The sequence below is a fragment of the Callospermophilus lateralis genome, unplaced genomic scaffold, assembly GCF_048772815.1.
Source record: "Callospermophilus lateralis isolate mCalLat2 unplaced genomic scaffold, mCalLat2.hap1 Scaffold_83, whole genome shotgun sequence".
Taxonomy (NCBI): domain Eukaryota; kingdom Metazoa; phylum Chordata; class Mammalia; order Rodentia; family Sciuridae; genus Callospermophilus; species Callospermophilus lateralis.
In genome coordinates, this window is record NW_027516368.1 from 5,047,450 (window position 1) to 5,191,628 (window position 144,179).

Here is a 144,179-nt window from a genome sequence, read left to right on the forward strand (position 1 = left end):
ATTACACATACAGAGCACATTTTTTCATATCTCTGGTTGTATACAAAGTATATTCACATGAATTAATGTCTTCATACATGTACTTTGGATAATGATGTTCATCACATTCCACCATCATTTCTAACACTGTCTCCTCCCTCCACCCGACCCCTGTGCCTATCTAGAGTTCGTCTGTTCCTCCCATGTGCCCCCTCCATACTCCAATATGAATCAGATTCCGTATATCAGAGAAAACATTTGGCTTTTATTTGAGGGGGGGATTGGTAACTTCACTTAGAATTATCTTCTCCAATGCCATCCATTTACCTGCAAATGTCAAGATTTTATTCTCTTTTATTGCTGAGTAAAAGTTCATTGTGTATATATGCCACATTTTTTTTATCCATTCATCTACTGAAGGGCATATAGTTTGGTTCCACAGTTTAGCTATTGTGAATTGTGGTGCTATAAACATTGATGTGGCTGGGTCGCTCTAGTATGCTATTTTTAGTCCTTTGGGTATAGTCCGAGGAGAAGGATAGCTGGTTCAAATGGTGGTTGCATTCCCAGTTTTCCAAGAATTCTCCATACTGCTTTCCATATTGCCTGTACCAATTTCCAGTCCCACCAGCAATGTATGAGTATGCCTTTCCCCCCACATCCTCACCAACACTTATTGTTGTTTGTCTTCATAAAAACTGCCAATCTGACTGGAGTGAAATTATAGCTTAGAGTAGTTTTGATTTGCATTTCTCTAATTGCTCGATATGATGAACATTTTCTCATATATTTGTTGATTAGTTTTCTGTTTGTGTTCTTGACAGGTGACAACTTCATGACCTGGGTTGTACTCTCAGTATTTGTTCATTTACAGATAAGAGAAAGCTGAAGCCTTGCCTGCTGGGATCCTACATAGTGTTTGGGAGTTGAATGTTGGAGGTGAGATTCCACTCACACCCCCAATGTCCTCCAACTACCTTCCCTTTATTCCTTAAACTCCTCAGGAAAAAGCCCTGGTACTGACTTCCCTCTATACTTCCTGGAAGGACCAACAACACTCAGAAAAACTGCATAAACACTTTTTTTTTGCTATTTATTTATTTTGTGGTGCTAGGTATCTAACCCAGGACCTTTGGTGTGTCAGACAAGTGCTCTACCAATAAGCCTCATCCAGTTCTTGATAATTATTTTTAATAGAGATTATTTATTAGAATATTTATTTATTTTTTGGTTCATAACATATTACAATTAATTTATTTTAAAATTAATTTCCTATTTTTTGTGGTTGTTTCTTCTGTTAAGAGAAATTTCATAACTAGTGAAATATTTTTAACATTTTTGGCTCAGCTGGGGATGAGCCTAGGGCCTCACTCATACCACTTCACCTCTGGCTCATTAATAAATCCCATTAGGTCCTGAGTTTTCAATCCTGTATAGGACATAATGAGTTAACATGCATATTCCTAAAGAGTAAATCCAAGGAGGCTGCTCTGGAGGAGTGTTTGGTGCACGCCTTCCCACCCCTGCTCCGGATCTGTGGGGATTACTAAGGCAAAGGGAGCAGCTGAGGAGAAGAAGGCAGTTATTGGGGGCTGTCTGGGTTGGCCTCATTCTGTGTGCTCCTCTTCCCTGCTAAACATGCAGGACGTGGAAATTTCTGCTTCAGAAACTAGCTTGCATTCCTGACTTTGCTCTTTTTAACCAAGTCCCTGGAGGTGAGTCCACGCTGGACTTTGTGGCTTGCTCTCCCTCCTGTTCGGTGCCTTGATCCTTTGGCATTTTGCACCATGCCTCCTTGCCAGGGCGTGGAGGCGATACCCTGCAAGCTCACTAGAACCCAGCTCAGAAGCGCTAGTTGCCTGACTACTACAGGTCAACTGCAGGCTGGACCTGGGAAAGGATCCATAGTCGCCGCCCCGCTCAAGGCAGGACGTGCATACGGGGTCTGCGACGGGTGGCTGGGGTCACAATGACACAAGGCCGATCCAGGTGGCTCCTCCTCATCGTGAACCCACAGCAAACTTGGCCAAGCTGCTTGCACCCTGGAACCTCGGCCACAGCCTTCCACAGGGATCACAAGCCTTGCCTCCAGGAGGGACCCTCTCCAGGTTTGGCGGCGGGAACCCCAAGGGTGCCTGAGTTGGGGACGGTTTGCTGGGGGCTCCACTCGGCCTGGAGAAAGGGCTCCCTGGCAACGCTTGGTCCACACTGCCTCAGGGGAGCATGCCTTGTTGTCTTTCCAAGACTTCAGAGTATCCCGCAGTCACTGCAAAACGGTCAGGAGGAGGAGAGGCAACCCAAGCTGTGGTTAACTTCCTGGTGGTGGCCCACATGGTGCGGCTTGCTATAGGGGTGCCTGTGTTTGCTTTACAGAATGGAAACATGAGACCATTGACTTCTGTGGAACTCATGTTTGTGATACCTGTTGATGGCCAGATTCCTTCCTGCCCACGTAGAAAGTGTGGTGCTAGCCCAGTAAGTTCACTGCCAGCCCAGGGCAAGTCTTCGTGAACCATGGAGGCAGTCAGTGCTCCAGTTTTCTGTAGAGATGGAGTATGGAGGATGTCCTGGAACCATCACTCTTTTTCTGGTGGTTCTGGGATGTCAGGAGCCCTCCCTGCATGGGCAAAGATGTTCTGTAGAATATGTGGGCAGTAGGATCTGTAGCAGGTCATGTTGACTCCCATTAAATAATCTATGTTTGGAGAAATTTAGAATATTCCAATTCACTTAAATGGACACTTTTTGCTGCAGGTGACTGGGATGCAGATATCCATGCCTTGAGTTGCTGCTGCTTTACTGAGAGGACCCACAGGGGTGGGCAGAGGAACTTATAGAATTCAGCTTGTCCCATGGGCACCTCACTATTCTTCCAGCTTTCAGTGCATGAAAGAGATTGGGACCCAGTTTTTCTGGACCACAGCTATGCCAAGTCATGGAATGCCAAACCAGATGCCAGTAGTGCCCACCCCACCTGCATGATCTTTGTTACTCCCCTGAAGCAGCACCAGGATACCATGTGAGTTTGGGTTTCTTTCCTAAAGGCTACTACTGCTAGAACTGGGAAGTAAGTACTTTCATGGGGATGACTGGGAGGGTGCTGTGTGGGAAGGTTGGATGTTAATTTGGGCATCAAATATCAGGCCTAAATGTGGACATTTGCATTGAAGACTTCTCCTAAGAAAAGTTAGAAAAGCAAGACATGTAAAGTAAAATAGACAAGGGTGCCCACTTAGATAAGTCTTATATATGGAAAAAGAAATTGAAAAGGATTAAATTGATGAAAATAAATGCTGAGATGTTGATTTTAAAAGATTGCCACATACAGCAGAACACGTTGAAATGTGCCTGTAATCCCAGTGGCTCTTGATGCTGAGGAAGGAGGATTGTGAGTCTAAAGCCAGCCTCAGCAACATAGCAAGACCCTAAAGAAAGAATAAAAAATGGACTGGAGATATTGATGAGTGAGTAAGTACCTATTGGGTTCAATGCCTGGTAACAGAAAAAAAAGATTGCCACACAGGCCATGTATGATTTCACATGCCTGTAATCCCAGCAATTTGGGAGGTAGCAATTTCAAGGCCAACCTCCACAATTTAGAGAGAACCTGTCTCAACATAAAAAGGGCTGGATTGTAGCTCAATGGTAAGGGTCCCTGGGTTGAATCCCCAGTACTATATATAAATAAATTAATTAATTAATAAATAATTGTCATACAGGGTTAGACCTGTGTCACTTTGGTGTAGTGCTGTGGTTTGCTTGACAGTGACAACAACAGTCATTTTGCATTTGCTGACCTCACACATAAATGTTAGGAGCAAATTCCCAAGACATTGCTTTCTCAATGTGACAGAACTTCCACCCATAGGTTAATCTAAAACCTTCTTAGTCTAATATTTTCAGCCAATCTGTATTATAGGGCAAGCAGCTTTCATGATATTATTATTTGATAGGAGATACAATTATATTGGCTTAAATAAACCTGTTGGCAATTGTTTTGAACTTTAAGGCAGTCTTATTTCTTACATTTTGAGACTTGTTGATATGTACTACTCTGATGATCAAATGATGCCCTTAACTACAGTATTTTGGAGACTGTTTTTTTTTAATTTTATCTACTTTTAATCTTTCCTTAAGCACAGGCTTTAGTTTTTTTGGGAGCTAGAGATCTTGTGTTTTTCCTCTTTTGATTCCACTTCACACCCACAATTGAGTCTTTTTGGGTTTTTTTTGGTAACCAGGGATTGAATTCAGGAGCATGCAATTTCTGAGCCACATCCCTAGCTTCATTTTGTATTTTATTTAGAGACATGGTCTCACTGAGTTGCTTAGTTTCTCAATTTTGTTGAGGTTGGCTATGAAATTGTGATTATCCTGCCTTAGCCTCCCGAGCCACTGGGATTACAGGAATGGGCCACTGCAACCAGTATTATTTGTCTTTCTTAACAAAGATGTTGGTCACCACAGAAAGGGCAGAAATCTAGAGAGAAAGATGAGAAAGATGAATTAGGATAATTGTTATGTGGTGATAAGGTATTTATTCAATATAAAAGACATTTTTGGGTAACTAGGTGATTATTAACTGTGGTGTTGTATTCAGTATGTGTGGGGCTTGTCCCATTGCCTCACCTGTTTACAGTGAATGAGATGTCCCAATAGATGTGGAGATGGTCACGATGACTCCCATGCCACTGTATGACAACAAGGTGTACAGTGTTATGAATGAGTACAACTGGCATGTCATCTTTGCCAGGCTTCAGGCAGATGCCCTTCCTCCTCCAGAGGACCTGTTTTTTTCTGGACCATAGCTATGCAAAGCCATGTAGTGCTCACCCAGATGCCAGTCGTGTCCACCCCACCTGCGTGCTCTTTGTCACTCCCCTGAGGCATCACCAGAATACCATGTGAGTTTGGAATTCTTTCCTAAAGGCTACTATTGCCGGAACTGAGCAGGTGGGGATTAGAGTGGATTTTTGGAGGAATGATTGGTGGGTACTTATATGGGAAGGTTGGATGATTAATTTGTGCATTTCTGTTAAGCATATACAAATATCAGACCTCAGTGTCCACATTTGCACTGAATAATTTTCCTGAGAAAAGTTAGAAAAGCAGACATCCTAATCTCTTGGACACTGGTTATAATTTTACCTAATTTCAATCTTTCCTTAAGCAGAGGCTTTAGTTTGTTTGGAGATAGAAATCTTTTATTTTGCCTTCTATTTTGCCCTATGGATTCTACTTCACCCCACCTTTGATTCTTAATGAATTAGAGAGACCATGATGTGTTTTTTAATTTTTTTCCTTTTATTTTGCAGTGTTGGGGATTGAACTCAGGCTCCAAACATAGCAATCCATGATGTGTTTTAAATACACATAGAATTGTGATTTGTGATTCATTTCCCAATGATTTTAGAAATTTTTGTTGTATAAGACATAGGACCTGTGACTTCAGGGAATATCTAGCATAATCTTTGCTGTTGTTGTTGTTGTTGTTGTTGTTGTTGTTGTTGTTTTTGGTACTGGGTATTGAACCAGGGGCACTCCACCACTGAACCACATCCCCAGCCCATTTTTTAAAAAAAATTATTTAGAGACAGGTCTTTCTAAGTTGTGAAGGGCCTTGGTAATTTGCTGAGGCTGGATTTGAGGTTGTTATCCTTCTGCAGCAACCTCAGGAGCTCCAAGGATTATATGCATGCACCGTGGTTCCTGGCATCCTTAACATTTGATTCAGGTTGTCTTTTGTTATTTTTGGTTTGTTTTTGTTTTTGTTTCAATGAAAGGGGAGTACTCAATTCTATGTTGCCCAGGTTACTCTCCAAGTCTTGCACCCCAGTGACCCTTCTGGGGCTGTCTATAGACATGGACCACTGTGCTAAAAGTGTAAGCTTGATGCCTCTCTCCTAAGGCATAACTGAAAAGCTCCTATAAAAAGCATTTGAAATCTTTTCCTTTTTGTTATGTAAAGCTTCTTGCTGACATTGAAACTCCTGGATTCATACCCCATTATATTATTTTTTAATCCTTTTTTTTTCTTTTTTTAGTAGTTGATAGACCTTTATTTTATTTATTTATATACAGTGCTGAGAACTGAACCCAGGGCCTCACATATGCCAGGCAAGGTTGCTACTGCTGAGCTTCAGCCCCAGCCTCGTTATATTACTTTATTTTTGAGGTTCTGAGGATTGAACCCAGAGCCTTGTGCATGTTAGTCAAGCACTGAGGTACATCTCCCACACTTTTTGAAAAATTTGTAACAGGGTCTTCCTGAGTTGCTATGGTTTGGCTTGAAATTTTAATCCTCCTGCCTCAGCTACACTAGCAGTTGGAATTACAGGTGTGTGCCACCACACCTGACTTTGTGACAGTGAGGTCCTGTAGAGTTCATTTTGTTGGTAGTTAGAAAATTATTTCCTCATATAAACCCTGTTGCCATACATAGACCCTGAAAATTGGAATTTGGCATATTGCAGGAAATAATTTTGGGCCATTGTGACTGGAATATGGTGGCAGGTGGGCTGTAAGTAGGAGGTAGACAGAGGTTGGCAGAAGAAATCTCAGTTGATTATGAGAGGTATGAAGTCATTGGAGAATTTTAAGCTAGGGATCCAATTTGTATTTTTAGAGGATCACTTTGGATTTTTAAAAAGTAGATTATAGTATAAGAGTGGGGTTAAGAATACCAGCAGTGAGGCCTCTGCAGTAGCTTGAGATGAGCTAGACATCATGATAGTCTGGAAAGGGATGGGAACAGTATAAAGGAAAAGGTTCAAATAGGATCCCTCTTAGATCTTTGGCTTGAGTAGCTGGATGGTACCATGAATTGGGGACACCTAGGGAAATTAGGTTTGAGATGCCAAAATCAAGAGTATTCTTGTAGGCACCAATGTCCACAAGTTTTCACTCAGTTTCTGATCTGATAATCAATCAGCTCTTATTCCCACTACCAAATATACTGCACAGTTATTCACTTCATTTAATAATGATGTGATTATTCCAGTCATTGGAAATGGGTGCAGTGAGATCATCGAGGTCAAAAATTTAATATGGTGTTGAGGAGATAGCTAGTAGACCCAATTGATTTGCATGGTATTTTAGGCAACAAAGATTGTACAGTGTACCTAAGGTGTTGGGGAAGGATCGCCATGGTACTAAAATTCTATTAGCATAATTTTAAAATGTGAAAGATCCTTCAATGATCCATTTATATTCATTTTAGTGGTAGGCACTGCACAAAATGAGTTAGATAGAAGCTTTCTGCATAACAGGTGATTCTAGATAATCACAGACTTTTACAATCATATAGTTAAGTACAAGTTGATTTATTAGTGAATCATTTAAAACTCTAGACCAGTGCTATTCAACAGAACTCTGCAGTTATAGAAATGCTGTAATCTTGTGTGGTCTGATCTGGTGGCCAGTCTGCTGAGCATTAGAAATGTGTCTTGTGTGATTAGGAACTGGATTTTAAATTTATTGACACTATTTAATTTCAATTTATTTATGTAGTCGCCTGTGACTTATAGCTTCTGTATTTGTAATAATAATTACCTTTATGTAATTAATTATTTGCTTACGGAATATATCTTTCTTTATAAAAGCTACTGGTCACTTTTTAAACTTTTAGCTGGTTTTATATTCCTTCAGCACATACCACAGAGAGGGAAGAGATCTAGAAAAATGTGAGAAAGATGACTTAGGATCAAAAATTTTTGTGGCTATAATGTGCTTATGCAATGTAAATTAGACTATGTTGAAGAGACATTTTTTGGTAACCAGGTGATTGTTAACCATGGTGTTGTTTGCAGTATTTGTAGACTTGTATCATTTCCTCACCTGTGTACATAGAATCAGATGTCCCAATAGATGTGAAAATGGTCACATCATCTCCCATGCAACTCTATGACAACCAGAAAGTGTGCTGCATGATGAATGAGTGTGAAGGACACATCATCTTTGACAGGCCTGATGCAGATGCCCCTCCTCCACCAGAGCACTGGGAGGAGCATGTCAATAGTAGGCCACTTCTCAGAGGAATGGGTTAATGTCACTATCCTATAATAATTTTTTTCATCCTCTTTAATGAGACATTTATTGTAGCTACATAAATGGGAATTTTCTCCTAACTCTGTCTCATTACTGCCAGCTTGCTGTGCTCTGAGCTCATTGAGAGTAGGGCCTGCTTCTCTGCCATCTCAGCCTCCCTATGGCATTGCCTGGCATACAGTAGGCATATAGGCAGAGTGTTTTTTCAGGGCTCAACATAATCCATGGAGGATTGCTTGAGCCCAGGAGTTTGACTCTAACCTGGGCAAAATGGTTCATATTGCTGAGACTTGCCTCTAATTTGTGATTCTCCTGAATTGCTGAGATTACAGGTGTGCACTACTGTGCCTAGCTAAGAATCCTCTCTTTAAAAAAGTTAGCGGAATAAAAAAAATTAATTTAATTTGATGGGTGTGGCTAGTTCTGTAGCTTTCATTACAATATAGGGCTCACCCAGACTACCGAAAATTAAATGTACATTTGTATGATTTTACATTTTTGTGGTCTATAGCTAGTAGAGTGCAAATGTTTTAGAATCACATGAAAATCCAAGAGATATTTTTAGAGGCTTTAAAAATAGATTTAAAACTGGGTGTGGTGGCATGTCTGTAATATGAGCTACTAGGGAGGCTGAGACAGGAGGTCTACATGTTTGAGATCAGCATTGTGCTAATTAGACTCTGTCCTAAAATTTAAAAAGAAAGTGTTGAGAGTACAAGTCAGTACTAGAATATGTCCCAGCAGGCATGAGCTCTCAGGTATAATCCCCACTATTCTCGAACAAACAAATATACAAACAAAGATTTGCAATCTCTGGTTTTGAGAGATACTTACATTCATTTTCCTGGATTTGCTGGCTAGTTTTGTTTCCCTGCCCTGCCTCCAACAGAATCAGCATTCCTCCATTTTTCTGTTTGTTTAGCAAACATTTCCCTTTTATATAACAACTTTATTGAGGTTTATTTACACACCCTGTAATTTACCAGTTTATGTGTACTGCCAGTGCTTTTTAGTGTAAATTCAGAGTTATTCCCCCAACACCCTAGTGTATTTGATGAAATATTTCATCACCTCAATAAGAAACTCTATTCCTATTATCAGTCAATCACCATTTCTCCTGACTTCACTCATCCCCGGAAGCCACCAGTGCACTATTTGACATAGATTTGCCTCTTTCGGACTTGAGTGTATGGGATTGTGAGTTGCATGTTCTCCATGGTGGGTGGTTTGGCTTGTGCTTGGTGGAATGTTTCCAAGGGTCATGCTTATTAGGCCGTGTTACATCACTCCTTTCTTTTGATTGACATTCCATTGATTAGATAATCCATATTTTATTTGTCCACTGATCACTGATGGACATTTAGGTTGTTTCTGCTTTGGCTGTTATGAAAATGATGCTGTGAACATTTGTGTACAATTGTGTGTATGTGTGTGTGTATGTGTGTGTTTTGCTGGGGATTGAAACCAGGCCTTGGGCATGCTAGCCAAGGGATCTACTGAGCTACCTCAGCAGGCCCTGTGTACAAGTTTTTGTGTGAATGTATGTGTAAAGTACCTAGGAATGGAATTGCTGGATCATATGTATATGAACTCTGCACTTAACTTCTGAGAAATTGCCAGACTGTTTGACAAAGTGGCTGCTTAGCACTTCACTTTTGATGAAGCTGGCTTTGAACTCATGATCCTCCTGCCTCAGCCTCCCAAGCTACTGGGATTACAGGCATGAACCACCACACCCAGATTAATACTTTACTCTATTTAAAAGAATTTTTGTAATTGTAGATGGACAGCATGGCTTTATTTTTATTATTATTTTTTTTTGTTATGTTGTGCTAAGGAAAAACCTGGTGCCTCACACATGCTAGGCAAGTGCTCTGTCACTGAGCTATGGCCCCAGCCTGAATGCTTTTACTTCTTATTGTATTAATTTTCTGGAGCCTTTTTTGTTCTGGAGTTTTAACCCCCCTAAGCAGGGCCATTGTTTTTTATTTGTGACAGGTCTTCCTATGTTGCTAAGGCTGACTTTGATCTTTAGATCCTCCTGACTCACTCAGCCTCCCTAATGCTGGGAGTACAGGTGTCACCACATTGGCCTCTGTGTATCTTTGTTTCTTACTTTTTTGGTACTAGGGATTGAACTCAGGGGCAATAAAGCACTGAGTCATATCCCCAGCTCTATTTTGTATTTTATTTAGGGAGATGCTCGTCACATCACCATTGCTGTGGCTAGCTTTGAACTCATGATCCTCCTGCCTCAGCCTCTCGAGCTGCTGGGATTACAGGTGTGTTGCCACGACACCCAGCTCTGGAGTATCTATCTTATTTCAATGCAGTTGCATTTTCCCACTATGTTTTAACTTTATAATTCATGTTCCCTTTTACAGAGGTTTGAAATTTTCATATAGCTACATTTATCTTCCTTTTTTGTCTTCTAGGTTTTTTAGATGTTTTCTTATTTCATTCTTAGAAAGACCTGAATCTGAAATAGGCATATGGCTAGGTAGATTGATTACTATTTTCTACCTTGCTAGTGGTTATCTCAGCCCTATTTTTTTACTTTATTTTTTACTGATAAGAAACACTACCTTGATATAAATCTTGTTTGGGTCTAACAATCACTTATATTTAAAAAAATATTGAGTAGTTTTTTCCTAATGACAGGGAGAGTCAGTAAACAAATATTACTGAGTTGGTATTTTTGTGGGTTCTTTTTGTTTTGTTTTGGTCCTGGGAATTGAATTTGACCACTAAGCCACATCTCCAGACCTATTATTATTTTTTTATTTAGAAATATGGTGTCAAAAGTTGTTTAGTGCCTCACTGTTGCTGAGGCTGACTTTGAACTCACAATCCTCCTATCTCAGCTTCCCAAGCTGCTGGGATTACAGGTGTGCACCACTGTACCTGGCTCTGATTGGTTTTCTTCTATTGCCTTTGTTTTCATATCTTTAGGAGGCTTCCTAGTCTGAATTAGAGTACCTAATTCAGGTTGCCAGGAGTGGGTTGATGGGCAGGTTAACAGGATCCACAATTCTGTCTGGGTGCATTGATGTGGGGTTAAGAACTGTAGGGTAGATTCCTGATTGCAGTTTGCTGCTGATTTGGAGGACAGAAAAAGTTGTCAGTAAGCAGCTGGTCATGTGTATGGTGGTGTCATATACTGGGATAAGTTAACTTATATAAGATATAAGTTTACTAATTTTGTGGCATATTGGAAAAATTAAGAAGCATGAAAAAGGGAGAGAAATTACTGTAGGGTAGAATTGAGACCAGGAGAATAGTCACATATCTGTCATATTTTTGTTTTTAAAGCTAGTTTAAGTAGAATTCTTACCATAGTCTAAGGTTTTGGTATACTGAAACGCTTTGCTGTTGCAGGTTTTGTGAAATGTACAACCTATGCAATTCAAATTTCTCTATATGCTGGTACCCTATCTTCATTTGCTAGTGTATTTTAGCTATTAGATAAATAATTATCTTTGGTAGCACTAAAAGACTTCATCTTTGACTGGTGTTGACTTGTACGTGAGAATATACAAATGTTTGCTGAGATGATTCATTGCCAGGATTGGGAACAGAATCTTGTGTCAAGTTATACTCTTTCAGAAGGGGATCAAAAAAGATTACAGAATTTTCCTTAAATGTTGTGCATACATGAGGAATATCCCTAGGGTACGTCCTTAATTTCTCAGATATTCCCTTTAGGACTGACTGGACAGTGGCCAAGAACACACTATTCAACAAGATCCTCAAAGCCCTGCAGTCTGACCAACTTGACCGCTTGGCCAACAAAGGGGTAAGAAATCAAAAATCTGCCAATGTGGGCTCTTCCTAGTTCAGGCCTCTATGACTGACTGATTTCTACCTACCTCCTATCTGGTAACTATGTGGAACTCTTGTTCCTTCTTCTTGTATTTTTCAGGCTTGTAATGAGCCATTGCTGCATCATGTAGCTGTGGACAAGTGTGCAAGGCGGGTGCGGCAGGCCCTGACCAGTGAGAGTTGGCACACCAAGATGATCCAGTGGCTGCACACGACCCTGATGGAGACCTTGAGTCTGCCCATGCTGGCTGCCTACATGGATGCTTTGCAGACACTGAAAGGGAAGGTAAGGCTATGGTTGGTGTCTGCCCTGTGCTGGGGGCCACCAGTCTCTGAGATGCATTCAGACATGGGGTTGGGTAAAGTCTTTACGTGGTCAGTTTGGAGGGCATGGCTAGTAGGTATGCTAATAAAAATAGGAGACAATGTCTTGTTTTTACATTTGATCTGCTGTAATGTCTTTATGCCATCTCCATAATGAGGTACAGGGCCTAAAATCCAGAGGACTCATGGCCTGACAGCCCCTGGCTTATGTCATTACTGGATTTTATCTTCCTGCTCCCTCTGAAGTCTAACAACCTCCATCAGACCTTGATACTTTTCATTCTCCAATCTTTAAAATCCTTTTTTTCTTTCTCTCTGAAAAGGATCTCTAACATGTAAATACCTTTTCCTTTCCCTGAGATCACTTTGACCTCTGTGGGCAGTGTGGAATTCACACAGATACTCCTTTGGAGTGTAAGCATCAGGGTATTTGAAACTCATATTTATACATCTGCAAGGTCACATCTTGTTGGACAGTAAAAGAACAGGATATGGTATAATTAATGATATATACACTATTGTTGGATATGTTTTTAGAACATAATAGTAGGCTTCATTAACAAGCCACACTCACTTGAAGGCTGTACTTTAGAAGAAAATGCAGGGTTTATTTAAATTTTCTTATTTATATAAGGATACAATTTCTTTATTTTGTTTATTTGTTTTTATGGAGTCCTAAGGATTGAACCCAGGGCCTCATATGTGCAAGGCAAGTGCTATGCCACTGAGCCAAAATACCAGCCCAGAAAATATATATATATATACATTTTGTTTTCTGGGCTGGTATATATTTTTTTTCAGCAAATAGTCACTACAAATTTTAGAAAATGCAGAAATACATAAGGAAAAGGTCATGCATAGTTCCACAGGAATTCTATGAACATTTGGCATGTTCATATCATCATACAGCCTTTTATATATAGTGCTGTATATATTTTGTTTTATATGTAGAATTTTAGCAAAATTCTTTTGTTCCTTTCTTTCTCTGTCTCTTTCTGTCTCTCTCTGTCTCTCAGTACTAGGGATTGAACCAAACTATGCTGTATAACTGACCTGCATTTTATTTATTTATATTTTGAGACAGAGTCTCACAGCTCAGGCTGGCCTCAAGCTTATCATCCTTCACATCACTGTGATTACAGCATGGCCACCATGCCTGGTACTAATTATTTCTGGGGGTTGTATATTGTCTAGTATGTATTTGAAATTAACCCATGCTGGGCATGGTGGTACATACATGTAATCCCAGCAGCTTGGGAGGTTGAAACAGGAGGATTGTGAGTTCAAAGCCAGCCTCAAGCAGCTATTGAGGCTTCAAGCCACTTCAGTAAGACCATATAAAAATAAAAAATAAAAATTGGTGATGTGTCTCTGTCTTTATGCATCCCTGAGTTCAATAAATGGTACCAAAAAAAGAAAATAATCCTAGATATTCAGTCAGGTGGATAAATTATTTAACTGCTCCCTAACATATACATTTAGATTGTTTATGTATTTTGATTGCTATTAACAGATAACATGTCACTGGGTATATATTATTTTTGATATAATTTCTTGTTTTGGAACCAGGAATTGAACCAAGGGACACTTAACCACTGAGCCACATCAGGCTTTTTTAAATTTTTGAGACAGGTTCTCCTCGCTCAGTTGCTTAGGGCCTCACTCATTTGCTGAGGCTGGTTTGAACTTGCAATCCTCCTGCCTCTACCTCTCAAGGTGCTGGGAATACAGGTGTGTTCCACCACACCTGGATTGATAATAATAATAATTTCTTTTAGAAGGTTCTCTAGTGAAATTGTTTAGTACAGGGATGGGGATAAACTTAGGATCCAGATGCATTTTACCAGATTGATTTCAAAAGGAGCATACACACTGTCCTTGCATGCTGGGAGCTTATTTTTCACACAGCCACTTATTTGTACCTTTGCTACACACAGAATCATCTCAAACTTTGTCTTTCTAGATCCCAACCTTGATTGACCGCATGCTTGTGTCACTCAACACAAAGACTGGGGCCAAAGGAACTCAGGCCTTGTCACTGCTGCTGAAAAGGCCCTGGGACCCTATTGCAGGGTGCTTCCTCATGACAAGCCAGTGAGTTGAGGGGCTCAGGTTTAAGTGTGGCAAGTGAGATGTTCTGACTCGTAGCCTGTAGCCCTGGCCGGAGGAAGGTGTAACCTTTTCCCTTAACCACTTGTTTATTAGTGCCTAACATCATTCTGTAAGCAATGGGTCATGGGTTGGGTGAGCAGCCAAAAAAGCCACTCCTGATCATTGCGGGTAAACCTCTCACTCACCAGGTGGGATTTTCTCTTTGCAGATGAAACTACCTGGCTCTCCTCTGATTCTTATCACCTCCTCAGGCCCCTCTAACTCTGCATCTCCCACCTCATGCCGCCACCGCTTCTGGAAATCTCAGCTGTGCTGCTTAGGCAAGGTTTGTTGGGGGCAAGAGGATGTCTCCACGTGGGAATAAGATCTAGGAGGATGGAAGAGAAGAAACACAGGAAGGTGTAATAATGGATGAACTTGAAATGTAGAGCATCCCGTGACTCTTAATTGGTGTTCAGATACCACTTGCTGCAAGGTTGAGGGATTCAGAGTAGGTTAAGTTGAATGGAGAGATTTGAACCTAGCACTTTGGCATGGCACCCTTCCTTCCTTTAGGTCATCCCTGTTGCCACCTATCTGCCAAAAAATGGCAGTGGAGTGGGCCTTCTGCAGTGCCTTGAGCATATGATTGGGGCAGTTAGAAGCAAAGTTTTGGAGGTGAGAATGACCCTGTCTCGGGCGACCCTGGCACACCCCAGGTGACCCTGGTACACCCAGTGTGATGGGGTGTTTATACCTGTCTGAAGCCTCCTTCTGAGTGTCTTCTTTCCCTTCCTATGAAGATTCACCACCATTTCCCACACAAACCCATCATTTTGATTGGCTGGAACATGGGAGCTTTGGTGGCCTGTCAGGTAAGTGGTTTCTGTCTTATTAGGAGGTGTCTTGGGGGCAGTACTGGTTGCTAATAATGGCCATCAAGGCCTTGACTTATGTTTCAAGCCCAGTGCTAGATGCTTACCTAATGATTGCATTTTAAACTGTAGAAAACAAACTTTAGTGGTTTTTTTTTTTTTTTTACTTTATTTTGGAAATTTTTCAGCAGGACCCAAAGTAGAGAGAAGCTAGTAAGTACAACACAGGGTCCCTTTCCAAACTTTACCTGTAACCAACTCATGGTAGGCTTGCTTCATCTTTCCCCTTCCTGCTTCCTTTCTCACTCAGGTTAATTTGAAGGAAATCCCAATATTTTATCTTTTATTTATGTACATCAATAAACATTTCAAAAAACAACAATAAAAAAAACAACTCCTGAATTACATTTTCCCACATGTAAGTACCATTTAATTTGCCCAACTGAAAAAATAAATCTCATAGGCACAAATCAATACTCTGGAATTTCATGTCGTGTTCATATTCTGTCCCTTTATAAGATATTGAGGAGTTTTTCCTTTGTCTTACATTGTATATCCACTAGTTTGTTTAAGTGCCCCTGACATGTCCAGAGCCCCAGTGCTGTCCAATCTTGTGGAGTAGATACCTAGAGCCCAGAGAGGAACACCACATCCACCTGACTCCTGCTCCCAGGGAAGTGAAATCAGCAGCTGTTCCACAAAATCTGGGATGTTTGGAGCAGAGAGATCCTATTCTACTTAGGGGAGAAAGGCAATGCATTTACCATTTTATGAACTCTTGGTGGAGATAAGTGATGATGTCTCGGCCTAGCAGGTGGACAAGTAAGAAACCTCCCATCCTGTGCCATCTGAGGACCTGACTTCCCTTCATGGTAGCTTGCATGGGAGAGCACACCTTGTGTTAGGAAAGAAGAAGGGGAGGAGGGAATGGCTGGTGAGTCTGCCAATCCCCTGGACACTGGGTAGGCTGAGGCATACTGAAGTCACCTTCCTGCAGACAGACTGTGCCATTGTCCAAAGCTGTCAATCATGGAATATCACTGCTGTTGTCTGCCTTGGGTTTCCTCTGTTCACTGTGTATGACCCCCAAGGGGTAAGAGTAAGGTGAAACTGGTGGCAGAGGTCATTGAGAGTGGGAGCAGGGGCATCAGGAACACATCCTCATACATGCTGGGTCAGTTATGCATGATTGTGAACTGGCCAGATCTAACCCTATACCCCTTATAATATGTGGATGATCCCCTTTTGGATATGAAGACTCCAGTCCTCATTGTTCTTGGTCAGAATTCCCTGAAGTGTCACCCTGAGGCCATGGAGGACTTCTGGGAGAAGATCTGTGCAGAAAAGAGCTTGGTGATTATTGGGGGAGCTGATGATGATCTCATATGGTTAAGGTCCCCTTGGGGTTGTCAGAGTGTTGGAGGAATGCTGTATGGTGCTGCTGTAACTGTAGGCTAATCTGATTAATCAGCTAACAGTAAGCAGTTATTTTTTAGTTAATTTTATACCTATAAAAAATGTCGCAAAATTGGGTACAAGAAAAATCCATATACCTCTAACCTGGATTTTTCAAATATTGGCATATTGTATAAATGAAGGATAATTCTCAAAGTCAGGAAATGAACATCACTATGGTGGCATTAGATTCAGATTTCATCAGTTGTCTCCCAAATGTCCATTTCTGGCCCTGGAATCAATCCAGGATTCCATGTGGCTATGGTTGCCATGTTTCCTCAGTCTCCCCATCCCTACCCCATGAGCCAAGAGGTAATCTACCACTGAGCTATACCTTTGCCCTTTTTGGTCTTTATTTAGTTTATTTGATTTTTGGTAGTGGGTATTTAACCCAGGCACACATTATCACTGAGCCACATCTCCAGACCCCACCCCTTTTAAAAGTTTTTTTGACATGGTCTCACTGAATTGCTTAGTGCTTTGCTAAGTTGTTGAGGCTCACATTTAACTTTACATCCCCCTGCCTCAGCCTCCCAAGCTAATGGAATTAAAGGTGGGTGCCATCACACCTGATTGTTTTTTATTTTGAGACAAGGACTCTCTAAGTTACCTAGACTGGACTCAAACTTGTTGCCTCAGCCTCCTGAATTGCTGGGATTACCAGTGTACACCACCATACTATGATGTTGACACTTTCAAAAATGACTGGCCATTTATTTTGTAGACTGCCCCCAGATTAGTTTTTTTTTTTTTTGACATTTTCTTCATGGTTATATTGAAGACATGTGTTTTTGGCAGAAATGCTTCTTGACTTTTCTCATTGATTCCCATAACAGAATTCCTGTTGGTTTGTTTTATCACCCCTGATAATCCCTTGCTCATGTGGTTAAGGTGTCTTCTTCAGTGTTCTCCACAATGAAATCACTGATTTCCCCTTTGTAATAGGGAGAAGGATCCTTGAGACCCTGTAAAAATTATGCTTTTGACAATGTACTTTCACTGGAGTTTGCATTTTTAAATGCCCTGTTGAGGATGAATGAATGTAGATATTATTTGTATGAAAACTTTTTTAATGTATTTTGGAGTACAAACACAGCTAAAATTTGGAATGAGATGGCTGTTCTTTTCTTATGATACTGGAGTATAGACAGCTTTAGTTATGGTGTCATGGAATATATTGAAAATGAGGGTGTGGCTTTTATTGACATTGTTTTTCTTAGTAATTCAGATATTCTCATCTACATGAGAAAGACATGATTTGCTGTAGGGAGTAGAGGGAGTTAGGCCTAGTGTTCCTCAGTGTTACCTTTTGGAATTCTTAAACATTTGCCTCATTTTTTTTCTATTTTTTTTTATATTGCAGTACTGGATTGATCCCAGGGATGCTCCACAACTTAGCTTTATCTTCAGCACTTTTAATTTTTGATCTTGATGCAGGGTATCACTATTTGCTGAGCTAGATCTTAGACTTTCAATCTTAAGGCTCTGTCTCCTCAGTAGTTGGGATTACAGGAGTTGCTGCATACCTGGCTGCATGGTGCTGAGAGTGTTGGACAGATAACACTAATAATGTCTTCTTTGCTTAGAAATTTGGGCACTCACTGTCTTCATCTGAATGTGGGGACCTGGTTTTCTCTTTATCAGGATTCCCAATCAGAAGCCGGGGGTTTTAAGGCTAGCTTTCAAGTGGGGAATCCAGTCAACAATGGTCATTTTCTCTTTTCCCGTAGAACTAGCCTAGGACCCCCTTTCATCTGCTAAACTATCAACCTCAGAATTGGATGCTGGGCCAAGTGACGTCTCAGTGAGTCCTAGCAGTACAGATGAACTTCACCTGTTCTGACTGAGGTGTGGTATTTGTGGAGGGGATGAAGCAGGCACCATGCTTAGTTTTCCACATGGATTGTTTTGTTCAATCCCATGACTACCTGAATGAGGTATTATGATTCTCCCTTTTTGCAATGTGAAAACAGGCTCAAGAAAGGTTGCATCACTTGCCCAAGGGCTAATAAATGCTGTTTTATTGGTGCAGAGAATGACAGATGAAAAATCCATTCTTATTTTTATAGGATGCTATGGAATATTTTATAAACATTTTCTTCATTCTGTCTCTTAGAATAAGCAAGGCAAAGAAGAAATCAGAAGGGTTTTCTCAAAGGATGTTGGACAGATGTATTCAGGTGAACACTTGTCTCATATTTCTCTCAGCAAGGCCCTCTTCTATTGTCATTGAGGTTCAGTCTTGTTGGAAGCAGCTTGATGAATGGTGTGGGAGTATCCAAGGGGGCTTCTGATAGGCCTAAATCATAAGCAAAGGAGAGTGGCGACCTGAAAGGAGGGTGAACCAGTAAGAGAGAGGGTCTGTGGGAGAAGGGTGGAGGGTCTGTACAGAGGCACCTGCTGCAGGTCTTCTCTGTTGTGGCTGTTTGGAAGGCTGGGTTTTGTTGCAGGCACTGTGAGATGGGGAGCAGCATGAGCACACCTGAAACAGAAGCAATGCAGGAGTCACATTAGCTTCACACTGTCTGGTGGTTCCTGTTGTCAGGTGGAGGACCCATCTGCCTGGCTTCTTTTTGTACTAGAATGAGATTGTGGACTTCCTGATGGGAGTGCTTACTTACTGTAAGGGTCTCATGGGCTGTGAGCCTTGGCATCAGGATGCTGAGAAGAAGAAGCCTCATGATGTGGCCTGCAGAGACTTGGCATTTGAAGTCCTTGAGTGGGACAGTCAATCTGCTTCCTCAGCTGCCATGCTGCCCTCCTCACTTTTGCGCTCAGAGGTAGAGTGGGTGGGGAGGGAGCACTCTTGCTGGTTGTGAGGGCCTCACAGTGTGCTCTCCAACCTTCTGGAAATGCCTGTGAGTTCCTCTGAGGAGGCTCTAGGGGATCCTGCTGACTCTTGACTCTTGACTTGACTCTTCTCTTGGCCTTCTCACTCCTGAGGATCTTTCCAGAGTGTCCAGTAGCCATACCTCCCATTCCATGACCGTCATGGCCACAATGACCTCTGCTCAGAAGTCAAGCGCAGGTGCTCCCAGATGCCCAAAAAAGATGTGCAGTGGAAAGAATCTATGCTGATCCACAAACCAGCCCAGGGTATAGGCTCAGGGACCAGTGGCCTCTCTCGGGTTCTTTCTACTGCAGGTGGTTTCGCATGGCAGTTAGAAAGCACTGGGTTTGCAGCTTTGTCCAGGAGGATATGAGAGGCTCCTTTCCCATATTCCTGTCCAGGCATAATTAGGTTGCAATGAGTGGCTGTTGTGCCTGCAGCTTCCAGGAAGCAAATGGGGAGGCAGAGGTGGGGAGGACACAAGCAAGGAATCAACCAAAGGCAGTGGGCACAGCACACAAAGGAGCAGCAGAGCAAGAGCCACAATGAAAGATCCAATAGGAGAGAAGGAGTAAAACATCAGGTGAAACAACCACAAAAGTGCCCTTGAGTTAAATCCCCAGCACTCCACCAAAAAAGAATTTGTAGTCTTTTCCTTTAATACTTGCAGTGTATAATCTGAAAAGTCAGCTGGTTTTGAGGTTCCGTAATATGTGGTAAATTCTTGTTTCTGTCTTTCAGATAATCTTGGTTTTTAATTTCTGACTATAGTGTGTCTCAGTATGGAGCCCATCTATCCTAATTAAGGAGGAGGCAGAGTGGGGTATTAGAAATAGGATTAACTTTCAAGTTTTTCCTACTTAATATTTTGTTGAGTTTCTTGCATGTGTAGGTTAATCTCTTTCATTAAAATAAGAAACTTTGAACTTTTACAATTTTAAAAATATTTCCTTTGTCATGATTTGGGTCTTAGATGCCCACCAATAATTCGTTGAAGGCTTCATCTCCAAGCAGCAATGTTCAGAGGGGAGAAATATTGGGTGGGGGGGATTGAATCATGAGAGCATTTACCTCATGAATAGATTAATTTATGGATGGATTCAAAACTTAATGGGCTATCCAGAGGCCATGGAGACTTTGGAGGTGGAAACTTATTGGAGAATGGTTCCTGTGGGTGTGTTCACAAAGAGGATATTTTGTCCTTGATTCCATCCTCTTTCTGCTACCTGGCCCCACGACATGAGCATTCTCCTCTGACATATGCTCCTGCACTTTGATGTTCTGCCTCATGACAGATCCCAAAAGGGTGAAATCAAGTGACTATGGACTGGAACCTTTGAAATTTGTGGTCCAAAATAAACCTTTCCTCCTTTAAAATTGTTTATCTCAGATATTTTACAGCAGCAGAAAGATGACTAATACACCTTTTGTCTATCTCTACTCCTGGCATTTCCACTACATGTATACTGGTGGACTCAGTGATAACTCATAAGTCTCTGAGGCTTTGTTCCTTTTTTCTTTCTATTCGTTAGACTACATAATTTCTATTCTAATATCTTCCAGTACATTAACCCTTTCTTCTGCCAGATCAAATGAATTGTTGAGTCTTTCAGTGGATTTTTTATTTCATGTATTTTAGTTTTCAACTCTAGAATTTCTATTGTTTTAATATTTTCTGTCTTTCTCTACTTGGTGAGATATCACTAACATACTTTTAAAAATTCTTTCCACAGGATTTCCTTTTTCTTTTTGCCTTGAGAATTGAACCAAGGAACTTCTATGCTAAGCACAAGCTCTACTTCTGAGCTATGCTCCCAGCCTCTTGTATTCTTTGAACATATTTATAGTAGCTAACTTAAAGTCATTGTCTAAGAAATCCCATCATCTGAGTTCCCTCAGAGACAGTTTCTGGTGGCTAATTATTTGTGCAACTTTTCTCTTTCTTTATATGTTTTATGCTTTAAAAATTTACTTTTTAGTAACATTATTTGACAATTCTGAAAAGTAAAAATTCTGTCCTCCATGGTTTGTTGTTGTTTTGCTGTTTGTTTCAGTGACATTCCTGGGATGATTCTGTAGTCTATATTTCCTGTAACATGCAGCCAAATGAAATCTTTCTTCAGTTAGTGATTCATAATGCTTGGACAAAGATTTCCTAAGCCCCTTTACCTAGCAAACTTTCACCCATTGTCAAGGAGTTTACCTTCAGTCCTCTGGCAGTTTACAGCTCTTTCTTGGTCCTTACTTCCTGCCTATACATGGCCTCGAGGTCAGCAAGATATTGGGAACCTTCCTTGGTCTTTCTTGAGCATATCATAGATTTTTGAATCCCTAGAAATATATTAGAATTTTCAAAGTATTCTTTGAATATCTTACTGCCGCAGTCTGGCTGGGCACAAATCACGAGCCACTCAAGCAGGAACAAACTTTATTTCTGAACTCCCATGTATGCCACCCACGTGGCTTTCTTCCAGGTCACACCACACCAACCGGAACTCCCTCCCCCGGGCTGCGCCACTCTTGGAACCGAGAACTCAACAGGAGCTCCAAAGTAGCCATTGCTGGATGCAGCAAGAGCCATACTATTACTGGACAGTAAAGGTCTAATATACAATTGAATCAATCCAGCATCATCTTAATGGCTCGCCTCTCAACCATTACTTCTGGCAAAATGCCAGGGGCCATTCTGACTCCACTGTGGCTCTCAACATCGTACCTCCTTAATCATCTGTTTAAATTCATGGCCAGCACTTTGTTTGCTCCAGCTGGTATCAGTGTATTTAGACAGCTGTGATGTTAAGCATTTGAAGCTTATTGAGACTGACAAACATCCTGGCGATAGGAATTTTCCATGCAGAGAGCCCCAAATAGGATTAATAATGTCCTAGGTGTGGGGACTTTTCCATGGAGAGAGCTCCATGATGGGATAAATAACAACATACTGTTTATGATGTTTTATCAGGCAACTGTACCAATCTCCTTGGTACTGGCAATTGAACCCAGGGGAATTACCACTGAACAACATCCCCGGTCATAATTGAAATTGAGACTGAATCTTACTAAGTTGCTTAAGGCCTTGCTAAATTTCTGAGGCTCATCTTGAACTTGTGATCCTCCTCCTTCAGCCTCCCAAGTTGTGATTACAGGTGTGTGTCATAGAGCCCAGTTACAGACAATATTTTGGGGGATGGAGCTTTCTAAGAAGTTTATACCTCAATCTTTTCTTTCTACCCCTGGAGGTTTTTTTTTTTCTTTCCTTTCCTTTTCTTTACTTTCTTTTTTTTGGATAATGGGGATTGAATCCAGGACACTACTGTAGATCTTGATACCCAGCATAAACTCTCTCTCTCTCTCTCTCTCTCTCTCTCTCTCTCTGTGTGTGTGTGTGTGTGTCTCTCTCTCTCTCTCTCTCTCTCTCTCTCTCTCTCCCCCCCCACACACACACACACACATACACACACACACAAATACACACATACACACAACTTTAAGAATCACTCCAAATTGGGGTGGGATGGGTACCTTTGGAAAAAGCCAGTGGGAAGACTGGACTCACCTTAAACCCTGGTGCCTGGCTTGTTCTCTAGGCCCCTTCCCTTGGGAGATGCCATATTTTGAGCACCTTGAAGATCGAAGTTGCATAGTTCCTTGAAACTTAACAGCAAGAATATTATCCTATTTCCACCTTACAGATAAATTGAAGCTCATAAAGGTCAAGTCATGTCCTTAAGGTTAGAACACCATGGGTGGCAGAGAGAAATCCTACTTCAGAGTGCAGGATACTCTGATGTTACCCACCTCAACATCCTGACTCTCCAGCTAGTGATGGTGGTGTCCATCATTATAATTTTTGAGCACAATAAGTTTGATCCTCCTATTTTATAGCCCCCTTACCTAGGAATTGACCCTTTAGAGGCAGTCACAGAGAAAAGAACAAGAGTAAAGTCATAGATATGGTTTCCCCTGATACTCACCTACTGAAGTGGCTCACAGGTTACTCCTGCCCTGCTAGGGCCAGAGCTTCGAGGCAGTGCACCAAAACTCATAATTGCTAGATTACGTCTGGCTGAGACTTGTGGGCTGGTGCTATTTGACCATCCACTGTACATGCTCAGCTCAGTAGAGCCAACACATGGGCCTAGGTGCCTTGAGCCCATGCAGTCCACTACAAGTCAAGGGTGGTCCAGGGAGGTCAGGTTGGCCGGTAACCAAATGCCCTGGCATCCTGACAGGTCTAGAACTTGAACTCTTCCCACTGAGCAAAAAAAGAACATAGTCATTATCAAAAAAGTCATAGAAGACATGCTTTATTGTGGTATTTCAGAATTGTTAAGCAAATCATAACTACAGCACATTTTCAAATGAGGAATTCTCTATGCCATATAATCTCATCACAACCTCACAAGCACCCTGAGAGATAACCACAGATCACTTTGGGGGGAGTTGAGGGAGATGACCCAGTAAGTTCCACTGACATGGCTCTCTGCTCCATGTCTTCAACACCCTAGGTCTGCTGGACAGATTTAACAACCGTGGCTGTAAAATGAGAAATCAGGCTACCCGCTCTGTACACACCAAAGCAAGAGGGGTCTATCCTGGTATGGGCAGAAAGGTTTCTCATTGCTACAATGGCCCCAGTTCAAACTTCCACTGGAGAAAGAGTAGTACAATGACCACCAGCTCCTTCTTCCCTCTGTCCTACTTGCTGCTGGCCAGGCTCCATGACCTTTGGCCATGATGAAGGCATGGCTGCATCTGCTCCCTCTGCAGAAATAGATCCAATCTGCTAACCTGGGAGCCTCTCTTATGAGCTATCCCCAGATCTCGGTGATCACAGTGTGGCTGTTGCCTTCATCTGAGTGACACACAGGACACATAGCAGTGTCCCTGAAGATCCACAGGGTGCAAGAGCTGCAGAAGTGTGAGTGGCCACAGGAGTCAAGACAGGTGCTGGCAACATGGTGGAAGCAGATGATGCACTTGTCCCCAGTGTGATTTGGAAAGAAGAGAACATATAGAGGGGGTCATGGGAGGCAAGGGGGTGGCCACTACTCATGATCTGACCACAGGGCTGAGAAGTGTGCTGTCTTCTGAGTATGACCTCATGTGAAAATTCCAGGAAGGAAACTGTAATACATATAGTTATCCTTCCATAGCCTAACTTTTGCATCCCATGGTTACCTGTGGCCTGAAAATATTAAATGGAAACTTCCAGGGGAAAAAAGACAGTTTTAAATGATTGGTGCTATGCTATGCCATCTACTTGTCCTATTTTATTGTTTGTAAACGTTAATCTCTAAGTTCATAAATTCAACTTCTTCATAGGCATGTGTAGGAAAAAAGCAAGTATATAGGGCTACCCATTGTTTCAGGATTCAGAGGGACACATGAAACATGCCCCTAGGAGTAAAAAGGGGATGTAGATCATAAAATTCCAATTTTCATAAAAAGAAAACAAAGTCCAGCACTTCTTCATCTGCACATGTATGCACACCTATGATAAAAATAGTGGAAGGAATCCACCAAGAGTTGATGGTTGAAAAGAATTTTTTTCTTAGCTAGACAGTGATCCATACCTGTAATCCCAGTGGCTCAGGAGGCTGAGGCAGTAGGATTCAAATGCAACATCAGTCTAAGCAATTTAGTGAGGCATTAAGCAGCTTAGTAAGACCCTGTCTCAAAATAAAAAATGGCTGAGGATATGGCTCAGTGGTTAAGTGCCCCTAGGGTCAATCCCTGGTAACATTAGAAAAACATCTTTATCCCTTAATCTTATTTCTATTTGGAAAAGCCTTACAATGAATGTGGACTTGTGTTCTACATCAAAAGCATAGCTCATGATGATGCTCTAACAAGAGCACTGTCACTCATAAAGCATGTCATTGCTCTAGAAGGCACAACTTCTAGGTCTCTAGCAGGCAGAATTGTGTTTTTTTGGGCCAAATTCTGTGGAAGACCCGGCCCAGGAGACAGAACGACTTGATGTCTGAGCAATCAGGGCTTGGGCTTCCTCACACCTCACTCCATGGATGGGTGCTGGGGTTTGGGTAGTCCACTAACCCTCAGGCTCAGGCACAGACTCCTCATTAAGGACCGCTAGTATGGCTGTGGGACACAGGCTGGCTGTGGGCTCTGAGAAAGAGAGGGAGTGTCAGGACTTGGTGTGTAGCCCTAGGCGCTCCATTCCACCTGTTCCTGCGAAAAAGCATGCATTTCCCTCTCCCCAGCCCTGTCCTGCCACAGCCTGTGCTGTGACTCAGTATATGCATGGCCACCACCACCCAGAAGCAGACAACATTCCCAGGGAGCCCAACACTTCAGGCAACACCGTTGCCCACGTTGCTCTCTGCTACTCCAGGTCCTGGCACAGAAAGGGCAGCATGCTGCAGACTGACTTGCCACATGAGGCGCACACAAAGGTCACCACACCAGGTGCCTTTTGTGGCACTTGCTGATAAATGGATGGAAATGGAAAACAACCAGATTCATAAGGTGAAAGGTTAAATGCTTCTCTCATATGGGGAAGCTAGAGTGAAATAGCTGATCAAAGCAGAGGAAAACCTGTGATAGTGGATGGGCCATCAGTGGAGTGGAAAAAGATCGTCAGAGGAAGGAAGAGGGATAGAGAAAGGGAGGCATCATGGAATGAAATGGACTGAATTATATTTATATATGAATATACAACAGTGAATTTCAACTTTATGTACATCTTTAAAACACGAGTTTGAAAACTAATAAATTAATAAACAGAAGACCAGTAGAGGAAGGAGAGAGGAAGGGAATACTATGTCGTTTCACCATACAGTAGCATTTGGATTTCTCCCTTCTGTTTTAACATTTGGTATTTCATAGCTCTATATAGAGCTCAAATTCAAGAAATATTCACCATGTCCTAGCCACAGTGATACAGTCTTCATTAGATACCTCTATGACCTTATTAGGCAAGACTTTTTTTCTCATATGCATTTTACAGATAAAGAAACAGAAGATGAACCATGTAAACTAGAAGGGACAGTTGTGGATTTTGTAGAATTCATCTACCTTTGATCTTTTCAATATTCCCTTTGCTATACAATCTATATAATCAAATATATGTCCACCAGTTTATCCAGTCTCATACAGTTGGATACTTGGGTTGCCCCTAATATCCCTGATTGTGAATAATATTGATAAAGTTAGGACTATTACTGTTTTCCCAAAGTTTTTCTTATAAATGGAATTTCTAGTCAAAAAACAAACACTTAATATGATTTAGCATGTCCTATGTATGCATGAATTAGCAATAACCATACCTATTTTAGTTACTGTTCTAATTTCCCATTCCTGCAAAGCATTGTTTTCTTCCAAGAGAATATCATATCCATTTATGCTACCAGCTGAGATTCAGAATGCTCATCCCCCAGTGCTTTCCCCAACCCCATCAAAGTTCAGGTTCATATTTTCTTACTTTTTCTCCTCTGTGAAAACTATTAATTATTTATTCTAAAGAATATTCTGACACATTTTGAAGACCCAAGTGGCAGCACTTGACTTTTCTTCCCACATACACTTTTATTTTGTGTACTTAGGTATTTAGTTTCTACTTTTCTCAACATTGTGGGCAAAATTTGTTAAGTAGTTTTTCATCTGCCAGGTTCTATGTTTGATGCATTTGAGGCAATCAGATGTACAGTGAAACCTACTGTATGTATGTGTTTCCTGCTTTATTGACACAAAGGAAGAAAACTAATATTACACAGTGAACTACCAATGTTTGGGGAGGGGGAGATGAACAGTCACCCATCTCCTGTCTATTCTCCTCTTGCACTATGACAAGGAAGATTTTTCTTGCTTCCTACCCTCCTTCCAAAACAGCCATGTTTCTGAATAATTATGAGCAGGTGCCAAATCGTAGTACATACACACCCATTTCTTTTGATTAGGAGAGAGGTGAGTGTGAGAGAGAAGGTGGGGAGGGTTGGATCCTGGAAAACTCGTCAGTCTAATAGCTACTTTTCACCACAAGGGTGGTTTGTAGTGCTTAAGAAATGCAGATTATGCCAAATACAATTGCATATAGGAAAGTGTCTATTAGACTATAGTAGAGAAAGGTTTCCTGATGGAGTGATGATAATTTTCCTGGAACAGTGATGATGATTTTCCATCTTTGGGCAGCTGCAGGAAGATCAGAACCCTGTGCTTTCACAAGGGCATTATTTCTCCACAGAAAGTGACAGCCAAAAACAATTACTTAAATGCATATTGATGTCAGTTTTATGCCATGATTTGAATGGTAATACGATGGTAGAGGATTGGTGAATCACAAAGAGTAGAAAAGTGAAAACCAAGAAGAGAGTCCAGGATCAGTTTCTGTATTGTGGGGGCAGTGAGCGAGAATCTGTGGAGCAGTTTTAGGAGTCAAGGATGATTGTCAGAAGAAAAGGGAAAAACATATATTACTTTTTAATGCCACAAATTGTTTGTCTCTTAACCTAGAGATAAAAATTTAATTCCTCTCTGATAATACTAATCCAACACTGAATTTTTTCTTGTCATTCCCCTTTATAACTTAAGCTTGTCACAATTCAGTTCAGCTCAGCTTGTCACACCTGTCCAGAGTGACTCATGCCATCAATAATAGAGCTCCTTTAGAAGGAATCATTCCAAATCCCCCAAACCCTTTTCTTTATTGTGATAACTTGTGCTGGGCCCATTTTCAGGAACTCTCTTGATATGTTCAATGGACCTAATGGCTATGTTCCTGGTCCCAGAGCTGGTTATCTCCAAAACTTCCACTCTCCACATTCTAATTCATTCAGCAGTAAGCTTTGATGTGCATATGGTCTCATGTTTGAGAGGTTGTTTTTCAAGGTAATTTATTGTGCACCCATATGCAATCACTTACTGTACACCAGGCACCATACTAGCCTACTTAGTGGATAACAAAGCCATAAGGGTCCCTGGCTTTTCCCCCCACAGTATTTCTATAATTACTACACAAATATAAGTAAAAACTTCTGTCAGTAGAAAATTTGTTAGAGGAAAGTCCTTCTTGAATTAGATTCTAAAAAAAAGACACAGATCAGTATTGTAGGTCTGGAAGTATGCTCCATTCATGTTAATTAATTATGATTAGTACATCCATCATGGATATGTTGAAACTGGGAAACCTTACTACATATCTGCCTAGATACAGCCCTCCACATTATCACACATGGAGACTCTTGCCCTCATCTCCTTTCCCCTGATATTCCTACTGCTGAATATCTACAGAAAGTCTCTTGCTAGAACCACATTTATTCTCCCCTTAAGTAACTATAACACTAAGTGGCCTCCATACTTCCAATTTCTCAACTTTCCAATTAATACCCTTGACACAGTGCATTTCAATTTTACACAGGAGCTTCAGGCAAGATTGTGCAGTACTCAGAAACTCACTGGTTACCTGTCACCTACAAATTAAAGACAAACATTGACACAATTATGTTTAAGATCCTAGGTTTTTCCTATGTCTTTACCAAGCAGCTTGTTTTCTCTAGTCCAATAATCTGTAACTGTTCAACCGGCCCTAACTTTTGCTCACACTGTTACAGCTATTGGAATATAATTCTCACTTCTTATTATCCTAAGTCCTAACCCTTATTCCAAAATAGTTTCTGCATTACTTCCATCTTTCTTTAATTATGTCTTCTATTTTATATTCCATTTAAACTATGCATAACAATTAAATGAGATTCCCATTTTATTTATATATAGCCATTTTTCCTCTCCCTGAAGAATGGGGATGCAGAGCAAAGGCCAGGGTTATTTACCAGACAGGATATGATCCTGCCTATGAAATTTGATTCATATCATTTGTTACTGTACATAGAACTCTAGGTATCTAATGAGTGTATATCTGGTTTGCTTAAGATAGTCTTATTTTATACCTGTTGTTCTATATAATTGTTATTATCACCCACTTTTATTCTTAGAAGTGTCCTGTTTAGGGTAATAAATTAATTATATAACTACTATGTAAAGTAACAATGTCAAAGCAAGAGTTAAAAGCAAAAAAGAAAAAAGTTGGGTGTGGGGTACAGTATTCCTGTAATCCAGCATCTGGGGAGGTTGAGACAGGAACTTCATGAGTTCAAAGCCAGCATCAGACATAATGAGGCAATAAGCAACTCAGTGAGACCCTGTCTCTAAATAAAATACAAAATAGGGCTGGGAATATGGCTCAGTGGTTGAGTGCCTCTGAGTTCTATCCCTGGGACACTACCCTCTGCAAAAAAACTACTAATGTTTAACAAGAAAATAATGGGCATGAATTTCTGATCTGAAGATAGGAAAGCATTCCTTAAAAAGTATAAATATTCTTTAAAAGAAGGGGGAGACATTGTAAACCTTTCTAAATTAAAAGACAATGAAAATCAAGTAAGGCAAAAGGTGAGAATATTCTGGATGCCAGGGTGCATGCCTTTAACCACAGTGGCTCAGGATATATCTCCAGTCTGAAAACTTGCATGTGTCTAACAGAAGAAACACTCAACAGATGTTCATGGCAATGCTGCTGTCAATTCCACAATCCATTTGTCACAAAACAGTGGGTAGGTGAAAGTGAGCCAAAGAAAATACCCAGAGATAGCATACAAGGCATAAGATTCATTGGAAAATGGTTGCAAGACATCAGTAACTGCTCCAAGAAGAGCTCAATTGTGACAGAATGAAGAATATCACCTCTGTCCCTCACTGCTTCACTGAGCCGTGCCTCCTTTCCTTCATGGTGGCATCTTGTGCAGCAGATGAGTTATACCTACCCTTTGCACAGTACCTTTGATTCCATCTCTTTCTACCAAGAGGATATGATAGGCTTCAGAATAGGTGACATCTTCAGCCTTTGATTGCTTAGGTATCCTGTAAAACATCTTGAGGAAATTTTAGTATATTATATGAGATAGAATTGTAATTTTTTTCTTATTTTGGAAATGTTCCTCTGTTTTACCAAGTATATTTATTAAAGTCTATTCCATCTCCATTGATTGATAATTCTTTTTTGACAACCTGAGTGGTGCACAAAGATTCTATGTATGCAAGGGTCTGTTTGGGGGGGCCTCTATTTGTTCCTTTGGCTACTTAGGAATCCTGCACTAATAATACATCATATCCATTACAAAATCTCTATAATAAATCTCAATATCTAGCATAAGGAGGCTGCCTTTTCATTTTCTTTAAAAATGTCTTGAATATTGTGACATTTTGTTCTTCCATTTTACTTTTAGTGAAAACTCTTCAAATTCTAGAAGTGGTAGTACATACCTGTAATTCTCTGGATTCAATACCCAGGACGTGGAAAAAAATCAGTCAATTCTGCAAAAGACACCACTGAGTTTTTATTGGAGTAGAGTTTAATCACATATATAAATATAAAAATGAGTATAATAAAGGTTCAAGAAAACATATGAGAATATGTCCATACCTTGAGGTAGACAAAGCTATTACATAGGCCTTATAAAGCATGAAGCAAAAAAATGATACATTATATTTATATGAAATTTCAAACTGTTGATCAAAAGATGCCATGTAAAAGGCAAAGAGAAACAGGTGCAGTGGTACATGCCTTTAACCACAGAAACTCATGTGTCTGAGGCAGGAAGATCACAAGTTGGAGGCCAACCCCAGCAACTTATCAAGTACCTGAGCAACTCAGTGAAACCCTGAATCAAAATAAAGAATAAAAAAGGGCTGGGGATGTGGCTCAGTGGTTTATCAGCCCTGGGTTCAATTTGGTACAAACAAAATATTAAAAATTTGAGGTCAAACACAAAAATCAAAGCAGAGCCCACCTCATTGTACTCCACAGGACAAAAGGGTGGTGGTTGGTTCTGGGGCACTGATTAGCGCTCAAAGATGCAGCGGTGGGCCATACAAGGTGGCCTGCAGGGAAATTGGGGGTAGTGGGGACTGAACTGAGTGTCTTCAACAGGGGAAGGGGCAGAGGGCAGAGTTCATGCCTGGATGTTGGGCAGTGCTGAAATGCTGAAGTGGGGGGGCCCTTTCTCACAGAGGGACTCTGCACCTCTATGGTAGCCAGCCCCTCTGGAGAGGCCTCTTCTAGCTCCCTAGGGCATGGGGTGGCTCCGGTCTGGTATCTTACTGGGGGACAGTGAGAGGAAAAACCTCTGGCAAGAGTGGGAGGGGCAACATAGTAGGTGGGCGACGCATAAGGACATATGGTGGAGAGGAAGCTAGATGGTTGCTGGCTTGCCATCCAAGGATTATAGCTGGAGGCACCACTAGAACAAACTGAAAGCCCTTGATATGGACACCCGGTCCAGAGATATCCACTGAAGGGCAACTATATGTAAATGCAAGGGGCTGCATAGTCTTGTAGGTGGAAAGCCATACAGGAGTGCACAATGCAGAAATATCCCATGACAGTCCAGAGGCCTGGACTGGTGATAAGACTACAAGCACAGCAGCCATAGGCAGAGCCCCTGGTTATCCAGGGATTTGGACACCTATATCACATGGGCTTGCATGATCAGCCTTGCAGAGTTCAAGTTTTCCTTCACTGCCTTCTCTTAAAATGAATTAGAGCTCCTGTCCATGGATACTTGTTCTTTGCTCTTAAAATACTGGAGAATTCTGCAAGTGGGATGAGGAGACAGAGTTAGTGACTCTGGCAGTGGAAAGTGAATGGCACACCCAGGAAGGTTTTTCTCTTGAGACATCAAAAAAAAAAAAAAAAAAAAAACCCTGCAAATTGGGGTCTTCACGGCTTCCCTCTATGTAGGACAGAGTATAAAGATGGGATAAATCAAACTGGGCACAGTGGCATCCCTGTTATCCTAGCAGCTGGGGAGGCTGAAGCAAGAGAATCACAAGTTCAAAGCTAAAATCAACAACTTAGCGAGGCCCTGTTCCTAAATAAAATATAAAAAAGGGCTGGGGTGTGGCTCAGTGATTAAGTGACCCTGGGTTCAATTCCTAGTACCAAATTTACAAATCGGGGGAGGGAATACAAATGACCAGCTAACTGGAGATCAGTTGGGAAGTGAGAATTAAAAAGTAGACAAGAACCCTAAATTAGGATGAGGATGTTGCTCAGTGATAGAACATTTTCATAGCATAGATGAGGCCTTTGTTGAATCCCCAGCCACCCAACACACACACTAAAAGAAACTATTACATCAACCAATAAAGGATTGGCAAAGCCAGTTGTGGTTGTGCACACCTGTAATCCAAGGGGCTTGGGAGGCTGAGGAAGGAAGATCTCTATTTCAAAACATCCTCAGCAAAATCTAGGCACTAAGCAACTTATCTCTAAATAAAACACAAAATAGGGCTGGGGGTGTCTCAGTGATCAAGTGCCCTGGAGTTCAATGCCTTGATGCCACCCTCAAAAAAAAAAAGGATTGACAAAGTTCAAAATACAGTGATATCAATACTCTTTGCAAGTGTAGAACATCCTCCATAAAACAAATGTACAAAAATTACTAGGCAGTTTCTCCAAAATTCAATGGGATGGAGAAGGACAGGATATCAAGACCAGAAAATCTAGACAGATAAAATTGGCCACTTGAAAATTAAATGTCTGTTAGAAGGGGAAAAAATTCAAATGGATCATGTTTGTAATCAAAAGACAAACCACCAAATATGTCCAATATATATTAGGAAGTTATGTAGAAAGTGCCTGCTAGTCAGTAGTAAGTAAATAATTCAACCACAAAACAGGAAAACAGCAACGACAAGCAGTCACAGAATATGCCCTATAAATATATGTGTACAAAGAAAATTGCTTGTATAGTCTTTAACCTGATGATGAAGCATATATAAATAAAAATTGATGGCCTAATTCTTTAGTCCTGCTTCTCCATCAGAGAACAGCACTCCACCTGACAACAGCTTTATCTTCAAAAACATTTGTCTGTGTGTGAGTTTTTAATTTTTCTTATTCCCCTTTGCCCCTTGCTGAAACCTGCTAGTTTGGACACGCTGGTCATAGCATTTTGCCACCTTCCTATTACTTGACACAGTATTAACTGAACCGTTTATTATGTAAAATCCATTAAAATTAATAAAGCAGCCCTTCCCTTCAAGAAATCTGCAATCTAATAGAGATAAATGATTACAAACATCTAACTTGCAAAACATTATGAAAGTTAAATTGAGTGATACAAAGACTAAAGAATTTGTAAAATAATACGTTAATTTTATATGGAGATATATATATCTCCATATTAAATATATACTCTCTCTATATCTATATATCTATCTATATCTATCTATATCTATATATATATATATATATATATATATATATATATTACAATACTATGAGATAATCTGTTATCCATATTTTATACAAATGGAAACTGAAGCACAGAAGTATTTGAGAACTAGCTTTTTTTATCTTGGAAAAGAAAAAAAAAACAGCTAAAATTTAAAATGAGGTAGCATATATCCATAGCCTATATTTCTAACCAGTATTCTAAAACTACTCTAATTATAGCTTTAGAAAATAGGAAGAATTTCAAAGTTGATAAAAGAATTTGGACCAGCAGTGTGGCCAAAAGAACAAAAGAAACAAAATGATATAAATGGAAAAAGGTAAATAGTTCAGGTAAAAGATTATTAAAGTATGCACTTTAATAAGCACTTAGTTGATTCTCATACAGGTAAATCAGAGGTCACACTCTTCAGGAACCATGACAGAACAATATCCAACAATGTCTATATTCTAAGAAACAGCAGAAAGATCAATAACAGGAAAATTACAAAAAGTTCACTTGCTAAGAATGGGTAAGTAAAACCTTTGTGAAAGACATCAGTCCTCCCCACATATCTTTTTAAATTTAAAATAAGTTATTCTTATTTTTAACTCTTGTTAACTTTTAACTGATGAAACAAATTGCTTGGCTTCAATCAAGACTCTGGGTTTGATCCCAGGAACAGGAATAATTGTAGGCAATGGCCCCTCACCCACACAAGACTACAGGTTAGACTGTCAGAACACTCATAACAACTATGTAACTAGGTAGCATAGTATATTAATTCCTCATATGAGTGACACAAGCTATACAACTTTTGGGACAATCATTATCAGTGAAAACATCTGAGAGGAACTTAAGCTAACTGGCCCTTGATTTATGGGGTAGTTCAAACTAGGAGAGGTGCGTGGTACATCAGGAAAGGGAACATTTTGCCTAAAATAAGAATGAATGGGCTTGGTTGCATACGACAGTGAAAAGGTAGGACTTTTATCAAATTGGAGACCTGCAATGATAACAGAAGCTGGTTAGGGAATAAATGATCTTCTAAAATTTGAAACTACAAAGTATGAACTTTCACTGGTAAATATAATTAAATAAACATGCTGTTATTTGCTAGAATACCAGAAAATCTCTGTCTCATGCCATTCACCACTATGACCCCTTCAAACCACTGAAGTGCTTTTAGTAAAATCATGTAACAATGAATAATGGAAAATATGCGTCATTTAAAGGATACAGCATTGCTTACCTGTACTAAAAATGTCATCATGAGCCAGGCATGGAGGCACATGCTTGTAAATACCAGTAGTTCTCTAGAGGCTGAGGTAGGAGGATCACAAGTTAAAAGTCAGCCTCATCAATTTAGTGAGCCCTTAAGCAACTTGGCAAGATCCTGTCTCAGAAAAAAGAAAAAAAGAAAAAGTGCTAGGGATGTGGTTCATTGGTTAATCACCCCTGGGTTCAATCCGTGGTACTAAAAACAAGCAACAAAAGAAGGTCATCATACCAAGTTTCTGAAAATTCAGTTTTTACTTAGACACACACACACACACACACACACACACACACACACACCAACCACAGAATTTAGGACACTCCTATGTTCCTGTGTGAAAGTCAATAAGATTGAAAAATAAAAATGCCAAGGCTCTATCTCAAACTATTCAATCAAAATCTTTAGGGAACAGTCAAGGAAATTAAAAAAAATGAACAAAAGTTTTTCAATAAAAGTTTATCAAGTTTGGGTAACATTTGATGTGATCAAATGTGGAATCTGAACCCCAGTCAGTACATTTCTCAAGTATAATGCTAAAACAATGAAGGTTGAAGGTCAAGACAGTTCATGACATAAGTATGTCAATAGGACAAAAAGACTAAAGGTAGTCCTCATAGGTTATTAATATCATCTACTCTACTTGAACTTCAGATTGCCAATATTGAGCTATTTCAATGATTTTAGCATATCAGTGATGGGTTTGAGCTGAGTTACATACCCATTCTGCAGCTCCTGTACCTAATGAGATCTGCTACTACTAAAAAGTTCACTCACAGTTCACCATGCTTTTTTCTTTAATTAACCAACCAGATTCTGGATTTATATCTGAATCAATTGACACTGCCAACTCTTTAAAAGAGAAAATGTATTCAGAGTAATATTTGATGTCGATTGGAAATAAGTTATTCAAGAGCTTGGGCTTTATTTAATCACTTTATTTATATAATGTTTTTGGGGAACAGGTATATTTATATAAATTTGGAATACTTTACCCATTGATGCAATAGTATATACAGGACTCAGTCTCAAAATGCTTGTAATCCAGTGGTGGGAAAAGCATAAAACAGTATAAATGATTAATGTAAAGCCAGCAATGTACTTTTATACTGAGATCTTTACAACCCTAGGTTTCTCTTACTTTCAATCATCTAATAACTACTGTAGTATATAATCCACTTAAAATGGGCTTTTTACTTATCTTGTTTAATAGTCTCACAACCAAATGCCAAGGAAGATATTAAGCAAATTGCCTACTTATAACCAAGTTAACTCTCTTAAATCTATTTTACTGTTAATCCAAAATGGCATCAAACCAGAAAATGGCACTGAATTCCCCCTTGTAGAGATCTAGTTGAGGTAAATTTCACTAGTACTTAAATAAACCTCTAGTACTTAAATAAATTAGTACTTAAATAAACCACTAGTACTTAAACAAACCACTCCCCCTGGAAAAGTGCAAGGCGCAATCCTGACTTGTTTACAGACTCTAACAGCTTGGCATCTTGCTTTTTCTGAAGCTGACTTGAACTCGTGATCTTCCTGCCACAGGTTTCTGAGCCACTGGAATTACAGTCATGAGTCACTGTTCCCCACTCTTAACTCTGTTTTTTCTATTAAGAGTTCACTTTACTTTCCAAAGTAACAAGCATAACTTAACATTTGGTTTCAATTTTCCTGACAAGTTAAACTAAAGAAAATACCACCAGATTGCAGTACATGCCAATGCACCCTTTAAACTTGGAATTAAAATATATATCTTCCCTATGTATATATTAAAAGATATATTTTCTGTATGTATATATTTAAAGTTAAATACATACACACATCCCAATTTTTTTAAGAATACCAAGCCCCATGTTGCTCTGGGTTTGATCATCAGCATCATATCAAAATAAATAAAATAAAGGTATTGTGTTCAACTCCAACAAAAAAAAATATACATTAAAAAAAGTATACCAAGCCCCCAAATCTGATATATAGACACACACATATACACATGCTCTACCAATTACAAGAACTACTCTGTATTTGAAAGAAGGACTGTAAAAATTGGTTTCTTTGAAACATTTTAAAATATATTACCAGACGTCATAACTGAATTAAGATTTTGGAATCTCTGGAAATATTTTTTAAAAATCTGTTTTTAAGTCATAGATGCTGCATATAAGTTCCTCCAGTGATTTACATTAATTTCAATAGCACTGTGCTAAACTTTTGATATAAAATGCAAAAAGTAATGAAAAACTAATAATAGAATTTCTTTTTCATATAACGTAACTTGCTGTTAGATGTCATTTCAAGATAAAATAACATATGATGCCTTCAGGGAATTGAAGATGAATTTGAGTTTCCCCAGCCAAGGAGCCAGGGCCCTGAGGTCCCCAGCCCCATGATTCCCGGAAAGATCCAGGACCCTGAGGCCTCCAGCTTTGCGGCCCCAGGGAGAAGCCAGGACGGTAAGGTCCCCAGCCCCACGGCCCCCAGGAGGCATTAGGGCTCCTCTGGGGGAAGTAGGAAGGAAGGAATGGTGCAGACAATCCTTCCATATTTTGGTCTTGCGGAAACACACTTCAATCCTTCTTCAAAATTAAAACTCTGCTGGAGGCTCCCCATGAAGTACTCCTGCCCAAGAGCATGCGGTTGGTGGGAAGGGGTCTGGGGGAAGGAGTCCCGGATAGGCCCTGCAGTCCTGGGGAAAGCATGGCCCACGGCAGGTTTGGATCAGATGGCGCAACCCCCCTCCCCCCCTGCCAGGACTCAGCCACGTCCTCCACGCCCCTTCCCCTCCCCATGAATGGTGGCCTCCGAGGAGAGGCTGGGAACAGGGGCAGTGGGCCTGGTCTTCCAGAGCCTGCAAGACATACCTACCATTACTTACCTCTCTACCCTGCCGCCACTCACCCAGGTACCTGGTCCGCCAGCCTCGACCCTGTTCTTCAGCCTCAGCTGTCCCTGGGGCCACCCGGGCCCCTCTCATCATTTTGTTTTCTTCTACCCAGTAAAATCCTTGCACAGAGTGGTGTGGTGTTTATTGGCCAAGATGTAAGGGTCCGCTGGCCAATCGTAGCCATGGATCTAGAGTCTCATGGGAATTTGGGGAGGAGCACAGGGGTGCACCTTCACGATTGACTCCTGGCAGTGGAGCCTGGCCAGCCTGGAGCTGTTGGGAGACTTCCCTGGATGAAAGCTGGGCAAAAGGGCAGAGCCTAGGATGGGAGATAGGACAAGGCCACCTTGACCCACCTCACCCATTCTCTCCAGATGGTATTTGCTAGACTCGGCTGAAGCCAGGGCTTTGGTCTTCCTGAGGGTCCCTGACTCCATTTCTAGACCGCCTCGGGGCATAATCTCAACTTTCCAGTTCCTTCTCTCAGTGGTTCATGCTCACTCCTGGCTCCCAATATGTGCAGCCCCTGTGCTATAAAAGTTTCTCCTTGGGAACGCCCACAACCCTTTGAGATAGAAACAGTTCCCATATGACAGATAAAGAGACTCAAAAACCCTTTGAAGTCCCTTTGCAATCTAGCCGGGTTGCTGGAGTCAAATGAACACATTCAGAATTTCAAGGCTATGGTTCTCAACCATGCAGGAGGTTTCCTCTATTGAAATAGTCTCCTGTGGCTGGTCTCCGTTACTTTTCCTCACGAACTGGACTTTCCCATTGTCTGATGGGCAATATTTTGAATGGTGTGTTGGTCTCTCCAGAACCTGTCTCCTCCCCTACCAGCTGACTCCTTCTCCTGACTTAACCTTTTTCTGTGAGCCTCACCCTGCCTACTTATCACCCCAAGTTCTGTTATTTCTCTGCACAAAATAAAACACCCTCCACTAGTTTCTCATCACCTTCTGGAGTGTCAGAACCTTAAGCAAATATTCAAGGACCACAGTGTGATTGAAGGCTTTTTGGCCATGTCTCTCTATGATATTTTCAGTACACACCCACTCTTACTCCAACCCACTTGCATCAAACACAGCTCCATGAGGTTCCCCATCTTCTTCAACATATCACCTTGAAATGCGCCTATCCTACTCCATCTCTACCTAGTGCAATCCTATCCATGTCTCATGTCCCATCTTAGTCTTCATTTTGCCTAATAATATACATGATCTTTTTTCATGGTCCCTGATTTTTCCCAGTTTGAGTGTACCTGATGACATTTTACCTGGCATAATTTTACCAGTCCCTGTCTGAACTCTTCTCCCTAACAAGAATTTAATCCTAACAATTTCTCTGTTCCAATAAATTACCCCAAATCAAGTCATAAGGGAATAAGAGGCACACAAATTTTGTAGCACTTAATAGATAGCATGCAAAATGTTTGAGGGATTCTACCATGGACAAAATCTTGGAAAACACCTCTCTCAACAAAGTTAAAACTTTCTTTTCCCAACTCTTCACAGTATCTTTAATAAACTATGCACCTTTAGACTGTTGGGGGATGAGGTAGGAAGCTTAATAATGTTGCTCAGTTACTTGAACACAGAATCTTTTTCCCCTCTTATAACCCAGAATTAATGTTTCTTAAAAACCAGCTTGGGAAACATAGGTGACAGCAACTGACACCAACATTTCTTACAGCTGTATTGAACCCTAGTTAGCTATGCTTTTATAACTAAACTTTAAAAAGTATAAAAAAATTAAAGCAGAAAATGGAAAAATGTCCAACTGCCAAGAATTTTGGCCCACCAAGTCAATCCACAAATGTTTATTTTTATTCTGTGAATTATTTATATTCTGTAAAAAGCTCAGAGTTGATCTAGGAGTGTTCTTAGAAAAAAGGTATTAATCTGTCTTGGAAGATATTATGCATGAAGCCCAAGGCTGCCCAGCTTCTGGTCCTCAATATACATTGTTTTTCATTTCAAATTATAATAACTCAGGAACAGGTTTTCTATTACACAGTTATTTCTATTATCACAGTTCTGTGCCTGTGGGCTTAGTGTTAATTTATCTGTTGGATAAGAGAATTTTCCTCCTTACTGCATTCTGTTCAGAATAGTGGAATTGAAAATTCATGTGCCCCTAACTAATTGTATTGCTTGGGGCATTTTACATATCTTCCCTGGATCAGTTGAATAAGTTGATGTTCTAAATAATATAAGACAGGATTACCCACTGCAGGGGAGATATGCATAGCCATTCCAGTTGTGATGTTCTGAGATGCTGGACAGTGCACTGAGGTGGCATCACAGGAGTACTCTGAACAGGAGTCAAGAAATGAGTTTACCACTAGTGACTGGAAAGGGTTCTGTGAGCTGTGGACAGAAAAGTATTGTCACTCTCAAGAAGGAGCTTTATCTGGATGCACAGCTTAGATGATATCACCACCTTCATCCCAAAGCTCAGAATGATGGATGGCTATTGTAAGGTTTGGAGTGTTAATGAGTTAATGTGGGTAAAGTATGTGGAAATGCACAGACGAAAAGGAAAAGATAAGCACCTAGAATTACTAGTATTGCCCTTGGATCTCTGTCCAGTCTTCTTGCTTTGGGCAAAACTCCATTTTGAGAATTCTGCTTCTTCATAAACACTGTTCATGTGCTCACATGAGACTGAGAAGAGGATATCTTTCAGAGGACTGAGGGAAGGTTTAGCCTACCTCATTCCAAAGAACTTGGAGATGCTGGTTCCATTTACAATGACTTTATCTCCTGGAACTGACATCCTGCTTCCCTTTGTCAAGCCAAGACCTGGATTTTGTGAATTCCTATAAAGTTATACAATTACAAAGTATAAAGATTAGTGGAGTCTCCAGTAGCTGAACACGCCACCCTGTGCAGGGCTTCAAATGGCGCTGCTCTTCTGGCTTCAAATTTCATCTTGTCACCCTATTGACACTCTATCTACACTGAGATGTTCATGGCCTCAGGAAGCTTCTCCTACCCATTTCTCCAGCCTAGGTCTGCTGTTGGGCCATCTGGTTGGTTACAGAGTGAGTCTTATGAGTGCCACTGTCACCCCCAAGAGTCTACAAGGTAAACTTTCTTGTGTATCTCTCTCAGAGCTCCTGAAGTCATATGGATAGGACTTTGCTCACTGTAGTCCAGGCTTAGTTCAGAAGGCATTCAGCAAGTATGTGATGTGACAGCTCTATCTCCTCCAGCCATCAAGAATCAGAGTTGAATGGATCCGACATTATTTTCCTGTGTACATATATGAATACATTGCAGTGAATCCCACCATTGTGTATAGCCAAAAGAATAGGGTCATAGTTAGAACAAGATATATTCCATGCTTTTATGATTATATCAAAATGGATCTTGCTCTCATATGTAAACAAAAAGAAACAATAAAATAGTAATCATAGAAAGAGCATGGGATAACAGTTAATAATAGCCATGAATAAAAACAAAAAGGAAAAAATGCTGGAAAATTTTACTTTAGTTGAGACTTCTGGGTAAAAGAGACCAGTGGGTATGAATTTAGTCTAAACTATGAACAAATAAGAAGGAAGGTATTTCTTTAGAACTAAATTAATTTAGGAATAAATCAATTTGGTATGAAAGAAGATTAAATGGAAATTAAAATAAATGACATTAAAAACTCTTTGATGATCAAAGAGATTAATATATATGCCATATTTAAAGGAGCAATCTGTGGCTCTCTTACCTTTGTCTGTAAATCTACATTATTCTTCCTTCTTTGCAGGCAGGTTTCTTCTAATCTACAATCCACATAGCATAAAGTGACCATAGCTCAAGTCCTGAAATTTGACATCTCCTGTACCCAAGAACTAAGCACACTTTGGTCATTTTCTGTCTCACCCAGATTCTCCTCAGGAAAAAAAAAACAGACATTGACAGAAGAAAATAGGAGATTATAGAAACTGTTTTCTCTTGGAAGTTTCTATTTTAAGCAGAAGTGAAGTATCCACATGCTAGAAATAGCTACTGTCAAGGTAGAAAGGAATGCTTCAACTTATATGCAAAAGTATGTGTTGGGGACTGTGGTTGTGGCTCAGTAGTAGAGTACTTGCCTAGCATGTGTAAGGCACTGAGTTCGATTCTCAGCAAAGCATATACATAAATTAATAAAATAAAGGTACACCAATATCTAAATAAATATTTAAATAAACTTATGTGATAGCATTTTGGATTCCAGAGAACACAATGATGCCTGTCAGTTGTGGTTCTGAGTGAATAAATGCTCTGACATCAGCACCACTTCTGTCAACACAGGCACTGGCAAAATATTGGCAAAGTGTAGCAAGGATCAAAACAAGAAATAAAAGGTGGATTTCATCTACCTAGGAAATGGGCATTGGGCCTCATGTGAGAACTTTCTGGGGACACTAAATAGAAATTATGAAAGTGTTAAAAGCAAAGATTGGTTCTGTGTCAATGTGACATACAGCAATTAAAATCATGAGAAGAAACATTATAGAAAGACTGTTAATAATTTAATTGTTTCTTGGGGGCAGGGGCTGTGGCTCAGCAGCATCACACTTGCCTGGCATGTGTGAGGCAATGGGTTCTATTCTCAAGATCACATATAAGTAAATTAAATAAAGGTCTGTCAACAATTAGAAAAAAATTTAAATAATTTAATTATTTCCTGCTTTCTGAAAAGATCATAGCTTGCCATCCCCTACACCTATGGCCTCTGTATACCAGAGGAACTTCTGACCCCTAGGGTCTCCACAGTTTTTAAGAAAACATCTATTCAACTAACATTGTTGAATATCTACTATGTAGTAGAAGCTGTGGCAAATGATGTGATACAACCCTAACCTGTGTTTCCTGAAACAATATCAGAATGTATACCTGATTTAAGAGTGACCATGAACAGGAGGCTGTTATTTTATCTAGTATTGTATGTCTGCAGCTTAAGAAAGCTGCTTTAATTATTTTGTGGAATTCCCCTCAAAAGAATCTCACATGAGCTCTGGGTTCTCTGGAGTCCAAAGTACCAACACCTTTCTCAATTTTACATATATGTGTAGAATATCACTCTCTATAACTCACATTCAGAGTATTATTTAATGAAAAAGTTGTCCAACAGAGTTCCCCCATTATCCTCTGCCATTTCTTGTAGTTTTTACCATTAGACTATTCTGCATCCCAATATTTTAGACACAAATCAATGGGGTCTGGGGTAGAATTACATATGGTTTTGTCTTGCACTTTCTAGCATGCAGCTTATTTTACCCGAAAATATTATTCTCACTTCAAAGTCAAATATTAATAATTGTTTATTAAACAAAGTTTCCTTACTTGAGGACAAATAAGATTCAGTTCATGTGCTTTCCAAGATCTTACAAGCAAAAAAGAGTCACGAAAACAATATAACAACTATATAATATATGGCCTAGTGTAAAAGTCATTATGAAACAATGTACATTGGGGAGGTATATTTCCATCTAGCAATATTAGAAAAGCTTCCTGAGTTGTTGATAAATGTATTCATTCATTCCATTATTCAACAAATACATATTGATTACATGTGGAATGCTAGACATCATTCTACACATGGAGTAGTTTAAAAAAAAGACAAACTTTCTACCCTTATATTCTGTACATTTTAATGATAAAACTTAGAAATTAGTAAGAAGGGGATAAGGATAATAATGGGTGAGTTATAAAAACTAAAACAGTACAATGTTTTAAAGAAGATATCAAGGCAAGCATTATATAGGATGGTCAGAGAATTCCAAAATGAGAAAAGCAAGATAACACACACACACACACACACACACACACACACACACACACACAAACACACACACAAACACACACACACACAAACACACACTTCATTTTGAGTCAGAATACTCTGAAGGTAAATAAATGATCATAGCAAGACATAAAGCTATAAATACAAGAAAAGGATTAAAAAGAACCTTGTAGGCCTCAGCAAGTTGGAATTTGGGTTGTAGGCAATTGATATACATTGCTTTAAGAAGGAGAGAGAGGAAACATATTTGAAGGACAATTCTTTTTTAAAATATTTTTTAGTTGTAGGTGAACACAATACCTTTATTTTTATTTATTCATATGTGGTGTTGAAGATCAAACCCAGCACCTCGAACACACTAGGCAGTACTGCTGAGCCACAACCTCAGCCCCTGAATGATAATTCTTTAGAAGGCTTAAAAGAAGGGTTAAATTGCAAAGATTATTAGAAGAAAGACTGATTAGAAATTTATTGCAATTTTCCAGATAAGAGATGGATAGGGTATGACTGGATCACCCAACTCACAAGTGATAGGGTCTGATTTTAATGTAGAATAACTCTAGCGTCCATGCTCTCCAGCACCTATCAACTCTCTTAGAAGTGAGTCCTCTACTATTCAGAAACTATATCATTTGCATATGTAAATATTTTCTTAGTTTCCATGAGAATATTTCCCCCACAATCTAATTCCAAGTTGCTTAGATCAAGAACTCTCTTCTATAACTTTGTGCTTTCTACAACTCCAAGAAATATAGTAACCAACATAATAATGATGTTATACAAACATGAATCCCTTCTTTGTAGTTGTAGTTAAAATATTACAAAAAATATTAAAAGAAAATCTCTTAAATCTGCCCCTCTGTATTGATACAGTTTCCTCTTTGTTCTCCTTTAATATTGTCTATATTTATTTTACATCTACATTTGTTATATATAATTTTAATTTATATGTAAATATCTTTGATGTTCATAGTTTATGTAACTATTTTTGGATGCTTAACTTTTTGCAATCTTCAAGAAAATTAATATATTTTTTGTGACACTTACTCAGATAATTTATTCTTATCTTATGGAACATAAATGGTAGGTATATGACTTATTTCCAAACTGAATAGTTCATATGATATTGGACAAATGTCTGGAAAAAAATCCTCTTTAAATCTTAATGTATGCCATGAAGCCATTTTTTATACCAGGGTCATGGATGTGTTCCAGCACACAGCATACAGTCTGGTGGTCACAGCCATACAGAATATGCAAGTGTTGGTGTCCAACATCAAAGAGTAGGAAAAGATCATCTGCTGACTGAGGAAAGATGGAAATCATGGTTAGGGTGTGGTTCCAGTGAAGGCAAGATAGATGTAAAGACAAAGAAAACTGACGAGGTGGAGAGATATACCCCTGGCTCAATGAAGCATGAAAGAGAGCATTACAGAAAGCATGTGATAAGTGGAACTAAAACCAGAGGAATGCAGAAAAAAACATCAAGGGAAAAATTTTTAACCAAGGGGAATTTTATTTCATTCGATGGGTCTTTGAACCGATATAGTCAAGCAATAAAAAAGGAAAACCAAACCAGTGTCTTGAATTTCTCCTCCTAGGCTTCATGAGTTCTCCAGAGAAGCATGCACTCCTCTTTGCTCTTTTTCCTGTGTCTCTATTTAACAGGGCTGTTTGGAAATATATTCATCCTACTGGTCATTGCCTCAAACTGTCACCTCCATACACCCATGTATTTCTTCCTTGTCAAATTGTTCTTGGTAGACCTTTGCCTTCCTTAAACTACACATCCCAAGATACTATTAAACACCCAAACTCAATATGTCTCCTATCCTGGATGCCTAGCTCAGATGTATTTCTATATGATGTTTTCCAACATGAATAGTTTTGTTCTCACAGTGATGGCATATGACCATTATATGGCCATCTGTCATCCTTTGTGTTATAAGCATTATGACTTGGTTCTTCTGTGCCTCTTTGTTGGCTGTACATTGGGTCATTGCCACTTTGAACCCTCTCTTACATACTCTTTTTATAGCACCCCTGCACTTTGGTGCTGACAATATCAAAAGTCGTTTCATCTGTGATATCAACTCTCTCTTTCCTCTGTCTTGTTATGACACCACTCTTAATCAGTTGGCGGTTCTGGCTGTGGTGGGGCTGCTCTTTGTGGTACCTTCGGTGTATCTGCCATCCTACAGCTGTATTACCTCCACTGTGATGAACATTACTTCACTCTCAGAAGAAAAGGTTTTCTCCACCTGTGGATCTCACCTTGTCTTGGTTATGATTTTCTATGGATCAATCACCGAGATATATATGAGTCGTTCATCCAACCATTCAACTGATAAAGACTCAGCAGCATCAGTAATTCTCATGGTTGTAGCCTTGTAATGAATCCCTTCAATAACATGAAGGGAATTTTGAAAAAGACCCTAGAGCACAGAATAACATATAGTTTCTATAATCCTATAATTTATATTCTACTCTTAATTTTGTGAAGACTTCTACATGGGAAAGTTTGGAAAGTTTTTTTGTATGTAAAAACATCTCATTATCAATTTTTCTTTCCTTTCTTTTTCCCTACTTCCTTCCTTCTATGGGAAAGTCTGCAAAAACCTCTCATTCAATCTTTTTCTTTTCTTTTTCTTTTCTTCCTCCCTCTCTTTCTTCCCCACTTACTTCCTTCATTTCTTTGGTACAAGGGATTTAACCAATACTAGGAAAGTGCCCAACTACTGAACTACACCCTCAACACATTTTATTTTGTCTGGTACAGGGTATCACTTAATTTTCCAGACTTGCTTCAAACTTGCAATCCTCCTGTTGAGAGTCACTCAGTCTCCAAAGACTAACTTCCCCATCCCCCAAGAAGAGCCGTCCAATGGTGAGCCCTGCTGGATCACATGATCCTTATCCAGTAATCAGACTAGCCCTGCTGGGCTCACCTGATGCTTACCCACCAATCAAAAAGCACCCCATACCAACTGTCAAACCACCCCTGGCTCTATAAATATGCAGAGCTGTTTCTCAATAAATGGGCATTTTTCTCCAATGGCAAGCCTTGATCATTCTTTCATTGGTGCTGAAACCCGGGATGGGGAATGCCTCACTGCTTGAGGGCCCCCTCTCTCAAGGGTTGCCATCCGCATCCACTCTTTTGAGCACTGCTGCTACTCACACAACACTGGCTCTTCAGTAGGTGAGTTCCCCTGACGGGTATCCAACTTCAAATGGGCTATGCAGGCGCTTTGACTGTGATTGTCTGGCAAACCTCTGATGCCCAATGTGGAGGAGAGAAAACACACCACCACAACCTTCACGGTCACGGTGGACTCTCTGTAACCCGGTTCATGAGCAGGAGGTACTGAGGGGTGGAAGAACAGGCTCTCTCTCTCTCTCTCTCTCTCTCTCTCTCTCTCTCTCTCTCTCCCACTCTTGGCTCTCTCCTGACTTATGGGGGCCTCTTCTTACCTCCCTGCAGACTCCCCTTTATTAAATGTTGCACACAAGATTGGCCTTACTATTAATTAGATAATCAAAGTCAATGGCCCCCAGGAGAAGCCCTAGATCCCGCAATTCTCAGATATCTATTTAACTTCTGCAAGTGCTCGAAAAAGTGGAAGGAGTTCCCCTATGTTGAGGCTTTTTCTCTTCTTTGTTCTCACCCCGACCTATCCGGGAGATAATCCCCCTCCCTACTGACCTCCCCTGTCGGCTCCATCCCGCCCCTCAGGTGCTCCCCCAACTCAGCCAACACCTTTAGTTCCCCCCAAACTAGGTCCTGGCCCTAGTTCCACAAACCATGGCCCCTTTAAGAGAGGTTGCTGGACCTGAGGGCATTATCCGGGTACATGTCCCATTCTCTATGAATGACCTTACACAACTCAAGTTAAGGTTGGGCTCATTCACCACAGAAGAGTGCTTCAATGGGTCCTCCAGGCTTATAGCCTCACTTATATGTTATTTGCTAATACTCTTCTTCTTGAGGAACCTACCAGAGTCTGGGAACTTGCCAGAACCCATGTGGATGAAACTTATGGAGTTAATTCCAATCACCCCCTGGGGCCACTTGCTGCCCCAGATCAAACTCCTGACTGGGATTATACACAAGCTAGCATGCAGAATAGGGACCAATTCTCCACATGTATAATTGCTGGGCTCAAAAAAGTGGCATGTAAGGCCGTCAATTTCCAAAAATTACAAGAGACCCCATCAGAATTTCTGGATCGGCTTACGAAAGCCCTTCAGCAGTGTCCTAGATCCCGAAACCCCAGATGGCCATGATGTCCTTATGACATATTACTTCTCACAGAGCTACCCTGACTATCTGGTCCAAACTAGAAAAGCTCGAAAAAGGCCCTGCCACCCCCAAGACTGAGCTCTTGGAGGTAGCTTTTAAGGTTTTTATGCTCACCCAGGCCCTGCAGGGTGCTTCCTTGGGTCGCCGTCCATTACTGAAACGCCCCCTGGGTAACCTGCTTCAAGTGTGGCAAGGAGGGACATTGGGCCAGGACAAACCTCGGACCATGCACTCCGTGTACCCCATGCCCTAAATGACAACGACAAGGTCATTGGGGCTCTGACTGTCCAAGATCCCGTAGGAGACCTATTGCCAGGGAACCCTCTGATCTTCTGGGCATTTCAAATGAAGATTGATGGTGCCTTGGGTCCTTGTCCTCAGCTGTAATGATCAATAGACAGGAACCCAGGGTGCAGATTCAGGTGGATAGGTGTAAGGTTGACTTTCTCCTTGACACCGGGGCTACCTTCTCAGTCCTGACAGAATTCTGGGGGCAAACAGTGCCGTCCACCTCTCGTATAAAACCCCAGTATCAGATAGATGACTTGTAAAAAGTTGTTCTCATTTTGTTAATTGGCTTCTTGTATTCCTAATGGTGTCCTTTGAAAAGTACAAATGTTTTAAATTTAGATGTCTGTCATTTTTTTTCTTTTGTTGTTTGTTTTTGATGTCATTTAAGAAAACATTGCCTTACCTGAAATCATGGGCTTTACTCCTGTATATTTTTCCTAAGAGCTTTATAGTTGTAGCTCTTGCACTTAGATCTTTGATCATTGTACATTAAATCTTACATATGGTAGGCAGTAGGGATACAACTTAATACTTTTGCCTAATGATAACCAGTTATCTCAGCCCATTTCCCAGTTAAAGTTCTTGGTGCCCTTGTAAAAGAATCACAATCAATTTCTGGACTCTCAATTCTGTTCTTTTGATATGTATAGTTATCTTTATGCTCATTCTACATTGTCTTTTTTGTTGGCTGTCCTCCCATTCTCTCTCTCTCTCTCTCTCTCTCTCTCTCTCTCTCTTTTTCTCTCTCTCTAACACACACACACACACACACACACACACACACACACACACATACTTTTTCAAAAATAGAATCACAGTCTTAATCTATTGCCCAGGCTGTCCTCATACTTGTGATCCTCATGTCTCAGACTCCTTTGTAACTTGAAATGTAGGCATACATCACATCACTGTGCTTGGCCTTCATCCTTTACGCATCTCCTGTCTCTGGACTCCAGACCTGCTTACTTGATAACCCTACTTAGATGCCCAATAGACAACTCACATTTATCATGTCCAAAACTTCTACTTTTAAAGAAAATACCTTGTGGGAATAAGGAAGAAAAAGAATAAACTAATATTTGCCAAGTATTTACTATTAGCTCTGTTCATTATCTCTTTTATGATATATCTCAATTCTGTGATACTCTGGAGATAGTGTAACTCTCTTATGCTAGAGAGCAGTGAGACAGAGGCTTGAATTTCAGTTAGTCGATTCTAATACCCAAGCACCTTCCTAACAGCTACACTATACTTTCCTACAAGTGGTAAAGCACATAGTCCACTTTTCTCTCCTTAAGATTATTCTTTGGAGTAGTATCAGAAAAAAACGAAAGGAATCCATAGGATTTTTTGTAAGTGAAACAGAAGTGCTCATGAGCTTTGTAGTGCTTTGGTACTGCCTTTTCCCTACCTTCAGGGAAAGCTTACGTTGACTTTTTGGCAAATTTCTCTTGACCATTTACCCAGGTAGATTTATTTGGCCTTGAGTTTTGTTTTCCACCTGTTGGATCTGCTCTCTTTCATTTATTTAAGGATCATCTCTATTCCCCATCCTTCTTATCTCTTTCTCATTTGTTTACAAATTATCAGCCTTTTTGGATATATACAATGACTTTCACTCTGACATTTGCTTGTTTGCTCCTAGCACTGAACATTTGACTCTTTTTTGTCAGCAATTTTCTCTTTAAAATATTAGTATCTAAAAAATACATTATTCATAAATAGCAGTAACTATAGCAACTATAAATAGCAGTAACTAAAGTCTCCTAAAATCCTTAATAGAACTGAAAGTATCCAAGGTTTGTCTATTCATGTTGGGAATATAGTTTTTACAATAGTTTTGACCAGACTTAAAAAAACAGCCTGTTCTTAGGTGACTTTCTGCCACTCCAATTTAATTCTGTGTTATGTGTCCTAAGGGCTACTAAGACAGGTGCATATGCTGTGGCAAGCTTATTTGTTCATGTTCTCATAGGGGCAGCATCAGTTGTGCTCCTGTTTGTGCTGGTGTATTCTGATAAGGTTGGTGTGTGAAGTCTGCTGCCCACTGTGGGGTGAGGTCCCAACTCCTAGGTTTTACCTTTTGGTTCCTGCAGGTATTACCTTCTCAGAAGCCCACCACTGGTACTTTACGCCATGTGGTGGACATTTCCTGATCACCTGTTGTGTTGAAAGCCCATTGTCTTCTGTCTTTTCCCATTTTGAGTGTCAGCCACTTGTGAGGCATCATGGTGGAGTAGGAAAAGCACTGTTTCTGGAGTGGATAATCGGCCTTATCAGGTATCTCTTCACTTCTCTGGGCTTCATAGACCACACGACCCTCTCAGAGCATTGCAGCTCTAGCTGTCTCAGGCTTTATGATCACATTTCTCTAAGTGAACCTGAACTAATGTCTTAATAGTTGACAGTGGCTTAATGTACTAGACCTGAGATGGCAAATATGTAGTTTCTCTTCCATTTGCCAAGCATGGCAGACTCATTAACTGGTTTCAACATCCTCACATAAAACCCAGACATGACTTCAGATTTTTTGTACCAGTATATGTGTGCTAAACAACCACAACCAGTGAATCATGGTTGAGATGTGTTTGTTATCCTGGTCTTCTCTCCTATCTGTAGTGCTTTCATCTAAAGGAGGCACTAGTTGGATTAGGTACCATAGAATGAGTTCTAGGGCCAAGATATGTGCATGAAAATGCTGTCTCCACTTTCTATACTCCCTTTCTGTGGGAACTTGGGAAAGTTACTTAACTTCTCTGGGCCTCAGTGTCCTCATTTTTTATGTGGAAAATAATAATTAGCCCCATGTTATCATGTTGTTGAGAGGAATAAATGAACTAATATGTGTTAAAAATGCTTAGAAGAGTTCCTGTCACATACAACTCAATAAATGTTATCCATTATATTAATGATAGACATGATAACAACTTTGAAGGCTAATAAAAGAAAAATTCTTGGTTTGACAGGGTCTTATGGCTCCCTGTCAATCTTTAAATATTCATCTGTCTATGAATGTGAGTTGATTCCTATTTATTCATTCATTTATCCAGAAAAATGCAGGGTAAAGCGGTCTTAACAGTTGTAGTGACTGGAGCTTGGAAAGGGTCTTCAGTTATGTGTGTGCAGGTAGAGGGCTCTTTGTCATAGTGTTAAATCTGGATGTGAAGAGACATGCTAGAATCTGGCTTGCCTCTTACAGTTTTGCATGTGGGTGAACCCTCAGAGAGTTGTTAGCACTCAGTCTTGCTGGTGGCACACCTTGGTGGCGTGCTCGTGTACCTCAGCATTCAGTAATTCACTAGCAGCCTGAGGTGTTGCCACTGCTTTCTGAGCCTTTGTCCTCCTAATTCTCCATCAGAGCTGATGGTATTGGGAACAGAGAGTGAAGGTTAGTGAAGCAGCCTGACTTACAGCCACAGAGTAGTTGGATATCTCTTTGTGGAAGATTTATCAAGTACTTGAATAAGTTGAAGAGCCCATCCCTCTGTTTAACTCAAGATAGAGCAAATTTCTATGACTACTTCATGTGGAAAACCAGTGTGAAATCTGGGTGGGAGAAAACAATATCCTGGTATGACGTGGGTAGGTGTTTGTGCTATGACCCATCCTGTGCCTTCACTGGTGTCTTGCAGTAAGCAGCTGTTGTGTGACGTAATGATTGTGGCAGAAGATGTGGAAATAGAAGCCCACTGTGTGGTCCTGGCAGCCTGCAGTTCCTACTTCTGTGTGATGTTCACAGGTATGGTGAAGGGCACACAATAACCTATGGTGTGGAGCTGCTGCCCCCCTGGGAGGACATTGATGGTGGTGGTATGAGGGGAGGGAGGAATGAGAAGGCTGTGAAGCTTACTATGAGGAGTTTCCCTTTCTCAGCTTTGTACCATAGAGAACTTCTGGAATCAAAGTCTCAACCAGGCCAGCTGGACATGTAGCCCCTTTTCCACTATGAGGAAGAGAGGTGGAATCATGTAGTCCATTAGTCCTCAAGCTTTAGCATGAACCAAAATTAGGGAGCTTGTTAACAGTGCAGAGTCCTAGGTACATTGCCAGACCTTTTGGTCTCCCATTTTGCAGATGAGGGACACTGAGGCTGAGTGAGGCAAAGAGACTTGCCCAAGGTCATACAGTGAATGAATGGGACTTGGGTTCTTGACACCTGGCCTAGTGTTCTATCATTGGACCCACATCTTGTCCTTCCCTAGCCTTTCCTTCCAGGCAAGCACCTAGGGTCTCCTTTAGCCTTTATAGAGGTGTGGAAGAGATTTGAAGAAATGATGGTGGGGATTGGTATTGAGACATAAGAATGATCAAAATCTAGCATAGTTTCAGCATATTTGCCAACTCCCCAGGGATCCCTGTTTCCTGGGTACATGTAGGAAAGTATCACATTTTACATTTAATATTCTGGGCTGAATTTCTTCAAATCCAAAGGCTTCCCATCTGTAGTTCCTCATAGCACCTCCCCTGAATCAGATACATGCAGTGCTGTATAAATCACTGCTGATAGAAAGAGGCCATCAGAACTCAAAGAACCCTCTGACTTGGTCAGGTGTGCCTATCTCATGTTTTCCAAGAACCATTTTCCTGCTCTGTATGTAGTGACCATCACTCTGCATTCAATTTCTCTGGTCTGTTTCCTGGTGTCACACTCTCTTTGGAATGATCACAAACTCAGTTTCAAGGTTTTATTTCCTTTTTACCCCTTTCCTTCATCCATCTCTTTCTAAAATAATTTATCTTGTTGCCAACAGTTATTTAGATGAAACATTAATGAATAGCTATGCCAATATAGCTCTTTGTGTGTGTGTGTGTGTGTGTGTGTGTGTGTGTGTGTGTGGTTTGAAAGTCCAGTATTGAGAGAAACCTGTTTGGAATTGCAGTGAATTGTAATGTCAGCTTTGCTTTTGACTGATGAACTTGTTTCTAGGATAGATGAAATGCCTTAGAAAAGACAAAGTGATTTTAGATATTGGGAGAACACATGCTTCTGGAGCAGGTCTTAGATTCTAGTAATTGAAAGGAGATTGCAAGAGAAGAAGGCCAGTCTCATGTAATGCCCAGTTCAGTCCTTCCTTTGGGTCTGGTTACCACCCATTGTTTCATCCACTCATTCATCCTTCCACCCATCCATCCATTTGCCCATCCTTGAAAACACTAGTCACAAATGTAGATTACAGGAAAAGATCACAAAATGTTAGCAAGCAAAAGTAAAATTAAATAAATAAAAAATTGCATGTATTACATCTCCTAGGTAAGATTATGGTTTATATCCTTTTTTATTTTATATTTATAAAATGGCCATATACAAAATACATTTTTCAACATAAGTAAGTTCATTTTACATGTAAAGTTGAAATGTCTTTTTTGATAGGTATAATTTTTAAAATTGATATCCATTTTCTGAGGTGTTTTTCTTGCCTCTTTGCCCATGTGATTCCTATTTGTCTTTCATTACCCCACAAGCATCCCTTCCTCAGAAGGGCCTTCAATGACCCCTCAGACTAGGTTACATCCCTTTGTTACTTACTTCCAATGTACCTTATATTACAACTCTCTAGTATTATTACTAATCTCAATATCTGATTTCCCTGATCAATTATAAGCTCTATGAGGCTAAGAATTGTACTTTCTTTACTGATGCAACTTTATTGCCTACTATACTCTTCCATGCAATATGTGCTTAATAAAAATATTTAATTGAAGTTGGCATTATATTATGAATATCTTCCCATGTTGATGAAATCATACCTACATTCCTAATTTCAATGACTGTAAGATTCCATCATGTGTATCCTAGTAGAAAATCCATCTCTTCATTTGTTGGAAACTATAGTTTTAATATTTTCCTATTATAAATAATGCTCTAATGGGCATACTTGCATCTTAATCTTCATTTTGATTATTTCCTTATAATAGATCCCAAGAACAGGAAAAACTTGGTTAAAGGCCATACATATTTGAAGAGCTGTAAGATGTGTCACCTGCCCTTCAGCTGTTCCAGCCTGTACTCCCATCAGCACTAAATGAGATTTGTATATTCTTGAGGCCCCTTGGCTTTGGTTAAAATTTGGTATTAAATAGATATGAAAAACATTGCAAAATTATGTTCTAATTATCAGATTTGGCTTCAGAATACATAAAGTTCATTGTGAAAAGGCCCAGCTGACTCTTGTTAAATCTTTTTCCATCAGCATGTTTAGGGCCCAAAGAAAATATACATGGTTTTATTCCAACTGAGTTGTATGATTTTGATCTTTTAGTCAGGCTTAGGTGATTTTATGTGTATATTTTTTTGTCCTTTGAGTTCATGTTGTCCAAATTTCCTGTGGTGGTTCCAAATACCAGCTTCACACTCCTTGACCATGTCCTGTCCACATGGAATACAAATGGTGAAACTGAGTGGCTCTCCTGAGAGTGTTCAAATCCAGTCAGGGTGTAAGAAGATCTGAGATGGGCAGTCACTTACCTGCCCTCCATTTCTTTCAGGATATCATGGGTAGTGTGTATGCTGCCTACCTTTGTCCTGTAAGTATGGAATACTTACAGCTTTTCCACTCTCCCCATCTATTATCTCCATTCCAGGGGATGCAATTTTCCTATAGAATGGGCTAGTCAATATATATATATATATATATATATATATATATATATATATATTTTTTTTTTTTTTTTTTTTTTACCAGAGATTGAACCTAGGAGTACTTAATCACTGAGTCGTATCTTCAGTCTCACTCACCCCCCTTTTTTTGGATTATGGACCTTTATTTAGTTTATTTATTTATATGTAGTGTTGAGAATCAAACTCAGTGCCTCAAACATGCTAGGCAAGTGCTCTACCACTGGGCTGCAATCCCAGCCCTCTTCAGCCCATTTTTACATTCTATTTAGAGACAGGGTTTTGCTGAGTTGCTTAGGGCCTTGTTAAGTTGTTGAGGCTGGCCTTGAATTCACAATCCTCCTGCCTCAGCCTCCTGAGCTGCTGGGATGCAGGCATGTACCACTGCACCTGGCTACTGGACTAGTCAATTTTATCATGCCATTTACTCTGGGATCTCTATGCACTATAGTATTTGCACTCCATATGAGTCTCTGACATGTCATCCCCATTTTTTGGTGTTAAAGGAACTGAGGTCTAAAGAATATCGGGTTTCAGGGTCTTACATCCATTATTAAGGTTCAAAGAAGTTTGGGGTTAATCCCACATGAACATCTGGGAATGTTATGTCCCACACTCTTCTAATATTTTTGAACCATATGCAGTATTTAATTCAATGAATCATGATCTAGTTTATATTATATTTAGCCTGATGTTCAACTCATTCCTTTGAACATGTGAATAGAAACAGAGAGAAGAGGTCAGGAGTGTGCTGAGGTTTTAGAGGCAAAGGGGTTAGAATTTTAGTGGACACCAGTAATTCACAAAGTAGAACAACAAGGGCCTGGTTTTGTTACCCGTAGGCATGCACTTATTCCACAGAACATTTGTTTTACCCTTTCTGCCTGCCAGACCCTCCCAGGTCCTAGCTAATGGCCTATGAGTGTGTCCTGGGTGATTGTGTGGTGTGTCAGTGCCTTTAAAGAACCTCATATCATAGGGAATTCAGCAAAATCTAACATAGACAACAGGGCATACAGGGAAGGATAACTAGGGAGCCGAGTCCTTTCTTAGGGCCTGGAGGAAGTAGAAGTAGAAAATAGGCTCTGGTTTCTGAGAGCTTTGCCCCTAATGAGTCAGAGATTGGATAGAATATTTCATAAAATGCTGGAGGTACCAGAGTAATGTGGTACTCCAATAATGACTAATGGCCTCATGTTCCATGTGACTATCTTCTTGAGTGGGTCACCGATGGACAAATGACAATGATGTAGGGTTTCTTCTTCCTATCCTTGAAATATCACATCAAAGTCAGACATCCTTTTCCTGCTTAGAAGTCTCAGAATGGGGACTGAGAAATACAATACAATAGTTAAGTCTAATAATGTAACTTATTATTAGATAATAATAAGGTATCTACCATATCATTGTCTTGATGTAGAAATGGCTTTTTAAGCAGTGATTTGGATTGTGGTTGCACAGAGCCTTTTTATTGCCTAGGAATGGAGACTGCCATTTATCCTCAGCATTCCCCCATTAAGTTGCACCTCATTTGACTGAGATGGTTTAGGGTAGACTTGTGTGAGCTTAGAACTCAGCCTTAAAATACACATCATCATGGGAGGTCACTATTGCTAAGGAATGTTTTATGAATGTAAACAGGAAGTGATATAGAAGCCTTTTGCTAAGGATTTTACACTAAAGTGCTGATGCCACCTTGCTTTGGGAGATAGCATGGTATCTTGGAGAGGGCTTTGGAGACACAATGACCTGGCTTCCAATTCTATCCTCAGCACTAAACTGAAGAACTCACTCACCCTCTTTGGTCCTCAGTTTTCTTATCTTTGAGACTGGAGTAATAATAGCAAGAGAGCAAATATAGGTAATGGGCTTAAGGAACCCAGCAAAAAAAAGGTACTTAATGCAGTTTGCTCTTATTTGTAGAGCAATTCATCATTTCCAAAGCACTTATGCATTTAAGGGGTAGCTATGAAACTCACCATCCTGATGGTGTTTAGGATTGATATGAAATGTTTATATGGCTACATAGGTGTTTCCTTCTGCCACTAGCTGGGCAGAGAAACCTGTGCCAGTGGAGGAGGTCTGAGATTCCAAGGAAGGTGGGTGATCTCATTTAGCCCAGAAAATAAGGCAGGGCAAGGAATGTACTTATTTCACAGGAAACAGAAGTCAGACTTGTGCAATCAAATGGTTCAGACCTCTGATTTGCAGGAGGATTGGCTTGGATGCAAGGAGGGGGCAGAGCATTTCTTTCTCATATGTGAGGTTAACACTTGACATAGGCCTTAATGCTCAGCTCTATCCAAACAAGTTGGCAAATCAGATATTAAGACATAGATGGATGAGGGTTAGGGAGAAGACAGTTCAATATCATTTTAACATCCATGAAGGATCATTGTGCAAGAGATAAGGTTCTCCTGTTTTCTTTCTACCTACCATACAAGATTATAAATTGCAGCACAGAGGAGCCAAATTGGGAATGAGGAAGAATTCCATAATGTAAGAACTCTTGAGTGCGCCTTTTTCTTCTCTTTGAGGACATCCAGTTTTGCAGGGGGGCTGGTGGCTTAGCTTTAGTTCTTCAGAGAGATCTGCCAGCCAATCTACCATTGCTTTCTCATTCTCAGTGTTCCATTTATTTAATAATAGCATTGAGTTTATACCAGTGACCTAGATGATGAGTCAATGATTTACTTTTTTCCTCTGGATTTCTTGAATTTTCTGTGATGGTAAAATATTTTTTTCCTTTTACTCCTCAAGTTAAACCTCCTCTTTCTTGCTCCTCTTTGACAATTTTTTTTTATCTATAAAGATCTCAGTTGTACACATGGTATGCTTGCTAGGATCTAGGACTAAGACTTGAACACTTGTACCTGATAGAGGTGTGGAATTTTTTTAATTGGTTCTTTTTAGTTATACATGACTGTAGCATTCATCTTGATAGGTGTGGAATTATTTGCTCTCCTGGGATCTCTTTGGTTCTTGGAGGACCCTAAGGTAGGGTCCAAGAATTTAAAAAAGTCTAAGACATTGTCACTTAGACCAGACCATAGCACTTTCTACTTGATATTCTGCTGCAGTCTTCCAATTGTTTAACCTGCTTCCACTTCTGTTTGTCCATCCCAACTCATTTTCCACAAATATTTTTCCCCCAAATAGCAATCTGATGTATCCCTCACCTCGTAAAACATGGCAGGGGCTTCCAGTTACCTTTGAGATGAAGTCTGAACTCCTTAGCATGGGCTGCAAGACCCTCAATTGGTCCAGACCCTGCTTCGGTCTCCAACTTTGTTTCACTCTCCCTCCTTTTGCAAGCTGTCCTTCAGCTAGACTGAACTTATGGCTCCCAGCAGGCCTTGTTGTTTCTTACTTCCAGACCTTTCTATATACTATTCTCTTAGGAGTGCTTTTCCCTAATTCTCACTTCTCTCCTGAATAATTGTCACTCCTCCAGATCAGTTGTTCTTAACCACTGTGAATCAATCCAGTGAGAACACTTTGCACACAGCTTTAGGATGCAGGAATCTCTGACTGAAGAACTTTTCAAGCAGAGTCTCCTATTCTTGCATTTGACACTCTTGGTAGTTGTTGAGTACTTGTCTCTTCTCTGCTAGACAGGTTCATGAGGGCAGGGTGAGGACTTGGTCATCTTTATGTCCTCTGGGCCTAGCATAGTGCTTAGCTCATGGAGGCACATTTGATATATGCTTGCTGAATGAATGAATCAGTCTTATCCTGAGTGGATCTTGTTCTGTTTGGAGAAAATTATTTAGAGAACATATACATTTACACATGTATACAACAAGTGGAAGCTGGCAAGTGCTAAAATGATATGCAGCTGATGTTCATCTTTGAAAGTTCAGATCCTGAGATGGCTGCTAGGGCCCCTTGTGAAGAGCTAGCAGAGCAGGGCTGTTGTACTAACCTTAGAGATGGAACAAACTTATGGAATGCATGTTTTCTTCTCTAGAAATATTTTGTCAAATTGTTAGATGTGAGTGAAGAAGCAAAAATGATCAAGCCCTTGATGGTTTCTACCCCTCAGGAGGATTGGAGCCCATGGACTTGAGATGTCAAGAGAAAACCTCCCTTCTTTTTTTTCCCTCTAACTCCAACAAGTATTTTCTAAGTGCTTATTTTATGCCAAGCATCTTATTACATGTTGAAGATATCTTTACTAATAAGCCTGGCAAGGTCCTGGCCCTTTAGGTTCTTGCTTGAAATATATTAAGTTCCACCGTGTCTCCTAAATTTGGAACGATGCTTTGAATTTAGGAATATTTTTATTAAGGTCATGGTTAGGGTCATATTTAAATTATACAGGGGATTATTATAAATGACTCAGGATGTAAAGTTAGGTCCAGCATCTAATCCCAGCCCTGCTCCCTATTACCTACGTGTAAATACATCTTAAAGTGCCAGTTCTATAATTTGTAAAGTGGCAGCAATTATCATCCACTTCAGGGTTTGTTAGGTGAATTCAATGAAATAATGTGCATGAACCCTTAATAGAGGGGATGGTACACAGTAGTGATTATAACTATTCCCATTTTTAGGGCCTGTTTAAACTGAAGTCTTAATTTGGTGAAATTGTTTTTGTTAATTCACAAGAAACAATAAGATTGGATTCTACAAATCTGTGTGACCTATACCAGTCTCTACTCTAAGAGAGCTTTCTTAGAAGATAACTGTCATTCAAACACCTAGTTTTTCTCTTATGTCATTTCTTTGGGCAGCTTGATAAAGTTTTAGGTACTTAATATAGAAAATGAAAAATTCAGAGTTATGCAAAGAAGCAAGAAAAAGTCCATGTAAGTCTCACTGTTCAGAAAACAGTGTACTAATCTTTTGTGGAGTATGGAAACCTGTAAGAGTCTGGTAAATATGATCTTTCTTGGGCTGGAGTTGTAACTCAGTGGTAGAGTACTTGCCTCACAAGTGTGAGGCACTGAGTTTGATCCTAGCATCACATAAAAACAAATAAATACCCTGAGTCCATGTACAACTAATTTTTTTTAAAAATGATCCATCTTCCTTTCAGAAAAAAACAAAATACTTTTGTATATGTATACAAATATTTTATACAATTTCAGGAGTTTCCCTTTGTTTACCTCAAAGTAATAAACCCCTAACCTGACCTCCAAGCACAAACTCTACCCCAGAAAACAATAAGCCCAGGGTCCAGTTGCACTCTTACAAGGGGCTTCCCAGCCTTTAGTTTCTTATAGTCAGCCTGCAGAATTTTTCAGTATTTTTTTTTTAAGTCTAAGATCTTAAACCAAGAATTAGCTCTATCTGATTATCTTTTGCAGTATATTTACCAATTGGACCCTCTTTAATGAACTTCTTTTTTTTAAGGTGTAGATGGACAATACCTTTATTTATCTTTTTATTTTTCTGTGGTGCTGAGGATTAAACCCAGGGCCTCCCACATGCTGGGTGCTCTACCACTGAGCCACAACCCAAGCCCTTTAATGAACTTCTTAATAGCTGTTGAGAGGGAGAGAGAGTGAGAATTTAACCACTGATTTCTTTGTCTATGGTTGTTTTTATTTGTGTGTCAGCATAAATTCGAGAGAATCCGAATCTAGCTTATGGATGTAGGAGGAATCTACCATCTTTTCCTGTTTCCTCTTCCTCCTGCACCAGGGCTCATTGTGCTGGGACCTTTTTCACTGTTCTCCATAGCAGTTAGAGAAGATAGAACAAAGTAGAGAGAGGGTCTCTGGTCCACCTGGTCTGGCAGTGAAGCCAGTGGGCAGGATTTGGAAATCACTCCTGCTGTCCACTTGCCTCCCTGTTCCAGAGTCACTCAGATCTAGAACTGTGTCAGAGGAATCGTGTGCAGTCCGAGCAGCTTGGAGGTAGATGTCTGCAACCCACATGCTGTACTATACTTTATTTTCTTGGCTTTAGTTCCTTGAATTCCACAGTAAACATTGGTTGAAAACAACTGCCTAGGCTGTTTTACCACTCACATTAGGGATTCTGAATGACTTGTTTTTTTTGCAGTCAGGATGCCCTTTATTTTATGTGCTGTCTGTTTCCTTCTGAAATCAGCAGCACTTGCTGGAGGAAACTGGCACTAGTGAAACCTATGTGCTGTCTTTATAGTGCAGGCAGGAATGTGCTGCTGCTGCTACAACCCTCGTTCATAGCCCTGTATCCTTTATTTCTTGTTTTATTATCAGGGCCTCCCAACTGTTCTCCCTGAGTCGATCCAGCTTCCTCCCTGCTTCCAAAATTTCATTCATAAATAGCCATCTGTTGATGTCATTCCCTGTTTAAAACCTCTCAGTGGTGATGACCTCTGGATGAAGTCCAAGTTCATTTGCACAACTTGTAGGGCTCTGCAAGTCCTTCCCTCAACCACCTCTTGAGCTTCCTTCTTTGCACCATGACCGGTGTGCAGCCACAGCAGCTTCTCACCATTCCCCAGATGTATCCTTCTGGTACTTTCTTCCCTGTACACATATGGGACCCATATCCTGCTCATTCTTCCTCACCATGGCTGCCTGTGGAACTCCTCCTCATCCTCTAATGCCCAGCTCAATTGTGATCCCCTACTGCTTCTCTTGAATTCCCAGGTGGGATTTGTTGCACTTTCTCTATATTCCTGGGATTTAGCATAGTGGTTTGCCGCAGTCTGGCTGCAGCAAAATAACCGGGGGGTGACGAGCAATTTGTGTAGATTGATACAGCAGGAGTGGGAGCCATTTATTGTAGGACAGGAGGGGTATTGATATATTCCACACAGCTTATCTTAATTAACATAAACTAGATACAGCAGTCAACCAATAAGGAATCTCCATACTTAATGGCTCGATGGCTCCACCTCACAAACCACTCCCCCTGGCAAAATGCCAGGTGCCATCCTTACTTGTTTACAGACTCTAATATTTCTCTGGCAAAATGCCAGGTGCCATCCTGATTTGTTTACAGACTCTAACAGTGGTTATAAATGTGGGCTCTTAAATCAGACTCCCTGGCATTCACCCCATCCTGGTCCCTTCCTACATGTGTGAACAAGGGCAAGATGAACTACCTTTCCTCCTGTGTCTCATTTTCTTTTTGTGTAAAATGGGGATAATATTAATAAGCCCAATAGATGGTTCTGCGGATTAAAGGAGGCAAAAATTTAAAGTGGGGTTTCATTAGCACTCAACAAGTGTTATTTTTTCTTGTCATTTGGTACTTTATGCATACCTTTGTGAGTTCTTATTCTTTTTTTTAAATTTTAGTTGTAGGACACAATATCTTTATTTATTTATTTATTTTCATGTGGTGCTGAGGATTGAACCCAGGGCCTCGCATATGCTAAGCAAGCACTCTACCATTGAGCCACCACCTCAGCCCCAAGTTCTTATTCTTTTATAAATCTTTTTATGTATCTCTTACTAGAACCTGTGCTCTGGAGCACAGGTGCAGGTTTTGTTCATGACCCTGTGTGCACAAGTTTATAGTAAACATTGGTTGAATGAGCTACTGCACATTGATTTGCCTTCACACTGAAAGTAGGGTATGCTTAAGATCGGGTTTGTGGGTGGTCAGAAACTCAAGGCTATGTGACCTTCTCATCAGTGGCTTACACTCTCAACCTCAGTTCCTTCTGCTTCGCAGAGCTCAGGCTCTGTTTTCCTATTTCCATGACAAGGCCACATAGAAGTTAAGTATACCATAGGTGCCAGATTTGTGTCCTTTTTGTTCTTGTTGTGAACTTCAGGTGACATGTCTGAGAGTAAAGCCAAGAAGATTGAAATCAAAGATGTGGATGGGCATACGCTTAGGAAGCTGATTGATTACATCTATACTGCAGAAATTGAGGTGACCGAAGAGAATGTGCAGGTGAGCCTATCAGTGAACTGCATGCTTGGGACCTGCCTTTTCCAGCATTGTTTCACTTAACCCTCACAACTCAGGGGCCACTGAAGAAGAAACCAACACCTCATAGAAACTGGGTGCCTTCCTGGGTCATAAGGCCAGTAGGTGGGCCAGCTGGCCCTTAAACTCCTGCCTGGCTAGCATGGACAGCCATGCTCTTAACCATTAAGCCAGGATAACTCTGGTATCTGGGAGTGAAGAATTTTTAAAGTTTTTTTTTTTTTTGTAGTTGGACAGTACCTTTGTTTATTTATTTATATGTAGTGCTGAGGATGGAACCCAGTGCCTCATATGTGCTAGCCAAGTGCTTCACAAGCCACACTGAGCCACAACCCCAGGCTCTGGGGGTGAAGAAGTTTTAATTCATGTAGATTCAGTATCTCATGAAGAAAGAATCAGAAGCTTGGGTCACCCTCTTATCTCCAGGTCACCTTCCATCTCAGATGTTTGAGTGTTGGACTATAGGCTATTAAAAATTTTTCTGTATCCATTGGTCATCCTGCTGGGTCCAATGCCATGAGTAATTCCAGTTACTTGGGAGGCTGAGACAGGAGTGTTGCGAGTTCTGGGCCAGCCTGGGCAGGTTAGGAGAACCCTATGGCAAAACAAAACAAAACAAAACAAAACAAAAAGGCTGGCAATGTAGTTCATTGGTCAAGTGCCCTTGAGTTTCTTTGCCAGTAACACAAACAATCAAACAAGCAAACAAACATAAGTCACCCTAATGCCTCTGAACACAAGTAGGTGCCAGCACCAGGACTGAATCTCAATAGGGGTGAACAGGTATGAAATATCCTCATCTATGCTTTTCCCCTTTTAATGGCCTGGCCTCATCCTTAGCCATCTGGACCCTTGAAAAGTGGAGCCACAGAAGACAGTACTCTCTAAAAAGGAGTGCATGGGCATCATGCCCCCCATTAGGGAGATGATTGAGAGGGTAACCCACTCTTGAACTCTCCAGATGATGGGCTGAACACAGACCTAGGGCACACTGTTTCCTGTCCTCAAAGATCTCCCTATTTATTAAGAGGGATAGAAATTACATGTGATAGGAAAGGTTTTTCTGTTTTGTTTTTTTTTTTTTAGCATAAAACTTCATATTTACTTGAAGCTGAAACCTCTGTAGTGGAAAAAATAATCATTTCCCTTTTCCAGAATATCACCCCATTTCCCAAGATCTATGTATTTGAGAGGCTGAATTGAAAATTGTGTATTCTCTCAGTTCAATCTAAATGTTTGAGTTCCCATTATCTGCCATGCATTTTGTTTAGTGCTTGTGGTAGCAGCAGTGAACAGGGCTGATCCTATTGCCTATCCTTAGGGAGTTTGCAGTCCAAGGGTGAAGAAGGCATTCATCAACTAAGCACACCAATAATGTCTGTGCACAAATTGTTATAAGTCCTTTGAAGGATAAGAACATGTCCCAGCGAGAGAGAATCTGGGAGCTGCATTTGGATGGAGGAGGGGATCTTGGAAAGTTGGTTTCAGGACATAAGCTTTAAGCTGGGGCTATAGCATGAGTTGCGTGTTAGGTTCATATGGTGAAGCATGCTCACCGGGGTCACGGTGCAGGTCAGCAGAGCATCTGAGGTGCAATTCATTGAGTCTTGCAGAGCCTGCCTTGTATCTGGCCCTTGAGATCATCTCCTGGGTGATAACAATTTCTACATCCATTTGGCTTAATCCTCCCCCTCCTTTTTTAGTGGGAGTGTATTTTGTGCATGCTGGAATGCACAGCCACTCTGTTTTGTTACTGGTTTTTCCAGTCCAGAGTAGAGTGGGCAGTGCAGTTATTATATGCTGGGTCCAGTGAGAGTACAGATAACTGAATGAGTTTTGGTCAGTAACAGTAAGTGCAAAATAATTTTAGTATCAGATGACTAGAGTGTAGGTCATAGAGCTGTATGATTAGAACCTGTTTTCTTCTCTCTTTTTGTCATTATTTAATAACTTTTTCCCTATAGAGTATAAAGTATTTACAAATTTCAATAATTAGAAGATGTTTTGCTCTAGATTGTTATTGCCTGCCTAGGTAATAAGGCAATAACAGCAATAAGGCAATAATAGTAGTAAGGTAACAAGTAATAATAACTAAAGTATAAATAAGTAAAAAGTAATAATTGGTAATAAAGTAATAAGGTGATGTTTTTTGGTCTAACCCGGTGTCTGTCTCTCTCTCAATTAGCTTATAAAATGAGTATTTTAAGATAGAGCACCAGCCAGCCCAGCCAGAGGACTTGGGAGAAAATGGCTTTATTGCTGCTCTCTAAAGTACTTGGTGGGGAGAGAAAGTGAAGATATGAGCTCAGATGATTGGGGAAACCAGGGCGAGGTGGCACTGGAGTAGCAAGGATGAGCTGGATCCCAGCTCAGCCTGGACACTGGTTCACAGAGGGTTCTTGCCCTGATGCTTTCCCCCTGCAGGATGTCTGTTTCCTCATCTATAAAGTGAGGGCCTGGCTCTGTGATCTCTGGCCAGGAAAGGCATTCATGCTGCTATCTCCTACTAGAGCTTCTCCAGTACCCCCACTGACATTGTCTCATTGATCCAGTTTTCTCATTTGCAGAGCAGGAATCACAACAGTCAGTGAGTTATAGACTGCCTGTGTTCAAATCCTAGCGTTTCCATTTTCTAGCTATGTAGCCCTAGCAAGTTGCTTAACCTCTCTGTGCCTCAGTGTTTTTATCTCTAATATGGGCATAATTACAGTATAAGGATTAAATGTATTGATATAGGTAAAGCACTTAGTACAGTGCCTGACACATGGTAAACAGTAAATGTTGGCTATTGTTATCTAAAATGTGGAGGTGCTCATGGAGTCACATAAGTGTAGAAGGATTTGCCTGATTTATCCTCTGCCTAAGAGCTGGTGAAGACTGGAAGGGAAGAGCCAGAGAAGGTGTAGGCACCATGATAAGGCATGGGAGGTACGGATTAACCTGATCTGGCTTGGAAGTGGCTGGAAATTGTCCCAAGCAGAGGATAGTTTGGGATACTTCCTGCTCTGGGTGTGCCTGGAATGCTTGGCAAGGACAGAGGCCAAGGCCAGCTGCCAGCTGCTGCTCTGAGGCAAAGACCCTTTAAAGGAGCTGCTAAATAATTAGGTGGAGGGGAAACATGCTCTAGAAGGCATTGGCTGTGTCAGTCCCTCTCCTTCCTCGTGGCTGGTGTAGAGTCTCATCTTGCTCCTTTATTTGGTCAGTCATTCAAAACATGTCTTCTGAGCTCCTGCCCTGTGCTAGCAGACAGGGTGGGCAAAGAGGGTGTCATGACAGGCTGCTTCCCAAGGAGCAGCTGGGCTGCAGGTGGAAACAGATGGCTCAACAAGTGGGTGTCCTCCAGCATGGTGGGGTGGGGCTCAGGGTGGGCTGCCCAGGATGCAGGAGACAGTCCTTGCTGCCCTGGTGAGGATCATTAGGTCACACCTAACTGAGGAAATACCAAATATTTGGGCCAAATCTTGAAGGAAGCCTGAGTGGCCAGACCTACCTGTGACCCACTGGCCTGTGACCCTCAGGGCCTGCTGTCTTCATCTGTAAGTGTGGAGTGGGGCGGAGAGCAGCATGTGCAGTGCTTCATAGAGAGGCACCACATGGGACTATAGGGGAACTGTCATTTGGAATCAGTGTAATATATAGTAAAACTATTCCTTTTTGTTTTCTTCCTCACTCTAAACTGTGGATGTCAGGGATGACCTTGAGGAAAAACTGAACAAGAAAGGTTGAGGAGAGAGTATGGATCAAAATGTAGATTCCTCATAATGCTCTTACATTTCTGCTGAGGCAGCTGCTTACCCATTGTCTACAAAACATAATTTGTTGAGTATTTGTGAACTGAGGAGATGAGCATGGAGTCCCAGGGGCTCTTGCTGTGTCAGAGATTTGGGTCTTGGTTTAATAATCATGGGAGTCACACTTTGTCTCTTCCAAGCTACAAATTTCTTGGAGAGACCTTGAGTTGTCTTTCTGGGGCAGAGGTCACAACAATCCTAACTGATGCTTATTAATATTCATTATAAGCCAGGTAGATGAAAATCACAACTAATATGACCCATCTTATACAGTTGAAGAAGCTGATGCAGAGAGAGGGAAGTGACCTGCTACAGTCAGAGAAGGAATAAGTGGTGCAATGGGGAGCTGAACCTGGCTCTCTCCTACTATGTTCTGCAGCTGTGGTGAACTCACATCTTTGCTAAATGAATGAACCTTGGCTTCTGCTCATAATGATTAATCATAATAAATGCTGATAAGTGAGCACTGTCTTTGTACCAAGCACTATGTTCACTGTTTAAATGAATTACCTCATTTGCTCCTCAGAAGCATTTAAAGCAGCACCGTTATTATCTTTACTCTCCTGTTGAGGAGACAGAGAGGTTAAGTGATTTGTCCTTAGTTACATGGTTGGTAAGTGGAGAAGGCAATATACAATATACCCTTGTAATGTCAGTGATGTTCTGTCCACTGTCCTGTTCATCTGTGCACCCCTCCTCTCTTCCATTCTCTCTTCTTTGTCTCAACAGGTTTCAATTTAGCCCACTCCATGGCCAGCCTAGAGACCCTGGTGGCCCTGTCACCTGGTGCTCTGGCTGGTGCCTCCCCCTGCCTCCCTGTAGTTACAGCAGTAGGTGCTTTCTGAGGCAGGGCATTTCCTTTTTTTTTTTTTTTTTTTTGCTAAATGAAACAAACTCTGTGGTGGGTTATCCTCTGCTGTGTTTTCAAGTTATCCAAGGGAGAGAAAAAAACAAAACTGGGCCTGCAAATGAAAAATGGAGGGTTGACCATTTGCAGGCTGAAGGGGAAACCCAAAGGCTCTTTGCTGAGTGCCACTAGAGTGCCTGTCCTCCCAGACAAAATGCAGAGGCAGCAATAGGTGAGGAAGGAGCATTTTGACTTGGGGTACAACTCCATCTTCATGGGTGGTTCCAGCTTCCTCTCCCTAGGAGGGGGAAGTACTGACTAGTGATGCCACCAGGGCATTCTCACTCCAGGCTGAGTGCCTGAGCTGGTCTCATGTTCATGAACTTGTTCCTGCTGTCACTCGAGGAAGAAGTGTTTGACAGGAGAAGAGGAAATCCTCTGGAAGCCTCCTAATGTCAGAGCAGGGAACTCGAGAGTCACCTCATGGATATTTTGCTAGGTGGCGATTTGCCTTGTGTTCGTGCCCAGACCCCAGAGCTCTGTCTAATTGAGCCCCACTGTACCCTTGAGATCCAGTGGTGTACCTCCTGGCCTCTGAATCATCCCCCTCAGCATTCTGACTTTCTTGACTTTTCTTCATGCCCTCTTGTATGAAGTGAAGAAAGAAAAGGGCCTTTGACTCACTGCTGATCACAGTGAAAAATCAAAAAGAGGGAATTGAGCAATCAGAGAAGCCACAAGCCCTGTTCATTTTAGGAAGCCTGTTCAGGAATGCTTTTGGAAGGAGTGGACCCAACATGATGGGTATTGTGGAGAGGTGAGAAGCCTCATAATTTTTGCCCAGTAAGTGGGTTTTGTGACCAGAAAGGAAGATAAAAGCTATGTGAGTAGCTGTATCCAGGGATTTTTTAAAAACTGAAAGTGTAGGGGCTGGGTATATGGCTTAAGCGATAGCGTGCTCGCCTGGCATGTGTGGGGCACTAGGTTCAATTCTCAGCACCACATAAAAATAAAGTAAAGATATTGTGTCCACTGAAAACTAAAAAAAAAGAAAAAAAATATTTAAAAATTCTCTTCTCTCTCTCTCTTAAAAAAAACCTGAAAGTAGTTCTTTGGTAACTACACAAGTATTTCATTAAATTCTTGTTCAAACTAAAAAAAAAAAAAACCTGAAAGTGTAACCTAAGAGTGTGTTCAGGAAATATTTATTATTATATTTCTCAGTCTGGTTGTCTCATGACAACCTGAGAGTTTGAGCACCTCAAGCTACTGTCTTCCTGGTGAAGAAGAGGAGAACGGGGAGGGAGTGTGTTGCTGGCATGATCTTGCTGGGACTTGGCAGGGAGTGCATGACTCTGGGGGTAGACTGGACTCTCGGGTATCCTGGGACTTCCTGGTTACCCCAGCCTAGGACAGGCAAGTGTTGCAGTTTGAGTACAACTGAGCCATCTTCTGAGACATGTGACTTGTGTTAAAACTGGCAAGGCCCCAGGAAAGTCAGGATGATGACTTGTTGACCTACAGTCTGAACTGCAGGTTTTGTCACTGGTTCTTGGTCAGGGTGTGCCATGGAGGTCATTTGGGAACGTGGGACAGGGCTTTCCATTCCTGGTGTGTACTTGGCAAAAATGGTTAATGGATTTCCATTTAACCAGCAGGCAGAGACTAATCTGGTCTTGGGATCAAGTTCAACCCAGGCTGAGCAAGCTCACAGGTTAATTGAGTTTCCTAGTTTATGGCTGCTTGGGGGGCTGGTGACTGCCTACTGGGGATAGAGGTGGGGGAAGTGGTTAGATTTGGATCCCGGCTGTGTTCACTTATGTCTGAAACTCTCCGACTAGGGTGATTTTTATCTTTTTTTCTTCCCCAGGAATTAATCAGTGGGCCACAAAATACCAAGGACATGGAGCTAATTTATTGCTTTCCACTGGGGACACAGGCAAGTGGAGGCGGGGAGAAGGAGTGAGTTTTCTCAAACTCAGCTGTGGTGAGGGGACTTTTAGCTGTTTGGAGGCAGATCAATCCTTGTTGACAGAAGACACTGGTAGTGGGGGCCTTGGTGATTACTCACATGGGCAGAGATGATAAAGGGGGACTGATTCTCCCAGTTTTAGCACTGAGAGTCTTGGGAAGCCCTGCAGTCCTAGGAAAACCAGGACAATTGATTACCTCATGAAGGGACAAGTCCTAAGAGTGGGGGCATTACATGTGCACTCATAGGTGATGAGAGTCAGAGCTGAGGGCCCAGAGCTGTTTTGGGAGAAAGTCAGGGTCCAGAATCTAAATCACTTAAAGACTTTCATGGTTCCCAGAATAAAGAGCAAATGATCTGCAGACTGTATTTTTCTGGTCAAACCTTGTGGATGGGAACAGTTGGAGTCTGGCTGCTCAGTCACTCTGAGAGCAAGGGCCTGGGACAAGGGAATTGTTTTAATGTGAGTGGATGCTGGGGGTAAGAGGAGGGGTCCTCAAACTAAGCATCCATCAAATTATTCTGCTCCATAATTTTTTTTAATTTCTTTTTGAAAATCATATCTGTTCCTCTGATGTGTGTAGGCCAGGGGAGCAGAGATAGATGGAGTAGTACTTTGGCCTTAATCCTTATTTTGATCCAGAGGGCAGACTTCAGCAGCTGTAGGGAAATCCTAGGGAAGCTTGACTGAGGCTGGCAGTCTGAGCCTGTTGCAGCCAGTCTTCCCTGACTCCTCGGAAAAGGAGTACATGCATGTACACCTGAGCAAGAACTTCTTCTGTCTTGCAGGATACAGTATAAATATTCATGTGTCTTGTGACCTTTTGAAAGAAAACTCAGCTCTCTAAGAATGTATCCAGAGATAGACTTCACATTTTGTCTGCTGGATAGTAGGATAAATATGCCTGAGTCCTGAGGGATTTGGGGATGAGCCTCTTATTCCAGTAGATATAAGCTCCATGACAGCAGGATCTGGTTTGTTTTGTTTACCATGGAACTTTAGAGCCTAGACCAGTGCACAGCACATGGAGGCTCAGCAGCTAAGTAGTGAGTGAACTAGTGAGCAGCTCAAGTCCTTTCTGAATGTGGAGGGCAATGGTTCTCACACTTCGCTGTCGGTTGGAAGCTCTTGGAGAGCTTTAGCAACATCTCAATGCCCAGGCCATACCCAATGCCTATAAGTTGGAATCTTTGGAAGTAACAACTACCCATGAGTATTAAACTCCATTGTTGCAGTTTTCTTACAACTGAAGAATCTCCTGGGACGTGTGACTTGTGCTAAAACTGGCAAGGTGCTAGGAAAGTCAGGATGATTTGTTGACTCAGTCTTAACTCCAAGATTTATCTGAGAACCAGTGCCATACCGTGTGTGTGTGTGTGTGTGTGTGTGTGTGTGTGTGTGTGTGTGTGACGTGTGGCTTTATTACTTTAAGCATGATTCATGGGCCAGTAGCTACAAGCATTACCTGGGTTTTTGTTAGAAATATGGACTCTCAGGTCCCACTCCAGACCTACTGAGTCAGAATCTGATCCTAATAAGATCCCACTGATTGATATCACCAAGGGTAGCACTGCAGTGTGTCTTGGGGATAGAGAATCCCCTGGTGCTTTGGGTCGATGAAATGAAGAGAGCAGTGGGAAATAATGCTGTAAAGAAAGCTGGGAAGTTTGGACCTAATAGGCAGTGTAGATCCATGAATAGATCTTGAGCTTGGGAACATGATTGGAATAGTCCCTGCCAGTGGGATATCATGTCTTAGAATGTCACCTTCTCTTGTAGGTTCTGCTCCCAGAAGCCAGCTTGCTGCAGCTCATGGATGTTTGGCAGAACTGCTGTGACTTCCTGCAGTCTCAGTTGCATCCCACCAATTGCCTGGGCATCCGTGCATTTGCAGATGTGCACACCTGCACCAACTTTCTGCAGCAGGCCAATGCCTATGCAGGTAACCAGGAACTGGAACACTGCACTTCATCTGTGGGCTTGTGGATTTAATCTCCTGGCCTGCCATGGACTCCTCAAAGATTATGAGAAGTGGTCTCTGCTGTGAAGCAGCTCTGATTTAGTTAGGAGACAAAGCACATGTGGGAAGGTAATTAGCAATAGGTGCATTTAGCTCATTGCCAAGTGGAATATGATTAATTGCTAGATGGGTGGTATAGCAGAGGAAGGAGATCTGAGAAGTCTTTGGGGCACAATAAATTGAGCTAATTGTTGAAAGAGATCTTTTGTTGTTATTGAAAATGATTTTGGTCATGATTTTAATTTTACAGCGTGTTCTGTAAACATGTTCTGTAAACATGAAGTTAAAAGTCAGATACTGTTTGTTGCTAGCCTTCTATTGATAAACACATCCCCTGTTCTTCCTTTCCACACTGTCTTACTTTCTAGGCTACTCACTTTTAGTCCTAACAACTAAAATACAGGTTCTGATTCAACTAAAACCTGCTTCATCTGCTATCTACCTCCATTGATGTAAGCAGTTTGTTCCTACTTTAATTTTTGGTTTGTTGACTTTAGAAATTATGTGTTGACTTCTGCACAAAAATACCACTGGGCTTTCTAAACCTTATCCTCGTCCACACACCCACCTGCTCTTTATTATTTGACAGTCATTCCCATAAATGAACCAAGTCATGTATTAATTTTTAATCAGAAAATTCTTTTGTTTTCCTTCAAATTAGAAAGGCAGCTAGTGATTGTGTTTTTCTTGTGCATGTCAGTGCTGCAACCTCTGTTTAGTTTTTGTCAGATACAACTGAACAATCCTCAATCTGATAAGGTGTTGATTCCATTTTAGTTTTCTGGGAGACATTCTTCCTGCTAGAGCTTGTCATTTGGTCATTTTAACGGGACCCTGGAGGGAATAGAGATGAACTGAAAATTCAGCCCACCATGTTTAGCAGGACAGAAATCTTCATTACCATTTTTTTTTTTTAGCTAAAGGAAAGATCACAAGGGACCTGGGAAACAGGTCCCCATGTTTTTTTGATAGATTCACTTTTGGCTACCTCCTGTCCTTGCAATAAAAGGCCTAATTTTACCCACTCCCCAGACAAACTCTGTCCTATGCCTCCTGTCCAGCAGTGTGTGGCAAGGAGCTGAGGACCAGCTGGATGCCCACCTGCAGCTCCCTGTGGTTCATGAGGTAATTAGTGTGTGCTGTGTCTCTCAGCATCCTCTTGTTCTCTCATCAAACCCCTGGCTCCAGGATACTGCACAGATTCTCATTTTGCCCGGAGTCTGTGAGGGCACAGATGAGACTGGTTGTTAAGATGGGCTTGGTGGTTATGACATTTGTAAGGACATTCCCTAGTAGCCTCACTTCTGAATCCTGTTGCCTCTTTCCAGTCTGAACCTCATCTCTCCTGTTCCTCTGCTGTCCCTCTTGTGTTGTCCTTTCCCTTGCATTTCTCCACCAGACTTCTGCCTTTTCTTAGGTCCCCCTTTCTCTTCAGAGTGATGGTTTCCCAGCCCAACCTCTGCAGAGGCCACTTTCTTAATGGATATGCTCTGGCTTTTCTTCAGCAGGAGTTGAGAGCTTGGCCACGGCTGTTTGCTTGTGTGGTGGCAAAGAAGGAGTGCTTAGGTGCCAGGAATTGTGTGACTCCTCCTTTGTCTCCCTCACCAGCCCTTTCTTTCTGCCCAGTGTGTGCATGGATCTGTGCACATGCAGCACATGTTCCATCCTTCTGTAGCTGGCTGGTAGGATTGTCTGAGGTTTAGGGAATGTGATGAACTCTCACCTTTAACAAAGACTCCCAGGCTCATGTGGCTTGGCTTTTCCCCTCTTTCAACATCTGTGTTTTCCCTTTGCCCTTTTTTCTATCTGGTGGTGCAAATGCATCTGTGGGAGAGAGGGGAGGATGCAGTTAGGACCATGTCCACCATCATTGAGTTTCCTGGTGCTGATGCTGTCACACTGTTTGGGTTCAGGCAGCACTGAGGATGCATGTATAAGTGCAGATACCCTAATGGATTCTCTTTAGATAGCATTTGATGAGCTCTTGCTTTGGGTCACATCCTGTGTGAAGCATTTTATGTGCATTGCTTTGGTTTTATTCACATAACAGCTGAGGAAACCACAGAGAGGTAAAATAACATGAAGCCATATAGGTAGTAGGGGCAGAAGTGGAATTCAAACCCAGCCAGTTACTCCAGAGCTGGCATTTGTACTACCACCATCTACAGCTTCCAGGCCCCACTTGGAGATAAGAGGCCATGTGAGTCAGTGAGTGAGGAGGGCAGGTGGCTGGAGATGGCATTTTCCATTAGAAGTGTGTGCCTAGAAACCTGTGCCATGTAGTCACCAGATTCCAAGAACAGACAGTGTAGACAGACACCCAGCTGTCTGCTACACACAGGGTGTCTAGTCATCTTGGGGTAGAGAAGCATCATGTGGGCATCTCGTTCTCTTCCTCATTGGGCTGTTTCCTCCCCACACATGTTGCCTGTTGCCTCACTGCAGGATGGAGCCATCTCACTTTCCCTGGCTCAGTCATTATCATCCTCAGGCTGAGGGCTTCCTCCCTGTGTGCAGGCCCATGACCATCTCCCGGAATGTTTGCTTTTCAGCCCTCAGCTGTGCATACGAAGGAGGAGGATATGTAATGGGATGGTGCAGAAGTTAAGACAATGATAAGAAGAAATTAGAAGTGAAGGAAAGGAAGCCTGTAGTGTCTAGAAAGAAAGTAGAATGTGTTATGTGTGCCTACCCCTTGCAGTGATGTGGCTCTGCTTTGTTTTCTTGGTCTTGCACAATGGTGTTTAAATGGGGTCTGGTGCTCTTTACCATTGCTGCTTCTTGTGAGGGTCCGGCTGCTTTGTCCCTTCATAAAGGTAGGCACCCACAAGAGACAGTGTTCTTCTGCCCAGTGATAACTGGTCTCTGGGCCCTGACTTTTGTTAAGTGTTTCAAGCCAACAGATTGTAAGGCGACCATCTAATGTTTTGGACCTAATTGACCCTGGACTCCTTTTCTCCTCTATGATGGGTGTAGTCCATTCTGTCTTGTTTTTAGGATGGTTTGGAGATAGGGGCAAGGAGGAGAGGCCGAGAAGACACCCTGGGCTGGGCTCTACAGTCCTCCAGCCAGCATCCTCATTTGCACTGAGAGAGTCTCAAAGACGAGTCTAGGCTAGAAAGCAGGAGTCCTTGAGCTACCTCCACTAGTGCTGCAAGCCACACACAATTTGGGGATGGAGATCATTTCCAAGGATTTCTGCCTATGGTTTCTTTTTCTCCAGATGCCCCAGGCAAATATGTTCTTACTGCTTCCTCATCCTCCCCAGGCTCTGGCCAGCTGGGCTGTGCCTTTACTTGTCTGCCTGTTCCTTTTCCAATGAAAGATTTCTTTTTCTGTTATTATTGCTGCTACTCTACTTAAATACAAAACCCATCCCTGATCAGTACAGAAAAAGTGGATAGGCAAAAAGAACATGAAAAGCACCACCATCTACCCAAAGAGAACCACGGCCAACACCTTGATGTATATCTTTCTGAGGCCTTCTGGATCTTTCTCATTGTATATGTGTGTTTTCCAACTTAAAAAAAAATCCTTAGCCGTTACCCATGTTGGCAGATACATTTCTTCACCATTGTTTGAAAACTTTACAGAATGTATTCAGTAAAAGCAACTTACACTTGTGCAAACAGTACATATATAAAAGAGCAAAGTCCATCTTCTAGGCCCTCTCTTTGAAGAGGACAAAGGGAATATATTAGGCAGCCGTATAAAATTTGTATTTATGATTTTTTAACTGATATAAAAAGAATCATTCCGTACTCATTGTGTTTTTGTTTGACTAAAAACAAAGTTTGGAATTGTTTCCAGATCCTTGTGGATGGATGTATCTTATTATAATTTTTTATCTGCTGTATCAAGTGGATGAAGTATAATTTATTTAACTAGTCCTCTGTCAATGGACACTAATGTTTTTAATTTTTTCTTGTTCAAAATGCTGCAGTGAGAATTCTTATGATAATTTGGAATATATTTGCTAGTACTCCTTTAGGGATGCTGCTTTGATAATATTAATTGTTGGACCAAAGAGAATGCGCATTTTTAAACATTCTGATGGAGTTGGGGGTGTATTCAATGTAGAACACTTAGCTGGCATGCACAACACCCTGGGTTCCATCCCTGGCACCATATAAATGAATGAATTTATAGACATTGCCGAATTTATAGACATTGCCAATTTTCTCTCTCAGTAAAACAAAGGAACCTTATTTTTAAGGCCAGTTCTGGATTTCTGAGAAGTCTTAAGCCTCTCTGGTGAGAGCAGGACTTTGGGAGGGGGCTGGAGCACCTTTGTTTCTCCAGGAGGCTGTTTAGGTCCCTGATTCCTGCAGTCCCTTCTGCTTTCTGTAGATCTGGTTTCCCTCTTAGAGTAATGCCCCTAGGTTTTTACTATGATATTTGTTCTGTGGTGGAAAAGAATGGGGTCCACATTTAGAGTCTGCCTGTTCAGATTCCTGCTTCCAAGTGACACTCTCCAGTCCTCCTGTGTAGCTGGTACCTGGGAAAGGGACCCTAGTATCTTATGCAGCCTATTTCTTATATATCATTATTATTGTTTCCAATGACTGCTTAATTTTTAACCTAAGAGGCCAGGGCCCAGGTTTATGGGGACTTTGCTATTTGGCCATGCACTAGGCTGTCAGCAGAGCTGGTGGGGAGGGATGTTAATGGGACTTCATTAATGAGATTGCAATTAAAATTCCTTGAACATGTTGTTTACATCAGTCTGCCAAAGTTGAGCTGAAACCCTCCAGCCATAGGATGGAAAAGCCATCGGATTTCATGTGCTCATGGAGACAAATTGGCTCCTCCCCCACAAAATTGATTGAGTCATTTGAGACCTTGGAATGAAGCAATTAAATTAAGAGCTGTATGAATGTTTGGCAAAGTCATTGACCTCTGACTCAGTGAGGATCTTCGTATAAAACTGCTGTCCCCAGCTTGGCATCAAGAAATGGTGGTGGTGGTGGTGGTGGTGGTGGTGGGAGGTTTTACCATTTTTGAACACTTGCTGGGGTGCACACACTTCACGGGCATTGACTCATTTTAGTCACCTAACTATAATGGGGCCTGTTATTTGCTCAGTCTACAGGTGAAGACACAGAAATGCAGAGAGGTTTAGTAACTTGCCCAAGATGACACAGCTCATGAGTGGCAGTGCCAAGGTTCATGGTGAGACTGTCTGACTCCAGAGGCCTGTGCTCTGAGCCCCTACTTACCTCCGCTCCTGCATTGGTCAGTGCAATCTGTCTGCTGCTAGTGATTGCCTCCCTCCTGCCTCCCTTTGATTTTTCCCTTCTATCTTGAAGCTGGAAAATGCAGCAGCAGTGCAGACACAGATAGCTTTTGGTGCTAGCTCTTCTCTTTTTGGTAATTTCAGGACACTTCCTTTGTTTCTTCTATTTTCTAGGTAAAGTTGCATCCATGGCACTGATAACTGGGCAGTTTTGATATAGCCCTTGGCTCTGTATGTGAGCATGAGGGAGAGGAAAGATGGGACAGTACATATAGTTCTGGATTCAAAATGGAAAAGAGAGTCAATATGGAAAGAAAGCTCATTTCCTTTCATCCCTGGGGAGGGTGGATATAATTATATTTAGTTTGAGGGCTGGTAGTTGTGGCCCTTCTGGAAAGAGGTCAAAGTAGGTCTCCTTTACTTCCCTGTGGCAGCAGAATCTTCTCCCTGAAGCAGAGAAACTGTGCGCCAGGAAAATAAAATATTGATTCAAGAAAGCTTGCCTCTACTCTCCAAAAATAGGATAATGAGGACCAGAAGAGATAGACTTATGGCAGTTCTATTTCATTTTTTTATCTTGCCAAATGTTTTAATTCTGTTTATGTGCTCACCTATATTCAGCTGAGTTCTCCTGTAGTTGTGACCAGTGGTTCAACTCAGAGGCACTCACACAAGTTCCCTGGGGCCACTGGCCCTGGGGATTATAGGGTTCATTTTATCTCTGCAGGTCAAAGAAATCACAAGTAGATTATTAGTTCCATTTGTTCTGGGCTGATAGCTTAGATGATCCAGATCAAAGGATTTGGTTTACTTCTTCCCATTAAGAGAAAGGAACAAGCTTGGGGCTAGCTTGGGAGGTAGCCTGAGTCTTAGACAGTCCTGAAGAATGTGAAGTTAAGTGCAGTAATTATTTCAGAGCTAGTGATTATTTCAGACATTGTATTGAACACTGAAAATTCAGCTTCCAACAAGACAGACATACCTTTTTGGGGATGCAGTCCCAAAAAGACTTCATATGGTAAGGCAGGTGATATGACAAATTATTATTTCCTGTTTTGGGGGATTTGGGAATATTGAATACCACTTTATGTAGCCTATTGGAGAAAGATATATTTATATATATATATATATATATATATATATATATATATATATATATATATATATATATATATATATATATATATTGTGGCACACTAAACATCACCTAGTCCTGAAAAAGAGGCTTGGGGAGTGGAAGGACAGAAGCCACACTCAAGGTGAAGCAACTGCAACTTTATTCAGCTGTGCTACATATTTATACAGTTTTCACACTAAGGAACATTTGTGCACCATATGGTATTTTAAGATATCATAAACAGAAACAAAGCAAAGAATAGTTTGCTTATGAACTCCTTACAATGTACCACCAAGTTTCCCAAGGACAGAATAACATCCCATTATCAAGAGAACATTACAAGGAAGAGCTATAATGAGAATCAGAGCTATGTTCCTCAAGGCACTGACATGACTAAACAGGCACATGTCCTTAAAGGAACCCTGCAGGAGCAGGCAGCTCCAATTAACTTGTTCCCACATTTGTAGCTCCTTACATGTCCCCCTTCTTTAAATTATTTAAATGAACCTCATGAGCAAATAATTATTGAGGATTGTTGGTACATTGATGTAAAATGCACTGCAAACAAGGTGGCAGACAAAGTAGAAATAGTATTTGAAAGAACAATCCAAGCACTGTCATTAGAAATACTTGTTTTAACCAAGTCCAAGGCAACCAAGATGTTAGCCATTGAAATAAATCCCATCCATCAGTGTCAGTTGTTTTCAGCTAATGCCTTCTATTTGTCCAGCTTTTCTTGAATTTCTTCACTATTATCACTTATATTAAAACAACACATTCCTTTAATTCTCTCACATCCTTGATGATGAAATAATAGAAAATAGTCAATGGCAGCACGGTTATCCAAAATAGCTTGCTGCAATTGCTTTTGTTCTCTATTAAGTAAGGCAATTGCCTGAGAAGTAGCATTAAGAACTTTAGCAAAATTACATCCTAAATGCTGCAATTGTCTTTGATTAAAAGGTCCAAATGCTAAAATTCCAACAAGAGATAAAATCATAGCCATGCCTTCAGCATTTGAAAGAAAAGTAACTTTATCATTACAAGACTCAGACACGGTTATAGATCTTACTATGAATATTATAAACAGCTTCTAATTGATGTTTATCAGGTAAAAAGGCAGCAAAGTGAGATAGACAACATTGACCAGTAAGATTGGCTAGAATTTAATTATAAGTATGGTTGCCACAAGTAAAAAACCACCCCAAAGGCAAATGTACATGACCATAATTAGCAACCATATTCTCAAAAGAATGACAAGGGAGAGAAGCAGACACTGATTTACATTTAGAACTGGTACAATTTTCTAAGCCAACACATTCACTATTATTTGCTATAATGACCCTTGGTGTTATTAATTCAACAGGACTTTTGGGCTTCTCATAAGAAGCAATGCCTCAATTGGCCATATCCTGGTACGTGATAGTCTTATTAATGGTAGAAAGGAATGTTAAGTCTTTAATGAAATCTGCAGGTTTGCATACTGGTTGCAAACATTGTCCCAACATATAATGCAAGTCTATATCCTGTTTCAAGCAGAAGGACATAGTATTGAGAAATAAAGCCAAAGACACTCAAAAATTTTTTGAAGTCAAATTGCGAGGAATCCCAATGGGCATAGCTGATGATACAGGAAGTAGTAAAGTAGTCAATATCAACTGTAGAGTAGGCAGCTGCATTCTTTCCAGGTGTTGGGATATAGCAAGTACATCATTCTGGTGGACCGGCATCCTGCAGGGCATCAAAGGTATTTTCCTTCTTGCAGGGATTCAAAGTCATCTGTTTGAATTTGGTTATTAGCTGAGGATCCTGCAGTGTGTACCAACCTTTCCAGGATTCACCTCAGACTTTGGGCATTCTGTGGAAATACACAAACATAACATCTACCCCATGTAAAAATGGGATCAGGACCTTGTCATCGATTAGTAAGTGAATCCTTCCACAGGACAGAAGGATATGAAGTAGATTCAGGACACCATAAGCATTGCACAGCAGAATATCCATTAGCATCCAAATTTAGAATATTGATTACAAAAAGAGCATGATCTAATAATGACTGTGAAGATCGCATACCTCCCATGAGTTCACTCTTCTGTTTCAGTAATTGATTTTTTAAAGTGCAATGTGCTCAGTCGACAATACCTTGTCCTCGAGGATTATACGGAATGCCAGTAACATGAGTAATAGAAAACGTTCTACAGAACACCTGGAAAGATTTACACGTATAAGCAGGGGCATTGTCAGTTTTTAATTGTTTAGGAATGCCTAAAAGAGAAAAACAATGTAATAAATGAGAAATAACATGCCTCACAGATTCACCTGACCTGGCCGTGGCTATATCAGTAGTTACATGTACAAATTGTAACTTACCAAAAGAGGCAACATGAGTTACATCCATCTGCCAAAGATGATTTGGCAATAAACCTCGAGGATTTATACCAAAGTGGGGCACAAGTAATAAAGGAGCACAATTACCACATGATTTTACAATATGGCGAGCCTGTTCTGAGAAATTGCTTATGTAGCACAGAGGCGTTCTGATGATGAACAGCATGTGATTTTAAAGCATCTTCCAATACAAAAATCATAGGTCTGGTTAGTTGATCTACAATAGCATTACCCATAGATGATGGTCCAGGTAAAGAAGTGTGAGATCTATTATGAAGAATACAACAAGGGAATGTTCTGACATTCAGTAAGTGTTGAATATGCACAAACAAGGACAATACCACAGTGTTATGAGCATTGCTATGAGGCATAGTTTCTAGCAAAGGAATAGCTTTTGCTACAAAATGACTATCAGTATACAAATTACAAAAGTCAGGACAATCCTGCAATGCACAAAATACAGCGAACAGTTCAGTTTCTTGTGGTGAAGAAAGGGAAGTTTGTTTAGTATAACATTTTCCATTAATAGAATATGAAGCAATTCCAGTATTAGATCCATCTGTAAAAATCAATGAAGCATTAGGAATAGGAGACTTTTAAACAATTTTTGGAAAAATGACTGGGTGAGAAGAACAGAATTGTAACAACTTATCTGGAGGATAATGACTGTCCAATGTGCCAGAAAAGTTTAATAAAACCAGGATCCAGGAATCTGAAGTTTGGTAGAGCCAATTAATTTGTTCTGAATTATATGGAAGATAACTAATGGTGGGATCTTATCCAATATATTGTTTACAAGCTTTGTGGCCTTGTTGAATAAGAGAATAAATCAAATCAGGATAAGTATTTAAAACCTTATTAGGCATAGATGAAAGATAAAACCACATTAAGGGCACTTGTTGATATAAAACACCTGTTGGAGAATGAGGAGTAGGTAAAATACATAAAGAAAAGTGTTGTGAATAATCAAAATACGGAATTGTAATGTTCTGTAAAGCCACATTAACCAAATCTAACACTGATTTCGTTACATCCGAAAGATTCCGCTGTGATGTAGGATCTGGATCTCCTTTAAGAGTATCAAATAAGAACTTTAATTGAGATGTAGTCAATTTACAATATGTCCTAATCCAATTGATGTCTCCTAGTAATTTTTGAAAGTCATTTAAAGTTTTTAAATGTGAAGTTGAATAGTAATTTTTTAGGTGAAAAACGATAAGGATAAAGGAAATAACCCAAATAAAAGAAAGGTGCATGATTCTGAATGTTTTCTTGTGCAATAACTAAGCCAAATACTGTTAATGATTCTTTTAAAGTTGCAAAACAACAAGACAAAATACTTTCATCATAATAGGCAAGAAGGATATCATCCATATAATGCATAATATATACTTGGGGAAACTTACTTCTAACTGCATGTAAAGCTTGATCAACAAATTTTTGACATAAAGTAGGACTGTTGGCTATACCTTGTGGTAAAACTTTCCATTGATAGTGTAACATAGGAACCTTATTATTAACAACAAGAAGACTAAAAGCAAATCTAATACAATCTTGCAGAGTGAGAGATATAGTATAAAAGCAATCTTTAAGATAAATAATAATCTTAAAATCTTAATAATAATAATAATAATCTTAATAATCTTAGGTATAGCCATAGGTGAAAGTAACCCTTGTTGTAAAGCCCCCATAGAGTGCATAGTAGCATTAACTTTGCATAAATCTTGTAATGGTCTCCATTTACCAGATTTCTTTTTAATAACAAAAATAGGAGAATTACAAAGAGATGTAGAAGGTTCTATATGTTCAGCCTGTAATTGTTCTTGCACCGATACATGAGATGCTTTTAATTTTTCTTTGGGAAGGGTCCATTGATGCACCCATTCAGGATCATTCGATTTCTATTGAATAGGATCAGCATGGATGGCAGGAAAATCAGTGATCCCTATGAAAAAGATGTTTGAATGACAAAATTTATATGTTATAGTACATCATGACCCCAAAGGGTAATAGATAAAGAAGGTAATACATAAAGCATAAAATACCAAGAATGTCCTTCAGAGTCTTTCCAAGAGAGATATTGAGAACTTTGTTCAGGATTAGAAGTTTTACCAATAACTGATAAATCTGTCACAGCTGGTTGAAGGGGCCATTGCTTTGGCCACCATTCTTTGCTGATAACAGAGACATTTGCCCCTGTATCAATTAATCCAGAAAATGTTTTTCCTTGAATACTTAAAGTCATAAGTGGTTTTTGTTGTTAAATAAGCAGAGAGAAATAGACATCAGAGGATTCAAAACCAGTAGCTCCTTGATGTTTGGATAATGTATGATTAAATTTAGTATGTACATATGGTAAAAGTAACATTTGTGCTATGCAGCTACCAGCATAAATGGTAGAAATTTTTGTAGGGAAAGTAACCATAATTTTTATCTCACCTTCATAATCAGAATCAATAACACCAGGCAGGACATGTAATCCGAAACAGTAACATTGCTTCTACCAACAATTAGGCCAAAAGTATTTTTAGGCAATAGTCCAAAAACTCCTGTAGGTATAAGTTGAACTCCCATATCAGGGGTGATAACAAAATATTTGGATGAACATAAATCCAGTCCTGCGCTTCCTGTGGAAGCTCGAATGAGGGAAGAAATGGAGCTGCCTTGGTTTTTATTGCCCCAAAGTAATTTTTTGTGGCCTGGGGTTGGCCCCTCCTCACATTTCCCAAAATAAGGGCATTACCAGAAGCATCAAATTTGGATTTACAATCTCTTGCCTAATGCCTACCCTTTTTACACTGTGGACAAACATCCAGTTCTTTTGATTGAGAAGAATTTTGCTTAGGACATTGAAAACTTTTATGACGGGGACTGTTACATTTAAAGCAATTGCCTGAGTGTTGTCTTTTATTCACTGCCATTACTTCAGCTATACTTTTGCCTTGCAGGGCTGCAGCAAGAGTTACTCCCTGCAAGTATGAAGTGCCTATATCAGCACATAACCTTACATAGTCAGATAAGGTATCTTTCTTCTTCCAAGGTCTAATAGCAGTCTGGCATGCAGTATTGGCATTTTCATATGCTAGCTGCCAAGCCAATAGCATTCCCGCATCAGCATCACTTATTAATTTGCTGATAGCATCCAGTAATCTACCAACAAAGTCTTGATAAGGTTCATCAGACACCTGCCTAATTTGAGAAAGTTTCTGAGTTTTTCTATTGGAAGAAGGTAATCGCTTCCAGTCTGCTTGAGCTGCAGAGTTAATTTGAGCATAGGCTCCAGGAGGATATTGAAATTGATTTTGAACATAAGTAAATTGGCCTTCCCCAGTGAGTATCTCATAATTAACATTATTATTTTCCGCTCTATTGTGTTCAGCAGTTTCATGACAATGTTCTGCAAATTCAGATTTCCATAAAATATAGTTGCCGCCGGAAAGACAAGCTTTAGCCAATTGTTTCCAATCTTCTGGAGGAAGGGCGTCAGAAGCCAAAGATTGAAGAATAGCTTCAGTAAAAAGAGCAGTTGGACCATACTGAGAACAAGCGGTTTTTAGGTATCTAATTGTTTAAGAGTTAAAGTAATATATTGTTGTTGGCCCTGGGCATTAACCAAAATAGGATAACAAGTAAACTCTGAAACATCTTCCCCATTCAATTTTGCCACCCCTATAACTCGCTGCAAAGGAGATTGCTCAATAGGCAAATTATTTTTATCTAAGGCAGGCAGGGGAAGAGAGGAAAACCCAGCACACACATTATGCTGTGGGTTTTTTGCTAAATTGTCAAATTTAGTTTTTAAGCAGCCAATAAAGTAGTAACATATCTAAGAACAGGATCAGACAACACAGAGGAAGGATCTTTAGATAGTGGAGAAGGACAAGAATTGGAACTCACAAAAGGGTTAGTCAAGTGGGTTATGAACTCCCATTTTTACCCCAAATAACCCACTTGAATCAAATGTATGGAAGATGATATGTCATGAGCTTTGTAATGTTTTGAACAACCAATAAAAAAAAAGGGGTTAGTCTAAGAGATGTTAGTTGTATTAACAGTATCATCCTGTTTTACGATTTCTGCTATAAAAATTTCATTATCATCTTGTCTAATATGATTTAATTCAGGTTGATAATCAGGGGGAAGAGGAGCAGATGGTTCAGTGACCAATTTCTCTCCAACTTGTGCCCATTTTTTACTTTCATGCACAGGATCCAAGCTGTATCGAATTAAGGTCCACAAAGAGAAAGTATCAATTGGCACCTTCTTTGGACCAAATGTAATATAATATACATTCAATTCTTTTTCAACTTTCTCCCAGGCAGACAAATATATTGTCCCTTCCTCTGGAAACCAAGGACAAACCTCCTCTATAAACGTTAAAAAATGTTCAAGCTAGGAAGAAGAAACATTCATTTTTTGAGCAGCAAGTAAACTTTTTAAGACTTGTATAAACAAGCCCCAGCTATTGCTGTTACCCATTTTTAACTTCCACAATAACTAATGACTATTCACCTATCAAATACTCACTTGGATGTCCTCTCTATTGGGTGAAGTCCCCTTTTCTACTATCTGTTTAACTCCGATTCGCGATCCCCGGTTTTTGGTACCACTTGTGGCACGCTAGACACCACCTAGTCCTGAAAAAGAGGCTTGGGGAGTGGAAGGACAGAAGCCACACTCAAGGTGAAGCAACTGCAACTTTATTCAGCCATGCTGCATATTTATACAGTTTTCACACTAAGAAACATTTGTGCACCATATGGTATTTTAAGATATCATAAACAGAAACAAAGCAAAGAATAGTTTACTTAAGAACTCCTTACAATGTACCACCAAGTTTCCCAAGGACACAATGACATCCCATTATCAAGAGAACATTACAAGGAAGAGCTATAATGAAAATCAGAGCTATGTTCCTCAAGGCACTGACCTGACTAAACAGACACATATCCTTAAAGGAACCCTGCAGTAGCAGGCAGCTCTGATTAACTCATTCCCAGACAAGCAGCTCCTCACATTTATTTATATATGTATATGTGTGTGTGTGTGTGTGTGTGTGTATATATATATATATATATATATATATATATATATATATATATATATGTGTGTGTGTGTGTGTGTGTGTACACACACACACACACACACACATACACACACATACACATACCAGCGATTGAACTCAGGGGTGCTTAACCATTGAGCAACATCTCCAGTCTTTGTTATATTTTCTTTAGAGACAGGGTTTTGCTGAGTTGCTCAGGGCCTCAGTTGCTGAGGCTGGTCTCCAACTTGTGATCCTCCTGCCTCAGCCTTCTGAGTCACTGGGATTATAGGTGTGTGCCACCATGCCCCGTGAGAAAGATCTAAGTGATAGGTTAGGTCTGACTTTGGAACATAGGACTGACTCCAGAATGCTTAGAACATCTTTCTCTTTCTCTCTAGCACCCCTGAGAAGAATTCTTAGGATTTTATGGTTTCTATATTGAGCTTTACCCCAAAGTCTTGCTCAGGACTAGTTTTTATGATCTTAGGGATTAAGGTACTCATCAGAATATTTGTTATGATCAGATAGCCTTGGTTTCAAGACCTGGCTCTACCTTTTACTATTATGTAAGCTTCTGTTTCTCCATCTGTAAAATGGGGATGTTGATATGCACTTCAATAGTGTGTGGTAGCTACTATTAGGAGATGCCTCAACCTCCTCTACCTAGGCCTCCAGAGAAATCTTTTTCTGGGATGTGACCAGTTTTCTCATCCTTTTAACACTGGAAGTGTGTGTGTGTGTGTGTGTGTGTGTGTGTGTGTGTGTGTGTTGCATGGTGGGGGAAAAGACTGGAAGTTACATGTTGGCTCTTTCTCTTCTCTATAATTTCTCATTCTAATGGAAAGGAGCACACACATGATGCTTCATGAACTAGGATTTAGAACTAAAACTTTTTAGTTAAAGTCTAGCTAGTTAAGCCTCTTAACTAGAACCCTTAGTTAATTAACACTTTTTCCCTCTTTTTCTAGTCTTGGTTAAGGAAGAAGAAGCAAAAAGATAAGAAAAGTTAGTTTATTACTGGAGCGCTCCTCTGTAAGGAGCTAGCCTGTGGTTAAAGAATGCCTTGCCTCTTGGGCATTTGGCTCTTCCCTGTGATCTAGCCTTGCCTGTCTCTCCATTGCAAATCCTGGCGCCTGGCACAGGTCCTATACTCAGTGAGTGCTCAGTAAACCTTTGTTAAGAGACTGACGTAGTATAGTGTAGGTGTTCACTAGATTCCACTACTGCTGTCCTCTACATGTGCTCTGAATTTTCCTGCTTCTCTGTTTTTGTTTCTACTTGAAGTGCTTCTACCTGTTATGACCTTGTGGACTTCGGGTTGGGAATATTGATGCCTTGCCTTATCTTCTTATGAGCCAGGAGGCCCCGCGTGGGTATCAGGTTGTTTTTCTTCTTTTTTGAAGCAATGCTGCATTTTCTACATCAGGCATTAAAAGTTATCTAGTATTTACAATAGTTTTAATAAATATTAGTTTTATATATTTGCTTATTAGCCTATAATACTTTTATGAGATATATACTATAATTAGTGCCACTTAGTAGGTGAGAAAACTGCTGCCAGAGGAACTTGAATAACTTGCATTACAAAGAAAGCTTGTTGAACTCAATGGAATTAAACTTGGTTGGTAAGACATTGCAGGTCCACAAGCTTTTAGTACTAGAGGATGTCTTGATGCTATGGAAAAACTTTTCTGTTAGAGAAATGCTTCCCTCAGAACTGGAATTTGAAACAGAAACATGGGTTGGTAATAGTCATCCTTTGTTTCTAAAGAGTTTCTTTTTTAAAAAATGTTTTAATTTTATTTATTCTAATTAGTTATAAATGATACCAGAATGTTATTCAATTCAAATTACACAAATAGAGCACAATTTTTCATATCTCTGCTTGAACACAAAGTAGAGTCACACCATTTGTATTTTTAAACATGTGCATGAGTTCACTGTCTCATTCCACCATCTTTTCTATCCCCATGCCCATTTTCTCTCCCCTGACTTTGCCCTATCTAAAGTTCATCTGTTCCTCCCATGCTCCCGCCCGGCCACTGATTCATCCCCATTATGAATCAGCATCCTCATATCAGACAAGACATTCAGCATTTGCTTTTGGGGATTGGCTTACTTCACTTAGCATTATATTCTCCAACTCTATCCATTTACAAATGCCATGATTTTCTTATCTTTTAATGCTGACCAATATTCCATCATGTATATATATGCCACATTTTCTTTATCCATTTTGAAGGGCATCTAGGTTGGATCCACAATTTAGCTATTATGAATTGTGCTGTTATAAACATTGATGAGGCTGTGTCCCTGAAGTATGCTGTTTTTAATTTCTTTGGGTATGGACCTAGGAGTGGGATAGCTGGGTCAAATGGTGGTTCCATTCCCAGCTTCCCAAGGAAACTCCCTACTGCTTTCCAGATTGGCTGTACCATTTTGCAGTCCAACCAGCAATGTAAAAGTGTGCCTTTTTCCACACATACTCACCAACACTTATTGTTGTTTATATTCTTAATATCTGCCATTCTGACTGGAGTGGAATGAAATCTTAGTTTTGATTTGCATTTCTCTAATTGCTAGAGACATTGAGCATTTTTTAATATATTTGTTGATTGATTTTATATCTTCTTCTGATAAGTGTCTGTTCAGCCATGCTAATGAAGAGAAGTACAAAGAAAACTCAAATTACTAACGTGATAAAAAAGGTAAATATCAAAACAGACACTGCAGAAATACAGAAGATAACCAGAAATTGTTTTGAAAACTTGTACTCCTATAAAATAGAAAGTATCGATGGCATCGACAAAATTCTAGAATCATATGATTTGCCCAAATTGAATAGGCAAATGATTTGCCCAAATGATACACACAATTGAAAGAGATAAATTTCAAGTGATGAAATAGAAGACACCATCAGACGCCTACCAACTGAGAAAAACTCAGGAACAGATGGATACACAACTGAGTTCTACAACACCTTTAAAGAAGAACTAATACCAATATTCTTCAAATTATTTCATGAGATAGAAAAAAAGGAGCATTTCCAAACTCATTCTATGAGGCCAGTATCAACTGATTCCAATATCAGGCAAAGAAACAGCAAAGAAAGAAAACTTCAGACTATATCTCTAATGAACATAGATGCAAAAATTCTCAATAAACTTCTGGCAAATTAAGTACAAAAATATATCAAAAAGATAGTGTACCATGATTAAGTGGGGTTTATCCCAAGGATGGCTCAACATATGGAAATCAATAAATATAATTCATCATCTCAATACATAAGAAACATGTGATCATCTCAATAGATACAGAAAAAGCACTTGACAAAATACAGCACTCTTTCATGTTCAAAACACTAGAAAAACTAAGGATAACAGGAACATATCTAAACATCATAAAGGCTATCTATGCTAAGCCCCAGGCCAACATAATTCTATATGGAGAAAACCTGAAAGCATTCCCTCTAAAAATTGGAACAAGACAGGGATGCCCTCTTTCGCCTCTTATGTTTAACATAATTCTTGAAATACTGGCCAGAGAAATTAAACGAAAGAAATTAAAGGGATACGTATAGGAAAAGAAGAACACAAATTAGCACTATTTGCTGACAATATGATTCTATACCTAGAAGGCCCAAAAAACTCCACCAGTAAACTTCTAGAACTAGTAAATGAATTCAGTAAAGTAGCAGGATATAAAATCAACACCCATAAATCAAAGGCATTTCTGTATATCAGTGACAAATCCTCTAAAACGGAAATAAGGAAAACTACCCTATTTACAATAGCATCAAAAAATAAAATAAAATACTTGAGAATCAACTTAATGAAAAAGGAGAAAGACCTCAACAATGAAAACTACAGATTGCTAAAGAAAGAAATTAAAGAAGACCTTAGAAGATGGAAAGATCTACCTTGCTCTTAGGCAGAATTAATATTGTCAAAATGACCATACTTCCGAAAGCACTATATAGATCAAATGCAATTCCAATCTTAAGAGCTTCTTAAAGATTCCAAAGTGAACAAACAACATATAGTCTCATCTTTGAACTTCAAGTGAACAATCTCAAGACATAGGTCATGTGTTCTTCCATTTTATGGATGAAGAAGACAAGGTGTGGAAAGAAGTGACCATAGGAGGTCACTTAGCGAGCTTTTCTCTTAGCCAAAGCTCTTCACCGTGTTCTCCATTAGTACAATCAAGGCAAAGTAAAATGAACAAAAAACCAAGTAATTGTTAAAAGTAGATGACGACGCTCAGGGAAGTATCTTCTGGAAGCATAATAAATACTATCTGGGAAGCAGCTGTTAAGAGAGATGAGTAATAATCTTCTACCAGAATCCTCTTCCCTGAAAATCAAGGGCAATCCTATGGGGTGTGTGTGTGTGTGTGTGTGTGTGTGTGTGTGTGTGTGTGTGACTGTCTCTCTCTCTTTTCTCTCTCCTCTCTTTCCCATATTTCCTCCGCACCCACCCCCCTACACTCAAGATCAGACCCAAGGACTCATATATGCTAGACAAGTCTTCTAACACTGAGCTATATTCCCAGCCCTATCTATCTATCTATCTATCTATCTATCTATCTATCTATCTATCTATCTATCTATCTATTTAGTGAGACAGTGTCTTATTCAGTGGCCCAGGCTGGCCCTGAACTTGCAATCCTCCTGACTCAGCTTCCCAAGTAGCTGGGATTATAGGTTTGTGCCTGGCTCTGTTGTTTCTTAAGTGTTGCTAACAGAAAGGGGACTCTGGCCAAAAATTTAGGGGCTCCACCTTGACTCTTTAGACTTAAAAGAGAAAAGAAGATGGTGTTTTCCTCCCTCTTCTTATTTCCATCTTTCCTTTTCAATCCACCTTTACTTAATTAATTTTAATTAGTTTTAATCTTTGAGTGGTATAGCATTACATATATTCTGCGACCTTTACAGGAAGGTTTCTTCCAATTTTGGCACAAGTGATGCCAGTGGTCATTTCCATGAGCACCAGTTACTTTTCCCCGGATTACTCTGGTTTTGGTCAGTTTCCCTCAGGAGTCACGGTGTTGTTCTTTGCTTTGTATACATAACTTCATCCCTTGTCCAAGTAGAATGTGTTTCATCTTGGGCATAAACATCTTCAATTTTAAGAACAGCTATCTGCTCACTTTGTTTCCAGAAACTGTGCTCATGGCCAATAAAAGTGGCCTTGCATGGAGGCCCTCCAGATGCATTTGCCTTGAATATGCCCTCTTCCTAGCAGATCATACAGACTCTAAGAGCAGTGAGATTACTTCTTTGATCCCTTTCTTGGTTGCTTCCTGTTCATGCTCTGCAAATTTCTGGGTTCATGGGCACCAACTTCGGATGAGAGGCTACTGACATTGATTCCCTTATTGCATGCTCCCTACCAGATACTGCATCTCAGGAGGATTTCAGGGGATGGTTCTCTATGAACAAAGAAGCAGGCGACTCTGAAAAGAAGGGACCTAGATTAAATCTGTCAGGCCCACAAAGCTAGAGATAAAAAGATGTGAAAGATGATTAATTTCTGCCTTCATTTAGCTCTAAGGCTTTCTGGGTTTTTCCTCATACCACCTAGAATATGCATTTCTGCATATCCATTGTCTTTCTTTTCAAAATTCAAGCCCATCTACTTTGGGCTTTATGAGCTTGTAAGGAGAAAAACTTTTTTTCCCCACAACATAGAACTTACTTTCTTATCTCTTCCTGTTTTCTTCACTATTTTTCCTCTTCAAATGATAGTTCTTTACTCAACCAAACACAAACATGGGAAGGCCAGATGTGGCTCTGGACCAGATAGGTTACTGCAGCGTGCAGGGCTCTCCTCTGTACCTGAAAGCTATAGGCTTTCCTGCTGACTTACAGAAGCAAAGACCAGCTTCCTACCCTGCTGATGCTGGCAGTCGTTTCCCTTTATGAAGAATCTGACCTTTATGTTGGGTTTAGTGGCATACCTGTAGTCCTAGTGACTTTGGAGGCTGAGGAAGGAGGATTTCAAGTTGGAGGTCCGTCATAGCAACTAGCGAGACCTGTCTCAAAATAAAATAGAATAAAATAAAATAAAAATCAAAGTAAGAGTGTGGTTCAATGGTACAGCACTTGTCTAGCATACATGAGGCCCTGGGTTCTATCCTCAACACCATGAAAAGAAAGAATCTGACTTTTAGGTTTTTCGTGTTATGTACAAACATAGTCCCAAGTTCCAGGATGGACAGGTTTTAATAGTGTTGACAGAGATCATTAGGCTTGCAAGGAGCAAGTTGAGGCTCTTTAAAAAATTAGACTGTGTGTTTTAATGAGAACTACAGGTTAGTATTTCTTTGTATAATACACTTAAAATGTGCTGCACTGCATGTCAGGAGCCAGATTGTAGCATTTTATGTTCTGGTAGGGACTGTGTCCTCATCTTCCAGGATCATTAGTGCTGTATGCTCTTCTGTCTGAATTTCTAGCTTTGGCTGAGGGGTGCAGGCTGCTGGTTGTGGGATGTAGGCTAGAAAGCCTTGACCAGTCGGCTGGGCTTTAGTGATTGCTGTGAGACGTGTTATCTGGTGACCAAGTAGGTACTTTTCATTGTCTAGGCTGAGCTCTGGGCAGCCTTGCCATCTTCTGAGGTCAGTTGCCAGCTTCTTAGCCTGCAGGTGGTTATTTGGCCGGGATCCTGCCTCTGTGTTCCTCTTTTGACTTTTCTTTGGAGAGAGCAACTCCATAATCACCTATGTGCAGAATACCATAGAACTATGAGCAAAAATTTACCACTATGGCCCACTGTTCTCCAGGCACATTTTGCAAATTATTTAAAGATGAAGTTTGTATTGTGATAAGTTCATAGAGATGTAAAATGTATGCAGCTCAGCACTTTACAAAGTAAAATGTCCACATAACTAGCAACCACATCAAGAAGCAGATCCAGGTTTCCTTTCTTCTCAGTACATCAGGCCCAGAAAGGGTAATTACTTCTCTATCCTAGGTGAGTTTTGCCAGTTCTGGAACTTTATATAATTGTAATAATGGAATACAAATACTTTTGTATTTGATTTCTTTTTTCCAGCATACTGTTCAGCATATCTCTTTTAGTCTCCACAGTGACTTGCAAGGCAGAAGTTATTGTCTCTGTTTTGCAGAGGAGGAAAGAAACTAAAGTTTAGTGAGGGACATAATTTATTAGCAACAGATAGCTCTGTGATTTGAAACTGTGTCTCCCTTTTAAGACCCTGCCCTTCTTCAGTGCAGCACCCTGATAGGAGGAAACAGGGATGAATAACACCTAGTGCTTACTCTTCTGTAGCTCCTCTTTGGGTGGGAAACATACTGGAAATATGTATAAATCTATAGTATGTGACTGAAAGAAGTTATTGCTTATAATCAAAGATCAAGGAAAACACCTTGGAGTATTTTACTCCCAGTTGTTGGGTAGGAAAGGAATCATGGAAAAGAAAATATCTGAGCTCAAATTTGGAACGTGAATTTAGGATTTTGGAAAGCCATTCATCTTGGAGGGATAGTAGGAATAAAGACATAGAAGTCAGGATGCTTATTGTACTTGGGAGAGGGAATACCCTGGGTAATGAGAATTGAGGATATTTGAAGAGGGGATTTTGGGAGATGAGGCTGATTATGGAGTAGGGGTCTGTAAAGAGGGAACATTCTTCTTTAGTTTCAGTATTTTTCAACTGTGTCCCATTAAACCACAATATTGAAAGGTGTTTATAAGTGCCCTCTCACAGTTAGCTGGGGAATATTTGGGAAAGTATTTGGTCACTTTCTGCCTCATTTTGTCATTTTGTAAGTGAACAACCTAGCTCTTCTGCATGGCATTTGTGAATATGAGATGAAGCAACTACAAGAAAGAGCTCTTAGGTGTTATACAAAACCTTGAGATAATGGTGTTGTCAGATAGATACATGAAATTAGGTAGGTTTCAAGGGGGCGGGGGAACCTTCAGACCAGGACATCTCCAAGCTAGTACTTTAACAATTGGCTGTCCATAAAACAAGTAAATAAACAAATAAAGAACAGAGTAAAATCTAAAAGCTCTGATTCATTTGATGATTCACTTGCTGATTGTCACAGTGTAAATATATTCACCAAGGTTGATTTCAAGCCACCAGTGTAATGTCAATAAACCCTCAGTTGGGAAGACACATGCACAATGAGCTTCAACTGCCCACCATTGTCCCTGTGTTGTATGTGACTGTGAGGTGGGAATATGGCTACTGTAGCTCTTGTAAGCTTTCCTTTAAGAAACAAAACCAGGAGGCTCTCAAAATCATTCTTGTGTCTACAAGTGCCATCTTCTTGATTTAAAAACATGTAGCAGATTGGGCCAGTGTTATTGCCTCAATCCCTGGGAAAGTAGCAGTATCCTCAGGGTTGATGTCCCAGGAGGATGTGGAGGGCTTCATTGGTTTTATAGAATTAAGAATTTGGTTTCCCAATTCAGCAGTCTGCTCAGGGTGTTCAACTAATTCTGCCTCTTAGAGGCACTATTGCATAACATTTGAACCTTGTTTTTTGGGGTTAGAACTGAATTCACAGCCCAGATCCACTACTTCCTGCTGGTGTGACCTTGAACAACTAGCTATCTCTTTGAGGCTATTTCCTCGTCTGTAAAATGTGAACAGTAACTTCTTCATAGAATTATTTTTGTGGATTAAATGAGATCACGAATGTAAAAATGTCTAGCATTGTATGTGTTATTGATAAGATTAGTTCTCCTTAAATCTTGACTTACAAATAAGGTCCTGCAGGACCTAGTTCCCCCATCTCATTTGTCAAACTTAGCGTCTCCCCCATTTTGATAGCAGTCACCCTTATCTTGACCCCTCACCTTGCCGAATCATTAATCACCCTGCCTTTTTAACTTGAGTTCCCCTTCTTGATTTTTAAAGAACATTTTGAAAGCTAGAATCCCTCATTTTTATCTTTTTTATTTTTAAAATTTATTTTAATTAGTTATGCATGACAGTAGTATTGTGCACTTTATATTTTATATATAAATGGGGTATAATTTCTCATTTTTTTCTGATTATACATGTTGTAGAATCATATTGGTTATGCAGTCATATATGTACATAGGGTAATAATGTCTGCTTCATTCTACTATCCTTCCTATCCTCATATTCCTTCCCTTCCCTTCATTCCCATCTACCTAAAATAACTCTTATTTTCCCCTGGCACATGCCCACTCCCCACCCCCATTGTGAATTAGCATCCACATATCAGCTCCAACCTGCCTTTGCTGCTTGTCTAACCAGAAGTTAGGGTGGAAGGATCCAGTTAATCTGTTGTCCTCTGGACAAGTCTTGTGCTTATAGCAGAAGTATGGTGATCTGGGAACTGTAAAGTCTTTTTCTATGACTCTTCTACAACCTTGTAGCACCCAAGAAATTGTGAGTGAGGAAATGAAATTATTTCTTTGTTTGAAAGTGAAACCCCAAGCCTGCCTTGTGGGTAGCTGATTATTTTCTCATGGGTTCCATGAAAGGTATTATCATTTGAGAGAACATCATCCTGCCCTGCTTAGATTTTAGAGCAGGAGTTAACAAATTTTTCCAAAAAAGGTCCAGATAGTGAATATTTTAGTTTTGTGGGTTAACAGATTCTTGGATTTGCTGTTGTAGCAAGAAAACAGCCCATATGGTCTGTAAACACATGACTATGGTCATGTTTCAGTATAATTTTATTTACCAAAACAGGTGCAGGATTTGGCTCCTGGGCTGTAATATGTCAACCCATGCTAGTAGACACTTGAGAGGCAGCTAAAGTGTGAGCATTAGAGCTGGGTTTGTTCTGCCTCTTTTCTAGCTCTGGGACTTGGGCAAATCACTTTATAAAGGTTAAGAGAAACTAGTCATTGGATTATCATGAGAATCCAGGAAGATAATGTCTACAAAGAGTCCTTTATGGGAAGGGCTATTGGAAATGACATTGGATACTTTGAAGGCAAGCTATTTAAATGTTTATTTGCTTGTTTCTTTTTCAAACATGAAATATAAATGAATATATATATATATATATATATATATATATATATATATATATATATATATATATATATATACACACATACATACATATATGGCCTTCTCTAGCTGCTAGAAGGTCACTGCTATTGCTGACTGCTGTGACTTTTCATGGCTGAGTAGGTAAATAGTGCAACTAAGTAAAACCTGTTAGACTAGTCAAGCCAAAAATGGAGATAAGATTAAATATCGACTATGGTAGACTCAGCTTTCTTTTTAGGTTTTATAGCAATGATTAAGCTGGTCAATGGGGTAAGAATGTGATCAATAAATCAACCCTACTACTCAAGGACTTGTACTTCATTGTTCAGCAAAGTTTTGTTGGCCAGACACTTGGAGCTTTACTTGGCAGTGTGTGGGAAGGAGGCCCCCCAGAGACAGAGCAAATACCCTTCTCCTCCTACAAAAGCTCTTAGTCTGGTGGAGAGGAGTGGGAAGAAGTGTGGATAACCACATGCAAGGCAGAATATTAATGTGGCCACCCATCTCCTCTTTCAGAAAGGCCAACTTCTCCATCAGCCTCCAGCTCTGCCCTCCCCGCCAAGGTTCCAGCCCCGAGTTCCCAGTCATGCTCTCTGCTGTAGCCTGTGAAGGTCCCACTCTGCTTCCTACTGACTTATTAAGAACTCATGTGTCCATTTATTCATTAAAATAGTATTTGAGTATATATTATGTGCCAGCAAATAGGACAAGGTCCCTGTTCTCATGGATCTTTTAATAAAGGACTGGTGGGTAAAACACATTGACAAAACAATGCTATGAGGGTAAGGACCATAATTGTAGGAAAGTTTGTATTTTGAAATGTTCTAGGCAAGGAGGATTTCCATGGTGTTTATATGCTTATATCAAGATATAGGTTAATTTATTCAGACATGTAAGCCAACTACATAGACATAGACACACACACACACACACACACACACTCATATGCACACACATTGCTCCTTTCCTTTTGCTCTGTTCCATAAAAACAACAAAAGAAAAATATTTATGGCACAACATGTGATGTTTTGAAACATGTATACATTGTATAATGTTTAATTCAGGGTAAACTTCCTTGTCTCCTCAAAGTATCTTTTCATTATCATTCAAAATTTTATGATTCTTTATGATTCAAAATCCTGTTCTCCAGCTTTTTAAAAAAAATAATCTATTTTTTTAGTTGTAGTTGAACACAATACCTTTATTTAATTTATTTATTTTTATGTGGTTCTGAGGATTGAACCCAGTGCCTCACACATGCCAGGTGAGTGTGATACCACTTGAGCCACATCCCCAGCCCTGTTCTCTAGCTTTTTGAAATTTATAGTCCATTATCCATAGTCACCCTACTGTACAGTGCTTGCTACTCCAAGCAAGTTTCTTACTCCAATCTAACTTTGTATCCACTGATCAACTTCTCCTTACCATTTGTCTCTGTTCCCTTCTTTACTTTTCTGATAACTTTATGATTCCTTGCCCAATTAAAGTTATGCCTGTTCTGACTTAAGATGTATCTAGGAAGTAGAACTAAGTACTTTAGGTGCAAAGCATTATTAATGTAGCAAACATAAAGAAAAAATAAGTTAAGAGAAATTGGATTTTTTTTTTCTCTTAGTAGATAAGCTTTTATTTCAACTTTATGGCAGGTTGTAAATTTTATTGCCCCATCTATCATTTTCCCTTATAATTTATCTTTTTTTCTTCAGTTTTTATTTTGAAAACATTGAACATATTGTAAAGTTTGAAAGAATGCACACAACGTACTTTTTACTGAGATTCAGTAGTTAATATTTTGCTTTTTTTTCTCTCCAGAGACTTGATGTCTCATTTTGATGAACTGTTTAGCAGTAAATTGTAGATATCATGGTACTTCACTCCTAAATATTTTAGTATGCACCTCCCACATGTTATTTTATAACCATAAAATCATTTTTAGCCAAAGAAATTTAACATTGATAACAGTAGTGTTGTCTGCCAAATAATCAGTATTCAGATTTTCCTAATGGTCCCCCTATTTCTTTTTAATCCATAATCCAAAGGTTTTTGTATTTCCAAATGTTAGTTATCATGTCTCATGTCTCAAAATCTCATTAATCTATAACCATCCCCCTGATTCTTTTTCGTTTTTCATTATATTACATTTTGAAGAATTCAGCCCAACCATCTTGTAAAGGCTCCAAACGGATTTGTCTGATTGTCTCTGTACTATAACATTCAGGTTAAACATTATTGGAAAAATACACATTCGGGCTGCTGTGTCCTCTCCATTAAACCACAATCAGGAATATAAGTTTGTCCTATTATTGGTGGTAAGTTTGTCCCTTGTTTAAGGTGATATTTGTCTGTTCTCCTGTTTGAGGGTATCTTTCCCCCGTTGTGTAAATAAATCTTTGGGATGATAGTTTGTGAATTTCTTGTTTCACAAAAACTTTTGATTCTAGCTTTCATTGGTGATCCTTGCTGAATCAGTTATCACATTGGTGGTTTTTACAAAATACTGTTTTTCTAATTTTGTCATTCCTTCTCATTTACCACTTTTCTAAAGAAGAGCCCTTCTGATACTTTTCAAATTATCCTAGGAATTAATGGTTTCTTTATAAAATTCATTGTATTGTAATCCATTACTATATTTTTAAAATTAAGATTCTGTTGAGGTATGGTTTGCACACAGTGAAATGTACAGACATTAAGGTACAATCTGATTAGATTTTACAAATTTGTATGACATATAGTGTCTACCCTATAGAGATACAAATCCATTACCACAAAAAATCTTTGGCCTTTTCCCTAGTCATTTCCTGAAACCCCACCCCACCAGAGCAGCCCTGATCTCATTTTTTCATTATTCTCTTTGATGTTTGAGTTGTTCCAAATGTTGCCAGTGAAGGTCCCATCCAGTTATTTCTGTGTCCTTTTGGCATGTCCTCTTTAATCTGAGAGCACTTTTTTCCCCTTTTTAAATTTGTTCTAATTAGTTATACAAGACAGAATGCATTTTTTGATTCATTGTACACAAAAGGAGCACAACTTTTCATTTCTCTGATTGTACACAATGTAGAGTCGCATCATATGTGCGGTCATTCATGTACCTAGGGTAATGTTCATCTTATTCCATACCCCCTCCCATAACCCGTCCCCTCTTCCCAGAGTTCCTCCATTCTCCCAACATGTGCCCACCCCTCCTGCCCACTTTCCACCATTATCAGAGAGAACAGTTGGCCTTTGATTTTTTGGGGGATTGGCTTAGCATAATATTCTCCAACTCCATCCATTTACCTGCAAATGCCATGATTTTATTTTCTTCTTATGCTGAGAAATATTCCATTGTGTGTATATACCACAGTTTCTGAGAGCACTTTCTTGTTTTCATGTACAAGAAGGCATCTTGTTTTATTCTTTTTGAAAGCTGAAACCAACAATAGAGATGATATTTTAATAATTTCTTTGTTAGTGGACTTTAGGTTGTTCCTTTTTTGTCCTTTTATGAAAGTGCTGCAGCAAACATCTTGGACACTTGTTGTTTTGTGCTCTTCTATGAGTGTTTTTGTAGTCTAGGGCTCTAGAAATGGCATTTCTAGGTCATAGAGTATGCACATTTACACTTTAGATTGCTACTGCCAAATTGTTCCCTCTTCTCTTAAAAAACAATACTTATCTAGTAAATATCCACTAATATTACTGGTTTCCCCACAGCCTCACCAACACTGTTTTTTTTTTTTTTTTCAGTCTGTGCATGGTGGTGCAGAGTTTGAATTTAGACTTAGCCTTGAACAACAAAATAAACATCCAAACCACCTATCCTCTTTTTGGTTCCAAGCCTTCCAGTTTTGATTTACATAGAAATGAAATCTCTCCTCAAGAGAGAAGTTAAATCCAAGGAGAAATGTCTGCCCTTCTCTGTATTCAGTGTTACAGTCATCATCACAGCCAGCTGCAGGCAGAAGGCCTTCTTACAATTTTCATTCTGCACTGAATATGCAGGGGAGATTAGAGAGGAGAGCAATGCTGGAGGAGTGTGGTATTGCCCCCAGGACATCTGGTCCTCTGCAGCCACCTTTAAACATTTGGTTCACAGTTGTTGCTCTGTATTTCTACCCTTAAATAACTATTGGAACTGATTTTTATTTTAGAATGAACCACAATGATTCTACATTGGGGAGAGCAGGTTTATTGTAGGCATATATGTGCATGTTCACTCTTGAGAACATATAATAAAAAAGCTTTTGTTTTACTTTTAACATTTAATCTTGTGTTAAACACTTTTGCAGATGAATTATAACTTTTTTTCTTTTACAGATTGAGCAGGTTATTTGAAACTGTTCCTTCTTTTCTTTATAGGTGTTTGAAGCTGTGATTTCCTGGATCAATTATGAGAAAGAGACCCGTTTAGAGCACATGGCAAAACTGATGGAACACATCTGACTCCCTCTCTTGCCCAGTGATTATCTAGTGCAGGTGTGTGCTGGCCTGTCCACCAAAGCCTCAAGGGACAGCAGAGGCCACTCTGGTTGCATGGCGTAGTTGAGATCAATATGTCTTCTGTGTGTGTTGGGGGCACCAATCAACTGGGTTCAGTTTGAAGTAGAGCTTAAATGCATAGGTTTGAGGAAAAGCTATGTAGGTTTCAGTTCATGCTCCACTACTTACTAGTTTTGAGTTTTTATTCAAGCCTCAGTATCTCCTTCCAGAAACAAGTTGTCGGTATGTAAGCCTGAAGCCTGGCTTAACAAGTGTTCTATAAAATTAGCTGCTTTCCCTATAGATACCCAAAGCCATAAGAGTCATTTTCATAATATTTCTATGTTGCCTTTCTGCTCTAAACAAGTTGGATCCCAACTAAGGACTGTGAAAAGCAGCTTTTCACAGGTGCCTAGAGCACAGACTATCTCTACTTCTTCCAAGAAAGAAAAGAAAATTTTTAAATTATGGGATGTCCCTATAGTGCCACCTATTTCCTTACTTAAACCTTGTAATCAGCCTGTGAGGCAATTACAACACTCTATTTACCACTTTGGCCCTTGAGGCTGTGGATTGGGTTGCCCTCAGGGGTCACCAACTACTTGAAGAGAGTCAGGATTCAAATCCACAGCAGCCAGACCCTGAGGCACACAGTTCTGCCAGCTGTCACCTTTGTTGCTCTTTATTCCATTTTCCCATTACATGGCTCATTTTGAACAGTAAACTGCATTATATACTCTTATAAGCAGGGAGTCAAAGCTTAAACTATGTGAACCAAACTAAACATCAAGGAAGTAGGCCACCCCTCAGATGTCCTGGAGGATCTCTAGAAGGAAGAAAAGGTATGATGCAAGAATAAGTGAGGAGGCTTAGCAGTCTAACAGCCAGTTACTGTTACCCTGTGCCATACTTAACCCCTTGAAACCTCAGTTTTCTCATCTGGTCAAAATAGCACTTGCTCTGGTAGGATTGTTTGGAGAAAAATGAGATGGTCCACATAAAGCCTGTCACACAGTGATCAGTGAATACTAGTTAATATTACCGCTGTCCTTGGGACTACGAGTAACATGCTGTTCTTGTGAGCACTTGTAAAGTCCTCTGCTCCTGACGCTGCTGGCCATAGGCCTAAAGGGTCAGTACAATGTCCTCTGAATCTGTACACCTCAGCCTTCTTTGCAGCACTGAGGGACACCCTTGAAGCCTTTATAAGGGTCCTGCATTCTACCTTGGAGGATACTAGTGCCACCTGGTGGCACAGTATCCCTGCTGTAGGAAAGAGAAGCAGAGGGACTGAACTTGCCTCTCATTGTCACAATAGGTCTTCCCACTGTCCTGTGGGAAACTGACTGAAGGCAGGGTTGGCAGCCAGGGACCTGGGTTCCAGTGGGACTTAGAGACCTCAAATAAGTGTCCACAACTGAAACTTAACAAAGATATTAGGAGATAGTTCCTGGATTATTATGGCAAAATACGGTCTGGACCTGGAAAAGGAGGAGGTCAGAGGCACTGGGTGTGAGAACTGTTGTGTGGGATTCCTTTTCTAAAAGCACTTTTATTAGGCCTCACAGGGTAAACACTTTTTGGAAAGGATGTTTCCTCATCATTCATTCACCCTTGAAACTTCAGACCTGCTAGGGATGGCTGACCATGATGCAAGAGGAAGGGAGAGAGGGAAAACTCTTGCAACCAACACTGCCTGACATCTTCGCCTCACAATAGCTAAAGTTAATTAGGCTTTTTCTAAGCATTTTTAGATATTCTAAATTTATAACAGTTTGATATGTTTTGATAATAAACACATACACATATTTAACATAAACTTTGTGATTTTTTTTTCTTTGTACCAGGAATTGAACCCAGAGGTGCTTACGCTTAACCACTGAGACACATCCCTAGCCCATTTTAATATTTTATTTAGAGACAGGGCCTTGCTAAGTTGCTGAGGCTGGCTTTGAATTCTCGATCTTCCTACCTGAGCTTCCCGTTCCACTGGGATTATAGGCGTGTTCTATCATGCCTGTCAAACTTTGTGATTTTGACTGTTTTTCAGTATATGATTCAGGGCATTTATTATATTCACAGTGCTGCACAACCATCACCATCTCCATTTCCAAAACTTTCATCATACCACATTGAAACTCTGTATCTATGAACTCTCTGGGGGGAGCTTTTAGTTCAAGCTGAATGAATTCTTTGGGAAAAGTAGCTGCTTGAGCAATTTTCATTTCTCCCTAGCTTTTCTAGAGCTTTTCTCCCACCCCTTTTATTTTTTTAACCCCTAAATTCATGATTTGCACCATCCTGGTTTAGGCCCCTAATGGGAAAGTTAAAAAAATAATCTTTCAAGGCTATAGGAAGTTTTCTTGGGGAAGAAGATGCCCAGAGGTGGCAGAGGCTTTGACTTGCCAATTCTTCTCTTTCCTGCCAGCTCTAGTGCTGCCCAGTGGATGATGACCCTGGCTCTATTTTCATTCTTAGCAATAGATGGGGTCCAAGGAGAGGCTCAGCCAGGCCTTGTGCTGATTGTTTGGAGAAATGAGATGATTGAAGTGGGAGCCCTTTCTCATTCTGTGATTGGACTTGAATCAGGTCCAATCCTCAGGTCAGAAACTTTGTCTTATTTATCATTTTCTTCCTGGGGGCCAGCACAGGGCTGCCCAACCAGGAGATATCCAATCAGTGTTAGCTATTGAATGGAATTGATGTTTCCCACCATCAAGTGGCCTCAGAAGACCTTGCTGTTCATTCCAGATATGTCACATAGTGATGTGAGCTGGGCTGAAGAGATGCGATTTGAGAGCCAGAGTGCCAAAATGCATCCTTGCCTACTCATGGAGCATGTAGGCTTGCATTAGCTGAAGTCCTGCTTAGGTCCTGAGGTCTGAATACCAGGTAGAGAAATGAGATCCTAGCGTAGATGGGGTAGATGAGGTCAGTAGATGGGATTTTGTATAGGACATTCTTTCTGCACTTGTGTCAGTAATCAGAGCCTCACTGGCCAGTTTTCTCCCGAAGACTTTTGCTATAAGAAAATGAATGACCATCTTGACAATCTTATTTTACCAATCCTTCAAAGTTTGGCCCTTGGATCCTGTCTTCTTTCTTGTTTCCCTCCCTTTCTCTTCTCTCAGATCTCTGACCATTTGCCCTGTGCATTGTAAAGCACTCAAACCAAAAGGAATGTGGGAAGAGATTTTCAGGCAACTCCTTTTTTTGCATAAATTTATGTAAACCTCAGTGTACAAGCAAACAAAACTAATGGGGTTTTAGATGCTTTTAATACACCTGTTTTACAGATGAGAACTGAGAATCAGAGATGAGTGGTGCAGCTGTGATTTGCATCCCTGTCTTAGGCCAGAGCTTGATCACTTAATCCTTGTGCTCTTAAAATCCAGGAGGTGAGCACTAAGTTGTAACTTTGTGGATCTTTCTCTTTGGCTGTGAGATGAGATGACATAGAAATGAATGAGAGAATGCAGGAATGACCCACCCCAGAGACAGCTTGACCAAATGGGACCAGGCTCTGTTCCAGTGTTACCTGTGAATTGTTTCCTCCAGACAGTTGAAAAAGAGGCTTTGATAAAGAATAACAACACCTGTAAGGACTTCCTCATTGAGGCCATGAAATACCATCTGCTCCCCCTGGATCAGAGACTCTTGATTAAGAACCCTAGAACCAAGCCCAGGACTCCAGTAAACCTGCCTAAGATTAGCCCCAGCCTGGCCACTGCCCAGAGTCTGACCACATCCTAGAAAAATGCTTTTTCATTCACACTCCACATCCTTCCTCACCCCTGCCTATTTTGCCTGCATCTTGGTTGCATTTAAGACCTAGGACACAGAGTCTGCTGGTTCCTCTGGCTAGTAGCACTCTATTCTAGGGTCTTCATTTCCTAGGAGTTTCAAGGAAACTTCCAGTGTTGTTAGGGGTGAGAATAACTCATAACTCTTCCATCCTGCCACACCTTTTCATTTCATGCCACGGTTTGTGCTTCCTTCATATTAGAAGAGAGACGGCTCTGCTGGTCTTCACTTAGTGACAGCCATAAACATTCTTATAGTGTACTATTCTTCAAGTCAGAAAAGTCCCAGTTCAGTTTCTCTCTCACCACAGGGAGGGACATAAAGGACCATTAGGGCTGCCAGAGAAGAGAAGGGGCCTTGAAGAATCCCAACAGATAATGGAGTAGGGGGAGGAAGTAGGGGAAATGAGAACTTGTGAAGAAGCAGCCAGCAGAGGGAAGGATGAACACAGGAGGGGACCCTCTGGTTGAGAGGCAGAGCTGGGTGCGTGCTGACTGCTTGAATCTCGGTAGGTTTCTTTGCTCTGGCTCTCAGGTCCCTTATTTGCAGAGAAAGGGATATAGCAATTAATCAGTCTTTCTGGGATCCTAACACAGTGTTGTCTGGGGGAAGGTCCCAGGCAACATGGGAGGGAATTTGGGAGGAGAGGATGACACAGTGGGTAGAACAGGATATTATTTAGGCCCTTACTTAATCGTCCTCCTCCCCTCTCTAGCTGGCTGCCATCTTCTTTGCCTGCTTTTTCCAAGAAATTTCCATAGGGACAGAGAACAATAGGTTTTGTTGCATAAAACTTGATGTTGGGATTCTCTAGGTTTGAAGTTCCTTCTTTACACTCTATTCTATGACTCTGGATCATGGGGAATAGAGTGGTGGCAATGTGAACAACTGTCACAAATGTCCCAGATAATAATATAAACAGCTGATCTTAAGTGCACGTTATGGGCTAAGCCCTAAGTGAGGGTGTCACATACATAGCTTTTTATTTTCATGGTACTGGGGATTGAAACCAGGGCCTTGCACACACTGAGGAAACACTCTACCACTGAGCTACATACCCAGACCTTTCTAGAATTTTTATTTTACTTTGAGTCAGGGTCTTGCTAAGTTGCCTAGGCTGCAATCCTTCTGCTTCACCCCCCTATCCCCCACCCCACCATCCCCCCCCGTCATCCCCCCTCACCCCAAGTTACTGGTATTACAGTGTACACCACCATGCCCAGCTCATGTGTATCTCATTTAAACTTCACACCCCAAGAGGTAGAGACAAGTTATTACCCTGGTCTACAAAGAAGGATATTGAGGTGATTTGTCCTGACATTACCACTGTTAGTGTGGTAGAACCTATGTTTTCACTGAGTCATCCTCACCCTCCAAACCCTCTGTGAACTCTGTTTTTCTCTACCTAGCTTTGCCTGTGTATCTGATAGTGTACACTTAGTTGTCTTCCCATGTGTCCAGTGCTGGTCAGAGGAAGGTGCAGCCTCAAGGAGAGGGCCTTGGCCTGGCTGGCCATTTTTCTGGCTGCAACTTTATGTCCTTTTTAATTTTGTTGTTGTTGAAATTTTGCATTGAAACATCTTATTATTTTTTTAAATAAAAGTAATTTAGCTTTCTTTAACAATAGAAGTATGTGCTCATTGTAGTTTATTTAAAGGATGCTACAATGTAAAAATAAAGTTAAAGTCACCTGAACTCTCTCCCAGGAACAATCACTGCTACTATTTTGGTGAGTTTTCTTTCCAACATTTATCTCTGTACACTTACAAATAGATGAAAATGTATACTTTCAGATTAACGCTCTTGTTATACAGATTGAACTATATGCCATAGATTACTTTTAATGTTATATCAACATGGGTGAAACCAGCATTTAAATTGTAATGAATACATAGTATTTGTGTTTTCTGTACCTATGTATTTAATTGTCCTCTCTTGGTAGACTTTGCAGTATTTTCCATTTTTTGTATTATAAACATTTCTATGCCAAATATTCTTTATAATATGACATTTTGTTTTAGTTTGCATTGCTTTAATTGTGAGATTAATCTCAGTTTCATATGACTATTGTCCTTTGTATTTCTGTTGGGGGGAATCTCTTTTCATGTCCTTGCCCATTTTTCTGTGGGATTGTGTTTTTTATTAATAGTTTTAAAGGGCCCTTTCTACATTATAGAGATGAGGCCTCTGTATGTATGTACTTCAAGTATTTTCTTCTTAGTTTACAGGTTACTTCTTAACTTTGTAGTATTTTCTCCCAATCTGCCTTGTCTTTTCATTTTCTTAACAGTATCTTTGGAAGAGCAGATTTAAATTATTTTTGATAATTTGAATTAATAGGGAAAGATTATATGTATTTGTCATGTACAACAGGATGATTTGAAATATGTGTACATTGTTGAATAGCTAAATTAAGCTAGCTAACCTATGCATTACCTCACATACCTATCATTTTTTTACAGTGAGAACATTTAAAATTTACTCTTCTATTGGTTTGCAACAATACAACAATACAACTAACTATAGTTACTATATTGTACAAGAGAGCTCTTGAGCTTATTCCTCCTGTCTAACCAAAATTTTGTATTCTTTGATCAATACCTCTCCAACCCTGCTCCTTCCCCTCATCTCCTAGGAACCACCATTCTACTCTGCCTCTGGAAGTTTGCTTTTTCAAGATTATGTATCTATGAGAGATCATGCAATATATGTTGTTCTGGCCTGGCTTCTTTCACTTATGTCCTTCAGATCCAACCATGCTGTAAATAATAAGGTGTACTTCTTTTTAAAGCTGGAGTGATATTCCACTGTGCATATACACCACATTTTTCTTATCTCCTCATCCATTGATGGACAAAGGATGACTCTAATCTTTTAGCTATTGTGAATAATTTGCAGTAAATACAGGAGTGCAGGGTATATTTGCGACATACTGATTTGAGATATATCCTCAGTAATGGGGTTGCTGGATTGTATAATAGTACTACTTTTAATTTTTTGGGTAATCTCCATTTTCTTTTTCATAATGGCTAAACTTGAAAGTACAGAAATTATTTTTTTTCAGTTTTATTATTATAGTTTTTTTGTATTGTATCTTAAAAAAAAAATCTTTGTCTCGCCTAACATCACAAATATTTTCTCCTGTATTTTCTTATTGAAGTTTCAAAGTTTTAGATTTTACATTTAAGTCTATAGTCCATTTTGAGTAGTTGTTTTTTTTTAAATATGGTATGAGAGTTAAGAATCAAGTTTCATTTATTTTGCATGTTAATATACAGTTGTTTCATACCATTTATTGGATAGATTCTTCTTCCATCAAAGTACTTCATTATTGCTGTAAATAATTAATTAACACATAATAATAATATATGTATTAGTCTATTTCTGGAATCTGTTCTGTTCCATTTTTCAATTTGTCTGTCTTTATACCAATACCATGTTGCCTTGGTTACTAACTTTATAGTAAGTCAAGATAGAATGAGTTTTCCAGTTTTGTTCTTCAAAGTTTTTTTTTTTTATTCTAAAGTCCTTTTAATTTAAGAATCAGCTTAATTATTTCTACAAATAAGGTATGCAGATTTGATTAGAGTTATATTTAATCTCTAGGTCAATTAAAGGGAATTTCCATCAATACTAAATCTTTTGATTCATGAACACACCATGTATTTCCTTTTATTCAGATTTCCTTTGATTCCTCTCACTGATTTTTTTTTTTTGGTAGGGATTATACCCAGTGGCATTTAACCACTGAGCCACATCTCCCAGCCTCCCCTACCCTTTTAAATTTGTTTTTTAGTTGTAGGTGGACACAATACCTTTATTTTATTTATTTACATGTGGTGCTGGGGATCCAGCTCAGGGCCTCACACATGCTAGAAGAGCGCTCTCCCACTGAGCCACAGCCCCAGTCTCCCTAAACCCTTTTTATATTTTATTTAGAGACAGTGTCTTGCTGAGTTGCTCAGGAACCCACTAAGTAGCTAAGGCTGGCTTTAAATTGTGATCCTCCTGTCTCAGCCTCCAGATCTGCTGGGATTATAGGCATGTGCCACCACACCTGCCTTTCTCTCTGATGACTTATAGTTGTCCATGTATGGGTCTTATGTGGCTTTTGTCAGATTTATCCTTTTTTTTGAGTAACTTCCATTTTTTTTCATAATGGCTATACTTGAAAGAAGAGTAATTAAATTTTTATGCTATTTTCAGCATCTTTAAATTCAAATTTTTAACAGTTTATTTCTAATATGTAGAAATGCAATTGGTAGAAAGGTTTTTTAATGGAGAAGGAAGGGTTTAGGTGGTGATGACTTCACTGGAGTCTGAACATAAGGCAAGTATCTTCAGGAGATTGCTGAGTACCCCAGGCTGACTCTTTGGGCAGATTTTTTGGACTCATCTTCTATAGCGTCAGTTCTTCCACTAAACTGTTGGTTCCATGACAGCAGGCACTACTCATCAGGGTCCTTGTCACCCAGCCCAGATCCTGGCACAGGGTTGGCAATAGTAAATATTTTCATGAATGAAAGATATATTTTTAAAGAAGTAATCTTATGGAGCTTTAGACATGACCATTTATATCATCCCTCACTATTTTCCCCAATGCTTTTGGCATTTATACATGAGCTTTTGCATGGATGTAGTAAGTATTTATGTCTTTATAGCCTCTTTTGATCACTAATGCAAGCTGGGCCTAGAAATTTGGTTCAACCCAAAGGCTTTCAATATTGTCTTCATTTATGAGAGATTATAAGAATTGTGATGAACCTGGATTGAACAAACAACTTCCCTCTAAAACTCAGCAACAATCTATGGGCTCTCACATATTAATTTATTAATTCACTCATCTAACACACTTCTGTAGAGAAATCACTAATTGCCAGGCAGTGAGGTAGGTGCTAGTTCCTCAAGAACTCTGGTGAGATGGTCTCTCATCTAAGGAATTCTCTGACTGGGGAAGAGGGTAGACAGATGTGAAGGATAACTATAGGGTAAAATTTCAGTGCCACCATGGGGGACTGTTAGGGTATTCTAGGAGCATAGAGACAGGTAGAGGAAAACTTTGGGTAGGAGCTAAAGCCTGAGCTGAATCTTCAAGGTCAAATACAAATTGTCCCTGGGAGCACACACCCATAAACTGGTTCAGAGGACCACAGGAGAGAATAGGCTCACACCTTCTGATGGCCACTTAGGGTTATGTGTACTTTGCATTTTGTTTCTTCCTGGGTCATTGTTCATATCACCAAAAGCATCAATGAGATGAAGTAGTATTGTTTAAATGTCAATGACTGAGCAGTTTGTTTGTAGTTTAAGTTATTTTGTCTTCACAATGAGGGTGAAAGTGCTGATGTTGGAGACCCAGTAAGACTAAGTGGTTTGCCTAGACTTTTATAGCTCTTAGGTTGCATTGCAAGGACTTGAATCCAAATTTAGTAACCTTGAAGCCTAGGCTTTTTAGCATTGCACAGTACTAATCCCTACAGTGATTACTAATTACTAAGCTCTCGCCTAACATCAATTACTAAGCTCTCATGATGTGCCAAACATTGGGCTAAGTGATTTTCATTTATTGTCTCACAGGATTTTCATAATTGTAATTACCCCATTTTTTCACATAAGGAAATTGGATCTTAGGTTATATCACCTGCTCATTAGTTATCTATTTCTGCATTACAAATTTCCCTAACCTTCTTGACTTATCATAAAACCATTGATTATGTCATAGTTTCTGTGGGCAGGCATCCCAGAGTGTCTTAGCTACACCCTTCATTCTCTGGTTCTCTCATAAAGTCAAGATATTGGTCAGGGTTGCAGTCATTGACAGGCTTATTTGGGAACAACCTGATTCTAAGCTTGCTCACATGGCTGCTGGCAGACCTCAGATTCTGGACATGGGCCTCTCCATAAGCCACCTGAGAATCCTCATGTCATGGTAGCTGGCTTCTGCAGACTATGTGACTCTAGAGGAATAAAATGAGAGACAGAAACTTCTCCCTTATTATAACCTCACCTCAAAATCAATGCCTATTACTTTTGCCATATTTTATTTATTAGATGCAAATCATTAAGACTAGCCTGCACTCAGGGGGAAAGGAATAATGCCCATGTGTGAGTGTAGGAGGATCAAAAGTTTTGTGACCAATCTTTAAAGCACAAGTTGTCAATGGCTGAGCTAAATTCAAGCCTTGAATGACTGGCCCTAGACCTAAGCTCTGAACTGTTCTATGATATTGCTTCTCAACTCCACAGTAGGCTTTTAGCTGGGTCATATATGGAAAGTAAACTGATTCCTACCCTTTAGAGACTCATTAAAGATAGAACTTTGTCAAAGACCAAATAAGTGGAGGAAGACGAGGAGTTAGGAGGTAATAATGGTAGTTGGAGGAGCAGCCTCAGGAATTCCAAGGATTTGGGGGCTTTTATGAATTCAGTCCAGATAGGCTTTCTGAAAGAGAATCTTCAAGAAATGAACTGGTGGAGAGGGATTTGCACCATCCTTTGCAATTCTTGCCAGTGAAGTCCCTTCCCTGAAAGGAATGGGATTGTGCCTTGAGATCACTGTAGAAGTTTATAAGGCTGTTTTTCCTGAGCTGTTGATGCACAGATCATACTGACACATTCAAGATGGAACAGCTAATAGCATCATCTTGGCTCCCACACATTTACCACCCAGCACTTTCTCTGAGGCTGTCTCTCAGCCACTTGGAGCCCTCCTACATCTCCCTGCTCCACAGATGGCAGCAGAGGAATGAGGTTCCAGGAAGATGTAAATGAATCCTTTACAAGTGTATTGAACCTGGCACTTTTCACTGTCATTTCTGTTCAGTTGGCATCCATATTCAACTCTTTAAAAATGACACCAAAAAGTCAGTCAGGCTGGAAGGAGGCAGCTTGCTTCTGAGTGGGCTGGCCTGCTTTCAGGCAATGTTGGGAGTAGAGTCTGATGGCAGGTGGGTAGGATGACCTCTCATCTGGGCCAGATTCCTCAAGGGGCACTGCTTCTCTTCCATGTTGGTCCACACCCTAGCAAAAATCCTAGGGGGTGGAAGGTCTTGAAAATGTGCCCATATCACCCCTGGAATTTTTAGTTGTACTTATCATTCCATCCACAAGTTTCTTTTCTATGACTTGTTAGGAGTTCGTTTTTTAAGCAACTCTTTTAAACAATAATAATTATGCTGGTGTTGATCTAATAATATGATCTAAAATTTAGTAGTTACTATTGACCAAGATGCATTTTTATCATTTAAGCCTCCTGACACCCAATGAGAAATATGCTGTTATCATAATGCTATGGGTGTTGAAAATAAGGCTTAGCAAGGTTTAATGTCTTGCCTGTGGTCACGCAGAAGATTAATGACATGTGAGTCCAGAGGTGTCTCAATCCAATGCCCATTTCTTCATTCTTTCCATTCTCTCCCTGGGCTTTGCTCTCATGTTGCCTGGTTCTCAAACCCCCATTGTCTCTGCACCTTGCCTGTTGATACTTACCGGGAGCAGCTGTTACTCAGGAACCTGCTGGGACAAGTCTGCTGGCTCGACCTGGATGCCTTCCTTTGGATAAATTTTTGGTGTTAGCCCTGAAGCCACACCCACCAGGGTAAGAGAGACTCACATCCTGCCCTGGCCCGAGGGACCAACTGGCTGGACCTGCCTTCTGCCCAGCTCACTGGTCATGGAATAGAGTTTGGACATACTCTGCTCTTGCCAAGTGAAAAAACTGTGCAGAGCCCAGGTTGCTCCTTTCACCTGAGTGGAGATGCCAATGACTTCTGTAGCCCTAGGCCAGGGTTAGGGTCTTGAAAGCTCTGTTCTGTTCACCAACTGTCCCTTTTCCTGACTAGTGTCTCCTAACTAATGGTTCTTAGACAGGGTGGTTATCATTTCAGTGAGGAGAGACCAACATGCCTTCAATCCCAGTCATACTGGTAGAACCAGAATGATCTATGCAAAAGAACATTATATATGTATGAAAAACTTGTTTTTCTGGAATTTCCTTTCTAAGAAATCAGGTCGTCTTTCCATGGTCTCACTAAAGTAAAATGGCTCTTTTACCTTCTGAAGTGAGAGGGTTTTCTTTGAGATATGTCAAATAACAACTCATGTTCTACAAACCAGAGATTTCCAGGCACCAGAATGTCTGCAGCCTTTAACACAGTGTAGACCTGCGATCAGGACCCTGAGGCAACTAGCAAGACTCCCAAGGACATTGCAGTCCTCAGGAGTGATTAAATGATGTTCAGTCCAGCATCATTGTTAACCCAGAACCAGTTCTTGAGCTTATTAGGATTCCTATATTACCAATGACGCCTATACAAAATGTTAAAAAATAGTAATCATTGCTAGGTGTGATGGATGGAGCCTGTAGTCCTGGGAAAGCTGAGGCAGAGGACAACTAGAGCCCAAGAGTTTGGGGCCAACCTAGAAAACATAGTGAGACCCTGTCACTTTTTAAAAAAATAATGATCAATAAAAGAAACTGATATAATTCCATTGTCTTTGTTGAATACCTCATAAGTCTTTAGTAAGCTGGGGATTATCAGTGTTGGGGAAAGAAAGGGATATCCCTGTTGAACTACCTCAGCCTGGGTGAGGGCTCCCCAGAGAAAATGGTTTAAGTCTGTTCTTGCCCTAACAGCCTGTGGTCTTAAGCAGCAAGAAGTTTGTAATTTCAGAGATGTAACACATATAGACTTTGGGAATACTCATATTTGCCTAATTGGTTGTTAAGATCAGATATCTATGGAAACAACTTCTCTATAATAGTCAAGATAGGAAATTTCTTCTTTATACTCTGCATGATCACCACAATGGGGGACACTGTGCTCCTTGTACAAATGGCTTCTTGCAATAACTGCCATAAAAATTTGATTTCTTATACCTGCAAAGTAGCAGAATGTATACTTGCTTCTCCTTGCTGCTTTGATCCACCATCCCCCCCAGAAGTGACCATCCTACCCTACCAAAACCTTTATAGTTCCTCTTTTCAGACTATCATACAAAGTTTGAATGTTAAAAGTAATTTCTTATCAGTGTTTTTGTGAGCTCAGAGGCAAGTTTATTTTGAAAATGTGTCCTGTATTATTTTTGTCCTTGTACTCAGATTTTATTTTAACATGAGAAACTTTCCATTTCTGTAATATTGTTTCTGTGTTACAATGAAAGTTCTTCCACAAGTGGTAGATTTTCTCCAGGATGAATGTGCCCCCTCACTTGGCAGGAGACAGTTTCTAGGACATGGTGAGGTTTCCTGAAAGCTTTACCTTTTTTAGTTTAAAGAAGAAACTTGATAGTTTGTGCAAGGAACAAGGAATGCTTTGTTCTGTTGGTTGAGTCAAAAGATGGGAAAATCTCTTACTTTCCCTTTTTTATATCATTTGTTTTCCTCAATATTGCCAGAAGTGTAATCTAGTGTTCCAACACATCTTAACCAAAGAAAGTGGCATTCTAGTTTTGTATTTTTTTATTTGACTATTTTTTTTTTCATTTGACTCCTTGCTATTAACTTTTTATTCATTAATTTTTTAATTTCAAAGAAACATCTGAGTCCTCAATTTTACCTGGCAATATAAGGATATTATTTGGATTATTTTGATGATTGATGCAGACAGATTTTCTGTCCTAGTAGGGTTTACTGTCTGGGTGGGAAGACAGATAAATCACTAAATGGTCACAGCACAAGGCAGAGCACACAGGGTAGCTGAGCACTCTGTGGAGGGTCATGCAACTCAGACACAGAGTCAAAGAAGCCCTCTCTGAAGAAGAGACATGTAAACTAAGACCTGGAAGATAAGTAGGTGTTAAAGCAAAAGGATCAAAAAGGGGAAGAATATCTAAAGTAGATGGAATGTTGTATGCAAGAGTGAGGGGTGGCATCCTGCAGAGAGAAAACTAAAATCTGTGTTTATTCCCTTAAAACTCCAGAAATTAGATTTCAAAGAAAATCCTTGCAACATCTTGCCTTCAGTTTAGTTTAGGACAATGCAAGTTCTAGGTATGCTTATGAACATAAGACTAGTCTTTCTGCTCTGGCGGAGTAAGTTGGGCATAATCTGAAGTTTGCTAAGAGGCTGTGTTCATTAGTATACCCTGGACCTGCTTATGGCTGCCTATGTAAGCACTAATATATATATATATATATATATATATATATATATATATATATATATATATATACACACATATATATATTGTTTCCTTTTTCTGTTTAATAGTGACCTAAATGATTCATGCAAATTTATACATAGTCATTTTTTTCTCATTTCTGGCTTTTTTTTTTTTTTTTGGTACTGGGGATTGAACTCAGGGGTACCGACCACTGAGCCTCATCTCATCCTTGCTTTGGATTTTATTTAAAGAAAAGATCTCATTGTGTTGCTTAACACCTAGCCATTGCTGAGGTTGGCTTTGAACTCACAATTCTCCTGTCTCAGCCTCCCAAGCTTCTGGGATTAAAGGCATGTACCACTGAGCCCAGAGATTACTAGCATTTTTGAAGCAACTTATTTTTCATGGATCAGTATTTGGAGCTACCAATAAAGAAAATTTCATGAGTAGATAAATTCTATGGCAATTTCTACCAAATCTGTAAAGAACTAACACCAAAAACTCCTCAAATTATTCCATTCAATAGAAAAGGATGGAACACTTCCAAACTCATCCTATGAAGGAAGAATCACCTTGATACCAAAACCAGATAAAGATACATCAATGAAATAAATCTTTAGACAAATATCCCTGATGAACATATATACATAAACTCTTGACAAAATACTGAAAAACTACATACAAAAACATATTAAAAACATAGTGCACCTTGACCAAGTGGGGTTCATCATAGGGATGCAAGGTTGGTTCAACCTATGGAAATCAAAACATAACTCATAAATAGACTAAAAAAAATTACATTATTATCTCAATAATTGAAGAAAGAGCGTTTGACAGAATACAACACCCATTCATGTTCAAAATGGTAGTAAAACGAGGGATAATAGGAACATAACTGAAGATTTTAAAAGTTCTATTCCCAAAAACCCAAGACTAACATCATTCCAAATGGAAAAAAAAATGAAGAATTATTTCTAAAAACTAGAACAAGACAAGGGTGTCCTCTTTTACCACTTATATTAAACATATGAATATTGAAATTCTAACCAGAGCAGTTTGGTTAAAGAAATTAAAGGGACATGAATAGAAAAAGAAGAGATCAAAGTATCCCTATTTGCCAACAACAAGATTCTAAAACTACACCACAAAACTTCTAGAACTCATAAACAAACTCAGCTTAGTAGCAGGATATAGAATTAACACCCATAAATCAATTATGATATTGTACACAAATTATGTATCAGCTGATGAATCACAATAGGCTCAAAAAATTAGAAAAATAAAATAATTGGGAAACAATCTAAGAAGTGAAAGACCTCTTTTATGACAATTACCAAACACTAAAGAAAGAAATTAAAGAAGACCTTAGAAGATGGAAGATTTCCAATGGTCTTGGATTGGCAGAATTCATGTTATCAAAATTGCCATACTACCAAAATTATATAGATTTAATGCAATTTCTACTAAAATGTCAATGATATTTTACAAAGAAATAGAAAAAGCAGTCATGAAATTTATTTGGAAAAACAAGAGGCCCAGAATATTCAAAACAATCCTTAGAGAGAAAAGTGAAGGAGGCAGCAGGCATCACAATATCCAATCTGAAATTATAATATAGTGCTAAAAAATGGCATGGTTTTGACACCAAAACAGGCAAAAAGACCAACCAGCTCAGGAAGCTGAAACAGGAGGATGAAGAGGTACTAAACAACTCTGTGTCTAAATAAAATTCAAAACAGGGCTGGGGCTGGGGCTCAGTGTTAGAGAACTTGCCTTGCAGGTATGAGACCCTGAGTTTGATCCTCAGCACTACATATAAATAAATAAATAAATAAATAAATAAATAAATAAATAAAAAGTAAATAAATAAATTGTGTTCATATATAACTAAAAATAAAATGCAAAACATAGGGCTGGGGATGTGACTCAGTGGTTGAATGCCGCTGAGTTGAATCCCCAGTACTTTCCCCCATGGAAAAATAATCTAAAAACTTAACACAAACATACAAATAACCCAATACAGTTGGGCCTATATTCTCTTCTAGTGGGCACAGGATGTCTATAAATATGCAAAGAATCTGAACTGGTAGTTCATAGAAAAAGAAATACAACTGGTCAACAAATATATTTTTAAAATGCTCAACATCTCTAGCAATTAGAAAAATGCAAATTAAAACTACATTGAGATTCCACTCTTGGTCCAGTCAGAATGGTAATTATCAAGAATGCAAGTCACAATAAATGCTGGGAGGAGGATGTGAGAAAAAAGTTACACTCATACATTGCTAGTGAGACTGCAAATTTGTCCAAGCATTCTGGAAAACAGTACAGAGATTCCTCAGAAAATTTGGAATGGAAACACCATTCAACCAGTTATCAACCCAGTTGATTCTTGATTTTATTTGTTGCAATTTAGAAGTCTTGTTGAGGACATCAGTTCCTAAACTGACATGATGGAGAGTTGGGCCTACATATATAACCAAAGGACTTAAAATCAACATACTACAATGACACAGCCACATCAATGTCTACAGCAGCCCAACAATACTTAAGCTATGGAAACAACTTAGGTGGCCTTCAAAAGATGAAGTTTAAAGACAATGTGGTATATATACACAATGGAGTATTTCTCATCCCTAAAGAAGAATGAAATTTATGGCATTTGCTGGTAAATGGATGGAACCTGAGATTATTATACTAAGTAAAATATGCCAGTACCAAAAAACCAAAGGCCAAATGTTCTCTCTGATTGTAAATAGAATAAGTTATACCCCAGGTATGTACAAAATACACTATACTGTCATATATATCTTAAAAAATAAAAATAAAACCTGGTGCTAAAAAAAAATTAAAAATATGAACAGAGATAAAAAGCTTTCACCTAACATACCCATTTAGTAATGGATAGAGATAAAAACACTGTAACTTAGCTCACTTATAAATTCATGTACAACATGTTTATTTTCACTGCACTTAACAAAATTAAAATTCTGAGATCTGATTCATATTGAAGTGATTTGGTTTGCATATTCATTTATCTTTTAAAAAGTCCTTTACTTGGTTGACTTAGAGTAACACACATGAGTATTCCCTAACTTCACAGGCAAGAGTATCTTTTATGCTTTATGAACAATCTGCTTCAGAACAATTAAATCAGAAAGAATTTACTGTAATAGTTTGCCTGAACTACCCTTCAAACAGGCAGGGAAGCTGCTGCTTTACTGCAGCTCACCCACACAGGCTATTTTTTGGCCTATCACAAAATATGATCCGGGAACTCCAAGATCAGAACCCTAAAAGCTTGGAAAATACAGCCCAAACATAGATCCGGCAAAATCTCCAGTCTTGCCATGGTGGAAAATTTGGATGTGGCAAACCTAAATAAATTCAAGCACAGCAAGGATAATTCAAAATATAAATTGTAAAAAATTGCTTCATCTGAGGTTTTCAATGATAAGCAGGCTGTATATCCTCCAACATGTTTATACTATTAAGTTCACCATGCTCACATTTCTGAAGTGAAATTAAAAATGAACAGCATTTCTTTGCCTGATAATTGTTAAATACAAGAGGTTTTAGTCTATAAATTAAAATATGCTTTAATAAAAGGAGACATTGCACATTTTGACAATGACCGTACATAGCTGAGAAGTATTTACATTGTTGCATTTTTCAGCACTGTGAAAGTCGATTTTAAGCCATTCAGGAGCCATAATAATAAAGCTTTAAAATTCCTCACACGGATGCAATGTAGTTCTTTTGAAGGAAAGACTGTCTTTCTCATTGGCAGAAAGAAAAAATCCATTCATTTAATCTTGTAGTCATTGAGGGCAATTCAAAGCAAGTGTGAGAAATTCTATGTGAATAAGTAAACAAAACAAAAAATCCATTTCCATGACAAAAAGATATTTTGTCCTTATTCTACCAAACATATGCAAGTGTTTCTTATTAGCATATGACCTGTTCCCATCTCAGCTGACTTGGATGCAAATACAGCTCTCTCACCTCCACAACAATAAAAATACCTTGAAGTCTTAAGTTTTATTTAATCCACTTCTTCCATGTCCTGTTTTGGATGTTTTCTCACTTTATCCTTTATGCTTGCTTTGTCAAACTTTGCACCATGTGGGATAAACTCTCAAACTCCCTTCAATATTTTTTCCTTGCTTCTGAACCCCTTCATTGCATTTGTCAACGCGCTGGGACATGAGTTTCACGGCCAAAGGTCACCAAAGGAGGCCTGTTGACGCTACTGGGAGCTCAGCTTGGGATCAAAGAGGTCGCATGGGCCTGGGCCATCCCTGGGCCCTCACCACTGGGGCACCCAGGCGCTCAGCTCCGAACAAAGCTGGCCTGGCTGCGGCCTCTCCAGCCCAAGTCCAACAGTAGGTCAGCCCAGATGTGATCTCCTGCCTGGGGTCTGCCCTGAATGAGGCCAGGGTCCTGAAGTATTTTGGAGGCACTGTGACCAAGGAGGCCTGCTCCATACTCCTGTGCATAGAGACTTGTGGCGGGCCGGGGGGGGGGGGGGGGGGCGCTCAGTGCCGAGGCAGTGAGACTGACCCCTCCCATGCCCGCCCAGCGTCTCCAGTTGCATGGTTACCAGCTCTCTGCAAGTTGGCCAGGTGGCAAGGCCGTCAGCGCGCAAGTCCCCAACTCCGAGGAATCAAGCCAAGTTACTTGGCCCTTCCCATGGGGGACTAGATCTCCTCGGCCCACTTGGCACAAAGACCTGGAGCAGCTCAGACTCTTGCTCACGGAACGGGAGAATTTTCTCCCATTCTGAGACGCACGCAGCCGCTCCCGCGTTCCATGCTTCCCAGCCCAGAGGACGTCCTGGATCCCCCAACCACCCTAGGACCCTGGCCCTCACCGTGCTCTAGAGCCCTGTCTGGCAGCGGCAGCTCCTCCTACGACTTGATGTGTTGAGGCTTGGCCTGCTTGCGCAGAGACATGCTGCTAGAGAGCTTGTCCCCCTCGCAGGGCAGCAGCATCAGCGGGGAGGCCAGCGGGGAGGGTGCATCGTGTGCGCAGGGCGGCTGGGCGTGAAGTGTGGCCTTGCACAGGGCTGAGCAATTAGGTTGGTGAATAACACATGGTCATTAGCGAAGGACCCAGCGGATTGGCCTGCCTCCAGCGGAATCTGAAGACTTATGCAAATGAGGCGGCACTCACCAGAGTGAGGAGGGTCCTCAGGCCTCTGGTCTTGGGCGCACTGCCTGGCGCCGCTCTACCACCACACTCCTCAGCTGTCCCAGGTGTGTCTCGGCAGGGCACAAGCAGCAAACTTTGGATGCATCCACGCGTCTCCGCAGGCATTCTGGGTTCGCCTCTTTATAGAGTGTCTGTGCCATCGCATGTGCACCACGCTGCATCCGCCCCCCCCCCCCCCCCCCCCGTGCTGCCCCAGGCCTCGCATATCCTCCCCTGCCTTTTGTTGCCCTACTCTCCGCTACCAGCCAGTCTCTCCGCCTACCCCACCCCGGGCCCAACCGACTCTGAAGCGCCCTCCCCGCTCGCCAGAGCCACCAGGCATTCCTTGGCTCACCCCCACACCCGCCCACAGGGGCCTCACCACTGGGAAGGCTTCTTAAGTCCAGGGAAGAGAGGGAATGGCGGGGACTCCACCATTCCCTCCCTGCTCCCATTGCCCTTCACGATGGGCACATAGGCCCCAGCTCCTACTGCCAGGTTGCTTGGGGCATGTCTCTACACAAAACAACAGGTACCTGTAGCCAAGACAGACTAGAGGACACCTGGCAGCTGGAACAAAGCCACGTGTGGTTATGCTGACACTGCTGCCCTGCTCAGAGTGCTGTCTTCAGCCAGTCTAGTCTTTGCCCCTCTGCCAGGCCCCCTGTTGCTTCTAGGTCTCCTGTGGCTCCCAAACCTTTTCTGGCATTTTATCCTTTGGTCCAGAGCCAGTGAAATAGGTTGAGCTTATGCAGTAGTCTGAAGACTTCTTGTCCTCATTGTGTGCCAAATGAGAAGTCTGGAAAAACCACCAGACTTAATTTTAGGATATCCGACCATGAGTTTTTCCTGTATATGCGAGTAATCATCAGTGTGCTCACATTGAAGCACTGGGAGGGATCCATTATGAGCCTACGGAACACAGGCTCTTTGTGCCTAAATTTTGCAGATCAGTTTTGTAGCTTCTGAATGCAGGGCAGGAGTCTGATGCCTGGGTCTACAGCCCTGGGCACCTGGAGCTGGGCTTCAAAGGGAGGATGCCAAGTTGGTCTGGAAAAAAAAGTGTGGAAGAGCTTGTTCCAAAGCCCTGGTCAGAGGTGAAACAGCAGCATGGTTCCAGAGACCATCTGGACACAATCCCTGCACATGATTAATGAATCGCTACATACACCATGGTTTCAAGGTGTGGCTTTTAGAAGCTTGTTATAATTAGGTTAGGGTTAGTGTTGCCTCAGTCCATGGTACAACCAAATGGTGTGTTCCAGGAAGCAAAAAGCAAGTGCCCCCACATGATTAGTTAGATATGCAGAGATAAGTTACTTAGGCCATATCATTACACCTCGCTGCCCTGGGAAATACAATTATTTTGTTTTAGCATTTCTACTTGGCATTTTCATTTTCTTCTTTTTGCTTCTATGCATTTTATTTTTATAAGTTGACATATTTCCAGTCTTCTATCTTTTGGTTTATTTTCATGACATAGAAAGAGAAAATGTAACAAGAATTGAAATGAGGCAGTCTTGACTGACCTGGCCTGTGAGGCTGGAGTGACCCTGACTTAATGAAAAACAAGTGGGGAGTTAAGAGTCTGGGGACTTTCCACGAAAGCAGTCGCCTGCCCATTGCTTACCATGAAGCTTGAATGAATTTAGAAGCTAAACCATCCAACCCACTACAGTATTAAATTAAAATGAGTTTACCACATTTTATTATTCAAATTCATTGGTATAAAATAATTTACTTCTTTTCATTTTGGGTTAGCATTTGCTTAACACACAATCTATGCCCAGGTAAGAGGTTACTGACTGTAACTTTATTTTGTTTGACCCCCTCATCCTGTCTCTGAGCCAATATAAAAACACTTTCCAGACCTTCCACCTGTTGTTATGGGCTTATCTGTGTGAAATTGGACCCTATTCCACATAAGCCCACTTGCATAGAAACTGATAACTCCACCCTCATCCACTTGCAACCCCACCATGATATTTTCAAACTATGAAGTAATTAATGAAAGCTTGCTTCCTGAGAACTAACAAAAAGTTTCAGTTGCTGAACAAGTTGTTCTTTCCACTCTACTAAATGTATCTTGTGATTATACATGCCTCTCTTGCTTCCCCCTTCTTTGTGTTTTTTGTTTTGTTTTGTTTTGCAGTTCTTAAGTGGCTTGGCACCCTCAGTGGTTGTGTGGACTGCAGAACTGCTTTCTGCCTCCTCGGCCTCTGTTAGAATAAATCCTTTGTCTTTTACTTCAAAAAGACCTGGACTTTTATTTGTGATTTTGGAATAGCACCTTAACTCTATAATTTCCCTTGAAAGGCAGCCAAAGCCTGTTTTCCTTTTTTTGGTGGAGGGTGATGGTGGTTGCTGTGTTCTTTAGTCTGACCCCAAACTCCAGGGCTCAGAGAATACTCCTGCCTCTGTTAATGTGGGGTTCATTTTCTCCACTAAGATAACTGAAGAACAGGACAATATTACAGATGTTAAGTCACCAAGCTGGGGCTTTAGCCTCTGTCAACACAAGGACAGGAAATCCAATATCAAAGATAACAAACAAGCACCCTGTTTATTGTAATAGCAAAGGTTACAAAGTATCAGACTTCTCCCAAAAGAAGTGGGTCAACAGTAAATATTGACTGGTTGTTTTCAGGGGATTTGGGCCTTCCTCCTTTTTCTATACCCCCCTGAACTCCTCTTATTATCAAACACTGGTACCCCTACGTCCATCCTTCTTAGTCTTTCTGTTGGACCAACATGCTCATCCACAGCTCTTTTGTCAGCTAAGCAGTTAACCGTGTTGTTGGACCCCCTTTAAGCTTGCTGTGTGGACCTGGGCCTGCCTCTCCCTTAATCTCTGGCTATCATATAGTTCTAAATCTCCCTGACCCCTGCCTCCTGAGTAGGTGGAACTCCAGACCAGCAGCACCACACCAGGTTCAAATCCTATATTCTCAGCTTAAGCACTTCACTGTTAAAAGTGATTCCACACCAGACACACCTCTGTAAACTTCATTTCAATGGCAACTTGGTCTTGTAAAACAAGGTAGAGCCCAGATCTAGGTAACCAATGCTGTGACAAGTTAGGCTGTCTCTTCACCTCCATGCTCCCTAATGGGGATGCTGCTGTTAAGTGGCACTGTAAAGTGTGCTGAAGCACACTTGACCACTGTTCCTAGATTTTCTGTTCCTGTATTGACTAAGGGTAGAGGTCCAGTTTGGTGACTTAACAGCTAAGTGATATTGGACAGGTATTTTCTCTGTACCTCCTACCTTTGATAAAATGGGGATTATAAAGCCTCTTTAATTGTTAGATTGGTATAGAATGGATGCTCAAAATTGTTATGTTCTTTATCATTTAGTTTCCTATGTAAACTGCCTGTTTTTAACAGTTGAAATGTGGTGAGGCCTCTATTACCTTTCCTTCCAGAAATTTTCTTGTAATTTTTACAGCCTCCCCCACTACACTTAGCTAAGCATCTTCTCACTCCTGGTCCAGAGAAGATGGGACCTCATTGAAGTCAGCCCCTGGGATATTCTGCCTTGTCACCAGGACAGCTCAGTACTGTATCTGCAAGATTCCTCTCTTTTTTTTTTAAAGAGAGATTGAGAGAGGGAGAGAGGGAGAGAGAGAGAGAGAGAGAGAGAGAGAGAGAGAGAGAGAGAATTTCCAATATTTATTTTTTAGTTTTTGGTGGACATAACATCTTTGTTTGTATGTGGTGTTGAGGATCGAAGCCGGGCCGCACGCACGCCAGGCGAGCGCGCTACCGCTTGAGCCACATCCCCAGCCCAAGATTCCTCTCTTGTTACAACAAGAGCACACTTGATTTTTCAGGGCACAATTCTTCTGGATACACATATCATAATTTTGTTGATGACTGTTCCATCTCTCTCCAACTTTACCATTTATAACTAAAGTTGCTGTAAACACTCCCCCCATCCCGAAACCCAGGTTCAAGGGGCCTCCCACCCCCGAGGGAGGAGTGCCCTCTCCCCTGGGTGCGGGGTGGGGGGGAGCTCTCCCACTTGTTCACCTTTTTGAGTGCTGCTACATTCCACCCAACACCGGCTCTTCAATAGGTAACTCCTTCTGATCAACAACCTGTGAGTCCCCCTCCCCCTCTTTGGGAATCCATCTCCAAATGGCTATATGCAAAGGCTTTGGCTGTGAACATCCAGCAAGGCCCTTGATGCCTAGTTTGGAGGGGAGAACGCACCCCACCACAACTTTCACAGTTATGGTGGACTCTCTGGATGCCCATCTCATGGGTGATGAGCTATAAGGGACAGAAGAATAGGCACTCTCTGACTTTCTTTAAATTTTCCTTCTCCTCTCCTGGAAAAAGCCCTGATGTCAGGTGGCCTGTGACTCGCAGCCTTCTTGCTGGTTGGGCTCTTGGGCAAAGACTCATTTACCTCCCGGTCCCAACTCTTCAGAGTCTGTTTAGTTGACTTCTCTTATCGGGGACACCTGCAGGAAACTCAACCAAAATCTGTTCCAGTCCAGGCCATTCACCTCTTTTCTTTCTATCAAGAGTCATCATGGGAGCCTCTTCTTCCCTCCCCACTGATTCCCCTCTCAAATGCCTCCTGGTTAACCTTAACCGGTTGTCCCTCACTCCTGACATCAAACCTAAACTCTTAATCAAATTCAGTTCACAGAATTGGCCATATTACCAATTAAACAACCAAAACCAATGGCCCCCAGAGGGGTCTCTAGATCCTCAAATTCTTCATGAACTTTTTAACTTCTGAGAGTGCTCAAAAAGGTGGAAGGAGATTCCCCTATGTGGAGGTCTTTTCCCTCTTTCACTCCCACCCTGAACTATGCTTCTCCAATAGATCCTAACCCTCACTCTTCTGCCCCAGACTCTCTGCTGTCACTCTCACCTCAGCAACTTGATTTCTCCCCTACAATTACTAGATCAATACCCAAATATCCGCCGGTTCTCAGACCGTTGCCCCCTTGCTGAGGTAGCAGGTACTGAGGTACCCCTCCACCCACTCACTCCTCTCTTCTCCTGTCAGTGCCCACACTGGGTCCCATCATGTTGTCTTATCAGCTAACCCAAAGCTCAAACCAGCTGAGAAGAGCCCTCAGACACGTATCAGAGATCTAGTGAAAATGACTTTTAAAGTTGCTTTGTCATTACTGAAAACAGGTTACTAAGAATTTAAAGTCCCTTACAGGCTTTTTGGGATACTCACTCCCATCTTCCCCTCTGCTCTACCTGTTCTAATGCTCAAATTTTCGTGGCTAGGAAAATCCCAAACCTCTTTCCCATTATTCTTTTACATCTCTCCTTCCTCATTCTCAGATCCACCAGCGCTGCTCTCAGTCACTTTTACCTCTTCCCCCACCCTACCAGGCCCACAGAAAAGTCTTAACTGACCTTCTCCAGAAATCTTCACCATGGCTGATTTTAGGACTTTCAACAAAAGAATCCCTATAAAAGAATTCAGTGTAGATAAACTTCCTCTTTTCATGTTGCCCTGTTCTACTTGGCCACTGCCTGGAAAAATCAGCACTCCAAAACCTAGACACCCCCTTTCTAGTTTTTCACAAAATATGTGAACAAGGCCTCTAGCCTTGAGTTGGGGCTTCACAGAGATGGCTATATTTCTAAGGTAAGGAAGTTACCAACTGGGCTCCATGGTAACAGCTGGCAGGGGAAGGAAAAAAAAAGAAAAAGTTCTCCAACTCCCAGGTGTCCTTGAAAAGTTAACTTGCACAAAACAAAAAAAAATGCTTTTTGTGAACTTCTGCAGACTGTAAACTTCTGAGCCCCTTCTCTTACATGTTGGGGACAAAATTCTGAAACTACCTAAACTTGGGGTTCAGGGGATTAATTGATTACAACAGAAGCAGAGCCCTCTGAATCGGGTTGCAACCAAATAGGACTGTTTTCCTATCTTCACTGCTATCTTAGGTGCCTTCCTTTGTCCGTCCCTACAACAGTATAATTCCATATACTTAAACATTTTTTATGTTTTCATGAAATGGTCAATAGATGTGATTAATTGTGTACTTCAAAACACAAAAGTACTCTGCTACTTTTCTACAAAAAGTTGAAAGTTTCAGCCTTTCTTAATTCATGTTTTAGATGTGATATTATATTGTGTTAGCTAATATTCATGTAAACTTGAACAACACTTTATGTAAGCTTTATAAAATAATATTTAAAAAACAAAGATAAGCTTCAGAACTACAGAAATTAAGATTTATGAAGAGCCCTGCCTTACCTGAGACAAGGCTGTGCCTTTCATCTTACTACATGTCAGAATGACTCCAAAGTAGGCCAGACTTCAGGTAAAGCCCAGTACTCTTAATTTAAAGTGAAACTGACTTTGCTGGATGTTTATGATCAAGATTTAAAGTTAAATTAAAATAGCAAGAAAAACCCTCAATATTTGGCTCTAGCCCTCTGAGTCAATCTGAATCCAGAGAACAGGGAAATTCTCTAAAGAGCTTTGCAACTCTGGGCCACATAACCTCCTGATCAGGGAGATTAAAGAGACCACTGGAGAATGAAAAGCCAATTGGTGCATTTGCTGTCAATAGGAGGGTCACTGGAGAAGGGAGACATCCCTGATGCTTCCAAGGGAAGCCACATGGTCAAGCAAGACCTGGACCCATCCTAATGCAAATGGCACTAGCAGAACTAAGAAGCTCCTCTCAAGTTTCCCTACGAGCAACACCTATGGGAACTCGGCTGACTCTTAACAAAAATAGAAACAAAGTCAATTTTGACCAGCTTGATCTTAAACACCTACCAAAACCAGTTAAGCCAAAAAGTCATTCCTAGGAGTAATAAAAGACAACAATAGCGAAAAAAAAGAGGAGACAGGAACTAGCCAACAGTCTCCATGGGGAATGTTTAGTCAAGTATGGCCTTGGATCCTCCCACTCACAGGACCCCCATTAGTCTTCTTTATATTTCTCCTAATAGGACCACTAATAGGACCACGTCTGTTAAATTGCCTACAGAAGTTCATGCAAGATCAGATATATAGATTCACCTACCAGTCAGTCAATCAACTACTTCTTTAAGACTACCAGCCCTGGTGCCAAAGATGGAGACCTCTGACTCATGACCAACTCCTCTGGCTCCAGAGACTCTGCCCCATCTAAAACCCTCTCTAACCACTTTTCCAGTTTTCACAAGCCCTCTTTCACTTCATAGGAATGAGAACTACTCTCCAGCAGGTCCACTCTGCTTATTCCATCTGCTCTACAGTATCCCCACAAGGAAGCATCAAACAAAATCTCCCCACTCCTCAGATGAGGAGCCACCAGCCAGGCAAAGACTGGTAGATCAAATTCACTCATGTGACTAGGCACAAAAAGCTTCACTACCTACTTACTTTGGTTGATACTTTTTCAGGTTAGATAGAAGCCTTTCCTACATCCAGGGAAACTGCTGACACTGTTGCCTCCATCCTCATTGAGCAGATCATTCCCAGGTTCAAACTTCCCTCCTCCATCCAGTCAGACAACAGTCTGGCCTTTTCTTCTCAGGTTGTTCAACTAGTCTTCAAAGGCCTGGAGGCTCCACATCTCCTACCAACCCCAATCCTTGGGAAAGGTTGAGAGGCCTAATAGCATTCTCAAGGATCATCTCATTAAACTTGCTATTGAATTTAGGCTCTTCTGGCCCAATCTCCTGCTGTTGGCCCTCACCTGAATTCAGGCAGCCCCAAGGGCCCCCTCAGGCCTTAGCTCCTTTGATCAACTCTATGGGTGCCCTTTCTTAACCATCCAAAGCTTTCCAATCACTCCTCCTCCCGCTGTGTCCTACCTGCCCTATCTCACACTTCTACACAAACTTCTAAGGAAACAAACAGTTTGGTGCCTTCCTGCACCATTCATTGCTTCAATCCCAACACAACCAACCAACAAGCACAACTTATAGCAGCCTCAAGAGCATGTGAAGTAGCAAAAGAAAAAAAAAGCTTTCTCTATACAATTATTCCAAATATGTCTTTCATATACTGGTTTCTCATGCGGCTATCTGGAAGGAGAGGGGACTCCTAACTACTACAGGAACTGCTATTATAAATGCCACCCTTATTTCTAATCTATGATGAGCTTCCAAGCTGCATTTACAGCTGGTCCATGGTAAAACCCATCATACCGACTCTTCTTCTGCCACAGTGGGCAACTCTAAAGCTGACCAGGTCAGCTGCCCTACAGGGCCCATCCTCTTCCTCATTACTCCACTCTTCCTCTGGGGAATGACCTCCTGACCCTCACCAGCTCATTAGATTTCTCCATTCACTGTTCCATTCTAGCCCCCAGAGCTTATTGACTTTCCTTGAATCTTTTTTCTCTCTTTCCTCCGACGATCAGACATTTCTGCAACAGGTTACATCCACATGCCAGATCTGCCAGAGGACCAATACCAACACCCCCTTAAAATCCAGACCCTATCCTTCTCATCAGGCCCATGGTCACACCCCAAGAACTGATTGGCAAGTTGATTTCACAAATATGCCCAGGGTAAAAAACATCAAATATCTCTTAGTACTTGTGGACACATTCTCAGGGTGGATAGAGGCATTTCCCACATCCAATAAGCGGGCATCCATGGTTGTGGATCGGTTGATATCTGACATAATCCCTAGTTTCGGGATGCCCACTTCCATCCAGAATTTACTTCATAGATAACTCAGGGGCTAGCTAGCGCACTACCACTCCCTTGGCATTTCCATTGCTCTTACAGCCCCGAAGCTTCAGGGAAAGTTTAAATAACTAATTGGTCTCTCAAAGAAACCCTCACCAAATTCACCATGGAATTAAGCTTAGACTGGACTAAGGTCCTCCCCTTGGCCCTGTTGTGTCTCAGGGCTTTACCAAAGAAACCATCCAACCTTTTCCCATTTGAGGTTACATACGGCCATTCATTCTTACCCCTTGGAATACAGACTGAACAATTACCTATACCTGATTTCTACACTCTACCTCTACTTTTCCATCTACACTCTGAACTTTGGAAATACCAGGACTGGCTTTTACCTGACCCAACCATTACTCAAAACCCCCTCACCCTAACACCTGGCCAACAGGTATATTATTGCCCGCTAGGTGAAAGACCCCAAATACACTGCAAATGGAAGGGCTCTGCCTCAGTTATCATGTGCACTCCCTCAGCAGCAAAACTTAGACTCACAAATAATCAATTAACTCCATGGATTCACATTTCCAGGCTCAAACCATGCATATGGGAAACTGATTCTGGCAACATCGGACCAGAAGACTCGCAAGAATCCACACCTACATACTCTTGCTCTCCCCACCCTACTGACCCTTTAAAAATTCGTCTCTCTCATGTTTCTGCCCTTACACCCATAGCTGAGAACATATCCAAAAATGTACCTTAGTTTTCTGATCCTCATTTTCATCCTCACCCCAAAGGTAATGCCTTCACCATCATATGTCTTGAGATTCAAAAAAGCACCCGGACCACCCACTTGGCTACTACTTCTGATTGTCCCCTACCAGGGTGCTTCTCAGCCATCTACATTGTACTTTCTTCCTCTTCCTCTGAGCTCATTAAGCAAGCCGGCTGCCCTTACTTATGCTTTTTTATATAAACAAAATAAGGATTACTGCAAACAGTGGCTGGAAACCTATGGAGGCTGCCCCTATTGGTCATGTAGAATTCTTGATGCATATTCAGGGCAATTAAATATAGGAAGATTTAAACTTGAATCTGCCTCCCACCAATAAAGCTGACCATCTCAGACCCTGGGAACCCATGCTGGGCAGCAGGAGTAATGCTTCCTTTTATTGTGATGGGTATGCCTCCACTCCCTGTGGTTCCTTATCCATTACCGGGGAATACATTTCCATAGAATCCCCAGTCTCTCTTGTCTCAACCAACATAAAACACTCAGAAAAATGGCTGCTCGCATCCCTGGAAAGCCAACACACTTCTGACTCTCAGGCTTCACTGATCTATACCTGGTTACAGATCATCACTGACACATTATCCTACCTAAACCAAACTTTCCCCGCTGCAAGTCCAGCAAATTGCTTTCTATACGCTTCCCTAGCATGGCCTTTACTTGCCACAGTTCCAATAAAAGTTTCCAGTGTAGATGTTTCCAGCTTGCCCATCCTACAAAAAGGATCCTATTAAACCCCTGCAGAATGTTCCTTTATGGGAACCCAAAGAAAATAACCACACCATGATTCCTCGGGTTTGCCTTCTGGGATCCGCAACTCCCAATTCCCTTCTGGCAGGTTTTTTTGCCACTGTAACCTAACCATCAACCACACTACTTATACCCCACCAGGTCTCTTCCTCTGGTGCAATGGCACTCTCATCACCATTATACTCTCCAACATGTCTAGCCCATGTTTATTAGTCACCATAGTTCCATAACTCACTCTCTATAGCCGCTCTGAAGTAAAATCCATCCTTAACCCTCTAAAACGTGGAAAATGGGCTGCTTTCCTTCCATTAATGATAGGCATTTCATTAATGGCCTCAGCGGCAAGCACAGGTTTATCATGAAGAGCCTTAGGTCATTCCCTATGGGCTGTCAAGGACATTGATTCAATACTTTAAGGAGCACTTACTTCCACAGCAGAATCTCTAACATCCTTACAAAAACAGGTCACCTCATTGGTGCAAGTCACCCTTCAGAATCACAGGGCCCTAGATTTACGCACCACTGAAAAGGGTGGAACCTGTCTTTTCCTTAGGGAAAAATGCTGTTATTATATCAATGAATTGGGTCTTGTAGAAGACAACGTTGTTAAGCTCACTGACCTGGCAGCCACCTTAAGGACCCCAACAAGTCAAAACATTTTCTCTTCCTTAATGTCCACTCCCCTTCTGGCATGGGTATGGCCTATCCTTGGACCACTATGTGTAATCTTTTTAATGTGTCCATTTTTACCATGCATTATAAAGTTTATTCAAACTCAAGTAGGTAAAATCTCTAACCAAACTTTTAACCAGCTTCTACTTAGAAATTATCAGCTTCTGGCCACAGATGAATCAACTGCCTTCTCCAGGGAACATCCATTGAAATGCTGAAAAACCCTTCAAAGATTCCTGGGATACCTTCTAGAGAATGATATCTGATGATGCCTGGCTTGTACCCACCATAGAGACTTATGCCAACTGGACTGAATTGATACCGGACCTTTGGCTACAGGAAACATTTTGTGATGCCACATCTTACCTTATACCAATCTTTGCAGCACTCTTGTGGGGACTCCTAACTTCCCTCCTGCAGACCCCTTCCCCAGTGATGCTTCCACTCAGCAGAAAGTACTCAGAATGAATAGACATCCCTTTCCATATAATAACAAAAAAAGGGGAATGTTGGGAGTCTCCCTGAGAACTCCCAGACCTTTCAGACATGGTGGTGGGCAAATTGAGAGTGGGTAGCTAGAACTCCCCGGGCCTTTCAGATAAGGAACCCCTAATGCAACATGGCGGCAGTCAAGTTGCCAGTGGGTGGATAACAAGTTGTTTTGAAAATTTTCTAATTGGTCCTCCTATCTTCCACGATCATGGAGAGTTTGTGCCCCCCATAAATTTTATGGAGGGTGGACATGCGTGCACCATAGGTGATGACCTGACCTTTACTATGATTGGCCCCAGGAGCTTTCTGGTTTAAGAAAACTGACTCTCACTTTCTATATAAGCTAGAACCAGCTTGCAGTAAAGTGCTTCATCTTTGTCACTGCTATCTCTGTGTGTGCATTTTAATCTCCAATGACGAACCTTGCCTTTCATCCCCCTCACCCCAACACTCAGGTCTGAGGGGCCTCCACCCCTGAGGGGGGAATGCCCTCTCCCCTGGGTGTGGGGTGGTGGGGGAGCTCCCCTCGCAGCATGACACCCAGGTCCGAGGGGCCTCCACCCCAGAGAGGGGAGTGCCCTCTACCCTGGGCACCAATGGTGCACGCATGTTTTTGGGGAGCTCCCATCCCACCCAGACACCCAGGTCCGAGGGGCCTCCCCCCAGAAGGGGGAGTGCCCTATCCCCTGGGTGCGGGGTGGGAGGGAGCTCCCCCTCCACCCTGACCTGACACCCAGGTCCCACAGAGGGGGAAGTGCCCCTCTGCCCTGGGTGTCATGGGGAGCTCCCCGACACCCAGGTCAGAAGGGCCTTGCCCCTGGAGGAGGGAGTGCCCCTCTCCCTGGGTGTGTTGGGGAGCTTACCCCAACACCCAGGACAGAGGGGTCTCGCCCCTGGAGTGGGGAGTGCTCCTCTGCTCTGGGTGCGCTGGGGAGCTCCCCCCGACACCCAGGTTAGAGGGGCCTCACCCCTATATAGGGGAGTACCTCTCTCCTGGTTGTGGAGGGGGGAACTCTCCCCACACACACACACCCAGGATAGAGGGGCCTCCCCCCTAGAGAGGGGAGTGCCCTCTTCCCTGGGTTTGGATGGGGGCAACTCCCCCCCACACCCAGGTTAGAGGGGCCCCTCCTGGAGGGGGGAGTGCCCTCTCCCCTGGGTGAAGGGGGGTAGCTCCCCCCCACACCCAGTTTAGGGGGGCCTCTGTGCAACCTATTTTAGAGTGGTAAGATGGCACAAGCTTGGTTTCATCATCAAACCAGACCAGGGCCTTCTGTGACACCTGTTTTATACCTTGAAGATGGGACAAGCCTGGTTTCATGACAGAACCAGGTCAGGGCCTCTTGTGCCACCTGTTTTAGAGCTATCAGATGGGACAAAACTTGTCCCATGACCAAATCAGTTTAGGACCACCCATGCCATTTGTTTTAGAGCTGAAATATAGGACATGCCTGGTCCCATGACTGAACCAGGCCAGTGCCTCCTGTACCATTTTAGAGCTGTAATATAGAACAAGCCTGATCCCATGATTAACCAGGCCTGGACCTTTAGTGCCATCTGTTTTAGAGCTGCACGATGGGAAAAACCTGGTGCCATAACCAAACCAGACTAGGGCCTTCTGTGCCACCTGATTTAAGTTGCAACAACCCTAATTCCATGACTGAACAAGGCCAACGCCTCCTGTGCAACCTGTTTAGAGCTGTAAGATGGAACAAACCTGGTCAAATGCCAAAAAAAGCAACGGCTTCTGGGCTACCTGTTTTAGAGCTGTAAGTGTGGACAAGCCTGGTCCCATGACCAAACCAGGCCAGGGCTTGCTGTACCACCTGTTTAAGAGCTGCACGATGGGAAAATACCTGGTCCCATCACCAAACCAGACTGGAACCTTCTGTACCAGCTGTTTTAGTGCTATAAAATGAAACAAACCTGGTACCATAACCAAACCAGGCCAAGGTGTCCTGTCACACCATTTTAGAAGTGTAAACTGAGACTTGTCTGTTCCCCTGACATAACCAGACCAGGGCCTCCTGTCTGGACAAACCTGGCTCCATGATCGCACAAGGTCAGGACATTCTTTCACACCAGTTTTAGAGATGTAAGATGGGACAAACCTGGTCTCATGAACAAACCAGACCAGGGCCTCCTGTTCCACCTGTTTTAGAGCTGTAAGAGTGAAGAACTCTGGTCCCATGACCAAACTAGACCAGGACCTACTGTGCCAACTGATTTAGAGCTATAAGATGGGACAGGCCTGGACCCATAACCGAAATAGACCAGAGTCTTGTGTACCACCTGTAATAGAGCTGTAAGTTTTAGATACCTGGTCCCATAAATGAATCAGGCCAGGGCCTTCTGTGCCACCTGTTTTAGAGCTCTAACTTAAGACAAATCTAGTCACATAACCCATCTTGGCAAGGGCATTTTGTGCCAACTGTTTCAGAGCTGTAAAATGGGACAAACTTGGTCCCATGACCAAACAAGGCCAGGGCCTCTTGTGCCACCTGCTTGAGAGCAGTAAGATGGGACAAGCCTGTTCCCATTACCAAAATAAACCAGAGCCTCTTGTACCAGCTATATTAGTGCTCTAAAATGGGAGGCATGTGATCCCATGACTGAATCAGGCCAGGGCCTCCTGCCATCTGTTTTAGAGCTGTAAGATGGAACAAAACTAGTCCCATGACCAAACTAGGCCTGGACTTCCTCTGCCATCTGTTGTAGAGGTGTAAGTTGGAAAAGCCTGGTCCCATGATTGAAATGGGCTAGGGCCACTTGTGCCACATGATTTACAGCTGTAAGATGGGACAAGCCTGGTCTCATGACTGAATCAGGACAGAGCCTCCTGAATCACTTGTTTTAGTGCTGTAAGATGTGTCAGACTTTATCACATGACCAAAACAGACCAGGTCCTTCTGTGCCACCTGATTTATAGCTGTAACATGGGACAAGCCTGGTCCTATGTCCAAACCAGGCCATGGCTTTCTGTGCTACCTTTTTAGAGCTGTAATATGGGACAAACCTGGTCCCATGACTGAACAAAACCAGGGCCTCTGGTGCCACCTGTTTTAGAGCTGTTAGATGAGACAATACTGCTCCCATGACAGAACCACACCATGCATTCTGTACCAGCTATTTAAGAGCTGTCAGATGGGACAAGCCTGGTTTCATAACCGAACCATGTCATGGACTTTTGTGCCACCTTTTTTAGAGCTGTATGATTGGAAAAAACTCGTCCCATGACTGAACCAGGACAGGGATCATAATTTGATGGAATTATTAGAAGGTGGTAGAATCTATAGAATGTGGGTTCTAATTAGAGGTATGTCTTAGAATGCTATATCTGGTCCATGGCCCCTTTCCTTTCTCTGTCTCTTCTCTCTACCACCCCTCCCCCTCTCTTTCCTGGATGTTCATCTACCTTTTTCCTGGATGTCCAGTTGAGCAGATTTTCTTTGCCATACTATTCCAGCTTGATGTTCTGTTTACTGTGTGCCCAAAGCAATGGAGGGAGCTAACAATGAATTGAAACCTCTGAAACTGTGAGCCAAAAGAACCTATTCCTCTTTTAACTTTTACATGTCAGATATTTTGTTCACAGTGGAAAAAAACTGAGTAAAACAATTAGCTTATTGACTATTTATATTAACACTACACATTTGGTATTAAAGATGGGGAATTGAGTTCCTACTACTAAAGGACATTTTCAGAGTCCTACAATGACAGAGTTTTGAATAGAGAGATCTTAAGTGGACTCCGCTGCCAATTAGAAGTTTATTATCATGTGTACAAATACATCAAATTTGCTTAATATTCTTGTTAATCACATTCAAATAATAATCATTATTCATATGTACAAATATTCCACAATGAAACCCACTATTCTCTATAATTAAATTGTGCAAATAAATATTTTAAAAAGAGTAAATAATAAGTTTGGGTTTAAAATAAAATAAACTAAATTCATATTATTGCATTCTGAAAGAAAATCTGCCACACAAGCAGAAAATTGCCTACTTTGCAAAATTACTCAGAGTAGAAGGCTAAAAAGTAGTCCTAGAAAACAAAATATTTACTCAAAATATATTAAGCTAAGTCCTAGACTTTTAAGAATAAATGTAAGCAAACAATCAAACACATAGCTCTAACAGCCCAGAAATGGTCACCAGAACACATACAGTTTTATTCCTAAATATTGTGCACTTTGGGTATAGTCAGATTTATGAACTGATCAAATTGTATACTGTAGTATAAAGTCCAAAACAGGTGTGCTGTTTTGGAATGTTAAGACTAGAAATATTTTATAACTAGATATTGGAGTCTTGATCTTAAAGTTCAACCTTCCTTGATTCTATGGCTTTAGGCCAGGAGCTGAGCTTCTTGCATTTTACTTTAACTATTTCTTAAATTGGTACAACGTAACCCAATGTGACTCGGCCTCCTTCTGCCAATATGTCTATATAATACCTAATCCTTAGGATTCCATTGTTCTTCTTGGCTTTTCAAAGTCATCATCTGAGGCAAGATATTTCTACTTCCCCCTTTGTAAAGTTAACTTTTAATGTATATTCAGTTTCTGCTTTAATTTTGAGAGTGTTTAAATATCATTCTACTTATTAATTCAATAAAAAGTAAATAATACAATATATTATGTATGCTAATTCCAGCTCTCTCTAGGCCTATCCTACATATCAATCTAAATGTGGAGATACATTTATGAAAAAGAGGAAGAGGACTTATAATTAGATGTATACATTGGAAAATTGTAAGCCACTTTCGTTGTGAGCCAAGTTGAAATAAATTCCATATTCAACCTGGAAGTAATTACCTTGCACAATTGAACTGAGAAAGATTGCTTTTTGCCTTCTTTATTCCTGAACAGTCAGTCATTAGTTGATGTAATAAATATTGATATAGAGTATAATATTCCAAAAAGTTTATTAAAAAATAATTTTGAAGTCCACAGTGGTTTTGTTATCCTGGGTCATGCCATTCACAGAATGTGATGAGTGCTTCTTTGGTTTTCTTAGATTTTGTTTTTGAGTTGTTTATGGCTCTGACAATATTTTATACAAGAATTAATTAACAATTGAAATGTTTCTGATATGATAAAGCACTATTGTCAACTTTGGCTTCTAGACACATGAAATGCATCACTAAAAAGAGGGGATGTGACTGATAGAATTCATATTCATTGGAAGCTGTTTTTTTGGGGCCACTCGGTCTCTGAGGGGTACTGCTGGAGAGGGCAGAACTGTTTCCTGGTATGTGATGTCATTCTGATTAGTTTGTTAGAGCCCCAATTTACAAGCTTCACTCTCTAATAACTTATGTCTCGAAAGGTATTTCCATCTCTTTACTGTTGTACAATTCAGAAAAGATATAAGGTCATCATTTAGAGAATGGTTTCAATATATAAAAGAGGGTAATTCTCACACAATAGGTGCATCATCTAAATGAGTTTCTCCAAGACTGTGGGTTGAATTCTCCTTCCCTTTATACTCCCCTGATCTGTTTATTATCTGCTAGAGTGTAGGTTCCACATGTCCTCAAGGGCTGTGAGTATGAGCTCAGTCCCTCTTCCAAAGTGCTATTGGAAGTTGATAGAGGGTGTCTTTAAAAGGAGGGTTTAGAGAGATGTCTTAGGTCACTGAAGTGTATCTAAAAGTTGATGCTGGGACCCTGAATTCTATCTATATCTCTTTTTCCTGTCTGAGGCATGAGGTAAGTAGCTTAGCTCCACCACATACACCTGTTTCCTCAACACAGGCTAAAAAGCAACAGAGGCAAATGACCACCACCTAAAACCTCCCAAACTGTGAGGCAATATAAACCTTTCCTCTTTAAAAAAGCTTCTTAGCAACATTGTTACAGCAGTGAAAGCTGACTGGCAGATCATCAGCAAAACCTCTAGAATACAATTATTGTTGCTTTTCCTCCAAATAGAACATTGTTTGGCTCACAGCAAGCATTTAATACAACAGAGTAGGAAAATGTTCTCCAGTAAGAAATTAAAACAAAAGACACAATAGTCATGACACCATGATCAAACTTCCAGCAGATAAAAATGATTAACTTTATAGTCACATTTAATATTAAAATAACTATTTTTTTTTTCATTTGCACTTTCTACTAGGTTCAATATAAGCACTTAAATGGGAGTAAAATTAACATTTATTGTGATGCAGCTCCATGCTCTCCAATGGAATTCCACATACATCATATCAATTAATCTTGATAATTCCTTGTGTTATTATTATTTTAAAAGGAGGTTAATTGATGTTGCCAGCAGCTCAAATAGTTAGCACACAGTCCAAGTTAAAAAAAAAATAAAATGTGACGGGTTTCAAATGTCCAATCTCCAAATCAACATATGAGAGGTTCTTGAAGGTACATATTAAGAATCAGATAAAATAACTGTTCACTGAGAATCAATGACAATCTAGCAAGAGTTTAATTACCAGCATGGTACTAAAAACCTCAGTCATTTAAAAACTACCACATTTTATAAAATTATACGATATCCCTAGAAGGAGATGATTTCTAATCTGTAACATACACTGAATCTTAAGACTGATATGTGCTCTTGCCTGATGATTGCAAACATTGAGTTAAAATTCTTTCATTCCCTAAGGTGCAATGCTATCTTGATAAAATGCTTAATGAGCTTCATTCTCTTCAGCTGGCTTGTCTCTTGAAGAATTTCAGATGCCACCCAAAATGTCTCCTGGTTAATGACTTCTTCAAATTTCTTCAGGTTGTGAGAGCTGGATTTGACTTAAGTTTAAATAAATTATCTATATATTCAGTAGGCTCAATGTTGCAGAAGAGTTCAAAACTCTGCATGGAGAGCTGGGTGGCAACTTCCACAGTACTGAGCTGAAGGAGGGAAACTTGACCCTCTCGTAACAACTCCTGAGCATCCTCATCTGAACAAAGCACTTCTGTCTTCATGTTGTTTTTCAGATAATACCTGTGAAAGCAGAAGTGTGATAGATGTAGTCCAACCTAAGCAGAAGCCTCATGATATCTGTAAAACATATTCCTACTTCCTAGGGGAAGCTTGACAGAATACAGAATTGAATCCTGGAAGAGCTCTGTTTACCCATGATAGACAGTGAGTGCAGTTGCTGAATCCATTGGTAGAAAACAGAACCCAGACGTCAGGAAAAAAAATTACTTGGGATTTCATTATTACTGACTGAGATACTTTTTCACCATTCATTTTCTGCTGTCTAAACCATTCCGTCCTTTCTTCTATGGATGAGAGAAAATAGTTATTTCTAAGTTTAACAAAAGGTCCAGGCTCTATGTGTGAGCAGAAAAAGTCAGATCAGGGACATTACTCCATTTTCCAAGAATAAAAAGTAAATCTGACCATTGAGGGGCCCAAATTAGATCAGTTCAAGATCATTTAATTAAAAAAAAATCCCCAAGAAACCTAACAGCTATTCCTTCATGTGATCTTATGACAACAACTCTAAAGCAGAACTCAGAGCTAGTCCATCTCATTTTAAGCAACTTATTGAAAACAGCATTTAGTTATTTGCTATTTGCTATTTTCTCCCTTCATCCCAAACTCCTTCCTTTCTTCCTTTTTGGGAGGGCAGATGTTTTCTCTAATTAAAATTCTGTAAATGAAGAAAGAGTGGAGGTCCCATGAAGCTGGTCTTTTGCAAATTTCACAAAATATCTATGGCAGAAAACAATGCATATTGGGCTTTTGACATTCACAGATAGAATACTCTCCATTTTGATTACACATTAAGTCTTTGACAGAGATCCACACATATATTTTTTGAATAATGAACTTGCAGCTCACTGGCAATTTGAAAAATTCCATCTGATTACAAATATATCAGTGTACATTCAAATGATAATTGAGAAAAACCAAATTCCTAAAATAAAAATATTTACTACTGTTGAGGGTAGAAATAAAATTGAAGATTACGAACATTATATTTGATAGCTATAACACAAATTTTGACCAAAGTCAAGGGTAGTTTAGATTTATAACAAGGAAAATTCGAGCACAACAGAACCTTCCAGAAGAAAAATAGAATAATGTTATTTTTGTGAAAACTCAATTTTCAGTCTGTATTGAATTTATTTATTTATTTATTTATTTATTTATTTATTTATTTATTTTTATCTTACTCGTCTTTTCTTTTTATTATTCAAAAGTCAAATATGTTATTTTTAAATCATCCATCCTCAATTTTGATTTAATGTACCGTCATTTCCCCAAGATATGAAATTTCAGAATCTCTTTGGAATACTAATTTCATGTCTCTAGGTTTAACAAAACTGTTTTAAGTTTTAAATTCCACTCTATTTCCCTGAAATCTCAAGACAGTTGCTGATGTAAAATTTAATATAAAATATTTAGTCACAAAATAGTATTGCTTTCGTATGCACATAGTTGTAAGATTTCTTTGCTTTTGTCAATAAAAACTATACCATCTTTCATAAAACTCTAAACAAATTAAGAACTGTGATGTAGAACAAAAAGTACACATGGTAAAACAGGTACCAGCACAACGTTAGGTTATATTACATCAAAAAAAGGTTTAATGGTCCCAAATATATATATTCAACAACTAAGCATACACTCAGAGGAGGAAAAAAAGGTCAAAAATAAAATGAAATTTAAAAAAAAATATGACACAAATGACCACATCTAGAATTCCACTCAATCTTTAATCAAGTAGGGACAAATCCCCACTTTGGGGGGGGGGAATCTGCAGTTTGAAGGGCAAAGGGAACAGATAAAAAAGAGGAAGCTTTATATTTGCTCCTCCCCCACAGAGGTTTTCCAAACCTGTTGTAGCTTGACTAAAATGTTCAGAATGTATGATTTTAAAGGCAGGTCTCTTTATACAAAGAAACTGCTGGCATTCTTACTAGTGAAGAACGATGGCAGAAAGGCCCATTCTTCTGAGTTTCAAACATGGTCCAAGAAAGCATGTTCTGATTGTAGCAACTGACCAGTCAATCCAGAGTTCCACTTACAAAACCCCGCCCTGTTGGCTTTTTGTTTCCATTTCCTTCCCTGAGAAAAGGGCAATGTGTGGTCCAAGCTGGAGAGCGCAAAGGCTTAAGTCTTTCCCCTAAAAGTGTGATTACCCCTCCTCCTGCTCCATTGAATTGGCACTTGATGAGCAGAAGTCAAGTGTGTGAGGCTGAGTGTGTCAGTCATTCACAAGAGACCACTGCGCTGTGTTGCGGGCTTTGTAGGGGGGAGGGGTAGAGACCCAGTTTGTCAACAGGTACTGATCACAGGCAGTTGCCATTATTATGACTCAAATTTTGCTTTCTTTGACAATGGTAGGGTATCTTCCTTGTCTTCATCCTCTTCATCCTCTTCATCATCATCAGGATAATCTACCAGACCCACGAGGCCTCCCTTTGTGGTAATAGCTGCCGTCTGAGATGTATTCTTAGGGACAGATCCAGGAGAGCCTGAGATCCAAAACCTAACTACTTCTTTCCAACTTCTATTTAGTTGTGGTTTGAAACTAAAATTACATATCCCCAACAACAGAAATGTCACTGAAAAGAATGACAAAATCAGCACTGCCTTCTTCCATGTACCATGGGGTACAGGCACTTATACAGCAAGCAACCAAGCTCTGTAGCAACTGGAATTTGGTTCCAGCATTCAGGGGTGGTTTCCATAGTGTAATGCACAATGACTGACTGGACAGAGTTATTCTGCCAAATACACTGTCATAGATATCTCAGCCTAAAATAATGAAGTTACTTGAAAATCAGGTCTGTGGGAGCATATGATGGTTGAAAATGATTAGAAGCACTGTTTGTGAATGCACACATATAAATAGGAGGAAGCAGCGGGCTCAACTCTGTGACTGCACCTCAAGCTCCCTCTGTTTATCAGCAGGTATTCTAGAGGGCAAGCCAGAAGAGTTAGTGCTTGTATGTTGGCTGTTAATAATACCTTTCAGGTCACAGTACCCTTGTGTAAGTGCTTAAGAATTCCCCCAGCAGTCTGTTGTGTACATTTACTATGATAGAACAATCCATGGTATGATTCTTGGTTTTTAATATGTAGGGATGTTTAGTCACTTAAAAACCCTTAAGGTATTCATGTATTAGACTTTTATGTAGTTTTAAGGAGGGGAAAGAAATCCATGAGACAGTGTATACCTTCCACTCAGTTGCATCCTATTGGCATGTTTGGAAAGCTGATCTGGAAGTCTCCTCTGTTTGATGACTCTCTTGGGTGTGACTGAGATCTCACACAGTGAATACTGATAAGGGGTGGCAGTAATCACAAACTTCCTGATGGCCTGAATGACCACTTCATTTGCTGTGGTATCCTTACTGATCATGATGTGTTGGTTTTGCTGATCAGCCTTAAAAACTCTTAGCACTTGATACACCAGATCTGGAGGAAAGAAAACCACACACAAGTAAAGGATTTCGACATAGGGTGATGCCCAGAAACCTGGAAAGAATCTCCCTAGAAAAGATGGTGAGAAATTTTGACCTCTTCCATATTAGAGTTGTAAGAACACATCTTCTCTATAGATAACTAAAAAAATAGACAAACAGAAACAAATCTGTACATGGTAGGATATACATAATAACACAATGTGGGTATCAAAGAAAAAGAAATTTAAATAGAGATTTGATCTTTATTTTTCTGAATAGCCCACAGTGATCTCAAATATACTTCCTATTCTTATTTATTTGATATGAATTAGTAATAACTTCATATTATGTGTTTTTATTTATGTTATCAATTAGGAAACAAGTTGAGAGAAATTAGATTTCCTATAGCCATATGTAAATAGTTTTCAGAGTAGAATGAGAACTGGTTCTAGACATTTGGAATTTAAGGCTCATCCTCACTCTATGCATCTGGGTATCAAACAAAGAAAAATATGGAAAAAGATGACAATGTGAAAACAAAATAAGTAGTGGAGATGCTCACCGGGAGTAGTACTGATGTTTAAAATGGGATAATGTGACTGCAGCAAGTCAGGATTGCTAGAGGACAAGGTTCCTCTGACAGGCAATGTGGGCGGGATGTGCCTTGTCTGCCTTAGCCCTACTACGCAGTCATCTGGAGACTGACCAGTCCCAATATGACTGAGGAAAGAATTAAAAGTGGATTATCAACAAGATAAAAATCTGTAAGTTATAAATCCAATAATAAGCCATAACCTATTAAACTTGCAATTTGTGTAAGAATGTCATTAATTTACTTGAAAATTGCAAAAGCCATGGTTGCTTAAGAGTATTAAGTTCGTTCACTTTGTTGTTTCTGAAGAATATAATGTGACTCTACAGCCTGTCTTTTTCACTAGAAAAACACATTTACAATAATAGTAGTTTCTCAGTCTAAAACTAGATTCAAGCAAGTATGAGCTCTAGTTTCTTGTGGGAATGGACTTCAGAAAATCCATACTAAAAAGAATAAATTTTGTCTCACTCATTCAATGGTTCTGCATCAAAATGATGAAGTTCCATGGTTGTATTTGCAGGAACTAAAGAAAGTGAGTAAAATGCGCAGGGAAAAATCTAAACTATCCTAATTTTATCCTTTAATATTTTAAGGGAGAATGGGATTTTTATGCAGTTGAATGTAAGGAAACCCTGAAAGACATTATTTCTTAAATACACAGAGTATATAAAAGGAAACTGGTGCATGGTGGCATTTTCTAAATAACAGAAAGGCAATGGAACTCAAATGACTCACTTTGATTTTTACTCTGCTAAAATTCTCTAATTGCACTTTTAAGATTCCAGACAATCACCAATTATTATTGATGTCTATACACTCCTTTCTATATATAAAAAACTATCACAGTGGGGAAGTCTTGAACTTGATTTAATAATATATAAAAGTTATTTATAAAGGATCTCTTTCTTAAAGTATCATTGCTTCTAAATCAAAATATCAAACAAAATAAACATATCAATCAAAAAAAAAACTAGATTAAAAGCAAATTTGCTTTCTAACTAGATTTTATAAACAAGTTGAAAAAATACCAAGGCATCATAAAGAAGAAAACTGTAGTGTAAATTCTTCCAAATACATAGGCAAATATATGGCAAAATTCAATCTCTATTTAAGCACATATTGGTGTGTGCATGTACATGTAGACACTCTTAATTAACATTCTCTGAAAGATAGAAATCTTCACATTCATGAGTTTTGTTTGTTTGTGGTATTGGGGATTGAACACAGACATGCTCTTCCATTGAGCCACTCCAAGGCCTTTTTTAAACTTTATTCTGAGACAAAATCTACATCAATTAATGAGCCTGGCCTCAAAATTGCAATCCTCCTGCCTCAGCCTCCTAAGTTGCTTAAATTAAAGGTACGTATCACCATACCCAGTTATATCAGTGTTAACGTTATCAATCTTTTTGCCTTAGCTTCACATGCAATGTTTAGCAGCCTTAGATGTCCACCCATTTTCTAAAGGTTTCAAAAGAGTGGTGTCAATTCTAGACAGGAGGAATGAATGAACTGAAAGCTGATCTTAAAAAGATCACAAATACTACCTCTCTTTCCAGCTTCTTTTCAAATTCTGAAAGAAAACAAGTCATTGCAGGATCTGCTTCAAAGTCACTGAAGTGATTATTCACCCACAATAACACTACTCGGGTAACCTGAAAAAGCAATTTGTTTCACTGAGTTTTCTTGAGTGCTGAAGATTGGTGGTTAGATTAATTTCAAATGAGATATTTAAGTTTCAATTTACCTCAAAATACTAAAAAAGAAAAAATAAACTAATAAAAACCAAACCTCAACAAGAATTTTATTAATAAAAATGATCTTCTGAACTACATATATGTACTTTATAAACAGATTATTTATATGTTGTTTGCCAGGAGACACCATGGATTTGTGAAGATATTCAATGATCATCTGACTTCACTTTCAAAACACATTTGAAATAACTCAAAATGAAAGCAAATGCAAAGTGCTGGAAACCTTCAGGGACACTATACGTCTACAGAGTAGAATTTTTCCTATCTTAGATCCATACTTTTAGATGGAAAATCACACTAACAACTGCAAAAAAAACCCACAAAGAAATAAAGTGCCCCAAACAAACAAAGATGCTTCAACAACAGAAGCCACTGATATCAGAGTTCAAGAAATGTCCAAGAAGGTGTTCATAGTTGAACTGATGTATGAAGTAAAGGATAGTATAAGGAGTGAAATGAAACAAAAATACAGAAAGTGAAAGACCATTTCAATAGAGAGTTAGAGATCATGAGCAAAATTAAAAAAAACAACAAGCAGAAATCCTCTAAATGAAGAAATCAGTAAACCAAATTATAAATTCAATAGAAAGCATCACCAACAGATTAGACCACTAGGAAAAAAGAACCTCAGACAATGAAGACAAAATGTATAACCTTGAAAGTAGAGTTGAACATGCAGAGAAGATGGTAAGAAACCATGAACAGAACATCCAAAAATTATGGAGTAACATGAAAAGACCAAATTTAAGATTTATTAGAATAGATGAAAGAGCAGAAATACAAACCAAAGAAATGCACAATCTTTTCAATGATACAATAACAGAAAATTTCCCAATCCTAAAGAATGGTATAGAAAATCAAATACAAGAGACTTACAGGAACCCAAATGTACAAAATTACAGAAGACCCACACCAAAACACATTGTAATGAGAATGACTAATTAAGAGAATAAAGATAAAATTTTAAAAATATTTTCTTATATTCCATTAACTTTAATGACAACTGGTGTGAGAAATGTATCTTTAAGCTTATATTTAAAAAGTACTACACATTTAGGAGCTGAAATAAACTGTATTTGCAACATTATCTCTGAGGTTAGGATCATTAAACCACTCTAATAACTTTTTACCACTTCCATTGGACTAGAAAGAAAGTCTTCTATGAAGGTTGGATCTACTGCTGAATTCTCTTCCACCAATTGCTTGGTTAACCCTTCTGAGGTTCCTTGTAACAAATAAAAGATTAATTATGATCCTGATTTAATAGGATTTATTTAATGCCTTGATCTCTACCCTTCAACAAAAAAGAGATCAGGTAAGTAATAAGGATGATAATTCATGCTATAATAAATCATGACATGCAAAGGTTTTTCGTTACAAGTGATGACTTTCAAAAGATATTACGCCTGACAATGAAAAATGAAACA

At 40.3% G+C, this 144,179-nt stretch overlaps 1 protein-coding gene across 1 annotated transcript; it reads left to right on the forward strand.

The window, feature by feature from the left end:
- Window positions 1–2,795: 2,795 nt before the first annotated feature.
- Window positions 2,796–99,555, forward strand: LOC143389273 (KAT8 regulatory NSL complex subunit 3-like). The gene is given in 23 exon segments (XM_077108481.1): window positions 2,796–2,996; window positions 7,824–7,995; window positions 11,718–11,821; window positions 11,948–12,133; window positions 14,135–14,243; window positions 14,246–14,265; window positions 14,492–14,608; window positions 14,839–14,940; window positions 15,066–15,137; window positions 16,158–16,174; window positions 16,176–16,231; window positions 16,366–16,531; window positions 18,709–18,772; window positions 19,175–19,372; window positions 19,536–19,617; window positions 19,620–19,688; window positions 21,897–22,017; window positions 51,836–51,942; window positions 62,543–62,664; window positions 71,091–71,253; window positions 72,396–72,456; window positions 97,352–97,442; window positions 99,472–99,555. Coding segments are annotated over 23 exon segments (2,448 nt in total). The 5' UTR covers window positions 2,796–2,831.
- The last annotated feature ends 44,624 nt before the right edge of the window (window positions 99,556–144,179 follow it).